Here is a 144179-nt window from a genome sequence, read left to right on the forward strand (position 1 = left end):
GGGGGAACAGCCGGAGCTGTCTCTCCCTCCATCGCCTGGGGTTGCCTGCCTGCCCGCATCATCTAGAGAAACTCTCAGTGTGCTTTCTCCTAGGGATGCTGGTCCACCGTCGCCTGGGGTCGCTGCTGGTCCACCGTCGCCTGGGGTGGAGCTACCATCCCGAGCGCCAGAGGGTCCCACGCCGCCAGGGGGTCCAGAGGGTCCAGCATCGCCAGAGGGGCCAGGGGGTCCCACGTCGACAGGGGGTCCAGAGGGTCCAGCACCGCCGTTCCCGCCTCCGCCACCAGAGGGAGTCGGGCCGCCGTTCCCGCCTCCGCCACCAGAGAGAGGGAAAGCCCACACACCCTATTGCAAGGCTGCTGCACTCTTCCTGCAGCCGATGAACGCACCAGAAGAATCAGCACATATCTCCCCCCATTACAGGCCGCATAATCACACAGTTAGTTACTGTTTTGCGCTCTGTGGAGAAGCAGACAAAAATCCAACTTAAGTGGCACTCTCACTCTCCTATATTTCACAATTTTGCACTTCTTCTAGGGGGTCAACCCATCTCTTTTCTACGCTGGAGGGACAGGGGGATACATACGCTCACTGATATTTCTGGGGATGGCTGTCTTCGCACATTCCAGGATTTAAAACTTCGATACAATTTGCCAAGTGTTTCTTTTTTTACCTCCAACTTCGGTCAGCATTGATCCTGTGGGTGCCTGGGGGACAGCACTGTCAACACACCCATTTCAGAATATGTTGGACATGGGGGGTAAAACTAAGGGACTGGTTTCCATTATTTAGGTTTTTCTCTTAAAGGCTTATTATAAACCATTAACAACTAACACAATTTGGAATGGGATTTACCACCATCAGATAGTGAAATTAATTGGGGTACTGCCTGATCTAATATACTCAGCCCAGCTTACTTACCCGTACATCAGCGTTTCTTTCTTTCTATTGTGCTTGAGATCCCCAACCAGAATCTTTCCGTCTTAACCACAGCCAGTTTCTTCTCTTCTCTGCTGCTTCATACAAGTTCTTCACTATGTGTTGCAACTCTTGACCACTGAATCCGATGTCTCTGAGAAACCGGATTGTGGAGTGTGCCACTAGTCCTCAACAACCCACCTCCACTGGGTAAACCTGGACTCTCCATCCTCACTGTTCCGCTTCAGCAGCTAGCTGAACGTACCGAAGTTTCTTCCTTTCGTACACCTCATCCACAGCATCCTCCCATGGCACTGTTAACTATACCAGGTGAACAAGGTGTGCTGACCCAGACCACAAGACAATATCAGGTTGAAGGTTAATGGTGGCAATCTCAGGTGGGAAAATAAGCCGTTGTCCAACATCTGCCTGCATTTTCCAGTTTCTAGCAACTTCCAGTTGTCCTAGACAAGTTTTGGTTTTAATACCTTTTCTTGGAGGTTGCTCACCAGGACAGAGGAATGTTGTTCTTCTTGTGTCATATATTGCTGGCATTGGTGGCAACCTGTTGGTCATGCTGCGCTTCTCTTCCAATGGTAAGGCCAAACGTAGCAGCACCTGGTCATGATGCCAAGTAAACCGTCCTTGGCTAAGACCCACCTTACATCCTGTCAAAATGTGTCTTAATGTAGCTGCCAATGAACACAAATGACACCACAGATCCTCTCCTACCCATAGATAAAGGTTCTGTGGTGATGGGAGAACATCATATGTTTACCTGATGAGGAAACTGATCCTGCTCTGTTCCATTGTCCATAGCTCTCACCAACCGATCTTGCATTGTTCCACACTCTCCCATCTCGTCCATTCTCCCTGCTTAGCCTGGGAAACTTCCTTTATGTGCCTCATCCTCTCCTCCTCCTTTTGAACCTCGTTGACTACCAGCTTCCTCCATTGAGCTTGGGCTGCTTTGTGCCATGTAGGAAGAGCTGAACTGAGACCAAGACCCCCTCTTCCATGCTGAACTTGCCCCATGATATCACCGATTCTAAGAGCAGCCTTTGCATCTTCCACAGCTTCCTTTGCCACCCACTTTCTTCCAGTTTTCAACACAGGTGCTGCCTCCCTCACACATTCGTCGTGTGGCTCTACCAATGTCATTTCCAATCGAACCTTGGCACACTTAAACTCCTCGGTTAGAGCGGAGACTGGCAGCTGCAGTATCCCTTTACCACACAGTCCAACTCTGCTGAGGCAGTGTGAAACTCACCATTAATGCTTCCAGCTTCACTACTGTTGTCAAGGAAACCTCATACACAGTGTGTGGCCACAGAAGTCTTGGTAGTAGACCAAACTGAAAGCACCAGAGTTTAAGTTTGCCCAGTAAAGCGCTGCTGTCTATGCACTTCAACCCTTGCACTGCTTGCTGTCTCACTTCTCCCACACAAACTGTGTCCTTTAGGTCCCCATCATACCATCTCCCAAGACATTTCACAGGCTTCTCAGACACTGTTGGTATTGCCTCATCGTTAATGTAGAACCTATTATCTACTACTTTACCTTTAATTATAGATATGCTCTTTGACTTAGTGTTAGAACATAAGAAAGTTTACAAACGAGTGGAGGCCATTCGGCCCATCATGCTCATTTGGTTGTTAGTAGCTTATTGATCCCAGAATCTCATCAAGCAGATTCTTAAAGGATCCCAGGGTGTCAGCTTCAACAACATTACTGAGGAGTTGGTTCCAGACCCTCACAATTTTCTGTGTAAAAAAGTGCCTCCTATTTTCTGTTCTGAATGCCCCTTTATCTAATCTCCATTTGTGACCCCTGGTCCTTGTTTCTTTTTTCAGGTCGAAAAAGTCCCCTGGGTCGACATTGTCAATACCTTTTAGAATTTTGAATGCTTGAATCAGATCGCCGCGTAGTCTTCTTTGTTCAAGACTGAATAGATTCAATTATTTTAGCCTGTCTGCATATGACATGCCTTTTAAACCTGGAATAATTTTGGTCGCTCTTCTTTGCACTCTTTCTAGAGCAGCAATATCCTTTTTGTAGCGAGGCGACCAGAACTGAACACAATATTCTAGATGAGGTATTACTAATGCATTGTAAAGTTTTAACATTACTTCCCTTGATTTAAATTCAACACTTCTCACAATATATCCAAGCATCTTGTTGGCCTTTTTTATAGCTTCCCCACATTGTCTAGATGAAGACATTTCTGAGTCAACATAAACTCCTAGGTCTTTTTCATAGATTCCTTCTTCAATTTCAGTATCTCCCATATGATATTTATAATACATATTTTTATTGCCTGCTTGCAGTACTTTACACTTTTCTCTATTAAATGTCATTTGCCATGTGTCTGCCCAGTTCTGAATGTTACCTAGATCATTTTGAATGACCTTTGCTGCAGCAAGTGTTTGCCACTCCTCCTATTTTTGTGTTGTCTGCAAATTTAACAAGTTTGCTTACTATACCAGAATCTAAGTCAATAATGTAGATTAGGAATAGCAGAGGGCCTAATACTGATCCCTGTGGTACACCATTGGTTACCTCACTCCATTCTGAGGTTTCTCCTCTAATCAGTAGTTTCTGTTTTCTACATGTTAACCACTCCCTAATCCATGTGTATGCATTTCCTTGAATCCCTACTGTGTTCAGTTTGAGAATTAATCTTTTATGCGGGACTTTGTCAAAAGCTTTCTGGAAATCTAAATAAGCCATGTCATATGCTTTGCAATTATCCATTGTCAACATTGCATCCTCAAAAAAATCAAACATGTTAGTTAGACACGATCTCCCTTTCCTAAAACCATTCTGACTGTCTCCCAGGATACTGTTACCATATAGGTAATTTTCCATTTTGGATCTTATTATAGTTTCCATAAGTTTACATATAATAGAAGTCAGGCTTATTGGTCTGTAGTTACCTGGTTCGGTTTTGTTTCCCTTTTCTCAGAAGCTCTTGGCCATATAACTCCAGGCTTGTGCCCGTTCAGGTTCTTTTCTCTCTTACGCTGGTTCATCTGACTGGCTTCACAAGGATCATTAGGTTCATCACTAGTTCTGTTTATCCAAGTCCTCCTCTGATCTATGACAGGGGTGCTGATATCCTGCAAACTGTGGCTTGCTTCCTGTCGCTGGATTTCATTCGACTGACTTGACTGACTTCGTAAAAAGTACTGATCAATGCAAGGCCCTTTTCCCTTCTCTCTCAAACATTTCATTCTCCCTTGATGAATCTTCAAACCCCTAACCATTGTCACTTTGCACCAGCCACAGACACAAACCTGGAGCTCCATGTCTTTGCTAACTGCAGATCTTGAGCTAGCCCTTTGCAAAGTACTCTCTGTTCTCATATCTGTTTCCTTTCCTAAGTCATTAACCATGTTGTCAGACCTTGAGTCATCTTCCATCCCGGCTCTTGCAGACTCTAGGGGTATTGTTCTCTTTAATTTCTTAGAAGCCTTGGGCGGGTGTATCCAGCATGTTGTTACATTTGGAAACACACAGCTGGATACTGCCAGATAGATTGGCTAACCCTTGCCAGCCCCAATGGGGTATATTTCCTCCTGTCATCTGTCTCTCCAGGCTGTCACAAGGTATTTCCCTCGTCACCAGCTGCACTATTCACAACAGTCACTGGACGTATCCAGATCTTCGTGATTTCCATTACATGAGAGTAGGTGTTAAAACTTCATGCTGATATTGGACTCAGCTCTCGCCAAGATAAGCACCAACTAAGACATAGCTTCTTTTACTGTAAACTAAGTGATCCATCTGCGTTTCCTTCCATCTGATGATGAAGAAATCCTTCTGCCTGGTGTTGATAGCTGAAGTGTAATGCTGGCTCCAGGGATCAGCCTATTTTGCCTCCCTGGTGCATCAGCACACACAAAGGCTACAATGCTGGCTCCAGGGATCAGCCTATTTTGCCTCCTTAGTGCATCAGCATGACAACTTTCTGGACTGAGCTGAGTAGGGTACTTCTGTGGGCTCTTCAAGTGGGCACCTTCTATCCTTGGTGTTTCGTCGACTAGCCCACTACACCTTAAGAGGGCTCGACAGTGATTCTGGCATCCCAGCATCACCCCCACTCCGTCCCCCACTCACAGGGTTCGTACGCTAGTCTGGAAGTCTGGAAAAAGTATGGAAAAATGCCAAACTGATTTCCAGGACTTGAAAATGCTTGAAAAACCATGTCTCCATTATGAAAGTCTTGAAAAAGTCTGGAATTTTACTAGTATCACGGGAGAATGAATATAATTCTGTTTTTTTATTATTATTTATTTTTTTATTATTATTAATAATAATTGATTTCGAAAGTAGGTCTGCAGCTCTAGCGACAACTGTCTAGACAATTTGCTAGTAGTAGCAACTATACTGCTTGCGACCAAATCGTGCGAGGATTGCCCTGTGTATCACCCCTGACAACATTCTGACAACTCAAGCAATCCTATCCAGTCAGCACACTGGTATATGTCACATGACCCTGTCTGTTCCAGTGAAGCGAAGGGCAAAATCGACACTACGACAGCCAAAATATATCAATTTATATTGAAGGCTATGATTTTTAAACAAAGTTACAAACTGGAATTACAAACTACTGTACTCTGCTCACCCAGATTCACGTTTTGTTATCTTGTTGTTACCTTTATTAAATCGTTAACGTTATTTCCCAACCCAGGGGGGGAAAAAATACGAATACAAAACAAGTTATTATCATCACTGACTCGGATTTTTAAAAAAATATATAAAAACGCTTTCTGTAGCTCCTACGGTGTGTATAAACGTAGCATGTTAACGTCTCTTTTTTCATTTCTTTAATGTGATTAATAAAATGTACCGGTAATTGTATTTTAAATGTATGGTGCGTGCTTATAGCTTACAGTCCCGAATGCAGCAACAGTCTCGGGTCCAAACAGTCAGCCGAGTGTAGATATACTAGTTACATCCTCTGTATATGGCCTTCTATACGATTAAATACTGATTAAAAAAAATCAAACTGCTGCTGATGTTGGCTCGTACAGCTCTATGCAACCGCCACGGCAAAGCAGCATTGATGTGTGTGTGTGTGTGTGTTTTTTTTTTTTTTTTGTTAATAAGGAAACAAAACTGAAACTTTGTACTGCGTTCTTCAACTAATAGGATATAGCCAGAATATTGGATGCAGCATGCCACAAATAGGTACTGTAATTCTACTTTTATTCACAATCTCATTGCTATTATTATTATTATTATTATTATTATTATTATTATTATTATTATTATTATTGGTGGTAGTAGTGACACATACTGTAATAATAAAGAAAATCAAAGAATAAAAACAGTACTAATATTAATAATTTAGCTAATGCCTTTATCCAAGGTGACTTCCTTAACTTACTCCAGCAGATAGTTCGTTTTGGGTTGTCCTTTTACTATAGCGAACAAAAGGCTTTGGACCCAAACAGGGTTGTTATAGCGAGGGTGTACTGTATTTAGTATTTGACTTGTATGTTTAATATACGACACTTGCACATTTTAATATATAATGCGTGCACATTTTTATTTCATTTTTGTTATTTTTCTCCTCCCACAGTGTTCAACATTTAACAGAGGGTATAAAGAAGTTTGGATCAGAATCCAATATCATGCCTTACAAAAAAGGAGTATACTGCAAGCATACTTGTGCCAAAATTGTCTGGTTTTAGTATACTATTGGTACCATTATACTATAATAATGCAACATAGTTCTCAAATATTGGGCATTTCTTAGATTGTATCTTACTTCTCTGTTGCATACCTGTATTGTCTCTTGCTAGATATGCACCTCCAGATTCTGACAAATACTTTTAGAAAACCAGGTGCAACTTCTGCTCTGGATCAAAAAGATATAATGCTCTACGGCTGCCCGCCTATGTGGATAACTATCAAAAAAATAGTAGAAACTAACTAAAAAACAAGTCACTGTTCTGTATCCTTTCTAACTCACTGTGGAACAGCTTAGTTCTCTCTATTTATTACTACCGCACAACCTGCTCAAGCAGTACCACACAGCATACAGGTAAAACAAATCTTTATTCTTTCTTCTCAAAGCCACTTTCCTTCCGTGCACAATTAATCCCTTGTGTCCTCTCGGCTTGCTATGCCCAGCTCTTAAAGCTCCGCTGCACGCCGTCAGAATTCAGCAATCCTCTGAGCACACTCCTGTCAATACACTTCCTACATCAGCGAGAAAGATACAGAACAGTGACCTTTTAACTGACTCCCTCACGGCTCCACCTCCCAACCAATCACAGAGTGCCAGCTAACACACCTCCAGCTGGCCTCTGCATCAGCACCATGATTGACAAGTGGTTACCTACAGGGATTGATCTTCAGAGGTGATTTGCCCCTAGGAGTAGATAAGACAATGCTTAGGGCACGGTCATGTGATCTTGTTCAGCCAATCACAGTGTTTAACTGATCAAAGCCATTTTAGAATTGTACTTATTTGATGTTGTACGGCAAATATAATAAGTTGTTTCATGTTGATGCTTGCACTGAATCTCACCACACTTATCACCATGCTGCAGATAGACTTTATGCGCTACTCTGGTACCACCTAATAGCAAGGGCTAATTCTGCATTTATTTCTGCAATCGTGGAATCACATTTTTCTGGAGGTACTATTTAGAACAAATAAAGATGCAACAAGGTGAGTGTAACAGGGGAGATATGTGCTGACTATCTGATGCATACATGATTCTGCAGGAGGAGGTCCTTGCAGGATCCACCTGTTAATCATGGCAGTGACATGGAGAGGTTGGGTGAGGTTGTGTTGTCTCTCCCGCTCTCTGAGTGGTCGGGAGACGGGCCTTCGGGGGTCGCTCGACTATAAGAGCTAGGCTTTGCTATTCACTCAGGCTGGCAGATGTGGATTTCCACAAATTACTAATTATCTTAGTCTCCATCATTCACAGTCTTTATCAATAACATGAACTCTGTAAATATTTTGGCAACTCGTGTTTTGCACCTTCTAGCATCAAGAGGTCAGACTTCACGCTGACGGAGATCCTTTACTCTATATTGGGGTATTGGATGCACTACATGTTAGAGCATCCATATCCTAGATGGCTGTAGAGTTTTGTTACTTTTCAAATACTTCATAAGTACATAAAATGTATAAAATTTACAAACGAGAGGAGGCCATTTGGCCCATCTAATCTTGTCCAGTTCCTAGTAGCTGATTGATCTCACAAATTTAACAAGTTTCTGCTTCAAAAACATGACAAAATAGCCCATTCCATACATTCACCACTCTCTATGTAAAGAAGTGTCTCCTTCCCTCTGTGCTACTGTAAGTATATCCACTTAATTTATAACTGTGTTTACTTTGTTTCTTGTTGCTCTTCTTTGGACTCTCGCTAGGACCACAATGTCCCTTTGGGGTTGTGGTTATCAGAAATGGACACAGTATTTCAAGCATGATTTCACCAATACATTATACAACCTTATCATAACCTCCTTGGATTTGTACTCCTCACTTTTGGCTATATACCCAAGCATTCTGTTTGCCTTTTTGATTGGTTCCCTGCATTGTGTGACTGCTGACAGCGATGAATCTATTATAATACCAAGATCTTCCTCTTGGTGTGTGTGACAGTCTGGCTCGCAGTGGTGAGGTTGATGATGTCACAGACCAGGAAGTAACTCAAACCAAAACAGTGGATGGGCGGTTGAAGCTGAATGCTATTGCACTCAGCGTGGATTTATTAAGTAAATAAACAGAAACAAAAGATTTAAACAAAACACAAAACACAAAACAAAAAGGTGCGATGGACAAACAAATAGAAACAAGTATTTTTTTTTAAATATAGCAATTGTTAATTTTATATGCTCTCGCGCTCTCTCTCTCCGCTCTCCCATACTCTCCTCTCCTCCCTGAGTGCAGAGAGCTGCAGGTTTATATACTCTGGCCGAGGGATTAACTAGTTGTTAATTATCTTATTATCCCTCGGCCAGAGTCTGCACGCGTTTAGTAAGGATGCATGACTGTCAGCTAGTTAAATAAATCAGTAGCTGATCAGCCATGCATCCTCACAGGGTTTTTAAATATAATAATAAAAGACACGGCACTTTTATCCGCGCCGCAAACAAAAATACAAATAATAATAAATAGGGGAGGGACACTTCGCCACACATGCTCCCCCTTGTGCGCAGCACACATGGCCTTTTCGGCCACCTCCCCCCCTATTCCCTAAAGTCCCTGTTAGCAGTCCCGGCTCAGGAACAGGGGCAGCAACGGGCCAAAGGTGGCGGCCACGGTGGGATGTCCTCCTCCCACCCAAACAACTGTAGCGTCCCAGTGGACCACGCACAGGCCGGTTCCTCTGGCCAGAAAAATTTTGGGGGTGGTCTCCAGACCTGCCCCCCTTCTTCATGGCCGGCAGCTCCCCTCCGTGGGGCTCCGGCCACCCTTTCTCCTGCAGTGAAATTGCTGCGGGGGAAGCTAGTTTACTGACCTCCCCCCCCCCCTTCTTCATGGCTGGCAACTGCCCTTCACGGGTCTCCAGCCACAGTATTTCCTGCCGCGAAAGTGCGGCTGGGGTAGCTGGTATTCTGACCTCCCCCCCTTCTTCGTGGCCGGCAGCTGCCCTTCATGGGGCTCCAGCCACAGTATTTCCTGCCGCATGGCAGAACTGGTAGCGACCCCAGGCAAAACAGGACCCTCGGGAGGCGAAGGTAGCAGCTGCAGACCTTCGGCAGGCAATGGCAGCCGCAGCGGACCCTCGGGGGGCGACGGCAGCAGCAGCGGACCCTTGGGAGGCAACGGCAGCAGCAGTGGACCCTCGGGAGGCGACGGCAGCAGCAGCGGACCCTCGGGAGGTGACGGCAGCAGCAGCAGCGGACCCTCGGGAGGTGACGGCAGCAGCAGCAGCGGACCCTCGGGAGGTGAACTCGGGAGGGGAGCCCCTGGCCATGGAGGCGGCAGCGGGAGCTCCACTTCTCCCTCGTTCCCTGTAACTGGTGGCTCTCCAGGCGATGTGGAGCAACAGGCAGCCCCAGGCGATGCGGAGCAACAGGCAGCCCCAGGCGATGCGGAGCAACAGGCAGCCCAGGGCGATGCGGAGCAACAGGCAGCCCCAGGCGATGCGGAGCAACAGGCAGCCCCAGGCGATGCGGAGCAACAGGCAGCCCAGGGCGATGCGGAGCAACAGGCAGCCCATGGGGGATGCGGAGCAACAGGCAGCCCCAGGCGATGCGGAGCAACAGGCAGCCCCAGGCGATGCGGAGCAACAGGCAGCCCCAGGCGATGTGGAGCAACAGGCATCCTTGGGCGAAGCGAGGCAGGCATCCTTGGGTGAAGCGAGGCAGGCATCCTTGGGCGGTGCGAGGCAGGCATCCTTGGGCGGTGCGAGGCAGGCATCCTTGGGCGGTGCGAGGCAGGGCAGGAGCAGTCCTTCCCATGACGGTGGATGTGGAACCAGCAGGTATTCATCCTCTGCTGGTGGAGGTGGGAGGGAAAAGCAGTCCTCCCACGGCGGTTGAGGCGGAACCAGCAGGCATTCACCCTCTGCTGGTGGAGCTGGGAGCGGCAAGCAGTCCTCCCACGGCGGTTGAGGCAGAACCAGCAGGCATTCATCCTCTGCTGGTAGAGGTGGGAGGGGCAAGCAATCCTCCCACGGCGGTTGAGGCGGAACCAGCAGGCATTCACCCTCTGCTGGTGGAGCTGGGAGCGGCAAGCAGTCCTCCCACGGCGGCTGAGGCGGAACCAGCAGGCATTCACCCTCTGCTGGTGGAGGTGGGAGGGGCAAGCAGTCCTCCCATGGCAGTTGAGGCAGAACCAGCAGGCATTCACCCTCTGCTGGTGGAGGTGGCGGAGGCAGAGGCAGCTCTTGCTGCTCTGCTCCTGGCGATGGTGGAGACAGAAACAGCTCCTGCTGCTCTGCTCCTGGTGGTGGTGGAGACAGAAGCAGCTCCTGCTGCTCTGCTCCTGGTGGTGGTGGAGACAGAGGCAGCTCCTGCTGCTCTGCTCCTGGTGGTGGTGGAGACAGAGGCAGCTCCTGCTGCTCTGCTCCTAGTGCTGGAGACGGCAGCAATGGCTCCTCTCCCTCTGGCGTTGGAGACGGCAGCGATAGCTCCTCTCCCTCTGGCGCTGGAGAAGGCAGCGATGGCTCCTCTCCCTCTGGCGCTGGAGAAGGCAGCGATGGCTCCTCTCTCTCTGGCGCTGGAGAAGGCAGCGATGGCTCCTCTCCCTCTGGCGCTGGAGAAGGCAGCGATGGCTCCTCTCCCTCTGGCGCTGGAGAAGGCAGCGATGGCTCCTCTCCCTCTGGCGCTGGAGAAGGCAGCGATGGCTCCTCTCCCTCTGGCGCTGGAGAAGGCAGCGATGGCTCCTCTCCCTCTGGCGCTGGAGAAGGCAGCGATGGCTCCTCTCCCTCTGGCGCTGGAGAAGGCAGCGATGGCTCCTCTCCCTCTGGCGCTGGAGAAGGCAGCGATGGCTCTTCTCCCTCTGGCGCTGGAGAAGGCAGCGATGACTCTTCTCTCTCTGGCGCTGGAGAAGGCAGCGATGACTCTTCTCCCTCTGGCGCTGGAGAAGGCAGCGATGACTCTTCTCTGGCGCTGGAGAAGGCAGCGATGACTCCTCTCCCTCTGGCGCTGGAGACAGCAGCACTGACTCCTCTCCCTCTGGCGCTGGAGACAGCAGCAATGGCTCCTCTCCATCGGGCGTTGGAAACAGCAGTGGGGCCCCTCTGATATCTGCAGCCAGGTAGTTGAGCACCATGGCTGCGATGTCTGGGAGGGATGCTGGGTGGTGTTTCTGTTCCCAGGCCTCCCAGCGCTCCCCATCTCTCGCCCACAGGAGGTTGATCACAGCAGGGAGGGCGACCATTATATCCCTCTCAGGCTCCGCCAGCCAGTCCCAGATCCCCTCAGAGGAGACAGAATTCTTCCGCCTTGGAGGATGCGGGTCCTCTCTCACCCTTGCTGGATGCTCAGGCTCCTTCCTCTCCTGCCATGGAGGGGGTTGGTCCGGTGCCACGTGCCCGACCTCACCAACCGCGAAGCACCACTCCTCACCCTTCAGGCAGGTGAGGCAGACGTCCAGCGTGGTAAGGACCTGCTGCTGTTGCTGCGCCTCCTGCTGCTGTTGTTGTTGCTGCTGCTGCTTTCTCCTCCGGCTACTTTTCCCCATTTTTTTTTTTTTTTCTTCAAAAAAAACACACAAAAAAATACTTTGAAAAAAACAAAAAAAAAGTCCTTATCCTTCCTAGTCCGACTGTTGGAGGCGTTTGTTTTTGTCCCACGCAGGACACCATATGTGACAGTCTGGCTCGCAGTGGTGAGGTTGATGACGTCACGGACCAGGAAGTAACTCAAACCAAAACAGTGGATGGGCGGGTGAAGATGAATGCTATTGCACTCAGCGTGGATTTATTAAGTAAATAAACAGAAACAAAAGATTTAAACAAAACACAAAACACAAAACACAAAACAAAAAGGCGCGATGGACAAACAAATAGAAACAAGTATATATTTTTTTAAATATAGCAATTGTTAATTTTATTCTCTCTCTCTCTCTCTCTCTCTCTCTCTCGGAGGATTGTGGGTTGTGGGAGGAGCTTGCGGAGAGGAGGCACGCCGGTGCGGTAGGACCGGGAAATTTAAAAATATTTATTTATTTATTTATTTATATACATATAGAGTTGTTATTTGTGGTGTGTGTGTGTGTGTGTGTGTGTGTGTGTGTGTGTGTGTGTGTGTGTGTGTTTGTTTAGTTAGTTACTTAGTTAGTTAGTTTGTTTGTTTATAGGTTAGTGGTGTGTGTGTGGAGATCCCGTTATGGGATCTCATTCCAGAGGGTCGGGGGCTCTCACTCGCCGACACGGGGTACGGTGCCTGCCTGACCCCGGGGTGTCGGTGGAGGAGTGCCTGCTGGCAGTAGGAGAGGTGGTGGGTTTTGAAAATATTAGGTCAGCGTCAAGAATGAACAAAGCGCTGGTAATATTTTTAGCGGAGGTGACGCTTGTAAACAGGCTGGTAGAGGAAGGTTTCACAGTGAAAGGTGAATTTGTTCAGGTTTCTCCCTTGGTGACTCCAGTAACTAAAGTGATTATTTCTAATGTGCCCCCGTTTCTAAAAAACGAGTTATTAGAAAAAAATCTGTCTCGGTTTGGTAAACTTGTGTTCCCAATTAAAGATATCCCTCTAGGCTGCAAAAATAACAGTGTTAAGCACGTAATGTCGTTTAGAAGACAGGCGTTTGTTTTATTAAATGATCCCAATCAAGTTATTAATGTAGCCTGGAATTTTAATGTAGAAGGGACTAACTGTGTGGTGTTTGTTAGTTCTGAAACGATGAGATGTTTTTTTTGTGGTGAGCAGGGACACCAGAGGAAAACCTGCCCGAGAAGGGAGGCTAGAGCCGAGACAGGCCAGGAGCAGGGCAATGCTGGCGGGGAGGAAGTAGGGGCTGTTGGGGGTGAGCGGGAGGAAGAGTCGGCTCCTGCATCGCAGCCGCAGCCAGAGCCCGTGCAGACCGAGGAGGAGGCGACTCAATCGCGGAAGGAGACCGGAACAGATCCACCAACGCCAAGGCCTCGTACAAAGAGGGTGAGCCAGAGCCTGTCAGTGACGGGTTCGGAGCAAAATACAGCAACTGCTGAGAATGGTGAAGAACCATTCAAGGAAGTAGTTAAGAAGAAAAGATTTAAACATAAGGCTGCAGAGCTGCCGGATGGTAGAGCGCAGCAGGTGCAGAGCTCCGAGCCCGCGCTGACAGGGAGACTGCAAGCTCCAGCCGGGGCGCCAGTCCCTCATAACGCGGGGGAAGAGAACACAGCAGAGGGCGAGCCGGGTGCGGTGCAAGACTCTCCGCTGGCTGAATCTCAGCTGCCTGTAACAGTTGTGGCTGGAGAAAGGGAGGAGGCGGCAGAGGCCGGTGCTAAGGAACTGGAGGGAGCAGTGGAGGAGTTGACACTCAGGGGCGAGCAGGAGGACAGCGCGGATGAGATGGGAGAGGAGCTCTCGGACTCCTCGCTTATCTCAGACATCCCCGATAGCCAACCCGCCAGCAAGAAGTTGTGGCTGTGCTTTTTAAACAAAATCTAAGGGCAGTTTTACTAGATATGGAAGAAATAGAGAAGGGGAGGATTTTAAAAGTAAGAGCCAGGCTGGGCAGTACGGTGTATGTTTTTATTAATGTTTATGCCCCCAATAAGGGGGGGGAACGAATTTTAATTTTTAAGAAATTAAAGCAAGCTCTTTTTAATATGAATAGTGATGATGTGGTGGTATTGGGAGGTGATTTTAATTGTACTATTAATTTTAATATTGATAGAAATAATGAAGAACCGCATCCTCAGTCCTCCAGAGAGCTGGCTGCAGTGTTAGAGTCCAGTGACCTGGTTGACGTTTGGAGATGCTTGCACCTTAATTCAAGACAATACACCTGGTCTCAATCTCATATAGAGCAAGACTAGACCGTTTTTACATTTCTAAAAATTATTTAAATAAATGCATTGAAGCAAGAATCATCCCCAGTAGTCTCTCTGACCACCACTGTCTATTATTTACAGTAATAATTCAATCAGAACCCCACAGAACATCTTATTGGCATTTCAATATAAAATTATTACAAGATATAACATTTAGACAACAATTTAAATCTTTTTGGATAATTTGGAAAAAAGAAAAAACACATTATAAAGATGTAAGACAGTGGTGGGACATTGGTAAAATACAAATAAAATGTTTTTGTCAACAATATACTATAAATGCAACCAGGTCACTGAACGCAGCTGTGAGAGAGCTGGAATTAAAAATCCTCCTCCTAGAGGAAAGTCTAAACTCAGATTTTAAAGAGCAGACCCTGGAGTACTTAAAAGAGCAGAAGCTGGGGAGCTTGCTGAAGGAGAGGGTGAAGGGGGCGATCGTGCGTTCCAGATTTGTGGAGCTGAGAGATATGGATGCCCCCACCAGTTTCTTCTTCAACTTGGAAAGGAAGAGAGCAGACAACCGACAGCTGTGCTGTGTCAGGACTCCTGGTGGGGAAGAACTGCGTACCCGGGAGGAGATCAGCACAGAGGCGGTACGTTTCTATAAGGAACTTTACAATAAAGAACAGTGCAATCTAAAGGACACTGAGCAGCTGCTCCAGGGGTTACCCAGCCTCAGTGATGAAGAGCAGGCTCAGCTGGACGCACCGCTGACCTACCAGGAGCTGACCACTGCTGTCAAGCAGCTCTCCAGCGGAAAGGCTCCAGGGATCGATGGACTGCCAGCAGAATTTTATAATACTTTCTGGGACATAATAGGGGAGGATTTGCTCCAGGTTCTGAGAGAGAGCCTCAGCCACAAGGAACTGCCTCTCAGCTGCCGCAGGGCAGTGATTACACTGTTGCCAAAGAAGGGAGACCTTTGTCAGCTAAAGAATTGGAGACCTGTGTCACTTTTATGCTCCGATTTAAAGATTTTATCTAAAACAATCGCAAACAGATTAAAAAAAGTAATTGGAACTATTGTACATATGGACCAAACATATTGTATACCGGGTCGCTCCATTTTTGATAACCTGTTTTTTATTAGAGATTTTTTTATCTGTAAATGATATTTGTGATTTTAATGTAGGAATGGTCTCCCTGGATCAAGAGAAGGCTTTCGATAGAGTCGACCACACCTACCTCTTTAAAACCCTGGAGGCTTTCGGATTCGGCCCTGTTTTTATCTGTTATATTCAGCTTTTATATTCCAACATTTTTAGTATTTTAAAGATTAACAATGGGCTGAGTCAACCTTTCCCAGTGTGCAGGGGTATAAGACAAGGCTGTGCCCTGTCTGGTATGCTGTATTCGTTGGTTATAGAGCCCCTGATGCACCAGCTGAGGGGCAGGTTGGCTGGATGGACAGTGCCCTCCTTGCCCTCCACACCCTCCCCTGCCACAGTGAAAGTGTCTGCCTACGCAGATGATGTGACTGTGTTTGTGAGTGGGGATGCTGATGTTCAAGCACTGCAGCAAACTTTAAATGAGTTTCAGAAAGCATCGTCTGCCAGAGTAAATTGGGCAAAATGCAACACTTTCCTGTCTGGCAGCTGGGATGAGGGCACCCCTCCTGTCCTGCCTGAAGGGCTGGAATGGAACAGAACAGGCATTAAAGTGCTGGGGGTGTACCTCGGAACGCAGAATTATATGAGAAAGAACTGGGAGGGTCTGTTGGACAGGGTGAGGGGGCGGCTGCAGAGGTGGAAGGGACTGCTGGCCCAACTGTCCTTCAAGGGTCGAGTGCTGGTCATTAATAATCTGGTGGTCTCTAGCATGTGGCACAGGCTAATGTGCCTGGACCCACCCCGAGGCCTGGTGGAGGAGATCCAGAAAGTGCTGCTGGAGTTCTTTTGGAACGGGAGACACAGTTTGAGGCCAGCAGTTCTGTACCTCCCCAGTGATGAAGGGGGGCAGGGGCTGGTCAGCATTGCCAGCAGGGTGGCAGCCTTCAGGCTGCAGGCGGTACAGAGACTCCTGTACACTGAGGAGGAGGCTCATTGGAAGAGGCTGGCTTGTTTCCTCCTAAATAGAGTCGGGGGGCTGGGGTTAGGTAAACACCTGTTTTTAATTGAGAACACCAGTTTTTGTAAAGCAGGACTTCCTAGTTTTTACCAGAATATTTTAAGTGCCTGGCAGCTGGTGAGGGTGGAAAGGGATGAAGAGTCCCTGACCGGGCAGGCCCTGTTTGATGAGCCCCTATTTTTTAATCCACTTTTTCCAGTTAAGTTCCTCCAGTCGATGACGCTTTGTGCCAGGTTTTTAAAAGTAGGTATAACCAGGATGATCCATCTGTTCAATCTTGAGCTCTCCTGCTGGTTAACTGCCTCCCAGCTAGCTGCACAGCTGGGCTGGCACTCCGAGAGGCTCGCAGAGAGACTGATGGTTGAGCTGAGGGGCTGCCTCTCCCCACGGCTCAGGGAGGTCCTGAGGGAGGAGCTGTCCAGAGGCACAGAGCAGAGACAGTGTTCCTTATTCCCTGGGGTGATTGTGTCACCAGCAGTAGGAGAGGGAGGAGAGGGGGGTGGAGAGAATGGAGGGACATTGCTCACTTTGCACAGTGTAGAGGAAATTGTTTTTCATGCAATGAATAGTAAAATTATATATAAATTGTGTGTTAAAGCCATGGAGTACAATAGGCTAAGGGGTCTGGTAGATTCCAAGCGGAGAGTTCACTTATCTGTAGAGGAGGGGCGTAGGCCGGTGTGGAGGGTGCTGTACAAGCCGCCCCTCACTAAGAGAGTTGGGGACCTGCAGTGGAGGATTCTCCACGGCATTGTGTCCACGGGCAGGTTTCTCCACAGAGTGGACCCCAGTATTAGTGAGCAGTGTGCTTTCTGCTCAGCAGAGGAAACCATTTATCATGCTTATAGTGAGTGCGAGAGGCTGCGGCCACTTTTTAATTTACTGCAGGGAATCCTGAACGTTCTAGGGGTTGTTTTTAGTAAGGAGCTTTTTATTGTTGGGGTTATGTACAGTTTTAAAATGAAAAACAAGTGTGTTCTAATTAATTTTTTATTTGGACAGGCAAAATTGGCTATTTTAAAGACGAGGAAAACCCAGCTCTCTGGTTCTGGATTGACCAGTGTGGTGGGTCAGTTTAGGGTGCTTGTGGTCAGCCAGATCAGAGTAGAGTTTGAGTATTTTAAACTGGTCAGTAATCTGGAGAGCTTCCAGGAGAGGTGGTGTGTGGGAGACGCCTTGTGTGCTGTGAGTGAGGAGGGGGAGCTCCAGTTTTTTTTCTAGTTTTTAATTTTAATTTTATTGTTTTACAGTGTTTTTATTATTTTTGGTTTAATCTGTTTTTTAACAGAAAGAAAACACTGTTTTTTTTTCAATTGATTTTTATAATCCTTTTTTATTTAAAATCTATTTTTAAGGAGAACATGATGTATTTTAAGATTTTTAATATTGATAAGTCTTATTTTTGTTGTGTTTTACCTTTATTGATTTTTTATGGATTTTAATTGGAATGTTTAATAAAGGATCTTAAAAGTCTCTCTCTCTCTCTCTCTCTCTCTCTCTCTCTCCCCCCCCCCCCCCCCCCCCGCTGTCCTGTACTTTCCTCTCTACTCTTCCCTGAGTGCAGAGAGCTGCAGGTTTATATACTCTGGCAAGCATGATCTCACCAATACATTATACAACCTTATCATAACCTCCTTGGATTTGTACTCCTCACTTTTGGCTATATACCCAAGCATTCTGTTTGCCTTTTTGATTGGTTCCCTGCATTGTGTGACTGCTGACAGCGATAAATCTATTATAATACCAAGATCTTCCTCTTGGTGTGTGTGACAGTCTGGCTCGCAGTGGTGAGGTTGATGACGTCACAGACCAGGAAGTAACTCAAACCAAAACAGTGGATGGGCGGGTGAAGCTGAATGCTATTGCACTCAGCGTGGATTTATTAAGTAAATAAACAGAAACAAAAGATTTAAACAAAACACAAAACACAAAACAAAAAGGCGCGATGGACAAACAAATAGAAACAAGTATATTTTTTTTAAATATAGCAATTGTTAATTTTATATGCTCTCGCGCTCTCTCTCTCCTCTCTCCCGTACTCTCCTCTCTACACTTCCCTGAGTGCAGAGAGCTGCAGGTTTATATACTCTGGCCGAGGGATTAACTAGTTGTTAATTATCTTATTATCCCTCGGCCAGAGTCTGCACGCGTTTGGTAAGGATGCATGACTGTCAGCTAGTTAAATAATCAGTAGCTGATCAGCCATGCATCCTCACAGGGTTTTTAAATATAATAATAAAAGACGTGGCGCTTTTATCCGCGCCGCAAACAAAAATACAAATAATAATAAATAGGGGCGGGACACTCCGCCACAGTGTGCCTGTTCAAGTTCTACAGCTGCTACGCTTTTGCCCAGTTCTCAATGCAGTCTAAATCTTTTTGGATTTTCTGGGTGGCTGTAAGTGTGTCTGCCACTCCCCCAAGCTTTATGTCATCTGCAAATGTAACACGTTTGCTAATTATCCCCCGATCTAAGTCGTTGATGTAGATCAGAAACATGAGTGATCCAATCCCTGTGGCACCCCACTGAGTATATTGCCCAGTTACAGGCTTCCCCTTGTCCTGTATTGGCTCAGAACAGGTGTGTCTTTTTAGTGCTGTCAATCACGCTGCAATGATATAAGACACCTGTGTGGTAAAAGGAGGAGAAGAGAAAATTTAAATTGTAAAGGCAGCAAGCGTGGGGGTTACAGCAAGTCTTTTTTATTTTCTAAATATGGTTACTAAAATAAGCAATGAACAATGTACGTGTGGTAACAGTTGACTGTCGTGTAACTTTATCTTTATTGTTTATATTAACTGTCTCTGCTATTTTCTCCTATTTGCCATATAGTAGATTGAAATATGTTATTTATTCCTCTTTTTTGGGGGGTTAATTTTAATAGTGAATGAAGGACATTATTTAGTCTCTGAAATGTGGTATTTGTCCTACAAAGAGCTTCACTGCTATTTAACCTGAACATAATATGCAATGCATTGCATGTGGTTGTTTTAGATTTATGCTGTAGCGTTTGTATACACTTCAATGATTTAAAAATAACTATAGTGAGTACTATGGAGTTATCTCTAGTCATTGGTTAGTATAACAATTGATATTTTGTGGCAGATTTGTCATTTTGGCTGAAACGCAATAGCATATGCAAGGGGTTATTGTAATGAAGGATTTAATATATGCATGTACATGTGTTTTCTTAATTTAAGAAAACACATTAAGCCGAGGATTTAAAGCACAAGGATTTAAAATCTGAGTTGAGATAAGAAGGGAAATACGTTTATATAGTTTTTTGTATTTATAGTAGGCCTGGTGTATATTGTAATGGTAGGGTCCAATAGTTATGAATGTGCTTGCTGTTAGGTCCTAGTGACAAATTATTTGATATAATTTATTTGGTAGGATTAAAACAATGCCTACCTGGCACCCCAGATTAATTAAGTCACAGAATTTGGCACCCCAGATAGGACCCTAATCTAATTCAGGATACTGATAGGTTTTTACAGTATTTATTTTACAAAGGATGAAGGGCATTTAACTTAGCTGGTTTTGTTGGGCGAGGATCCATTTTTAGAAGCTGTACCTGTTTCTCTGAGTTCTCCAGTGGCTGCATAAGCATCGTTAAATTTAGAGGTGAACAGTGCCATGACTACATCACCCTTAACCCTTTGAGTAGTACGAACGTACCGGTACGTTCGCTGCTCTCTGGTCCCTAGGGAGTACAAATGTACCGGTACATTCTGCAACTTTAAACTTGAATTACTGAGCCTACAAAACCCTTGATCACATAATATTTTCAAACTAGGTTTCTGTAACACTTTTTATTGGTATTTTCTCGCCCTCTGCCAGATATTGACTGAATTACATATAATAAACCCATTCACAAAATGGCAACAGTGTTTGTAAACTGGCGAAAATCGCTCAGTGAGAAAGAAGTATTAGTAATAATACTGAATTCAGATTCCGATTTCAATTCAAATACATACAATTCTTCCACTGAATCGGATATCAGCGAGTGTGACAGTGAAGACATAAGCAAAGAATATTTACCATCAACATCAAGCGACAGCGAAGAGGCGGCGCCAAGCTCTGTGCGTTGCTCCACGCTACAAGGAGTATCATACGCTGAAGCATTAGACACAACCTGTTTACCCAAATATGATTTATTCATGTCTCTCACCCTTTTTTTTTGTTAGGACGTGTGGTTGTTCCACCGCGTTGTTTATTGCCTGCATGTTATTTTTTAGTCAAAACCTTTCCCTATAACTAAATAAATATATAGATTTATTTGTTTTAATTATTTACAGTAGAAATGATTTGTCTGTATTTCGTCAGTATTCATTACATGCATACAAACCATTCCAGCAACGGGGTAGGTATATAATCAATGCTCCCTCTGTCCCCCCAGCTTGTTTTAGATGCAACCAACCGGGACATCTGGCCAGGTCATGCACTGCTGCAATGGAGTGTGACGTGGCCGCGTCTAATTGGGTACCTGAAATATGTAAGTGAGGGGAAATCGTCAGGAGGTGCCTTGTATGATTGATGTGTTTTTAGGGAACGTGAAAACCCACGCATTAGTGGACACAGGGTGTGAGCAGACCTTAATTAGAACAGTTCCAACTCTTATCACCTAGTCGTGGTGGCCATTTCCTGTATCCATGGAGGCATACCCCACACTAAAAGTATACTTATCGGTAGGACCGATAAAACGTCACCTGGTAGTAGGGGTGGCGGAAAGGTTGCCACACCCAGTTATTCTGGGCCGAGACTGGCCAAAATGTAAAGAATTAATGTAAATAATGGCAGTCTCAGCCGCACACGTAAACGTGGCAGAAAATAGGAAAAGGGAACGAATTGGTGATGTGTTTCCTTTTCAAGCTGAAATGTTTTCTCCTATTTTCTGTCCTAGCAAAACGAATAAAGAGAGAAGGACTGCAAAATGGGAGGGAGCATCACTGAGACAAGGCTCGGGTCTGGTGGGAGAGCGCTCGAATGGTAACAAATGCCAGTAAAAGGGAGTTGGAATGCAGTATGACCGAGAGGGCAGATGCTACTCCCGCCCCTCTCAATATACCAGACATGTGGTACTCAAGTGTGGACATAGTGTGGGGCCAACATAATGACCCGTCACTAGTGCACGCTTGGGGGCAGGTCCCGTCTGTGGAAGGTAAGGATGTTGATGGCGCTGGGGCAATTACTGTATCGGGTAAACCTAACCTAGCCAAATTCTCCACAGCCCCTTCAATGTCTTCATTCCTGGATCTTTTAGTCCCGTGTTCCTAGGCGGCCTCTCATAACCCAAGATGCAGGGCTGCTAACTGTCCCAAGGACAGGTGGTAGAGTGTTCTGTTGTAGAGCCTCTGAACTCTGGAATGCTCTCCCTTGCTTGACGAGAGACGCACCTACTTTGGCAATTTTTAAAAGGAGATTAAAAATTCACACTAATAATATGTCTTTCACACTTTCAACCTGATCTTTTGTTGTTTTATTCTTTTGTTTCACATTTTTTATTGTATTTAAATGTTTTCCTTCTTTGTTAAGGGCCTTGAGATGGCTTGCCATGAACGGTGCTCTATAAATACATTTTGATTTTATTTCATTTGATTTGATTAACCAACCAGCTTCTCCTATTGACTAACTTGTTTTACTGCCAGTAACATGCTTTGACCCGGAAGGCACTGCTGACCGAGTAAACTGAGAACAAGTACCTTGTGTAGTACCAGACAACTGGGTCTTTTAAGTCGCTCTAGACTGTGGAGAATCCAAATACTGACAATGTTAAGATCATTCAAATATGGCCTCTAACATCAAACATCAGATTGTAAGGATGTGGAAGCAATTATATTAATTAAACTTTTAATTAATCCATGTTATTAATGATACTTGACAATCGTGAGTAAAGATTGATTTATTAAGTTTACATTATTCAAGGATTAACATTAAAAGATTATTAGTAATACAGAAATACAGGTTTTGCAATTATACCTCAAGGTGTGATAGAATGGCCACCTAGTTTAAAAACAGTTACAGAATAGGTGCACAGTATCTACCTGAACTGGAGGCCAGGAACAGGAGTGAAGGATGTCATCTTGAATCCTGAATAGCCCAATAAATGTATCTCGGTTCAGAGTTTTTATATGCTACAGTTCCAACTCTATCACCTAGTCTGTAGTGTATTTCTGTCTATAAAAACTATGCAAAACCACAAGAAAGGCCCTAATTTTAATATTTTAAACAACATCACTACAGTCAACCCTTTTTTTATTATTATTATTATTATTATTATTTATTTCTTAGCAGACGCCCTTATCCAGGGCGACTTACAATCGTAAGCAAATACATTTCAAGTGTTACAATACAAGTAATAAATGTCTACTAGATTACAGTGCTGAACCAGAAAAATATCTAACACCATTATACCAGAAATAATCACTAAAAGCACATATGGTTTGTATAAAAATGTAATTTCTAACCAACATTACATTTACAATAGCATGCAGGAAGTTTTTCAAGCAGCGAATGATGCATTAAAACAGTAATGGGAAAAAACTAAAAGACTATATTATACTGTACTTCCAAAATAAAGCACAGTGTACTTACGATACGAGCTGTATTGTCAGCTAGTATTTCCTTTTACTTTATCAAATACAATGTTAGCAATTATACAGTACTGGAACTTTTAACTGTGTTCAGTTAATTAGCAAATCTTTCAAATGGTGAAACCTACATAATAAAGCAACAAACCAAAATATCAGTAGGCTACATACACTGGTCAGTAGTTAATGGCATACACATTCCCTCCCAGGCTCATATCTTGGGACGAATAAATATGAGTTAATAACAAGCAATATAGTACTAGTGTAGCAATAAATACAGACAGAGTCAGAAACAGCATGTGACGGTTTTATCTACAGCTGTGGCCAAAAGTTTTGCATCACCCTATAGAATTAACTAATTTTGCTTCATGAAGTCAAAGGAAACTTGCTGAATAATGTTACATTAACATATCAAATGACATACTGCTTTGTTGTTTTCTATGTATTTAACAAAAAAACTGACACAAAATCTTACATTTCAAAATCTAACATGAAATACTGTACTACTAGTATGGCTTCCGGTAGACTTATACTATATTATATTGTAGTTTATTTGATTTGATTTAAATAAAATATTTATATAGGTTTTTTTAATTATTATTTTTATGTCTCAATCCTAAAATTCTAGATGATGCAAAACTTTTGGCCATTGCTGTAGTGTTTTATATTAATAGAATCAATGTGTTACAGCGCTGACCGAAGTCTAAATGAAAGAGACGGATTAATGAGGCAGATAAATGGGTGATGACTATTAACTCCACCGCTATAAAGATCATGTGAATAGACCTGTGGCAGGATGACAGAGGTTTGAGGCTCAGAGACAGTGAAAGGGGCAAAATAATGATCTTTATTAAACAAAAAATAATCAAATAAATAGGCACAAGGGCCAACAAAAAGGTTCAAATACAAATAATACACGTGACAACTTACAAAATAAATGGTCAGGTTCCAAGGCTTTTCAAACAAAACACTCCCTCCTTCCAAACACAAAACTCCCCAAAACCCAGCACTCCCAAACAGAAAAACACCCCCTCCACAAAGGGTTTCACCTGCCCTTTATACTCTGTGGCTGGAGCCCAATTAACTAATAATTAACAATTAAGCACTTAAGGCTCCAGCCACATTCTCACATGTATTTTCACAGGGAGGAACTTAACCCCCTCCCTGCTGATCCAAACCAAAACAAGAATCACAAAAAACATAATGAAAACAGTAAAAATAACAACAATAACAAACACAAATTTATAGGGGCGAGCTAGCACCCCATCACATTTCCCCCCCCTTGTGCGCAGCACACTTGGCCCCAACGGCCACCTCCCCCCTTAGTCCCAAAGTCCCGGACGAGGGGAAGCAAGTGGCTCAAGGGGGCGGCCATGGTGGGAGGTCCTCCTTCTCCCAATGCTGAGGGAGGTTCAGTCCACAACCCGGCGCCCTCTTGGCGGGACCGAGACCTGGCGAAAGGGAACCAAGGTGCATTGTATGGGGCGTCGGGAGCGCAGGCAGGCGACCAGTCGGCTGCAGCCCCAGGCAGAGGTGCGAGCCCAGGCGACAGTACAGCGACGTCTGGGCAACCAGGGGGAGCAGAGCAGGAGACCAGACGACCTCCTGTGCCTGGTGGTGCTGCGACCTGGGAGTCAGGCCCAGCGACCAAAGGTCCAGACATGGAGCCTGGGTGTCCGGGAGCCCAGGCAGAGGGATCCAACCCCCAGGCGCCGGGCTGTGGCACAGGGGTGGTGGTCTGGTCCTTCCAGCGACGCTGGACCCTCTGGACCCCCTGGCGGCGCGGGACCCTCTGGCGGCGCTGGACCCTCTGGCCCTCGGGACAGTAGCTCCACCCCAGGTGACGGCGGACCAGCAGCGACCCCAGGCGATGGCGGACCAGCATCCCTAGGAGAAAGCACACAGAGTTTCTCTAGACGATGCGGGCAGGCAGGCAACCCCAGGCGATGCGGACAGGCAGGCAACCCCAGGCGATGCGGACAGGCAGGCATCCTTGGGCGGTGCTGTGCCTCTTAGCCGCCGGACAGTTTGTCCCCGCGCTCCCTTCAGCAGCCGGTACAGAGGCTGGGAGGGACCTCCAGCATCTTCTGCTGGCGGTGGAGGGAGAGACAGCGCCCGCTGTTCCCCCTCTGCTGCCGGTGGAGGGAGAGACAGCGCCCGCTGTTCCCCCTCTGCTGCCGGTGGAGGGAGAGACAGCTCCGGCTGTTCCCCCTCTGCTGCCGGTGGAGGGAGAGACAGCGCCCGCTGTTCCCCCTCTGCTGGCGGTGGAGGGAGAGACAGCGCCCGCTGTTCCCCCTCTGCTGGCGGTGGAGGGAGAGACAGCTCCGGCTGTTCCCCCTCTGCTGGCGGTGGAGGGAAAGACAGCTCCGGCTGTTCCCCCTCTGCTGGCGGTAGAGGGAGAGACAGCTCCGGCTCCTCCCGCTCGGGCCGTGGACGCACCGACTCCTCCCGCTCGGGCCGTGGACGCACCGACTCCTCCCGCTCGGGCCGTGGATGCACCGACTCCTCCCGCTCGGGCCGTGGACGTTCGGGCTCCCCCTCTCTGGGCGATGGCAGCGGCTCCCCCTCTCTGGGCGACGGCAGCGGCTCCCCCTCTCTGGGCGACGGCAGCGGCTCCACCCCCTTTTCTTCAAGGAGGGGGATCTCCCCCATGTCTATCGCCAGGTATGCCAGGACCATGACGGCTATCTCCTGGAGGGACCCCGGGTGGTGCTCTCTCTCCCACTCCTCCCACCTCTCCCCATCTCGATGCCACAGCGTGTTGATGGCTGTGGGGAGGTCGTGGAAGAGGTCCGCTTCGGGGTGCACCAACCACGCCCAGATCTCCCGTGATGGTGGTGAAGGCGGTGTTGGTGGGGTGGCTGCCGAGGACGGGGTTGGTAGCTGCTCCTGGTCCGGGTTGTGGGGGCACCCTGCCCAGCTGTGGCCATCCAGCTCACAGCACCCACACCAGTCAGCTGGTGGCCCATCTGGACAGGACCTCCACCGGTGGTCCTCCTTCCCGCACCAGGAGCACCACAGGAACAAACTCGCTGGGTCCTCCCACAGGGTTTGGGTTGGTGGTGGCGGCCGCTGCTGCCGCTGCTGCTGCTTTCTTCGCTGCCTTTGTTTTTTCCAGCCACATTCTCACATGTATTTTCACAGGGAGGAACTTAACCCCCTCCCTGCTGATCCAAACCAAAACAAGAATCACAAAAAACATAATGAAAACAGTAAAAATAACAACAATAACAAACACAAATTTATAGGGGCGAGCTAGCACCCCATCACAAGACCCCATCATGTTTTAAAGTTAAATGTATTTCTTGGTAAAACAGGTTATGAAATCATTATGTTTGCTACAGTCTTTTAGAGGCATTGCCTAGTTCACAAGGGGGTTGTATGGTCATTTGTAAGAGTGACTGACTTCATTGAGTGAAGTATTGCTACAATGTTGTTTTAAAAACTCTTATGAAGACTTCTGGTAATCTGTTCCATGCCACTGGAACACAGTTTGAAGATCACACGGCTTCAATGATCTTCTGTTTAATGTTATTTTCACCTTATCTTGCAGGATTTATGTTTTCCTCTAGAATTTATTGATCAAGGGATACTGCTGTAAAGTATTATTTTGATGCACTATTTTTATCTAATCCCTTTGTCTCAAATGGGGAGTCGTGGGAAGGTATTATTAATATTATTATGACCCACACCTAAAACCTCAAAAATTGAAAATGTAAATCAGGAAAAGAGCATTAATATTGAAATTCAAATGCCAATTCAGTTGTTTGTTGATAAAAGTGAGTAAACTTACTGAAAATGTATTTACCAGTTTTGAAAAGGTTATTTTTTTCTCCAGCAAAAATCTACGATGGTTTCATGGACTCCATTCTAGCCAGGACCCCCTAAATGAGTCCATACACGAATCACAAAAAAAAATTTAAAAAAATTAAAAAATAATACAAATAGAACTAAATAACAAAATGTCACCTTTAATCACTGTAGCAATGTGTGATGATCTGCAGTTACAAATTTGAGTTTATTTTGACATAAAGATAATCTGTGACTGGCATATTTTGTTTTTCAATCCAATTGTTTAAAATGTTTCCAGAAAAATCTAAAAAAAAAACATTTAGGGTAAAAAGAGATTTTGGAGCTCGGTGTAAATTCTGTCATCCACGAAAGAGAAATAGCTGAATGCTGACACCTAGCTGTAAAACTGCAGATGTTCATCTAATGAGGCTTTATTTACTCATGATTTAAGTCATGTTTGTTAAGTAAATGGATCAGTAAGTGTATTTTTGAATTGAGAGTTACAGGAGTTTGATGAAGAGATTCAGATCTCAGATCTTAACCGACAGATTAATTTAAAGTTAGTCATATACACCATTGTATTGTAATTTCAGAATCCGTTTCTATAGATTAGAACAGGGTATCCTGACCTCTCTTCTACACCATCACAATAATCTGGAACTAGATCACATATCTCTATTCAAAGTATAAACTATTAGTTATTTTCCGTTCTATGTACTGACTGTGTGTATGTGTGTGGTTTTTTATGTGTTTTTTTAATTTTATTCAAGACTTTTTAATAATATTGTATTTTTAGGTTTTTTTAAAAAATATATGTAACTTACTGAATTTAGTATTTTTTCTCTCTTTTAGACCTTTAACTACAGATGAATTTAACATTCTGTGTTTGTCTTTGTGGGGATAATCTGCTCCATTCGATATAAAGAATCCACTTCCCAGTGTGGCCTAGTATGGCATTCTATAAGTATTTTCTAGCAGGTGATATGTAAAATCTTCTTACTGAGACCCAACAACAAACAAACTAACTATGTTATTGATCACAGAGAACATGTCTTTGAAAACTAATATATATACAGTACTGTGCAAAAGTTTTAGGCAGGTGTGAAAAAATGCTGTAAAGTAAGAATGCTCTCAAAAATAGACATGTCAATAGTTTATATTTATCAATTAACAAAATGCAAAGTGAGTGAACAGAAGAAAAGTCTACATCAAATCAATATTTGGTGTGACCACCCTTTGCCTTCAAAACAGCATCAATTCTTCTTGGTACACTTGCACACAGTTTTTGAAGGAACTCGGCAGGTAGGTTGGCCCAAATATCTTGGAGAACTAACCACAGTTCTTCTGTGGATTTAGGCAGCCTCAGTTGCTTCTCTCTCTTCATGTAATCCCAGACTGACTTGATGATGTTGAGATCAGGGCTCTGTGGGGGCCATACCATCATTTCCAGGACTCCTTGTTCTTCTTTACGCTGAAGATAGTTCTTAATGACTTTCGCTGTATGTTTGGGGTCGTTGTCATGCTGCAGAATAAATTTGGGGCCAATCAGATGCCTCCCTGATGGTATTGCATGATGGATAAGTATCTGCCTGTACTTCTCAGCATTGAGGAGACCATTAATTCTGACCAAATCCCCAACTCCATTTGCAGAAATGCAGCCCCAAACTTGCAAGGAACCTCCACCATGCTTCACTGTTGCCTGCAGACACTCATTCGTGTACCACTCTCCAGCCCTTCGGCGAACAAACTGCCTTCTGCTACAGCCAAATATTTCAAATTTTGACTCATCAGTCCAGAGCACCTGCTGCCATTTTTCTGCACCCCAGTTCCTGTGTTTTCGTGCATAGTTGAGTCGCTTGGCCTTGTTTCCACGTCGGAGGTATGGCTTTTTGGCCGCAAGTCTTCCATGAAGGCCACTTCTGACCAGACTTCTCCGGACAGTAGATGGGTGTACCAGGGTCCCACTGTTTTCTGCCAATTCTGAGCTGATGGCACTGCTGGACATCTTCCGATTGCGAAGGGAAGTAAGCATGATGTGTCTTTCATCTGCTGCAGTAAGTTTCCTTGGCCGACCACTGCGTCTACGGTCCTCAACGTTGCCTGTTTCTTTGTGCTTCTTCAAAAGAGCTTGGACAGCACATCTAGAAACCCGTCTGCCTTGAAATTTCTGCCTGGGAGAAATTTGCTGATGCAGTATAACTACCTTGTGTCTTGTTGCTGTGCTCAGTCTTGCCACGGTGTATGACTTTTGACCGTAAACTATCTTCAGCAACCTCACCTTGTTAGCTGAGTTTGGCTGTTCCTCACCCAGTTTTATTCCTCCTACACAGCTGTCTCTGTTTCAGTTAATGATTGTGTTTCAACCTACATATTGAATTAATGATCATTAGCACCTGTTTGGTATAACTGTTTAATCATACATCTGACTATATGCCTACAAAATCCCTGACTGTGCAAGTGTACCTAGAAGAATTGATGCTGTTTTGAAGGCAAAGGGTGGTCACACCAAATATGGATTTGATTTAGATTTTTCTTCTGTTCACTCACTTTGCATTTAGTTAATTGATAAATATAATCTATTAACATGTCTATTTTTGAAAGCATTCTTACTTTACAACATTTTTTCACACCTGCCTAAAACTTTTGCACAGTACTGTATATATATATATATATATATATATATATATAGACACACACACACACACACACACATACACATACACACAAAAACAGCTAAAGCAGTTATTTTTAATTACACAATGTATAATGTCTTTCAGTTCAGGCACGGTGGATACAAGAGGTACACATTAATAACACATTGCTTTATTTGAACAGTATAACAAAGAAAATAAAAATAAAGCAGATATTAGAAGGACCACCTAAATCTTTGCAATTTGCAACAGGTATGACTTTAGCTGGGGTTCTAACACCTGCTACTCATGGAGTGACAGTGTGGTGGCAAGAAAAGTGAAAATAAAGTACATAAGTTTTAATAATTAAAAATATAAAAATATTGTGTTTTTCTAAAGCCTTGATTACATTTTAGAGAGGCATAAATTGTCAGCAAAGACAACATTAACATACATTACACAAACAGTCATAAAAAAAAGTAGACAGCATGTAATAAATTGTGTAGCCTCTGAGTTATGTGCGTTATGTATGGATACTATACAAAAGATAATACAAATAATGTGTTTTTCTTAGTGCAACTACCAGTAACTGATATATTTTGTTTAAAAAAAACTGAGTGATTTGCACTGGACTGCAAAAATGTCACAAGAGAAGTGTTTTTTATTTGTTTTTGTTTTGTTTTAGGTATCTCAACCAGCACTAATTAGCCTTTTTTTAATGTACAAGAAAGCAAAGTAACTCATTCCTCCTAAAATACCCGCCACTAAGGTGGTTCCCAGAAAAGAGGGGGCTCTCTTCTTAGCCACGCGGAAAGCTGTTGGCAAAACCGCAGATATGAGGATATTGTTTACATTCCCCAATACCCTCCTGAAGGTCTTCCTTTTTAGGACCCGCTCATAGTATGTTTCCACATTTTGTCGGTCTCCATTTCCCCAGTATCTTCTCGACAGACCCAAGAACTTCATTCGGTGCAGCGTAACCGCTAGTGACACGTCAGCGACACTGAAGAAATGACCACAGAGCCAAGGCTGGTTCCCTTCCTCTTCACAGGAAAGAAAGACAATAAGATGTGACATGAATAAATCAAATAAAAAAAAAGACTTAATTGTTCATATCTGGGTCACACTTTATTTTAAGGGACACTTTTATTTTATTTTATTATTTTTTTTTTTTTACTGTTAACTAGTTTACAAACACAGATATGGGAGGCTTGGTGGCCCAGTGGTTAAAGAAAAGGACAGGAGGTTGCCAGTTCAATCCCAGCCACTGACTGACTCATTGTGTGTGACCACTGTGCTCTCATTAGTATTTATAGAGGGCAGCAGTGTGGAGTAGTGGTTAGGGCTTTGGACTCTTGACCGGAGGGTTGTGATGGACACTGCTGCTGTACCCTTGAGCAAGGTACTTTACCTAGATTGCTCCAGTTAAAACCCAACTGTATAAATGGGTAATTGTATGTAAAAATAAGGTGATATCTTGTAACAATTGTAAGTCGCCCTGGATAAGGGTATCTGCTAATAAATAAATAAATAATAATAATAATAAAATGTGAAATAATTGTAATATGAGTAAGTGAGATGTCCCTCACAAGAATGCAAAACCTACATCTCCCAGTTTCAGTCAAGATAGGCATGCCAGCTTATCTGACAGTGCATTCCTCTTGAACAATTTGAAGACTCATTGAATCATTGCCGTCCTGGCTGCTAGCTAATACCATACACCTATAATGCCTTTAAAATAATGTTACACCCAATCAAAAAACAGAAACAAAACAAAAAACTGTAAAGTCTTGTTCCTACCAGGGAATCTTGTGCCAGTAAAATCAAAGTGTGTGTCCACTGCAGAAGCGCAGGGTATGGAATGAGGAGGATATGATTTCAAGTGTACAGCATGTCAGCACAATAAACAAGCATGTTGCTGCTGACTTGCCACTGGACTTAACAGAGATTTCAACCTAAAAAGTGCCCATTGATCCCAAACCACAGCTGTTAATGACCATAAATGCAGATGATGTCATCCTATATACACCCTACATTATTTGCTTATCTTCTGTTATGGCATTTAACAACAGTGCACCAATAATTACAAATCACAATGGAAAATATACATGCAATAATACTGTTAGTGTCAACAACAGTTTACTCATTCATTGACTTTTACTGTGCTGACAGAAATCTACTTCTGGCTATGTTTTGCATGATTCATTACAATCTTTAGAAAGCTCTATTATTTGCTGAAAGAGTTAAGCAGGGGTTAAACAGTTTTCAAAGGATGAACCGTAAAGAAGAAAAAAAAGAATAATTGTGAACTCTGTAAAAATGAACTCTATGTACATAACATACAAAAAGAAAATGCTTTCCTGTTCCATGAATTGAATGACAAAAGTGTACTGTAACTATATATATGTATATATATCAGACTTGTAGTCGAGTCCTCAAACCTCGAGTCCGAGTCTGTGTCCGAGTCTGAGTCACTATCATTCGACTCCGAGTCCAAGTCAGAGTCACGAGTCCTTGACTTCGAGTCTTGCGTCCAAGTCTGAGTCCTTGAACCAAATCAAATCAATTTTCATTAAACTAGTGGTAGAAATGGGGGAACAGTTTACTTAATGAACAGGAAAAATGCACAAATAATAAAAAATAAAAATACAAAAAATTATTTGATTTATTTTTTCTCGCTAGATTATTCTATTTGCAGGCCTTTTTCAACTTGTCTGTCGCGATCTTCTGGAATTGGAATACTGTTTGAATGTACCTGAAGTTTATAGATAAGCTTTAAGATCAAGTTTGTGGTCGTTGTCACTTTGATAGAAGCTGTGATCTGGACTATTGAGCTGATGTAGTGTTAGAAAGTGGTACATCGTCAGTATGCGTGCCACAACTTGACTCATGTAATGGCAGGAAGTGGCACGATGTCCTATTTTGGTACATGTGCAATCAATTGCGATCTGATGGGTGTTTTTCTATTGTCTAAAGAGGTACATTTACCATTAATTATACATCATTTTTTTGGCGAACTTAAACTGGCACAGACAATTAATTTCTCTAAAAAGAAAACACAATTCACGAGAAGTCCACTGCAAAGTTGCAAAAGTAAAAAAAAAATGTACAAGACCCAATGTATTGCATATGATAAATATTTACATACTATTTTCTTATGGTGGAAAAATACATTAAAAACGACGTAAAAGACTGGAAAATAGCATAACGTACCATATATGAATGGGCGCTTCCCTGCTTTTTTAGCAGAAGTTGTTAGGCTTCCACTTTTTAACACGTACCTGAAAATAACACTACACCGGTAAGAAATGGAGGTTACTTTCACCTCTGACTATAGCATCTACTTTGACTTCAATTCAGGTAAAATCTGCCAATCTGATTTAGACATTGCCAGAACTGTATATATACTGTGCTCTTAAATAGTAAATTTAGTATTATTTTTATTATTTGTTTTGCAAAACAGAAACGTTATGTTTCACTTTCATTGCATTTGCACTTTTATTAAGTCTGTAATACAATGATGCATTTACGAGATTGTGCTTCAGTTCATTTGATTTCAGGTCATGTATTTTTTCTCTTTTCTCTTTTACACAAAAAAAAATATGTTTATGTATTTCCTAGTGGCGACTGGTGGCCAAAATGCAGGTGAGGGGCTGGGGTCCAGGGGGCCAACCTCAGTGGTGGAAGCACTGTCCAGCTTGACGCGGCTATCAACAAGATTAAAAAAATAATAATACAAAATACTATATAAATAATATTAAAATAACACAAATATACTGTACGGTATATTTAATAACTGATTACCCCAAACAGGTAGTGGTCGGTAAATTAACAAAAAGAAAAAATGCCGAACACAGCAAGATAATACTGAGCTTAAGTTAAAGCACTGCTGAAGACCAGCAGCCTCGGGAGAAAAAGGGACAGACGACGCAAAATAAAAGCAGATTAAAACTGTGAAAACAAATAAGACAAATACATTAATTTAAAGTTAGACAAAGATAATTAGACTTGTGAATTTTATTTTAATATTTAAACAGCTTAAACGTTTTCTGTCTTTCCGCAAAGTAACACACCATGCAAGACTGAGAAGAGACGAAGTCGTGCTGCTCATATTTATAGCATTTGTTGTCTTGGTACATGCGCGCTGATCACCGTGTTCGCTAACCGGCTGCGATCCATCCAGACATTATGCCAATCATAGCCAGTCCTGGCTGACAGCTGGCTGCTACTGCGCAGGTGCATGACGGATTTGGGTGCTCGCATTTCTGAGGGAGCAGAGCCCAGCTTCAGCCCATTAAACAGATGGGATGAACGGCATTGTTGGTGTGCCAGTGTCACGTGAGAGGGGGGAATGAAACACACATCACCCAAAAGAAGGGAAGCGCAATTCATTGGTATCAGTGAGCAAACGAACACTGTTAACCGGACGCTCCTGGTATTTCCCCTTTGTGTAGGTTCATAATGAAACAAAAACATGAAGTTCACACAAGACAGATTTCTAGGTTGACGCTGCACAGCGTGTTGTAAATGTGTTTTTCCCGCATCCATAATAAATAATTTTTATTTTGGTAATTTAAGTGGTATTAAGTTATTCTTTGTCAATCAGTCCTTCTGTCCTATCAGTCAGATATATCTGCCTGTTTGATGGTAAGCAATTTTTGACTAAATTTGCCAGGTGAATTAATTGACGTTGCTTGCAAACAGTGATGGTGTGTGCTGGGAACGAGTGGAGATTAGAAGCAAAACACAGAATACTGTGACTTTCTGATATGAATTAAGAAGCTCTAAAAGTATGATTATAACTTATATGATTGTTATTTTTCATTTGTTTTTGTTTTCAGTAAACTCATTTAAATTATGTATTTTTCAAGAATGCAGTTTTAAAAATTTATTTCTACAGTGCCTAAAAATCTTTGAACAGTAGTAGTAGTAGTAAAGAGAAATAAGTACTTACTTGTTTACTATGCTGACATCATTTATATAACTTAATGCAAAAGAGGAAAACGGTTGGGTTTTGTGTGGGTGTGTGTTTTACAGCCAGTTGGATTTGAGTGGGGGGGTGTGTACACTGCAACCAACCTTGCTTCCAATTTCTTATTCTTACTATGATTGGCTGCAAAGACAACAGTGCTATCCAGTGATTGGAAAATGTTTTGTTGGGTGGGTTTTTATTGTGCACAGGTTTCCCAGTAACTGTAATATTATTTGTGTAATAGAAAATAAAAAAGGACTCGTCGTTAATATCTCCGAGTCCCGGACTTACAAGTCTTGTGTGTGTGTGTGTGTGTGTGTGTGTGTGTGTGTGTGGCAAAAACTATCAAGGTGAGGTCATTATATGTATAAGATCTAGTACCTTTTTTTTAAATTTAGAATATTCAATTATTTCAGCCGACTTCAATTGTGCATTTTTTTTTCCCTCACCGCAGCAATTCTACTCACAGCTCAAGAGAACTGAGGGTTCTGTGGGGTCCTGCGACCCCATGACCAAGCTAGTTTCCTCTTTCACACCCAGGAACTGGAGAGCAGATGTCAGTTAGCTACCAGCCTCTGGAGGACAAAGGTCAGCCCTGCAGGTATCTGCACAAGCTAACTAGGCGCCTGGCCAGTAGGGTCCGCTGTAGCACGATGAGGAGAAACAATCCCTGCAGGTTTTGCCTCCCTAACCTGCGGGAGCATCAGAGCCAATGTGAGGCTCCCTCCAGAATCCCGAGAGAAGACCAATGCCTGAGCTCTCCTGAGATCCGGTTTCTTTTTGTTTACAAATGAAACCCTGCTTATAGGCATTCTTTATAAATGTTTACTGTGGTTTACCACCTTAAGAAAGTGTAGAAATGAATAGATGTGGGATACAGCATGGTAAAGCATGGTAAAGCAGAGTGTGTTGATGATGGGTTAACATACATACTGTACAGTTTTTGCTTCCATTTCCCTACCTGGTGTTTCTTCATTCCTTCTCTGAAGTTCAGTCTCTACCTGGTCAAGGACTTTTTCCAGCTCATCGAGAATTTTCTTCACATACTTCATATTGTCATGGTCCAGCAATTTTGACTAAAGACGAAATAGATACAGTACATTTTAATAGCCAACACAGACAGCCCAAACATTCCTTAATGAAAAGATACATATGATATTGTCTCACTTTGAGGCGTCTCTGTTTTGCCACATATGCTTCCTGCAGCTCTGGGTGTTTGTGGGCAAGCTTCTTGAGTTCAGATTCAGTATTTTCTATCTGACCTAGTAATGGAAAGAAAGAGAACAAAATCAGTCAAAAATAACTCTTGAAGTTCCCTCTCTTAGAGAATGCAAAAGTATTATCAACTCTCAACCATTCATTCCATCAGAAACAATTCACCTTTCTAGATATTTTTTTATCAAACATTTTTTGTTTTTTTCATTCTACCCTATATTTTTTTTAAAACAATGTAACTCAACATGAATACAATAAAAGATATAATACAAGGAAGTGTAGCAATATCTGAAAAAGTAATCAGTCACATTTGGTCAGTGTGCTCCATCTCTGCTCTGATGTGTTATTTGATTAACATGCACAAAGTCAAACCCCTACCCCATGCTACCCACATACAGCAAACCTGCAAGCGCAGCATTAAATGACAGCTTGATCTTTCTAATTGATTCTGTTACTTGTTGATACTTGATAATATTATTCAGTACTAGTTACTTACTGTGAATTCTTGTTGTTGCATATGCAGGTATCTGAGAATCAACTGTTATCTCTGGGTGTAAAATACAACCATGGGTATAAGCATCCATTGGCAGAGAGTCCAACAGCTCTCGATAATGTTGGACTCTTGGATAATACATACTTCCTTCCTCTGGTATCAGCTTGGGTGTATTTTCTGGTGACAATAAAATAAAATATGAAGTTTAACCTATTGTTTTCAAAAACTGGGATTTGCTTTGTTTTCTTAGAAAATGTAACTAGTCTTTATTCTCTAAAGTCTGATTGGCAACAGCAGAAATTCTGATGAAGTAATGTAACCAGTGTGAAGAAAGTTGAAGAGACTTTTATTCTGTATCAACAACAGTAATGTCTTGGCAGTTCCAAACCTTTGCTCACTGCTATAAAACTAATGTATAGGTGTCTGTCACTGCGCTGGTGGAGTTTTAAGTGCAGTATCTACTGCAAAATGATGTGGTGAATAAAGGACAGTGAGGGTGGTGGTTTATAGGGGTGGTTTATAAAAGCCCCACTGTCAAATCTTCCTTAAAGAAGTGCAAAGGAAGTGTATTCCTCTTATAAAATGTGCATTTCCATTTTCTTCAAAACAGGACTGACCCAGAACTTAATGGATGCACTTCCTGGACCGGAGGTCGGCAGGGGTTCTGACTGCAGTGCTGAGGGTTTGGTAGTTTTGCGCTGGGGACAGGTTGTTTTTCTTTCCCTAATTTAGGGGCCCAGCTAGATAGTAAGGACGTGGCTGTATATGAAAGTGGATAAGCTTATGTAATCTGTAATGCATTCTTTCCAATAAACAATGTTACTGGTTAATTTAAATTCAGCCTCCTATGAGTCATTACAAAATCCGACTGGCTACATTACTGTAAGTTAAGGCTCTCTATTTAAATCACGTTTCTTTTCTTACCTTCTATACTGTCTCCATTTCTGGATATGCAGAACTTAAGACAATGTAAAAAAAAATTATAAATGAAAAAGGAAACATTGCACAAATGTGTTCCATAACAAAATTAAATGCCAGAACATACAGAAATATGGAACAAATGCAATGGATATGTAAACAGATTTAATTAAATAGTATTTTTCTTTGAACTAAATGTCAAACTAACACAGAAAAGTACGAAAAGTATTGAATTTTAAATATTGGTATTTAAAGTGTTTTTGTAAGCATTTATGTGTGAATAAATAAGATTGGAATTACTTGTGAAAAAGAAACTGAAACAAAAATAGTTATTACTGAAAGTAAAACTTTAGAGCCTACAAAAGGAACATTTAGATGTAAAATGTAAATACGGACTGACATAAGGTTGAACCATAAATTATCAATTGTGCACACTACAATACAGTAATATTAGCTTGCATATTAGTAATGGCAATTATCTGGACATGTTGTGTTGTTTTGTTTCAGAAGTTTACCATCTACAAATGACAGTTCCAAGTGGTCAATGATCTGAGTGGCATCACAGATTATAGTGTCTCCATGGATTAGCACAGGCACTTCTCCAGCGGGGTTTAATCGCATGAACCAGGGCTCATTGTGTTCACTGAGAGGCAGGCTTACATCATACTCCTCACACTTCAGACCTTTTTCTGCAATTGCCAGGCGGACCTAATATAATAATATGAATACATTATTTTAATAATAATAATAATAATAATAATAATAATAATAATAATAATAATAATAAAGAACATAGAACGTTTCTGCAAGATACAGTACACAAAAATGTGACATACGTGAGGATGTACAACAGCCTAGCAGGGACCATAATTTAATTTGTGTGCAGAGTAGTCTAGTCGTACAAAAGTGAGTACTACATGGTGTAGGTGTTAACACATGGGACAACATTATTTTCAAAAGGCTACTGAATTTGTATTATTTTCAATATTCTTTATTCTTAAAAACTTTAAATGATAATGTTCAAACGTGCATGTTGGTACAAACTGTGTAAATGAAAGAAATGTTAAATGTTACTGCATGGCACAAACTAAGTATTTCTGTAGGGTTTATTTGATGTTGTTTGAATTTGGTTAAAATGATGAGTACTTGCAGTTAATAATCGTTCTGGTTACTCTTAAATATTACCAAGTAACAGCAATAGTATATCAATCAGATATGAGTCCCAATTACATTTTAGTAGGATTATTAGTAGTAACATTATTTGGAACACATAAAACATCACATTGCATACACTAATGTTTAATGACGTGTAAAAGACGCTACCTGTGTTTTTAATTCAAATTGCTCAACGATAACAATAATCAATACGATACTGACATACCGTATTCTAAGTCATGAAGGTGGTGACAAAGTTATCGCAATTACAGTGGATGTTACATAAAACAGCTGGGCGAACACCAGGCCCGTGTAATAGTTTCTATACCACAGACGCCACAAAAAAAAACAAAAAAAAACAGTTAATTTGACCAAATACTACACGATTCCAAAACATCAAATACAAATACCTACTCTACTCTTTTCAAGAAACAACAACAACAACATTTAGGAACATGACAACTTTGAACACAATTGGTACACGCTAGATGCATATTACATACTCATTCGTTTTTTGTTGCTGTTTGTTGTTGTTTGTAATGGAAGATATGTAAACAATTCTTAAGAGCTGTCCACTGTCCAGGTACTGAAAATTCTAACGGAGGAGCCTCACCTTCTGCGAACTGAAGGACTGGGTCCAGTGATAAAGAATGAGTTTGCCGTCCTTTTTTGGTGCAACTTTGATCAATGGAAATTCTTCGTCTTGCTTTTCCGAAATCGGTTCCATATCTGTTGTTTTATCTTCATCTAGTGACACCTTGCTGCTTGACGACGCCATTTTCCTTGTCAATTTACTGTGGGAGGGGCAAAAGTGCATCTGTGTAATTGTAGTTTCTCTGTTCATTTTAAAGGTGTAGCGTCCAATGTTTGTGTAAAAGAAACTGGATTATCAACAGTTATCTGCGACAAACACCATAGTTTTGTAACAATAAAATACGGTCAGTGGTTTGACTTTAGGGTTACCATATGACTATGTTCACTGGGCCAGTTTGAGCCAGTTCAGGCTTTTCACTCGCATCACAATGCATTCTGGTACCTTGTACGTGTCTCGGGTACTTTCACTTATTTCTTTTCTTAGAGAAGCCTGAACTGACCCAAACTGTCGCAGTGAACATGGTTTCATATGGAAAACCTATTTAACTTTATGACTGAAATGATGTATATTAATGGTTAATTTGATGGCTGATAAAAGACTGTGGCTATTGGGTTCACCATTTACCGGTAACTTAGCGGTATATAACGCATTTATTAACAGGCTACTTTAAAACCACTGCATACGTTATTATTATTATTATTTGTTTATTTAGCAAACGCCTTTATCCAAGGCGACTTACAGAGACTAGGGTGTGTGAACTATGCATCAGCTGCAGAGTCACTTACAACTACGTCTCACCCGAAAGACGGAGCACAAGGAGGTTAAGTGACTTGCTCAGGGTCACACAATGAGTCAGTGGCTGAAGTGGGATTTGAACCGGGGACCTTCTGGTTATAAGCCCTTTTCTTTAACCACTGGACCACACGTGTGTGATACAAAGAGGAACCGCTCTTTTAAAAAAAATGTGATTCTTTCCAGCATAACACTTAAAACACGAGTATTTGAGATGTAGAAAATGAATGCCTTACTACATACGTAACATTATTCTTATTGTACACAGCAAAATAAATAAATAAATAAATAAATAAATAAATAAATAAATACTTTTTAAATGTAATTTGGAAACGATGGAACCCATGCATCTTTGTGCAAATATCTAGATAGGGATCTAGTCCATGCCCCTTGAAATTTCATAGGTTTGCCTTTTTTCTATACTGTTCTTACTATTGCCTTTTATGATGTTGATTCCCCTCTAATGGGAAAGCTAGTTTGGTTTGTATATGTTGGTATGCATTTTAATTTAAAGTAATTTTCCGTTTTAGCCTGCAGATGTCAGTCTTTCATCTCTTGTTCTTTGATGAGCCCGACCAATGTCTGTTTACTGCACTGTAGACTTGCGTGTTAGATGTCAGTTACCTGGTTTGCTAATGGACACATCACCGATTGAGAATAACTAGTGAATTAAGTAAGACAATGCTCTGGAAATACTGCTTGTATTGAAGAGGGGTTGGTATAGTAGCAACTATAGTTAAAAGAAGAAAAAAAGATTTTTTTTTAAAAAAATTTTGATACATTTAAAAAAAAAACTGTTAGCCTACAGTATACTGAATTATCAAACTTGGAGTTATTGGTTCAGAACAATGACATTTTGATCAAATAACAGTTAATGGGGGCTATTTAACTTTACAAACATTATCTAACTTTAGTTAATTAATCAAACCAGACTTAAGCCAATTGAAACACTTTTCACCACTATATGTTCAACTTTAACATAGGCAGATTAATGTTTATTATGTTTGCAAATGCATAAAACTGTTGTTGCTGGATTTAACACCAGTGTTGAATAGATTATTCAAAAGACACAGGGTCCTAGTATGTTTTTATCGTGTGGTGAGATTAATGGACTGAACTTGACTGGGAAACTTCAGAAAAAGGGAATACAGGATAAATAATGTTTAAAGCTGTGGTTATTCCAAGAACGCTTGACCAAGAGGACTACCTAATGCAATAGACTGGAGCTTTCTGGTTGCACTGCACAAAACATATTGAACAAATATGTGTTACTTCAAAGCCTTAAGGCTACATGTCACAAATACTACTGTAGGTTACCCATTGTATTGTAAAGATTACACTGACAATAGCAGGTGTACCATATTGCATTCAATATTGCAGTACACTGTTTTTTTTTAATATGGTATAGGTTACTTGGGTTTAAAGTTTTGATTTGACGTTTGTCTTTCCTTATGAATTGAGTCAACAAAACAAGTTACAACTTATCGATTCTGTAAGTTGTTCCTCTATATTAAACTTCAAATGTGTTCCCTGTGTGTATGATCTGTATCTCACTAGCATACTCTGCTCCACAGATCCATGACTATATTTATTCCTGTTTCTATGGTATAGGTTACTTGGGTTTAAAGTTTTGATTTGACGTTTGTCTTTCCTTATGAATTGAGTCAACAAAACAAGTTACAACTTATCGATTCTGTAAGTTGTTCCTCCATATTAAACTTCAAATGTGTTCCCTGTGTGTATGATCTGTATCTCACTAGCATACTCTGCTCCACAGATCCATGACCATATTTATTCCTGTTTCTATTGTCTGAATTTTGTGATGCTCTTACTAGTCTCTTCTGTGTGCCAGCTGTAAACCGTTTTAGAAGGCATGCTGCAAATTACCATCAAATCACTTGCGTATTTTGCAGTGTTCATGAACCACACCTTGCTGAATTAGTGGTAGCATCAAACAACAGAGGCGAATAGGGCATAATAACTTTTTTAGATGGCAAAATGCAAATGCCGAAATGAGTCAAAAATAGGACTTGTGAGTATCGCTGTTGCATATTTGAATAACCTGTAATTTCTTCTTTCGTATTTTTTTAAGCTTATAATAACAAAACACTAGTACGTAGTGTAACAGTCCTATGTGGGGATTGGGAAAATGTAAAAACAACCCTGATGATACACACAAATTACTCTAATTATTGCTCAAAACGTTTAATTTGATTTCCTCTGCTGAATTCTGAATTTGAAAGTTTATAACATAACACACATATACATAATGCTTTTGTTTTGGGAACAGGGCCTAGGCAACACTGAGTGTGATTCTGATTTGAATCCCATTTTTAATAATCTGCCGATCTGGACTGGTGGCTTGCATAGAGCTCTACACTGGCCTTTGCACTCGCTGGGGTTAGACAGGAAAATCTATGGGGATATAAAAAACATCTTAGAAGAGACATTGCTTGTGGCAATACAGTACTGGTACAACTCGTCTGCTATCAAGCTTTGAGGGAGATATTGCAGTAGGAATCACAGGTTGTTTTTCTTAGTAGGGGAAAGAACATTTCCTCAAATACTGTGGCAAATACCCATGTATTACCAGATATACCAGCTGCCTCTACTATATCTACTCACAACTATGTTGTTAACATTTCATTAATTACCTTGCTGGCTCTAAATGTATTTTCATCATTACAGTGGGCCAAATGCATAATGTAAGGAATGATGCTTGGTATCATTTCCTTATTAAAGTGACAAGCAGTGTGAAAATGTTGAAATATGTGGTAAATAGTGGTATGCAATATATAATGGAAGTAAATTATCTTCACAATCAGTGAGATATCTGTTTCTTTCTGACTACTATACATTTGCAAAATGCAAGGTGTATTTACGGTATATTAAAAAACATACATATAGTTTTCTAAAAAAAATAATAATAATAAAGCATACAGTAAATACAGAATGGTTTGCCATCAAACCTGCTGGGCTGAAGGACGGCTGCAGTGCAACCAGAAAGCCTCTTGGGTATTGCAAAGTGTAGCTTGACTGGCTGAGATAGAAGAGGTAGTGGGTTGCAAAAGACTTTTAACAGCAGAATTCGAGGAAGACACCTGGCTAATTACAACAGGAAAGTGACATGTGTTTAGTATAGTCTTCTTTTTGACCTACAGGGTTAAGCAGTGTTATGTGATGCATTGCATACAAATATTATCCACTTGTGTAGCATGTAGGTAATACAAACTATGTATCAGTTCTGTTCTGTTTCAGGTCTAAGTTTTCCCGATATGTGATCATACAGTAGTTCTGTGTAACAATGCAATTAGTGGATAGCCTACCAGATTAGAATGAAATCCAATAAAACTACACTGGCAAAGGCAAAATGAAACTGTTTCTGCTGTAGTATACTGTGTAGACAACTACTGAACTCCTTTTCAACTAACACAAACCTACTTTTAAATAGACTTGTAAATATATGAATTATTGTTTAAAGTGAAAGATAATATTTGTAGTCTGTATGTAACCCTCATATGTTTTTGGGCCACTAAAACCAAAAGTAAATGCAGCATTTAATTTAGGATGATCACTTTAATTTAACTGCACTTTTTTAACTGCTGTATGTACTTTTTAAAATGTTGCTTCTAAGTCTGTGTCCCACGAATGCTGAAATAAAAGCAGGATGGTGGGTCAGTAAATTGACAAGTCATGGAAACACGTATTCATTAGCGGCGCATGTCTGGGTAAACACTGCCGCCAACCTCCCACTCTGATCCGAAAGTACTCCTGGTTTGCCCAACACCGCAGCTTTCAGCACCCGTCTGATGTTGTCAAAGCGAGAGCCCTTGACCCACCGCAGCTGTGGAAACTTGCTGTAGTTCATTATCATTTTTAAATTATTTTGAAACGTGACCAGGTCCAGCCCATACCTTTTTTTTTCTCGTGAAGCAGTAGGGCTGGGAGGTGCTTTTGGTCTGACGTCAGGAATTGCACGAGTCTTTGCTGGTTGAGGTCTCTCTCCTCTCCTCTCCTCTCCTCCCCTCTATCTCTCCCTCCCTCTGTGTGTGCACTGAGAGGGGGGGTGTCATTAAAACAAACAGTAGCAGCAGCAGAGGCAGCGTGGCTGCTCCTGTAAATGTCCGTACCCTCCGTTCCCATTCACACACACCTACAGATACACGCACACATAACATAACACTAAAAATTCACATCTCCAGTTCTCTGGCTACACCATTCTTCAGTTATCCTGTTCTTCGGCATATCCTTGGTCCTGAACCCAGTGACAGTGGGGAAAAAATACAACATCGCGCATCTGCTGCATTTTATATTATTTCTCCCCACTTCTGAATGACGGGCGGACGGTTTGACTTCGACGATGGCGGCACATACTGTGGCGGCTGGGAAGATGGGAAAGCCCATGGGCACGGCATCTGCACCGGCCCCAAGGGCCAGGGGGAGTACGCCGGGTCGTGGTCGCACGGCTTTGAGATAGTCGGGGTGTACACCTGGCCCAGCGGGAATGTGTACGAAGGATACTGGGCGCAGGGCAAAAGGCATGGATTAGGTGTAGAAACGAAAGGAAGGTGGTTGTACCGGGGAGAGTGGAGTCACGGGTTTAAGGGTCGCTATGGTGTCCGGCAAAGCGTCAACACACCGGCCAGGTACGAAGGCACTTGGAGTAATGGGCTACAGGATGGGTATGGCATTGAGACCTATGGAGATGGAGGTAAGTAGACTAATCGACCTGTTTCTCGTTACAGCTGTAGGATATTGTTGACATACTGTTTTACAACGCTTAATTTGCACGTTTTGCAAATGATGGCTTGGGTAATGATGCTTATCTACACATTTCTGATTTCTGAATTTATAGCATAGCATTTATTTTGGTTTGTGAACTTAATTTTGACACAACTGTACACCAAAGCACTGTGCCAAAAGTATGTTTAATCCATAGGCTACTGTAGGCTACTTAAGTTTCAGTTTTGTTATAAAGAGAGACTAAAACTGTAGTTAATCGATTAGTATTTATACGATATTCCTCACATATGGGACCAGCACAGTCATTTTAATGAGTCTTTACCCTGGCACTGTTCGATTGTTATTGATATACGACTTAGAATTGGACAGGTCAGCGCATAGCTCTTCTATAGAGGTCATGGCTAATAATAGTCACATCTGCAACATTTTAGAACGAAGCCATTTCTTTTTAAACAAGTAAAAACCTTAAGAAAATATTGATTTGCAGTTCTTTGTTTCGCATGAGAGCTGGACAGCTTTTGGTCATTGTATTTTGGTGTAGGCAGGGTCGCATCTCTTTAACATAACGCTTTTAACTGCCCACTGTGCACAAGTGTATTTCAGTCTGCCAGACTTTATGCAGCAATAAGAAAACTGCCCATTAACTTCAAAGTACAGTACGTGTTAGTCAAACATGAATTCATTCATTCATATATATATATATATATATATATATATATATATATATATATATATATATATATATATATATATATATATAATGATCTGTTAGGGCTCTGCACTCTTGACCGGAGGGTCGTGGGTTCAGTCCCAGGTGGACACTGCTGCTGTACCCTTGAGCAAGGTATTTTACCTAGATTGCTCCAGTAAAAACCCAACTGTATAATTGTATGTAAAAAATAAGGTGATATCTTGTAACAATTGTAAGTCGCCCTGGATAAGGGCATCGACTAAGGAATAAATTATATATATATATATATATATATATATATATATATATATATATATATATATATATATATCTTAACCACCAGGGGTTATATAAATCTGTTTGGTTAATAATTTGCTTATGTTATAGGTATTATAATCATTTTTTTGAACACACTAAATAGTAGGCAAATATTAAAGCAGTTATAAAGAGGCTTATCAATAACCAGAAGGAAAAAAAAGAAAATAAATTAGGTCAGGTTCAGAATTAGGGCAGTGGAAATTGATAAAACTACCAGAATATGCACTACTTAATTGACAATGACATTATATTACTCTCTACTTAGTTATTGCATTAATATAGCAAACAATATGAATAACAATATCAATTGTGTGTTGCTAGTTTACAGTATTTATGAAATCTGCCACAGGTGTTCATCCAATATACGAATACAGCTTTTTATATTGAAAATGCTTTTTTTTCATTGTGGGTATAATCAGAAATGTATCTCTAGATCTGCCAGTCATATGAATAACTGTTTAGTGTGTGCTTGCTGTGTTTTGGAAACCAGGTACAGTATATTGACGTCAGTTGTTTAAAAGTATATCCACCGTTTTCACCCAATATATTGTAACAGTAATTCACAAAATGCTGAAGAAAGTACAAAAATGCAAGTCAATAAAAGGAATTCAGAATATTAATTCTGATGTGTGTATTTAAACTATTAAACATAAATCTTACGCAACATGAAATAAACACATTTTAGTATTAATTTAAAGTATAGTCTAAAACAATGAAAATAAGTATAAAACATGTTTATAATCTGTTCTATAATATTTATGTGTATTTAATTCACACTGTTATCACTGTCATCTAACATGAACAAAGCCCTCTGTAGTCTTGTCTTTTTAATTATGCTGAATGAGTGTTCAGTAGGTGATATTTGCATCATTAGCTTTGCCAACAGGGATACTAAATTAGCAGTTGTATGTGAACACTAAGCTCATTTAGTTGACACTTTAATTTTCCAGTGTGACAGGTGTACCCAAAGTTGGTTGGAGAGACGTGGCAAGTTTATCATCAACTATAGTCTGAATATTGAGCTACAGTTATGACTTTTGCTCATTGGTGTTTCTTTGTAAGGAATTAATTTTCCACTCTGTATTGGATGAAATGAAGGTCTGAAACCAGATAGTGATTGGGTGGATCCCAACTCACCTACTGTAGCAATGCTGGGATTACAACCATATCTGTTGCACAATTCACATTATAATGTTTCACCAGCAATATTTTACAAGACAACACCACTGTAATTTAATTGGACTTTGTAAGATATGTGCATGCTAAATATTGTATGTTGAATTGTAATGGCGTTAAGTATCAACAAGTCTGATTTTCCTTTGTTGTTCTGAAAGGTACTTACCAGGGACAGTGGACTGGAGGAATGAGACATGGGTACGGTGTTCGACAGAGTGTGCCTTATGGAATGGCTACAGTTATTCGTTCACCTCTTCGAACCTCCCTAGCTTCACTTCGCAGCGAGCAGAGCAATGGCACTGTACTCCATGACATCACAGCAGACAGCCCCGCAGGAACTAGAGGTGGCTTTGTGCTCAACTTTCAGAGTGACAGCGAAGGAACGACCAGTAAGAAAAAGGGCCTGTTCAGAAGAGGGTCCCTTCTAGGCAGTTTGAAGCTTAGAAAATCTGAATCTAGAACATCTATATCAAGCAAACGCAGCTCGGTACGGAGCGATGCAACAATGAGTCGCATTAGTTCCAGTGATGCCAACTCTACAATTAGCTTTGGGGATGGGGACTTACCTGATGATTATTTCCCGATGGAAGACCACGTTGATGCTACAACAACTGAAACATATAATGGAGAGTGGAAGAATGATAAGCGGAGTGGGTTTGGCATTAGTGAGCGCTCAAATGGAATGAAGTATGAGGGAGAGTGGTTGAACAACAAGAGGCATGGATATGGGTGCACAATGTTTCCAGATGGTACAAAGGAAGAAGGAAAGTACAAAAACAATGTTTTAGTGCGTGGAATTAGGAAGCAACTTATACCCCTTAAAAATACGAAAACTAAAGAAAAAGCTGATAGAGCTGTGGAAGGAGCACAACGGGCAGCGGCTATTGCTAGAACAAAAGTTGAAATAGCTGCTTCAAGGTAAGTAAATAATATACAATACACAATATATTTACTTTTCCAGAAATTAAAAAAAAAAATCTCTTGAAGGTAATATTTTCAAGTTTTTATAGGAAAAAGACCATCTCAATGTTGCAGATCTTTATGAAAAAAAGGATGTTACAGTCCTTTGAAGAGTAATGTCTACTTGTCTACTACAGGGTTAATAACCATGTCAAACTGCTTGAGATTAAAGGTCCACAAAGCAGTGACTGGGTAGCACCTCCAGTACAACATATCGCCTCTTGCCTTCTAATGTGTTGGTAGAAGTATATCCAGATGGAAATTGGTGACCAATAAGGCAACTAACACCATGCTTATTGGTGGCAGTTGTTCTGTGACCAATAAGCCATTTTGCTGTTGTTGAGGTACAATTAATTCACTTCATTCCATTAATACGTTGAAACAGATATTTTGTTCTTCAAATTTGTCCGTTGCTACCTTTTTGAAGTCTACAATGGACTCCATATGTGTGCTGTTTTTTTTTCAAAAGACACATACTTCAAAGAAACATAATTTCAAAGGAAGTTTCTTGTTATTCTTTCATTAGAGCACTGATTTACTTCCAGAAGGGCTATAGAAAGACTATTATATCCTTTGGAACCGTTCCCGTCTTATTCAGTTGAAAGGAGTGTTTGTTGACTTAGCCTATATGGTCATGCTATTTAAACAAAAAGGTTTATATGCCCTAAAACATTATTTTGTTGATCCAGGTTGTAGGACAGTGGAAATGTAATGTTAACTGGAGCTCTTTGTCAAAGAGGTCCCTATCGGCCATTTTGAGTAATGAGGTATAAAGAACTAAGATCAGAGTATGAAAGGTTCCACCACACTGTCATTTGCATCTTTGTTGGCTGAAGACCATTACATAGGACTATGATGTATCTCATGCCAGTAAATATTCTTTCTTGTCTGGAAATTATTGCATTGTTCTAGAATGGCCTTCTTACTGTAACAGCAGTAAGCATAGATGCAGCAGCTCAAAAACACTGAAAAGTGTAGCATGGACATCCAGTTTGATAGAGTGGTATATACTGGATTTGGTCATTCATGTTATCTTCATGTTTAAACTGAGACAGATTTGCTGTGGAACCTCTTGTACCGGCAGTTTTGTTGAAAGCACTTGGTAAACTGAAGTTACCTGAACATTCTATTGCCTGTTTAAAGTTTGAAATGCCCTGGATTCCAGGTCTTGCGAAACTAAAAATGTAACTATTGATGAGCTTTTGGAAATTATTATTTTCTGAAATGCACCATACAGATCTAGTTTTATTTTCATTATGCATGCATACCTCAATATGTAGTCTACCGTGCTCTTTAAATATATACCAAGCATCAAAAGAAACTTTTATAACACATTTATTTTCTAAAAAAAAATAAGTTATATAAATGATGGGCATTGACAAAATGTTTTTGGTTTCTTTTTAATCACTTGATCATTCATCCTTGACCATGACACGCTTGAGCGACTAGGACTGAAGCATATGCACTTAATCACCTGATTAGTGAGACAGTTGATTGGACACTGGATAGGGAGTGATTTCAGCTGTTGAATTGCAAGCTTGAATAAAAGCAATAATGAAAATCACATTTAAAAAAAAAACCAATATGCCACGTCTGTCAAGAGAGCAGCGCCTTCGTGCAATCGGCATGCTGGAGGCCGGACTAGGGCAGCTTACTGAGGCTCTCCGTCTTGGGTGCTCACAGCCAGCAATTTCAAACCTGGAGGTATAACCAGACACACTCTGTCAATGACAGGCCACGAACTGGGAGACCAAGAGTTACAACACCTGCCTAAGATCGACAGATCATTTTGCAGCATCTTCTTGATGTCAATTGTTAATCAGCACAATAAAAAGTCAATGCACCTGCTCTAAAACAGAGTTTGTCATTTTTCGATCACATCTAGTGAATTTTATCCAAATATAAGTGATAAGTTTCTTTTGATGCTCAAATATAAGTGATATGTTTCTTTTGATGCTCAGTATATATATATATATATATATATATATATATATATATATATATATATATATATATATATATATATATAGTATCATTAAATTAAGTTATAGTTGTTTGCTGTTTACACAGACAAGATAAGAATATGTCCCCTAAATTGTAATTTATTATGCTTAACAGTAGAATAATTACTGATTGCATAGAAAAGGAACTCCAGCTGATGACCATGCCTCACTGAAGAGCACTTCAAAGTTAGGTTATTTGCTGTACTAACACTAAACTCAGTATCTATATCACTAATTAATGACGCATGTGATTTACATCAAACCTTAAAATTTGTGCAACATGCCACAGTAAGTGCTGCTGAGATAATGGCACACTTCTGTTGTAGATGCATTTAGATAGATATTTACATTTTGGGTAGCACTCCTTAAATTATGAGTGATATTTGCATTCCATAGAAATAAGTCTAGAACAGTATAATATTTGACATCATGCAAACAAATGATGATAAAGATTATAAAAATGGAGCATGTACCTTTTAGACTGATAAATTCTGGAAATCGAGTACATGTATTATCTTCAAGAAAGTCCATTTAAAACTTTATTCAAAGTTGCTCTTTGACATGCATTAAGATCGTATAAAACACTGGAGACTAAACTATACTAATTTACTAATCTACCTTTCGCATCTTTTACCTGTATTAGAAACTGACTTTGATTGACCCAGTGCTGAATGGTAATTGGGGAATGCAGAAGATGCTGAAAATATGTGTGTATTACACTCACCTTTATACTGTGCCTGCCTCCATTCACTTTTTGTTATGTATTTGTAGGATTACATGTGTTATTTAGAGCTGGCACAGGACTATTGGAAATGCAATGAAAAGGATTAGTGAATTCCAGCTGCCACATCTCACTCTGGAAAGCCATCATATTTGAAAGTTTAATATAATAATAGCTTTACAGCCGGATTAGATAATGGTGATTTTTTTCTTATCTATTAGCAGAGTTCATAACCATAGCCATTAAAGGATTTTCAGTACACTTACTGTAATAGGTTGGAAGCAACTAGTGGAAGTGATTTGCAGGATTTTTATACATGATGGGAGCGGACTTGAGTTTACTACAGGATTACTGAAACGCTACAATATATTGATACCTTTTTATATCTTTATAACAAACTTATTTGTCAGCTAAGCAAAACTTTAAGAAGAAAAGACAGTCACGCTCAAGAACATTCAGCACCATTAAAATACAAATGGTTTTTTAAACCCATATCCTCATAATAATCTTCTCACATCAAATTAATAACATCTAAACTCTCACATCCAGAAACATTTTAGCATAGTTTCTCACATATGAGAGAAACTTATATGAGAGAAACTTTACATTTAATACATTTAATACTTCTGCATGTTGTATCTTACAAGTGTTAATAAGGTATTTTTTTGGCTTACAGCTGGCATGAAAAAATATTTCTAGAAAATAAATAAGCACAATAATTTGATGCTTGTGGACAGATCTTTTCTGTACCATTGTACTTGAAACTGTACATTAGTTCTATGCAATGAGCAAGCTCAAATTTGAAGGGGGGGGGGGGTATTATGTGACTATAAAGGAATTTACAGTAGTATGCAGTTTTTGATATGTAAATACATTGATTCCAGAATAAGTTTAAACCCAAACCCAAACCAAACCTATCCCATCCCATCCCATCCCTTCCCATCCCATCCCATCCCATCCCATCCAGTATTCCGACTAGGCATTTGCCTTCACTGAATATACACCAAACTGCCTCCAACTAAATAAAGGCATTGTCTCATTTTATATAGCATGGGGCTGGGGCTTGATTGACCATTAATTATTCAATCAGGCCCCAGCCACATCCCCCACATGGATTCTGGCAGGGATGGAATTAACCCCATCCCTGCCTAACTTAAATTCAAAATAATTAATCTTTATTTACACATAGATACAAAAAACCTGCCACAGTATCACTTTGAATGATTAGGACAATATTTTGAAGCAAGTGCAAAGGCAAGGGAAAATAAAAGAGGAAAACTAACACAATAAACTAGCAGGAAATTGCTAAGAACTAGTGTTTAACTGATCCTTCTTGCATCTGGGTTTTATATTGTTCCATGTCTATTCCTTACAAAATTGTGTGCCCACGGTCTTTGCTGTAACAACTCTTTACTATTGTATAAAATAACAAAGCATAGCTAAACTAGTCATAGTTTAAATAGCATGAGTAGGAGGCTGTGTGGTCCAGTGGTTAAAGAAACAGGCTTGTAACCAGGAGGTCCCTGGTTCAAATCCTACCTCAGCCACTAACTCATTGTGAGCAAATCACTTAACCTACTTGTGCTCTGTCTTTTGGGTGGAGACGTAGTTGTAAGTGACTCTGCAGCTGATGCATAGTTCGCACACCCTAGTCTCTGTAAGTCGTCTTGGATAAAGGCGTCTGCTAAATAAACTAATAATAGAGCCCTGTGTTTCAAACACAAATTGTATCTTTAAAGTACTATACTGTTGTTTGTTTTACTTTTTTTGCATGTATTGTGACTCAGGTGTAGTTATAAACCGATGTAAGAGCTTGCGGGACCAGTTTTCTCGAAACAAAATAAGCAAAAAGCAAAGACTGGGCAGGCAGTAAGAAATATGAAACCATGGAAATACATGCTGCAAATGCAGTTTTTGATGCAGCATTTGGAAATGAAAAGGTTGAGAAATTATTATTATTATTATTATTATTATTATTATTATTATTATTATTATTAATAATAATAATAATAATAATAATAATAATAATAATAATAATAATAATAATAATAATAATATGCTGATATTTTTTTCTTACTTGGCTGTTGTTTAGGTTTTTATTTGAAGAGACAGTGCTCCATCATACACATGAACGAGAATTAATAAGTATATTATTTAATAATAATACATCTCGACTTCTTGTGCATCGCAGGTTTGCCGTTTCTTGCGTTCTAATTATTTGAATGCCTTTGGTGTGAAAGCAACTTCACGGCGTCAAAATACACTGGATGCTGATGCTTTGACATGACGTGCTCACTGTGAAAAGACCTTTATTTAAAGGGTACAGTGTGATCACATTGATCCAATTAAAAGAAAGCCAGTTGCACCTAACAGTGAAGACTGGGAAATTGCATGTTCATTTAAAGTTTAATTTAGAGAATTAACAAAAATAAAGAAATACAAAATACATTTTGACCACCTGACTACATTGTTTGGTTCTGCTTTAATAACCTATAGACACATTCATTTTATGACTGATGCCTGACAGCTTTATTGAACTACCCTGGAAACGACTAACAATAGATACAGTACTCTGATGATAATGCTTCGTCTAAGCATTATTGTAGGGCAGAGCCATTGCATGCCTTGGAGCTAAAACCTCTGCCGTGAACATCTGATCAATACAGTGTGTTTCACATTTTAGTCAGCATGGCACACAGTTTTCAGTAGATCTGTAGCAATGACTATTTTCATGGAGAGAAGCTAATGAGAGTAAGGGCCATGTCTGTGTGCCCTAAGTCACAGCGTAGTACCGTTAACATTTCTATAAAAACATTTGAGAGTACGCTCTAAAGTAGTATAAATACATATTTAAAATGATTTTAATAAAATCCGCTCTTTTTATAAATTAACCAGCTCAATATAAGATAATGTTTTATTTAGTTACAGAAATGTCATTTGAAATGAATAAATCAATAAACAAGCTAGTTTCATACACATTGACAGTTCTTAAAAGAAGGGTTATCATCCTGGAGCCCATTCTATTCTAACAACATATTTAGCTAGTGTAGCCTCAATTAGGTAAAAGAACACTAATTGTAGGGGTAAGATAACACAGTATGCCAGCATTCTAATGGATCTGGTTCAGGTACAGTACGTACGGTGTGAAATCTGCCGTTAATGATTAATTAACTACATCAGTGATTTACAAGCACATCTCTGCGGGAGCTTGTTCTTGTCTGTATTTATCTCGAACTGCATGATTGTGATTCATTAACACACAGTATAAAACTTGCCCAACAGGCAAGTGTGTAGATTACAACCCACAGCTATGTGCCAAATTGGTATTATTTGAAAATGCAATTCATATACTGTAGTAGCTTATTTTAAAAGGAAAACAGCTAGCATACTTATTGCAGTATATGCTCTTGAAAGAACCATATTTCTAGGAATTTATGATCTGTCTTTTTATTTATGGGTGTTACATCAGCAGTGCCAAATAGCTAACCTAAGCTAAGATAACCTTTGGTTTTAATGTCCTTCAGATGAGACATAAAACCTATTATAAGTGACTCTGCAGCAGTTGTTGATGTGCATAGTTCACCCCCTAGCCTCTGTAAGTTGTTTTTGATTTCTCCTGAGTTGCTAGGGAAAGTCATGGTTTACAAAATACTCCCAAGACAAAAGTTCATCAGAGAATTGAGCTATAAAATTGTACTTAGTTTAGATAAGGGAAGGGGACCAGGCTGGCATTCAGCCCAGACTGATGTGACCCCCCCAACCCCCCCCCCCCCCCCACACTACCAATTGCAATTCATCTGATAGTTACACGAAGACAGCTAGAGAAAAGATATTGGGCAAGTAATATTAAGGTTAAGGATCTGAGACAGAAATGTCCTAAATGGGATGCCAATTACACACGCACACATACACACAACTTAATAGAGCTACAGCAGTGTAAGTGGGTTGATTTGTAGAATAGTGAAAGTGTAATTTTCAGTTGATTCTTGATTTTATAATTTCCTCACACCATCATCACATGCCCAATATGATCATGTAACAAAAATAATGCAATCCGGTACTTGACTTCATGGTGTGGTATCAACAATTGCCAACAGTTATTGGCGAATAATTCCTGTATAAGAAGTGCATTGTAGTTTGTAATAATCCATTGATAATAATCTGAGAGTTTGTTCTGGGATCAAAAAGCTCAGGGTTAACAGTTGCATCCAGAAACGAAAAATGTTAACTAAAGGGGTAAACAGAGATACTGTCTTAAAATACTGTGACAAGATTTGAGCAGTGTCTGGTTAATGCTGTAGCATGCACTTTTAAAACCGTAAGAAGCTCAATAAATTCCTAGTTGCGTTACATAAGTTAACTGGAAATCGAAGGCAGGAATGACACAACATCTGCTGGATATGTTATTGACTCTGAAAGTTGAGAGAATAACTCTTGCTGAATATGCACTGCTTAAATTTAGCAAGTGTGTGCTGGAGCTAAATGTGCTTTTATTCAAACTTGCAAAAACATTGGCTGCATAGTGTATCCCATGATTAAAGTGATTTTCAGAAAATGCGCAAATGTACATTTGAGTAATTCCTGTTTACCTAACAGTAGCATGGGCAAAAAGAAACACAAATGTTGTAAATCATATGTATAATTATTTGCATTATTTATAGTATTGCTGTGGATGATTTGATTTCTGTATGAGTATTTGTCATACTAAATTGTGCAGTATATACAGTATGATTTTTTTTTTAAATCTGATGAGAACATCACATGGCCTGTTTTCCAAGGTGGTGTACTTTAGGTTTTCATGTTCTTAGCACAATAATGTTATATATACAAACAATATAACTTTTCAAATTTTTCCTGTTTGTTCTGGTGCAAACATTATCTTATATATATATATATATATATATATATATATATATATATATATATATATATATATATATATATATATAATTTGTTTTTATTTTCAAGCGAGGGTTTTTGTAATGATTTATAAATTACTCCAGGAGGCTTCCCCTTTAAAATAAATATTCTGTAAGAAGGCAAGAAAGATAAGGTGGGTTTATTTGCGTTATCTTTACAAATTAGTAAGGATCTCACACATGCTGCTGGGCTCTGGTGTGTCAGCAGAGAACTCTGACTAAATAAGGCAAAGCACAAGTTGGCTTATCAGCATTTGACAGGAATATAGTTCACCAACAGCTGATACAGTAACCCATCTTTGCTGTGCTATCGTCTGCTCTTACATTCTACCCAAATGTATGTTTATCACCTGCTATTCTGCTGACTTCACTGAGAATTGAATTCCTCACGTTCAAAACTTAACCCCTTTCAAGCGATGACTGGACTAGCGTGTCTCTAGGAACGCCTAGGTTTAGTTTTTTAAACAGTGTTGGAACTATGTTCAAAGTTTAGCTCACTGAAATGTTAATTTTAAAACAAGTTGTTTGTACTATTGTGAACTATAGCCGTAATGTGTGTAATACCTTTTCAATAAGTATAGTTATATATTGTTAAGTTGCGTATATTCTTCCTGCTACTGACATAGCTACCTGTAAAGTAGTTGATGTTTAGTGTTGTTCTGTCTCACATGCAACAGTTGCCTTTACTGATTGTGACTAACAGTATGCAAAAGATAAAGTGAAAACGTCTTACATTCTCCTAAAGTGCAAGCTCTATAATCGCTGCTAGGAGGAGATTTATTAAAGTTGCAGTGATTGCCTTGAATATTGCATAAGCTTACATTTTAAGCCATGTTGAACAAAGAAGGTACATTGTATTACCTGAATATGAAAAGTAATTGAAAAACTGTAATTAGTAGATACACTCTATAGAATCTGGTTTACTTGTGGTCTCTTGCTATGTTGCCTCTAGTGCCAGTTACGGATCAGTTCCAGTTCAAATCTTTTTTCCAGGACACCACTGTACCTCCTACTGAGAAAAAACAGAAGGAGAGATGAATATCTCAGTAGCAAGTTTTAGTAAAAAAAAAAAGGCAAAACATTCAAGGCACCTGATTGTGTGTAAATGTTATTAGTTTCAGCTGTACTGTTTGTTGTCCTTTAAATGGAATGATGAGCTTTGTAGACAGAGAGAACAGAATTCAAATTGTTTTGAAGGAATATCATCCAAATATAACTTGCATTCTGAACACCTATATTAAGTTGTGAGGATCCCTGCCTGCCGTTCCTTGGAGACCAGGCCTAAATTTGGAGAAATTGTGTCTCAAAAGCAGCAAAGTATGTACAGTAAGATACTGATCCTTAAATATGTGGAATAACCCATCATGTACCATATGCCAAGGATGAGATGAAAAGACTTTGTATGTGCATTTGCAGTTGCAAATGTGGGGGTAAAAACAAGTGAATCCCAATGGGAGCCAAAGATTTCAATTTCATGTATTGCGGACGTACAAATCCTTATACAGTACTGTACATAAAAAAAAAAAAATAAATAAATAATAATTATTAAATAAAAATAATAATTGGTCACTCTAAATTTAAAATATATATCAAAAAGAAAAAAGGCCTGTGATTGGTTAAAACTTCATCATAGGAGTAAAATTAGATTTAACTATTGCCCACACATCCTTTCACCACCAGGCAATAGTCTACGTCTGTCATGTGATAGGTTAACATCACTGTCAGTCCCGCCCCTTTTCAAAGGAAGGTCCTCCACCTCCACTCCTAAAGAGATAAAACGGCTGAATGAAAAAACTGCTGTACGCCGATTTTGTGACTTAACACAAAATGAATTACAAAACACACAACAAAAAGAAACAAAAAAACTTGAGGTACGAACTTAAAAAATATTTTCTGTTATTTATTTATTTAAACAAAATACTGTAAAGACATCAATATTTGCAATCAAAATATTTGGCGAATCACACCCATAGCACTGGTAGTAGTGTATTACTTCATTACATGTACAACACTAAGATATTCGTGCCAAAAATGTTTCGTTTTTTGTTTCATACACGAAAAAACGCTAAAAGTTTCTCAAATATTCATGGATTTACAATATATTCATTCATATTTAATATCCAACCTTGCCTCTCATTATTTTGACTGACTCATATATTAAATATAGACTGCAGACTCGGCTCATAGTGGAAAATTAAATGCCCCTCCGGAAGACCATTGTTACCTCCAGCCTGCGGCTTCGGGCATTATAGCCCCCTCTCGGTAGCAATAGTCTTCCCTCGGGTCAATAATGTTCCATTATAGCCCTCCTCTCCAGTCCATATTTACTACATGTAAACATTATACCTCATTAAAGAGTACCGTAAGTAACAGTGTTACGAAAAATATTGTGTTACACGTCCCCACATGTTGCTACAACTGTTTAAATAATGTACCTATAATTTTTCTTTTCATTGTTAACATCTTGACAGTGATTTACACTTTAAAGTCTTTAACTTTAAAGTCTTTTTCAAAATATCTACTCTAGTGCACTGGGGTTTGAGATCTGTCCACTTAACTGCAGGAAGAGCGATAATAATAAAATAAAAAAGAAAACACAAGTGCTCTGGCTTTTCTGTTCTGTACCACATCATGGATCGCTATTGCTGTGTTACTTGTTTAACAATGTGGGCAATAATCTTTACACTATCAGTGCACTAGAGCGGCCATTTTGAAAAGAGCTTTGAAACAGCTGTAAAAAGCTGTTGGTATGTTAACAATGAAAAGAACAATTGCAGATACGTTATTTATACAGTTATAGCAATAAGTGGGCACGTGTAACGCTATATTTTTCGGAACCCTGCTGCTTACTTAATATCTGCTGTGTTTTTAAACAGTTTGGTGTAAGCGGGTTATACCACTTACATTCTCACTGACTGAAGTGGTCTATAATTGGGCTTGATTGAGCATAACTTTTTTAAAAAGGCAGAAAATAAAACAAGTGAAGTCATCTTAGTTTTGCTTAGCCAATGGTGCATTGTGTGTGTGTATGTATATACAGTATATATATATATATATATATATATATATATATATATATATATATATATATATATATATATATATATTCTTACAACAAGGATCTTTTGTTTGAAAGTGCTGTATTTTTACAAGCCATTATAGTAACGAGAGCTTTAGTAGCAAGTGATTTTCAAACTAAATGTGTTAATTAAATCAATCTGTTAATGGTTTGAAATTGAGTGGATGAGGTCTTTAATGAATGAATTTCTTGTTAAAAAGCTTAATTGTCGCAGGTCACCTACATCACTTCCTGTCTCAACGACTATATAAGGGGAATCGTTAATCAAAATACATGTTAATGAGATCAAGACAAATGAACGGAAGCATAATTCGCAGTTATGGAAACTACTAGCGTACAGGGAGACGGCTCTCCCACCAGCGAGCAGAATGTACATTTATTCAGAACACTTCACTTATGAAATGCTGATTTATGATTATCTGGGGTGTGGGTAAAAGTCAAATGGCATGGATTTAAAAAAGCTAATAAATCAATAAAAATGAAACCCCACTAGTTATTTACCCTCTTTAGTGGGGGATATTTTGCCACAGCTTACTATATACAACTCTTTTAATGTGCATTTTGCAATCTTTTTTTTTTTGGTTAAAAAGAAAAAAATAAGTACCGTAAGCCATCTATGTATTGGTTGGAATCTACTTTTGTCTGTATTTTAATATGCACGATTGTAGGCTATAAATAAATATGTTTGAAGTGCCATTTGTGCTTGTAGTTGTTAGCTCTATTATACACGTATACCATGTATGTAACACTTCATTATATATTTATTAAGCTTTTCAAATTACAATAGAACTCCCTACCCAATACACAATTTGTTTATAATTAACTGTTTGGTGAATTCCTCTAATCATGCATTTTCTCTATTACTCTTTGCTCGTCTCCGCAATAAATAAACTCAACATGATTTGAAGTAGCCACCTAGTATTATAAGAACATTTATATGCATACAAACATGTGAAGGTGAAAGTGTACATTGTACATATAGTGTGAGGGGAGTCTGACAACATTAAATACGTTTAGGCAAATTCCATGTCAATGATCTCGATCACATTCCTAGTGGATCTGTGTGTCCATGTACGCCTGTTCTTCGTTCTTGTGTGGATAAGACACAGGTGTTAAAAGCCAAGGAAGCATTGCAAATCTGCAATCACCTATGGAAACTTTATTGTAATATCTAATATTCAATTTTCTATACCAAGATTTCTGTTGTATAATTCAAATAAAATCTATGGTAGAGGTCAGCTGTCATATAATGTATGCATACAGAATTCAAATAGGCTGCAGTTTCATTGATAATTTCTTGGTAGTAACATTACACTTCGTGCAAATAACGGTATATTATTTTAGCAATAAAACAAATGTTCCGTAAAGTTACAAATGGTTAAAACAAGTGAATAAATCTCCTTTATAACCACAAGTATAGAAAAGGCTAAAATATTTTCATAACTACAAATAATGAATTATCTAGGTTGTCTCTAAGAAATTAACTCTGGTCCTGTAACTCACTCTCTCTGTTTCAAGGTGAGTTGTATACTGTTTCATTAATTAAAACCCTTGTTTTCTAAGTGCAAATTAACTCCTGATAAATTGACACGGATTTGCTTTTAAATTCCCACACAAACAAAAGAAATAGTCGCAAGAAGCACTGCTCGTTAAGATATTAACATTATTTTGTAAATCATCATAATTTCGGAAATCACATTAGGACAATAATAACGAAATAGGCATAATGACCACTTGAAAATGCCAAAATCAATGCTACATATTGATTTCTTGATTAACACTGGAGTTATCTTTTACGGCCTTTTGAAAATCTTGCCCTATGATTCACGTTTACTTCATTATTTCAAAGTTTATCCTTCTATGCAATTCATTAGAAACTATACATTGTAAAAATACCAGTTAATGAATAGATTACTGTGGCAAAGTGATTAGCAGGGTACAGGTGTAGGAGTGATGCGGTGTGCAAGGAAGAGACAGACAATGATAATCCAATCAGAAAGTGATTTAATTTTGTCATCCAGGTCTGGTGACCAAACAATAAATCCCAGGCAATACACAGCAATGTGTATTGCACTCTTGTAAATAAAGGGTTTGCAGTCCCAAACAATAAACACAGTCAAAAATACACACACAATATACAAACACGTTCACCAGTCCTGGGTGAGTGCTCTAGTGCTTGTGGTGCAAATACAGTTTATCGTAATACAGGTGCAGTGCTGGCCTCTGGCGACAGCTCCGGAACGTGTTAGCTGTCTACTAATAATAACAAACAGTAAGAATTAGTGACAAACAAACAAAACACTCACGGTTCGATAAACACAATAGGGGTCCTTCCTGGTCGTTCCTTAACCATAAACGAAGGAACAGATCACATCGTTCCGTCCCCTATTTGTGCCGTCACGCATGACCCCTTGGTAAACGATTGCAATCGCTCCTCCAATCTGCGGCTGCCACATCGTTTCCCTTCCGGTTTGATGAGTTAGTGCACTGAAGCACCCTGGGAATTAATTGTCAGGCCAACCAGTCCAGGGTACTCTGTTCCTGTTACTTAGCATAGGTCAGGAGGGAGATTTACCACCAAGAATCATTCTATTTCTGTCACAGTTACCTAGTATTGTAGTTTTAGTTGCTTGCCCACAAGCCTCCTCTCTTTTTTGACCACTCTATCACTCGCTTCAAATCAACTCTCAAGACCCACTTGTCCTCTCTTACTTTCAATGCTCTTTAAGCCTGATATCTGTTATTAGCTGTTGTCTAAATTGCTATTTCAGGTTTTTCACTCCATCTTATTCGTATGATTCTGTATGACACACGCATCCACTATGTTTAGAATTCACATCCTAGTCTTGTATTTAATGTATTATACCTGTATTTAATGTATTTGCGTTGTTTTTTTTTACTGTTTGTATTTAATGCAATGTGCCCTGTATTTCACTGTATTTAATGTATTATGCATTGTTCCTCACTATCTTGTAAAGCGCTTTGTGATGGTGGGCCACGATGAAAGACGCTATATAAAATAAATATTGATTGAATACTTACTGTGAACAAACAGCCTTCCTCCTGTTACTACCTACAGCTGCAGGGAACCATGTAGCTCACTCTGCAACTGTGATTTTTATGTAAAACAGTATATTATTGATCTATGGTATCTAACCTATCAAAATGTGATATCTTACTGTATTTTCTGTCTGGTTGGTACCACAGGGATAAAAGATAATAAGCACATTATTAGTGTCATGATGTTGCTGTATGTTTGCAAGTAATCATCACAATAATAACAAGCGGTCCCTTTCATACAGTAGACTTCATTTTACTACAAAAGTGAAAGATGTGGATGGGTTAATTAATCTTGTTTCAGGCTATAATTATCTTTTCTAATGGTTCAGGGTATCATTACTTCATCAAAGCATATTTTATTACATTACAGGCTCAGTAACTGTGTGGCCTTATTACTCGGCTAACCCTACATGATACTCCCTATGAGTCTTTGAAGTAGTTATTAAGACACACAATTTGTTTTTCTTGGTAAAAGCAGTCACTTTCTTTAACGACAAGACTTCTTAAACCTTGAACAATAAGTGCTGTCTTTCAATGGAAGATTTTGTTAGGTTTTAAAACATGATTATATCCTAGTCATTTTTTTTTTCTTTACTATTTTATTGTATTGTTAAAACCTTAACCTAATCTTTTTTGCCAGCTTATATTGGTAAGCAGGTGTGCAATTCCAGATAATAACCTTATTAATTACACTGTAGTCTTGTATAATTATTGTCCAAATTATTGAGCAGCTTCCACTTAAGCAAGTAATCCTTGCTAGCATTTTACCATGTGCACAAATGACTAATATTAAGTAACAAAGACACTTTTGAAGCTTAATGCTTTTAATACTTTTAATGTTTTTTTTTTTTAATCATTTTTAGGTGTTTTGTTTTCTTTCATAACACAAATGTACATTATTCACTTAGAGCAGACTAATGTTTGAACTTGAACAAACTTGAAGAAGAGCTGTCTCAGGGGAATGCAGTGGATGTTGAAATCGCAGTGTCTTGCCAATAGAAATAGACATCATTATAATAATACATTCAGATGGCATTGGCGCTTTCACACAGAACATAAACCTTTATCTCGAGGACTTCCTCTAGGGGTAATGTGTTACCTCATAGTATGGGAACATACCGTGCACACCACCTCCGATTGTGATCCAGTTGTTAATAATTGCATTGTTACAATGTCCGAGAATCATGTTGTAATATTAGTCTGCTATACGGTATACGTATTGTATTATGCAACTAGTTGTAATGTCATGGATACCCCCCAGGATCGTCTGTTTGGAAATGTCAGGTTAGCAGCCAGCTGTCTAGTTCAACAGTTTGACGTCATTAACATCAGTGGCTCATGCTTTGGTGAAACCAGCCTTTGGTTTAGGTGTCAGTACCTTACTGTAGTGGTTATAGAAAGTCAGTAGGCTACTTAGAAATTATGCAAATGACAGATGGAGAATCTAAACAATAGGCAACAGAATTCCAGAACCAGCCCCATTAGTCATAAAAGGCCAGGGTGTGTGCCTTAGTAACCTTTTAATATGGGTCTTTTTTTCTCATTGAAGGATTCCGTCACTTATAAAATGGCATCCTTTAAATCAGTTAGGAACTTTTTTATCCACTATAGCGCTCAAAGTGTGTTATGATTCCATAACCTCCATGAGCTCTCTTTTTCAATGATCTAAACAGTGGCTGACTCAAAATGTTGACACCCTTTAGCCCTATACAAATCCTGCTGGTGTTTTTTAGTATTTCTTAATTGACTATTAATAACAACACTAAAGATACAATAAATGCAGTGGAAAGAGGTACACATAACAGTAGGCTTTATAGATTTTGGGGCAGTTTCTCTGAACAGTGTAGTTCTTACTGCTATTGTGTAGTCCTGATTGCTTCAAATGTGCATTGGCGGTAGTGGATGCCCTTAAAGCACTAGAGCAACTGCTGTTCTGTAAGGATCATATCTGTTGCAAGGAGATTAGTGTTTTTTTCTGTTTGTTTGTTTGTTTGCAGGTTCGAATCAGATGCTACTTGCTAGATAAGCTGTAAGACGTATAATTTATTTATTTATTTTTTTCTCAACAGTAGTGCTGGCCTATATACTGTTGATGTAATGCATACTGTACTTTGGCAGCGATCCCTTTATGTTTGATTGTGGAAGCTGACTTAATTTGTTACACAGGCCAGATGATGTGTTCAACTGCCTGCCCTTCCCCCTGTATAGGCCTAATTATTACTACAAGGTTGCCATGGCGATTGTCTTAGTCATCTTATCAGCTATATACTCAGGTGTTCCACATCAGCTAAGCAGCTGCAAGCAAATTATGATGTTTACTCTAAAGTGCTTCTGTTTTCTTTAAATTTTGGAGCCACCTATATAGACAAATGCTGAAAACCTTAACCTTAAACAATTCTGTTAAGATGTGTTTATACATTTGCAATTAACACCTACATTGGTCGCTTACAATTATTCTTTCTTACAGTGTATAAACTTGAATTATGTCAGTACATAGATGTTATGGTACTGTACATTGAATTAAAATTATTTAAGATTAAAACACTTTCATGTTTATGGCGTTTATCAAATTAATTTGATCCATCAGATTTCAACCCAATTGTTGTTGTCTGGGGACAATTAATATATATACACAGTGGAGAGAGTGAGAGAGAGAGAGATGTGTGTATTTATGATGCATTGTATATATACATGTATGTATTGTATAATTGCTTTGGCAACACCTGCTATTGTAAGTCATGCCTATAAAGCACCATTGGATTGAAAATTACTTGACTGAAGGTCAAGTAATTTATAAACTGCCAGAGAAACCTGAGATGGAATTGTTTTCCTGTAACTCACTGAAGAGGCCCATCTATTATTTTTTAAAATACATGGATACGCTTGTGATGCTAATATTAAAGAAGACGAGGTTCAGCAGTACAGTTTTTTTTTTAAACGTAGTGTTTCAGTGCTGTACAGACGTTCTATGTCGTTACCCGTTAGTGCTTCAGCTTTATTTGGATGATCACCTTTACCTTGTTTTAATTTCCCGTTCCTCTCCAGTTTCTCTGAGATACGAATGTACCAGCTTTACATCATTTTTTTGGTTAACGTATTCTCATTTTGTTGATCATCAGTGAACATTTCTGTACTGTGGGTGTTGTCGAGTGATTGAAAACTAGACATTTTGTGTTTGAATTGAAAGTGATGGTCTAGAGGAGTCGAAAAGGTCAAAGTTCAAATACATTTTCCTCTTGAGGAATTATCACTTTTTTACATCACTACTGTGACTTTTTCGAATGGCTCAGGATGCAAATATAGCCTTCATCCATGTATTTTATATATATATATATATATATATATATATATATATATATATATATATATATATATATATATATATATAGATAGATATAGATATATAGATATAGATATAGATAGATAGATAGATAGATAGATAGATAGATAGATAGATAGATAGATTTGGGCTGTTCCGATTAACAGATTAATCATTCATCAGACCGGTAAATCAACTAAAGAGTTGATCGCAGATTAATTTTATTTACAGTTTAATCGTGCATTCAAAGTGCATTCTGGGTAGAGGGAGAAATGCGTGCTGCTATTTAGGGAAGTGTTGATTTGAAGCACACTCTCTCCCCAGAAGTGGTAGGAAAACTGGTTTTAAGCTTGTATAAAAAGGGGTTAAGAGTTTAAAAATCCTAATTGTTGTCTTGTTTTGTACAAGGATTGCTGATAGTGTGCTTCGGATGTATATACATATTTGGAACTGGAATGTTTATCTACGTTGATTTAAATGATTGCCAAACATGTGTCTGTATTCTAACCAGAGCTGTGGTAAAATCCAGCCTGGCGCATTTATCCTGACCAACATAATAAACTGTTGATTTTTTTGTTTCTGTGTTTGTGCATTGCTAATAATTTTGCTGTTTAGGGGTTACCCCATGCATTGCTAATAATTTTGCTGTTTAGGGGTTACCCCAGGGTGATTAAACAGTACGAGTAACTGTGCTGCTCTGGCCCTTGGGGCTTGTGTGGCTGAGTTATCAGGTCCCTAAATCTGTTATGTAAGGGTAATAGGACGGAAAGGTAAAATTTGTTACATTTACTAAAATAAAAAATAATTATAATATGGTTTTAAAAATACCAAATTCCCGTTGGGCTTATATATATTTTTTAGATTCTATTGATTTAAGTATTACTATGCAGGACAGCGACTATATCAGATTGTTGCCCATAAATTAACCGATCAAAAGTTGTAATCAAGTGACAGCTCTAATATACATTTTGTTCCCAGGTTTAACAGTTCATTTTGAAACTCCAAAGAAGCTCATACTATATACAGTCAGTTTTCTTCAGTGTACACAATTTATATTTACATGTTGTTTGCCAGGAATACAAGCTTGTGGACCTGCTCTGGATCCAAGGCGGCATGCTTTTTGTTTACATCGAATACACAGAGGGCGTGTACTTACCTAAATAATGTTATTAACTATGCGCACCACAAACATTTAATTATGTAATCGATTATCTAGTATTTATCTCGATGTATATAATGAGTAAGGCCCTGTGTAAATCGCGATTTCACGGGCTGCGCGGAAATCGTGAAATTAGCAGAAATACTGCTATTTTTACAATATTCTTAAGAAATACAAATAAATTATTTAATAATTATTATTTGTATTTCGTAGAAAAAAATCACATTAACAAAACTATACAGCTCTGTTGTGTGCCTGCGTGTAATATTCGCACACAGTGCTGTGCATTGATTATGTCATGTGATTACATGCTATCTAGGTGGGGAATTAAAACACTACACACTGTAAACAAGAACATGGATGTATCTAAAAAGGCTAAAAATGTGTCTGCAGCAGATCACGTAAAGCAGTATCCAACTGGAGTTTTTCACAGCGATGGAGGTAAGCTCTTCTGTACGTCCTGCAACGTTAGATCACTAGCGAGAATCGGCTATTGACAGGCTTTTAGATTCAAGTATTCACTGAAAGAGAAAGGCGGAAATCCAGAGTAGTACTGAGACTGCTTTACTTGCAAAGAAACAAAAAACGATGACGTCCATGTTCCAAAAGTCTACTGAAAACCATGAAGCACGAAACACATTACATTTTGACCTGACATGGGTGTTTGTTTGGGCAAATATTCCTCTTGAAAAAATGGACAACCAAAAGCTACGTAAATTCTTCAAATAGAGTATAGCAAATGGTGGAGTGATTCCTTCATAAATCCAGTTGAGACATGAATACTTACCTAAAGTTGCCGAGTATCACAAGCAGGAGATTATGGAATTGGTAAAACAGTCTGGTTGCTTGTCAGTGGTTACACTGGCGAGTCGACTGATGCACAAGATAAGTATGTGTAACACATTGCATATTTTGCAAGACCTAAATGGTGAACATGCATCTGATGTACTAGAACTGAATGCTGTCCTTAGAGATACACTTTACCTACAGGGTGTTAATTACAACACCGTTTCACAAGCTATGGTAAAGTGCTTGAATAACTTTGACGTTGATTTTGATGATGTTAGTGCATTTATCTATATTTGATGTTTTAAAAAATAATCATAATCTGTACACATTATTTCGAAAATGGTTCGGTGCACATTCCACGAAATACGATACTTTACCCGTGATACAGCCGAGAATCTTAAAGAAAATGTCCGTGATTTTCACAGGGCCTTAATGAGGAATGGAATCGATTTTCGATGTAATCGTAGCAGCCTTTGCACATGTACATATACTCTTATTGAAGGTTATTTGGATGTTTCCTTCTGTATAATTAATTTATTAATATGGCAATAAGCATTGTCTTTCCTGTTCCTAAATTCCACTTTATTAAGCACATCATATTTCATGAAGCATCTTGCAACTGCCCCTCCGGGGAAAAAACAGCCTTCATTAAAAGCCAGCCTTCTGTACACAGGGTGAAGCTGATTCTGAATTTCAGAATTCTTAGGCAAGATTTATAAGTTTGGAATGGCATTGCATCATCAGGAATCCTGAAGGAAGACTGTGTTTTTTAAAATGTATTAAATGGATCTAAGTAAAGAAATATGTATTATGTTATTGGCATGTACTTATTGTATTAAGTTATCTTTATGAAAATGTGCCGTGCAGCTCCCATTTTCCCAGACCTATTTAAACTGACTTAGTGGGCTCTCTGGTGCTTTCTCATTAAATACAATTTTAAAAATCAAATATGCCTAAAACATGTAGGTCACATTCACCAAGGTTAAAACTAAAACAGATATTATCTTATGAATATTGTTTGTTATGATAATATTACTGTAGCTATTTTATAAATAAACCATGGAAAGAATACTGCTTCAAAATGTGTTACAAATAATGTTTTTAGTGGCTCATTTGGCAAACTGCAACTTAAACAATGAAGAGAAGTGAGCACAAAATAAGTTGTAGACTGGCGTTCTTCCTATTCTTTTTATAAACCCTTTTTTGCATTTTTTTTTTTTTTTTTTTTTTTTTTGTTCCGGACGTGTTTTATCTGTGTTTAGCTGTAAAAAAAATAAATAAATCAGAAACCGAAGAAAACTCAATTTATAAGAAACAAGCCCGTTTTTTGTAACTTTGAACAGTTTTATTGACAAAATAGTGTTTTGCAGTCATTTTTGTTTGTGTGAGTTACGAGAGTTATTTCCAGAATTCTGCAGTGCAGAGGTATTGATCAAAGTAAAAGCGACAGTTGGTATGTGCTTAACATCACATTGTATTCAAATTACCCATTTGCTATCCCCAAATGCTGTGTACCACAGAAGAATATGTGCAATTTTGTTTTACTTGATAATAGTGACCATTCAGTTTACAGCAGATTACAATGCATACTATGCCTAACCTTTATTTGTTCTTAACACCTACATGTACAGTTTTGCTGTTGGGTGTAAGATTTACATTAGTTCTATTATGTACTTGTTTGTTTGTTTGTTCAAACATATGGTGGAAACATTTAAAACATGTCTTGTAATAAATAAACAGCCAAATGAATTGTTTCACTGGACACTGGATAAGATATCTATTTGGATGTTACCAATCATGGAGTTTGTTGGGAAACCTTTGCGGAAGTCATATAGATGATCATGGCTCTGTTCCACTTTACACAGTGTGAAAAGTCAGACAACAGATTTAGTTCAGATTTATAAAAGGGCAACATGTATGCTTGGGCCAAAGCAAATATGTAAAGCAAGGTTTCAAGATTTAAAGTGATATGAATAAGCAACGATTCATGTTATTGGCAATGTACAGGAGAATACGCGTAAAGGGATTTCTGATTATAAAGCAAGTACTTATATTACAGTGTCATATGGCATTATGTTTATGCATAGTAATTCATGTTGCATTTCTATAAAAAATAAAATACAAAATTACTTTATACCCTGTTTTTTAGTCTTGTTTATAATCCCATATTCTAATTTCTGTGTCAGCATTTATGTATATTTGTTTCCTTTTGGGTCATCTGAGCAAAAAAGTTATTTCTAAAATGAGGCGGGTCTTCCAAGGTTACACCTGTAAACCCACTTGGAACTCTGTGAATTTATAATCCTAATCCATAGTGTTCCCATGATACTTCTGTGGTGTGTAAATGTGTCCAATAGGGTTTTTTCAGGGTAATAAGCTGGTATTTTATTAGTTAATTAAGTCAGTGCCTTTTCAAACTCCCAAGCTGGTGGAACTACAATTTCAACCCGAATCATTATTAAGACTGTAGGGCAGAATACATCTAAATGTTGATCAACACCTTAGCTAATGTGGGACAGAACAAAATAAAATGTAAGGCTTCTCCAACCTGGTATAAAAGCATGTTAATTCAAGCTTTACATGACCCGCATTAGCTGATGCTGGTTCTTTTTTAAAGACACAATAATACAACATATACTGTATAACAAAAAATGAAATGGCCATTATACCATACCATACTACACCAAACTTAACTATAGACTATCCAAGTGTAAATAGCACAAAACTACATGCATTTATGTAGTTATTATTGTGTTTTTATTATTTAAAGAGGCAGTAACCAAGTGCGGTATTGGTGGCTACAAATTCTGAAATAAAAGTATATAAGGGACGCTCCATTGTTGAGTAGCTGTGAGGAACATATTTTGCTGTTTGTATTCTTTTTATTAAAATATTTTGGTAAATATATTTAGCTGAGATATAGATTGTTAGTGTTTATAGATATCTTTAGATATATTTGTATTTTTTTTTGGTGGGGGTGGGGGGGAGTGTTCTAACAAGTTACTGTAGGTTCCTCTTCAGCCATTGCTTGAGTGGTTTTTTTTTTTTTTCATTCCATTTTTGTGGGGTTTTTTTGCAGAACTATACGAAAGGAGAACAAAAATCAGAATGATTTCCCCTAAATGTACAGCATCAGGTTTTGTCTTTATAAAGCAAAATTAACTCATTTTGCTTTATAAAGGCAAATGAAACCTGCTGAATAATGTTACGTTAACATATTGAATAACATACCGCTTTGAAAACTGACACAAATTGAAAAATAGGACATTTCAAAATCTAACATGAAATACTGTACTACTATTATGGCTTCCTGTAGACTTGTATGATCATCATTTTGTAGTTTCTTTGATTACATGATGTTAAATAATAGATCTAAGTTATGTTCATATACTGTATTTTTTTTTAAATTATGTCTCAATCCTAAATCTTCTTGCATTCCAGGTTCATCAACACAAATATATGTACCATATAATATAATCAATGAAGAAAAATAACATTACAACCTGCAGTATGCTTATAAAATAATTTCTTAGCAAACATACATATTTGTATTTAAAAAATATAATCCCCGTCAAGTTCTTTAGACTACCTAGTGTAGTCTACAATGTAAAACCAACATCCACAACATCATAAATGAGCTGCTGGCATTCTTACATGTACTTCTAAATAAGTAAATATCTGGGCAAGATGCTTCATTTAATAAATTATGAGTCAGAAAATGACATGTTTCCAGGAATTGTTTGCTATGGTGCTCCATAAGAATAAAACACAAACTGAAAGCAGAACATTTCTCACAGCATCTCAGACTGCACATACCCCTGTCTGTTTTAAAGAGGGTTAAAATGAACATACTGATGCAGATTTAGTAGTATTAATATCTCACCCGAGGATTGTATCATGTATAAGAGGGTCTATTTAATTGAACGCTGGCGGATTTACATAGTGTTGATGTTTTGTTTTTTTTTGTTTTTTTTTTTTTTTTAATTTAGTCGTTTCCAATTATTTTTTATTATTTTCTCTCCAATTTGAAAATGGCCAATTATTTTTAGGTTCAGCTCACCGCTACCACCCCTGCGCTGACTCGGGAGGGTGAAGACGAACACATGCTGTCCTCCGAAGCATGTGCCATCAGCCGACCGCTTTTTTTCACACTGCAGACTCACCATGCAGCCACCCAAGAGCTACAGCGTCGGAAGACAACGCAGCTCTCGGGCATCTTACAGGCATGATCGCAGGCGCCCGGCCAGACTACATGGGTCACTGGTACGTGGTGAGCCGAGGACACCCTGGACGACCTAACCCTCCCTCCCATCCTCGGTCGGCAAAGGAATAGCCTGGACTCGAACTTTGCGACGTCCAGACTATAGAGCGCATCCTGCACTCCACGTGGAGAGCCTTTACTAGATGCGCCATTCGGGAGCCCTTATACTGTTGATGTTTAAGTCATTATTATAACTATTTTACATATTTTTACAGACAGAAATACACAAGAGGTATGTAACAGGGGAATGTGTTACATGTGTGGGTCGTCACTGAATAATAATGAGGCAGACACAGAGCATTGGATGTTGACAGGCACGCAGATTTTATTCAACACACGTGCTGCCACTAGAGTACCAGCAATGGTAGCCCTAGTGTCAGATTTAATAAAGAAAACAAAACTAAGCTAAAAATAAAAGATTGCCACACAAGGCGAGCACTAGCCTCATTAAAAGAGACGCCCCACTCCAGGAACCTACTACACTGCACAAACCCTCTATACTGTTTGGAATCAACTTCCCCTAAACTAACCTACTGCTGTTGCTCCCCGAAGTCCTGGTATCCCAGCGACTCTGGGTCATTGCGATGGTCCTGGCTGAGCAGGGCCTTCACAGGCACTGTCCTGCAGTTCAAGGGTTCCGTAGTAGCTATCCTGCCGAGTGAAAGCTCTCCTGAATGTAAACAACGTGCCACTCTGTGTAGCATGGCAGTGCAGTTGCCTCAAGCTGTGGTGCAGACGCCCTTTGAGCTACAGACATCCCATTCAGCTCAGCGTTGGGCGAGCCTAACTGCTCTTATTAGTTGCCTAGCAACACGTATCCTGTTCCACATCCCGCTCTGCACACATTTGCGCAAGGACCAGCAACAGGGCTCTGCTCTCCCTGTCATAAGGTACAAGCAGGGTGTGCGAGAAGTAAATTAAATAAATATATATAAAAAAAAATTCTGATACCAACCCTTGGTATAGATTATTCAACAACGATAAAGATAACTGATGGTTTTTGTAATTTTATGGGGTGTGGCATAGAGTGTAGTCATTGATAGATCATATTTCTTTCCAGTTAAAAAATGTTTTTGGTTGTTACCATACAGTATACTGCCCACATTGTTCTTAAGCAGTGTGGCGTAGTGGTTAGGACTCTTGACTGGAGGGTTGTGGGTTCAATCCCTGGTAGGGGACACTGCTGCTGTACCCTTGAGCAAGGTACTTTACCTAAATTGCTCTAGTAAAAACCCAACTGTATAAATGGGTAATTGTATGTAAAAATAATGTGATATCTTGTAAAAAATAATGTGATACCTCGTAACAATTGTAAGTCGCCCTGGATAAGGGCGTCTGCTAAGAAATAAAAAAAAAATAATAATTTATAGCATTGTTTGTTATTGTTTCATGAAACAGTTTAACTTCCCTTGATCTTTCTGCCATCACTTATTCATCAGTATGTAACATTTTTTGATAGTGGGACATTAATGCAAATTCCAGTAGTAGACAGGAGTACTGCCCTGGTCTGTTGCTCACATTACTACAGCAAGTGGTTAAGAATTCTTGAAGGGTTCAGCCAACAGCAGTTTAGTTGGCCAAGTGTCTTGTTGGTTGCAAGCCCAGTTATTCATCTGGCTCCAGCAAATCTTGAAGTGGCATATGACAAGAGATAAGCAGCAGAGCAAGTTCAGAGCAAGAGGAATGGTCTGGAAAGTTTTTATATGTAATATAAATTGAATATTTGTAATTTTATTTGTGTAGGCATTTATGTACAGTATGTTAGGTAATATTTCAATTATGTTGACTATGTTTCTTTGTCTAATTGTTAAGACATTAGATTTATTAAATCTTTGTTATATTTGTTAACATAATTGTATTAGATTTCAGATGGTATTATCCCTTCTGGGGATGCATATCCCCAGTGTCAGGAATACTGACATTTTTACACACACATACTGTACAGTGGATGTAGGTCATTGTCATCTACTTTTGCATGATACTAGTAGCTCTGATTTGTATTCACAGATGTTGTGGGGGGGTATGTTAGTAGCATACTTGCTACGCATGTCAATAGACAAAATGCTCTGTTATGTTACATTTTAATCTGGGGTAGAGAGATGTCCTTTCATACACATGTTATTTTAAAGCTAACTGCATTAAAATCTAATGTAATTTATGTAACAGACAATGCACAATGTTGGCATTTTCTCAATAGCCTGTCAGTTTTGTGTGTCTTTGTCCATTTTTAAATAGTAACAAAGAGTATTCTGAGGTAACTGCTTGTAGTTGTTTTGATAAACATTGTAAGGCCTATTAGCTTCTATTTGTAATCTCTCTCCCTCCCCTATATTTATATTTGGATTGTTTTATCTGAATCACCATGCATACTGTTGTAACTATGGGAACATTCACAGATGGGGACCAAGACATCTTGTTCATTCTGAGAGAAGTGTATCTCCTTTGACGTTGAACCATATTTCTATTCATTCATTTCGTATTCAAAACTTGTTTATCCATGTTTTACGTAAAGTGAGTTAAGCATGATACTGTGAAATGGTTTTGGGAAAATATATCAAATACTTTCATCCTATTTATAATTTTTTTAAACCTTTTAAGGACCAAACATTTTTCAGTGGGATGCTCCCCCAGGACCGTTATTTTTGTTTTTTGTGGCTGTATTTGACTCTTCCTATAAATATTCACAAAAAATGTTGTACAATAGCATCTTGGAAGTGGTTATCCTTTTTTTCATTAGACGGGAACATTATAAAGTGCTTTGTACAAACCACAAATGTAATAACTGCCCACAGATGTAATATCTCCCACAAATGTAATAACCACCTGCCCACAAATGTAATAATCTCTCCCAAACATGTTATACCCATCTACCAACTTTCAGTTATTATTCATTACAAAAAAAAAAAAAAGTCTGTCATAATTAACTAGAAGAATATATACTTTAATCATTGGGCAGTCATTAGTGGGGGGTATGTGAATGGCTTTTAAAAAAATCTTTATATCCAAAACTGGCACTAATGAATATTATTAATTATAAGTTAAACTGTTATTTAAATACATAAATAAATATGTACTAAGTAATTCACAGGCATTATCGTGGATGCAACATTTGTGGGACACATTATATATGTGAACAGCTGGTTATTACATTTGTGGGAGATATTACATTTGTGAGCAGGTTGTTATTACATAGGGTGACCAGACGTCCCGATAAAATCGTGATTGTCCCGATATTAGGGACTTTGTCCCGATTTTTAGAGTAAATGTTGAAAATCCAGGCGTAAAATGTGATTTTTTTATTTTCTCATTAGGAAATTTAATATATGTGTCACGGTGCCACAACATACTCTACTGGTTTAGGGCGTGTTGTTTGAGTGAGTTGTTTGCATTGCATCTATGCGGCTATCCAATCACGTTAACCTGCAGTCATATGATGTGGTACGCGTCATGTGTTTTTCTTGGTGCATGCGCCTGTGTGTCCGGTTTTACTGGCGAAGTGTCATGATGGCTGGTGTTGTTGACGAGCCTGTCACTAAAAAGTGCAAGTACCAAACGCATGGTCAAGTCATCCAATTAGACCTGTGGACCTGTTTAAACATTAAAACGTTATATATAAACATTATATATAATGCATTGATTTTACAAAGGTTTGCATCTTGGCATTCAGCCACGAACATTCACCTTGTTAAGGTATTGCTGAATTGTTCACTTGTGAATTGCTTGACCATCTTCTCTCAATTCTTGTGTCAAATCTTTTGCGGTAATCTGAGGATTGTACCGGGCTGCTCGAACGATTCTTCCAGATTTTTCAGAAATCTTTCTTGGTCTTCCACACCTGGAGCTAGTTGCAGTAGTTCCTGTTCTCCTGTGTTTGGCAATAATAGTTTAAACGTTATATATATTTGAAATGTATTTGCTTACGATTGTAAGTCGCCCTGGATAAGGGCGTCTGCTAAGAAATAAATAATAATAATAATAATAATAATAATAATAATAATAATAATAATACACCTAATATTTCAGAGCACTATAAAAGACTAAAAATAGTGGTACTTGCTTCCTTACTAAAACAGAGTGTTGTCATTTGTTAAAAGGCAAGCATGCAACATCTCCCAACAGTTGCTGCCGACATTCTCTGTCTGGTGTGGATTTGCCTATACACTGAGACTGCACGTCTGCATCCACTGCATTGCTTGGAAGTGTAAGGCAAAGCTTTGCCAAGTTATACAGATGTGGACATCAATTAGAAACAGTCCCAAAACTCGGTTACCCAAAGGTATCTGGCATTCTTTAATAAAGTCCATATATGCAGCACGGTCATTGTCAAGTTATTTGTCCCATCCAGGAATGTATTTTATCAGTACTGAGTCAAAACAAAGAAAACCTATTCGGGTCTAAAATTCTAACTGCGTTTACAAAGTAAACAACAGGTTGTTTGAACCAAGGTAGCTGTGCTTGATTGTACCTGTAGTACTGATTTAACTTGGCTACAAACAACACAGAAATACTTTTTTTGTCTGCGCTGACTTTCCAGTTTGTTTTCTGAAAGCTGTTGTTTGTTTTACGTTCTGTTCAGCAGCCTCTGTAGTAGCCTTTTGTTTAATGTGTGATTCTGAAGTTATAGCGATCGATCATATTTTATTTGTCATATTACAAGATGTGCAAAACAATTACCTCCATCTGCTTGTACAGTTTATTTTGGAAATGTATTGACACGATCCTCAGCCGAAATATACTTTGCTTGTTTTGCTTTGTCGTCCATTTTTGGTATTTTACATCTAATTCTGAAAACTAGATTTTAGCAACCTAAATCAAAACAATGTAGCACTGACTATATCCCACCTGCTATGTACAGTACAGAAAAGCCAGTACAGACGCACTGATAGGCTGATTAAAACATCGTTGTCATCTGAACAGTAAACAAGAAAGTTAACCGCTTTGGAGTATTTTTTTTTTAATGACATTTCTCTAAGTTTTTGTTTTTGCCTAAGTGCAATGCACACAGGAAGGCGAAGGAATGAAAAAGCCTATCTACAGAAGAAAGACACGTAGTTTGCGTCGCGTGCGTTGTGCAGTAGTTCACAAGGTTTCTTTCCTCCCATCACCAACTGAAAGTGTCACGATTTTGCACTCTTGCTATCTGGTCACCCTATTATCACATTTGTGGGAGATATTAAATTACATTTGTGGGCAGGTGGTTATTACATTTATGGGAAGTTATTACATTTGTGGTTTGTACAACTTCAAAAACCATAAAAAAGGCTCTCTTTTTTTCAACACTATATTTACAATTATTATTTTAAACGTTAAGTATTCTTATTATTATGTATTCCGCTTAGTATTTTCAACGAGATCAATGTATGAAAATGTGTTAATCTATTACCTGAGGGACCTTACAAGTTTTATTGAAAAATATTGATGTTTGGGCAAATTACATTGGGGCAAAGAAAAAATAAGTCTCACCTTTTTCTCACTCTATTTTGGTTCAGGTTGTGTGTGTTTCCTTGTAGTTTTCCTTCAGCCAGATAAATTCTCGTTCCAAATACAAATAACGTAATTAATATTAAATTACGGGAGGGTATGTTTAAATGTTTCTGTCTGACTTCTAATTTGGCCTTGAGCAACTTCTAATATCGTGCAGCTTTCATAAACTGGGTTTCCACAAAGTTGTAAGTTTGTGTTGAAGCACCACAAGTGCAGCCTGCTGATTTGGCCACCAAAAAAATCTAATAAAAAAACTACATGAAACTAAACAAAAACCGAGACTTAACGTTACACAAATAAAAAAAAATAATAAAAAAAAAACATTCCATAAGAAAGCGCTGTGTACTATCCTTGAGTTATTTGCTAAACATTTTATGACTGCATATTTATTATAAACCTATTATACACGTACATATACAGTCGCACACAAAAGTATTTGGACAGTTAAGAAAATGAGAAAAACGACAAAGAAAGTGATTTTCTATAATTGCTAATTGTTCTATTGAAAGATATACATTAAAGTAGAAATTCAGCTTTATAATAAAACAACAAATTATTACATAACATGCATAAAGGGCAATCAACATATTTAGTGTGAAACCCATTCATTGCTAATTATTGACAATTATCATGATTGAAAACCAACACCTGATGATAAATATAGAATAAATACATAATCATCAAGTGCTGAAAAATAAATTGGAAATTTGTGATTCACAAAAGCAACAAAAATGGTTAAAACTAAAGAGTACAGCAACAATCTCAAAAATGGAAGTGATACAGCTAATTGAAAAAGGAGAAACTACCAGAAAAATAGCAGACTCTGTTACCGAAAAGCACCGTGTGAGCTATTATTGCCAAACACAGGAGAACAGGAACTACTGCAACTAGCTCCAGGTGTGGAAGACCAAGAAAGATTTCTGCAAAATCTGGAAGAATCGTTCGAGCAGCCCGGCACAATCCTCAGATTACCGCAAAAGATTTGACACAAGAATTGAGAGAAGATGGTCAAGCAATTCACAAGTGAACAATTCAGCGATACCTTAACAAGGTGAATGTTCGTGGCTGAATGCCAAGATGCAAACCTTTATAAAATCAATACACAAAAGAAAGCAATTGGAGTTTTCCATTGAATACTTGAAGACGCCTGGTGATTTCTTCAACCAAATTGTATGGTCAGATGAATCCAAACTATACCTTTTTTCACCAAGAAAGCAGCAATATGTTTGGAGGAAAAGAGGAGAAGAATTTAAAGAAAAGTTCATCATGTCCAGTGTTAAACATGGTGGAGGTTGTGTGATGGTATAGGCTTGTTTTTCTCCCTCAGGCAGTGGCGACCTTTGTATTGTAGAAGGATCAATGAATGTTGTAAAATATCAAGACATTTTGCACTCTCATTTATTACCCAGTGCTAGAAGGCTTATTGGATGGATTCTGCGAAGTCTACAAAGGAATTTCTGAAAAAAAGGAAGATTACAGTTATGGATTTGCCATCTCAATCCCCAGACTTGAATCCCATCAAAATGTTGTGGATTGACTTGAAGGCTGCTGTTGCAAAAAGGAAACCAGAGTCGATTGCAGAACTCAAAGCTATATGTGTTGAAGAATGGGCAAAAATATCTCCGGAAAGATGCCAGGAACTGCATTCAAAATACAAAACAAGACTGCAAGCTAGAGTCCTGAACGGATCCGATTTTTATGACCCGCTTCCGACCTGGACCCGCTACTACAGGACCCGACCCGAACCCGCAGCAACACCGTCTTCTTACCTGCGACCCAACCTGACCCGCTTTAATAAGATCTGCAACCTAACCCGAACCTGCAAGTTTTTGTCCTTTACCTACTGCCTGCGTCAACTGACTCTCTCACGCTCTCACATTCACACACATATCTCTACCATTCTCCACAGATTGAGTGTATACAATATAGGCTATACAGCGTGGTAGCTTTCTCTAGTGATCTGCATATATTTTAACATTGTAACATTAACTATTTATACTTACTTTACTATAAAATACCTGTCTATTCCGTTCGTGCCACCAGTCGAAATGGAGCTACACCTGTGCTTTCGAGGAGATGTGCCAGTTTTGTGGCTGTCGTTGACAAAAACATAATGGCATGTTTTACAAGCAACGAATCCAGCCACGTTCATTATTTTCATAGCTATGATTCTAAAAGAATTCCACACTTCTGATTTACCTCTTGAACTATTATCCATTACATGAGCTAAACCCTGCGCTATATTTTGTTTCAATACCATTGCTATCAAATGATAGGCGTTTTCAACCTGTATGGCAAAGTATGGTGGCCCAGTAAGTCAATAAAATGAAATGCGTTTTGCATCTTGTTTACCCTCACGGGCCCAGAAAGACACTTCAGTATGATCATGTATACACGATCACGGCACTTAAAGGGTTAATAGATCAACGTAGACGGAAACTTGTTTCCACCTGGTATATATAATATACTATTACACAGGTTAATATTAATATTCTAAAGTAAAATGTGTTGTATTTTTGTTAGAGAATGTCCCTGGACCACTCCCCAACCCTCCTGAAGAGTGACAATATTTAGTTCAGAAAATGCTCACTGGCTTAGGACAGCACAGGAGTATTCCAAAAAGGGATCACTGGTGGTGATGACATTTAAAAACTAAAATTAGATCTGAACCTAGATGGATCCTGGAGTCGTTTTAAATGCTGGAAGTAAGACATTTAACATTGCAGTTGGTTTTAGAATGGATAAACCAATCATTTAGTGAACTGTTCAATGTATATCATGGACAGGTTATTCATGAGAATAAGTAAAGGTTACAAATGACTGTCAATAACATGTGACGTAGACCTCTGGAAAAGCTGTATCAGACCACCAGCATCAAGCAGATTATGCTAATTTGCCACTTAATAAAAGAAAACAGGATGTCTCAAAGTGTGAGTCCTTGTTGGAGGTTACAGCTCAATTTTATTTTGCCAATAAATAAGGTATTTAAAACTATAAAAACTCTATTTTGTGGAATGAGATTTCTGAACTAGACATTATCCAGTAGTTATTGCTGTATCAAAGTCAAATCTGCTGTCTTGTCTGTCACCAAAAGATGCATCTTTTAAATGTTACAGCATTGAGTTTGAAATTATTTATGCTGGATTACAGTAACAAGAAACTGGCAGATTATTGCCCAATTATATCTGATTATTTAATGTTGTTTACACTAAGGTACTTGTATTGAGGATGCCATTGCATTGTACATGTCCTTCTAAAAAAAGGACATCTATATGAATTAATTATTTAACTGTGCATTAGTTTGCAGTGCAAGCTCAGTTCAGTAATACTTTACCTGACAGTATATATATATATTTATAAAAAAAAGCTTTTTAGTTACTGGTAACCCAGATAAAGTACTGTTCTCTTATATTGCACGAGTCACTGACCCTTCTGAGGAAATGTTTTTTATTTCTTTTTTTAGTGTATGGTACCCTCCCTCCCCTCAGTTTTATTTCCTTCTCTATGGAAACGCGTCTTAAACAACATTGCTTTTTAACAGTTTCTTGCTGCGTTAAGGGGAATTGGAGTCACAGCAGGTACACCCTGTCAATGCCTTCCCAGATACTCAAGCTTAACTGGTGTGGGGTATCATCTCAAGTTCTATTGCTCTGGCAGTATTTGGACTAGAGTATGTGCTGTAGGATCAAGGCAGGCACTATTGCTGCAGTGTCCCCAAAGATATTAAGAGTAGTTTGAACATGACTGTGGAGCAATATTTAAAAAAACAACTTAGTAATAAAAACATACAAACAGTTCCTAGAGCAGTCGTTTATGTTCTAAAAATTGTCTAAAACTAAGTTTTCTTTGCCCAATTCATTGTTAGGTTTTATTAAGAAACCCTGTATATTGTACGATTGAGTGTTCAATATTCATTTTAAATTGATTATTATTTTCTATTTTTATTCTCCTGTATCATAAAATACTGTTCCACATTTGTTTATATATATTTTCTCCAAATATTTTTTGCACAGCTAAAAGGCCAATTAAATTGAGCCCTAGTAACTCAACACTGCAGATACAAGTCTAGTTTGGAATAACAAAACTGCAGATTGTTCTAGCAGTTGAGCAGACAGTTACCTAATCTGATGTACTCATTTGTCAATTTGTATTTATTTTCTATAACCTAACCCTAATTACCACTAATCTTGGACGATCTAATGGACCTTTAGGTAAAGTAGTCCAAGATTACTGCTAATGGGAATCTTTGAAGGCTACTACTGTGGCACACCCCATATATTGCCTTAAAATCCAAGTGGTATAATAGTGAATATTTTATTCTTTGCATTTACAAAAAGGCATCTTCCTGATTACCAAGCAATGTACAATGCAATGAACATTGTAATAGACATGCACAGGAGTATCAGCCTTTTTTTTAAGCACCGAAAATGGCTCACCACTTATATTCTAATAAACTGTGTTTGTGCTTTGTTTAGAACCGCACATGCAAGGGCTAAGGGAGACGCTGCAGACCAGGCAGCCCAGGCTGCCTGCCAGGAATCTGATCTTGCAAGAGCCGTTGCCAGGGAACTTTCTCCAAGCTTCCACCAGCCAGGTAACCCTCTTGAAAACCAAACATCTTCCAGATTAACAGGCCTGTCGTGCAGCGTAGCATGTGGTTTTCCATCATAATAGGTTATGTATCTGGTAACAGGCCAAGCTCAGGAAACTTTGAGACAGGAAATATACTAAATTAAAACATGCATAGTCTGAGATATTGTAAATTGATAAAATGTTTCCTTACCCCTCTTCCAATATTTTCTTTGCTCTCTTTTTTTCTTGCTTTTTTAATGGTAGACTGTGTTACTAAACATGTATTCATGTTTATGTTCCATGTAACTGCATAGTTTGCATAGACAGTTGTACTACATTTGTATTTGTTGTCTTTTTTAATGTATTGGTTTTGTTGCTTTATATTATTTCACAGCTGGTGATTAATATTGACTATTTAGAGGAAACAATCTTGAAAAAACAATAAAGTCTGCCATGTTAAAGCTACTGGCTAGTTTTGACTTTGTAATGTCACAGGTGAGCAGAGTTGTCATCAAAAAGACAGCTAAATTTAACAGGGTTTTAGCTGCAAATGAGTCATTAATTTCTACATAATGTCATGTATTTGTCCAAGTCTGTGTAGAAAGTGGTACACCATTGTATGCAGCTGCTGCTGCAGATACAGTAGGCCTAAATCATTGCCAGCATTGAGCCCCGTAGCAAACAATGCCTGAACTCAGATAACAAGAGAACATCTATTTTTTTTTATAAAATAGCATCCCATTAGAGTTGTAAAATCAAGTCCACATAAATTAAGACAAAAGGAAAATAAGGACAAGGCAAGGTATATAAAAACACTTGAAACTGAATCCCACCCATTTTCACTTTGGAGGAAATCATTTTTTCAGTGTCATGCATTGTAACTAAGCCCTCATGGGTGTTAATCAGCTCTGAAATAAATATTCTGGGAAAATGTAATGGAACACTGTTGCTGGTCAAAAGTGTGTTACTTGTTACAATGAGGTCCTTGTATATGGAAGGAGAGCTTCCACCAGTGCAGGAGAACATGACAATGTGTTGATTTCATCCTGTGTTTCAGCCAGAGAGCTCTAATCGGAATAGTCTATAAATAGGAATACTTTTAAAATGGTATAACATCATGAACACTTCACACTGAATGCATAATTTTCAAACTAATTTAACTATAGTTGTAACTCTAGTTTCATTAGAGAATTGTCATTATGTAAAAGGTATTAAATACATTAGTTTATGCTGACAATTTTAATTTAATTTATGTATTTATTTTAAGAACAAAAAATATTGTTTATATAAAAAGGATCATTTATATTGCACTATTTGGAAATGCATCACAGTTTTCATATTAATGATAATTGCACACTCGCGGTTTGCAGATGTTCAAGCAGACACTATACTATACAGTTGCTACAGAGTACTGAATACAATCACTTTTTAAATGTACATTTAGTCATATAGGCCTAGCCATGTTTAAAAATAACTGTTAAGTAGCCTACTGTACTGTATGTCGACATGAAACAGTCGCTAATCAATATTTAAGTAATGTATTAATGATTAATCTGTATTGTAGTTTTCCCCCAAAACACAGAATAAAAGTAACACAAAAAAACTACAGGCTACAAACTATGAATGACAGCCTAATTGGATTTCTCTCAGTCACCCCTGAGATACTCTACAAGTAAGCTAGATTTATGCTTGGTCTGTTTCATGATGTGAAACTAATGCATGTTTAATGTAAGAGTGCTTAACATGGTGTCTCTACTGTGACCTACTACTGTATATATATATATCATAGTAACCCACAAGACTGTGAGATGAGAAATATATATTTTTTATTGTATATATATATATATATATATATATATATATATATATATATATATATATATATACATATATATATATATATTCAATTTGTTTTAATGAACAGTACTCTACTTGCATTATATGTTGGTACTTTGCTTAATTACACAATAATAATAAAACACGTTTGGTCGAGTTCCAGTAAATAGCAATGTCAAAAAATGTAATTAAAAGCCTCATTAGACATTTCAGAGTTCTCAGATTAATTTGAGATTGCGAGTGGAGTATACTCCAGAAAACTTAAATCAAGTTCAAACCCGACTGTTGAGGGTACTTAGTTAATCTTTATTCTAATTATGTAAGTAATCAATCAATACACCACCATTTATTTTTCTGTATTCTGTCAGATATGCCTTCCCCTTAAAGGCTACGTTTGTTTAGTAAAACATTTTTTTATTATTATTATTTAAAACAAATTACACTTTATGAACGAGTATATTTCATCGGGGGCAGCTGAAGAAACTTCAAAGTTGTTTTCAGCTGTTCAAGTACCTGTCACCAGTTTACTACAGGGGGTCAGTTATCACCTTTTTTAAGTAGGTGTCCCCTTCATGCACAATGTAGTGAAATACTAACTCTGCTTAAAAATGGAAAAAGCTGGCATATAGTGGATACTGTAATTACTGTACAGAATGAGTCCATGTTTTACAACATTTTAAAAATACCTACTGTATAGATCACAATGTCACTCTACTTCCATCCTTATTTTCTGGGTTTATAGATACAATTCAATTCAGGAATTAATTAATGCAAAACAAAAAACCAGACTTTATAGAGGACCGTATAACAGTCTTACCAAAACCTAGTATCAGCTAGATATCACAACATGAGGTAACAATTCACATGTTGTTACTTACTTTGCATTAGCTTTTTATTTTTATTTTTTTCTAAAGCACAATTCACAATGAGTGTGTAATGTCACAGACGGCTCCTGAAAGTTACAAAAGTGCTGTTGACTAAAAAGTCTTTCAGTACTACTGTTATTACATTAATGGGTTAGATACGGTAGGAAATTCTGTTCAGGACTTAGTTGTAGTCAAAAGTTTACATATCCCAAATGAAATGTATAATATCTAGAATTTTAGGAAAAATCATTTGTAGCAAAAGTTTTAGTTTTGTGGATGGGGAAAAAAGTTACAAGAAATATATGCCTACAATTATTTATTTAAGCAATTTTTTTGCAAAACTCAAAAAACGCTAATTCAAAAGTATTCATACCCTTTGATGCTATGATAGTATTGCCTACAAGGTGCTAGAAATTTCAATATGATAATGCAGAACCTTGTTCTAGAAAAGTCTAGAAAATGCTGGATAGTAGGTGAACATTCTTAGCGAGTATAAAAGGGTTAGGCATAGGATGACTGCTGTCATTACCAATAAGTCAATATAGGAAAAAGTAAAGAGCTATCTGACCTTAGGCAGAAGATTATTTATTGTCATAAAGCTGGAGAAGGAAAAAAGAAGATTTACAAGCATTGGAGTATCTGAATTTCAACTATTGTTTCTATTACCAAGAAGTACAAGACTCATGGTACTGTCACAACGCTCCTTCAGTCTGGAAGAAAGTAGGTTCTTTCATCAAGAACAAGTAGAAGAATTGTGAGGAAAGTTAATAACAATCCGAGATTGACTGCCAAAGATATTCAAAGTGAATTGGCTGCGAGTGGGACTGGGGTTTCCATTTCAACCATACATCGAGTACTGCATCGTGAAGGTCTCAATGGTCGTAGGCCAAGGAAAAAGCCACTCTTAGGAAAACATCACAAGGACAATTGCTTAAAGTTTGCAAAATGGCATTTGAATGATGGATATGAGTTATGGTCAAAGGTTTTGTGAAGTGATGAAACAAAAATCAAGCTATTTGGTCACGCTGGTAGACGTTACGTTTGGAGAAAGTCTGGTAAGTCATACAGAGAAAATGATCTTATGTGAAGTGTCTAAGTTGGAATCAACAGCAACAGTTGGGGTCCCTAAATATAGGCTTAGATTTTATTTTGCTAAAAAATAAACACTGTTATAAATTTAGATTTACATTTCTTTTTTAACAAAGCATCTTCGTAAATGCTCATACAGATCGATCAATCACCTGTTTGCACCTCGTTACTGAGTGACTAACTGTACTGTGTGCTGAGAAACTGACCAAACTGACCAGATGGGATGACAGAGGAAAAAATTCTATTATCTTGCCGACCAGGTCATCTACCACATGGTAGAGCACGCGTCGAGAGGGCTCTATCACTATTAGAAATTGATTTATTCTTTATTTTCTCTTTAAAAAACCTTTAAGGGTTCCCGAGTGGCGCATCCAGTAAAGGCGCTCCACGTGGGGTGCAGGATGCGCTCTATAGTCTGGACATCGCGAGTTCAAGTCCAGGCTATTCCACAGCCGACCGTGGACGGGAGCCCCCAGGGGGCGGCGCACAATTGGCTGAACGTCGCCTGGGAGGAGGGAGGGTTAGGTCGGCCAGGGTGTCCTCGGCTCACCGCGCACCAGCGACCCCTGTAGTCTGGCTGGGCGCCTGCGGGCTTGCCTGTAAGCTGCCCGAGAGCTGCGTTGTCCTCCAACGCTGTAGCTCTTGGATGGCTGCATGGTGAGTCCGCAGTGTGAAAAAAAGCGGTCGGCTGACGGCACACACTTCGGAGGAGAGCGTGTGTTTGTCTTCGCCCTCCTGAGTCAGCACAGAGGCGGTAGCGGTGAGCTGAGCTTAAAAAATAATTGGCCATTCTAAATTGGTAGAAAATAATAAAAATAATTAGCAACGACTAAATTTATTTAAAAAAACAAACAAAAAAAAACCCTTTAAAATCTATATTTACATTGAACTTCTGATATTTCGCTGGGTAACATCCACTGAGGAAAATAGTCCCTAAAATAATTAGAATAGAACAACAACATACACGTAGAGAAAATGGTTATTATTATTATTATTTGGCTAACATATTTATTTATTGGGGTCTTACTCTTTCCTATTATAATTTATCTGGACATTGCCAGATAAATTAACTGTACAATTTTTGAATAGTCTGTGTAGTATTGAGTCAGACTCGAAACTTGTTGGAGGCGGGGCGTCATTCAAGCTGGCAGGGAGTGGATTGGCTGTTGCGGAAAGAACTGTAACAGGGTTGGCAGTTTGACAGGCGGGGTGTCATTCAAGTTGGCAGGGAGTGGATTGGATGTTGCGGAAAGAACTGAAACATGGTTGGCAGTTTGACTGGCTGGTTTTGAGGCAGGGTGTTGTTTGGATGCAGCTGATGACAGAATTGTGGACCAATCATGTCTTTCCTGTTGATTTGCTGTCCCGACTTCATTACGGTGTCCGGTCACAGACATGATTTCCCTAGCCTCGAGACCAGCGTCAGAAAGTAACTGAACAGTAGTTGCTCTTATATAGTCATACTGACCATTTAGTTTGTTGTCTTGTTCATAGTTCATTTTTTTTGCAAAGGTTTTGAAGCTCATATTCCTATAGGTTGATAAGTCTTTCTTTATTAGTTTTAGTGCTAGGGATTTGTTGTTGCAAATGTTCAGCAGCTGGATTGTTTGTAGTCGGTGAGGATGGCAAAATTACCCACTCCAGTATTGATATCTTTCTGAATAAATCAAAATTGACATTCATGGTATCAATGTTTAAGTAGCTTTTCATGTTATCAGATTAGTTGTAGATTAGAATGTTAAGGGAAAAAAAACGGTATTTATGCGCGGATTGATTTAAAACGTAATTCACAGTTAAGTGCGTCAACGTTCCAGCAGGCATCTATGCAAAATAGAAGCCTGCTAGATCTGGAAGCTGATTGGCTGTTTGCACTAAGTCATTTTCTAAAGTGTGTTATTATGTTTTAAGCAACATACTGCGATAATGTCACTATGGTAATTTTTTGTTTATTAGTTTTGAAATGTTTAGTAGAACGTGGCCTATTGTTTGACCTTATTAGTACAACTGGCCCCCCTTGCTAATGCCATCTTCAGTCAGCGTCGTAACCCAGTATAAATCTCCACACTTTTGTAAAATGACTTTACACTTACTTTAAACGATAAACTTCACATCCCGCGCAGAGGGAGAACACAAACGTAAAACGTCATTGTTCACAATTGCTACACCCCGTTAGAAAATTGACTTCCCTGCATTTTTTTACGCAAGACTGAACGTGAGAGTATATGTGTACATTTTTTTTTAAGTACTCGCCCAGAGGACTACTGAGACAGACATCAACTAGTCCTCATCAGATTTATTTCGCCTCGGGCGAGTGGGTGAGCGGGAGTTTCTAATCCTCGGGTAGGAATACTTTTGAATTAGCATTTTTGGAGTTTTGTAAAAATAATTGATGAATTAAGTAATTGTAGACATCTATTTCTTGTAATTTTTTTTCTCATCCACAAAAGCAAAACATTTGCTACAAAATGTTTTTCCTATAATTATTTGTTTTCGAGAAATTTCTAGAAATTATAAATTTCCATTGGGGTATGTAAACTGTTGACTACAATTGTGTGTGTGTGTGTGTGTATATATATTGGGCAGCAGTGTGGAGTAGTGGTTAGGGCTCTGGACTCTTGACCGGAGGGTTGTGGGTTCAATCCCCAGTGGGGGACACTGCTGTTGTACCCTTGAGCAAGGTACTTTACCTAGATTGCTCCAGTAAAAACCCAACTGTATAAATGTGTAATTGTATGTGAATTAATGTATAATGTGATATCTTGTAACAATTGTAAGTCGCCCTGGATAAGGGCGTCTGCTAAGAAATAAATAATAATAATAATAATAATAATATATATATATATATATATATAATTTATACACACATACATACTAGAGGTCTTTACGGGTCTACCCGGACCCGAGACCCGACCCGTACCGAACAGGTTTTCGGGTGCAAAATTGTCACGCAACACTCGGATCGGGTCGGGTCCGATTTTGTTTACTCAGTAATACACAAATTGTCGATTACTATTAAAGAGGCTCTCTTTGGTACTAAAAATCATTGTTTATCATTCCTGTTGCGTGGATTGGCTTCCCCCAGTAGCACATGACATGGTTTGCAGAGCGCAGCAGCAGACATGTAGCCCATATCGAAGGTGTTTCTTTTGGATCATTCTGAAAAGTCGGAGTAATGGATTTGTTTATGAACAACGTGAAAGAAAAACTTAAGAAAAACGAATTCCATGAGCAAAAGCTCAGAGAAAAAAGTCTGCGGTGTGGGAATCATTTGTTGTTATTGTGGACAAAGAAGGAAAACAAATTTAGCAAAACACAAATTTTACATCTCAGTTCCATTTGCTCTTGTGTTAAGTTTGTAATAAAATCACACATTTACGAGATCATGCTTCAGTTCATTTGACTTTCAGATACTCTACTTATCTTTGTATCTTTTACATAAACATATTATATATTTCATTTTACAGTCCTCTGTGTAGGCTCATGATGGAATAAACACTGTCTGTAGTTCAGCCAAATTTCCAGGTTGACTGGAAAAAAAACACTGCTTTAATACTGTGTCTAGTCAGTGCATATACTAAGCTGGGGAAAGGAAAAGCGTTCCACTGTTTTTTCAGGCCATGACGGATCCAGGTCTAATAATAAGAATTTTTCATCGGGTCGGGTCGGGTAAATAATCACGGTCAGGTCGAGTTGATTATTTTGGACCCGTGAAGACGTCTAATATATACATACATGTATACATACATACATACATACATACATACATACATACATACATACATACATACATACATACATACATACAGCTCTCCCGATACTCTCCAATTTAGACACTATTAGTCTTATTTTTAGGGCAAAGTGAAAAACAGGTTGTAGAACACCGGAGACACCAAGTCAGTTGCACAATGGCATTTCAGCGTGTGCGCTTTATGAAAATGCACTCGCATCACAGCTTGTTAAGCAATTGAAGTCCGTAATTAGTTATATTTTGTAAATAACGTCTTATCTGATCCCTCTCATGTCTTATTTAAACTGCAACCATTGATATACACCAAAATACACTCGCTAATTAAGATGTGACCCCCCTGGTGTCTTATTTAAACTGTGACCGCTGACAGGGCTACTGAGCTGTAATCTACAATAGAGGATATCGAAGCGCTTCCAATTCTTCGACTGCAGCACGAGAGGGAAGGGAGGAGGAAAAAACGACCCTACCTTAAATCCTGAATATTTCGTCCCCATCAGACATTTCTAGATCGAACTCTAAAACAAGTTATGTGTAGATACAGATTGGATATAGGCACTGTAACAGAGCTGTGTGATCTACTGAAGTCAGATTTAGAATCACAAACAGACCCCAGTCACGCCATACCTGTACCTGTAAAGGTTACAGTAGCGATTCATTTTCATGCAACGGGTGCCATCCAAACAACAGCTGGGGACAGATCAGGCATCTGTCAGTCTTCTATGTCAAAGATACTGACTGATGTCACAGGTGCACTTTTCCGTAGGTCAAAGGAGTATGTACTATCCAATTGGGGATGTGGAACAAAATAGAACCAAACACAAATGTTATCAGTTGTCTGGCTTCTCAAACTTGCCAGGTGTACTAGATTGCACACATGTTGTAATATCCCCAGATTCAATGAATGAAAACATCATCATTCTTTAGCTGTGCAGGTTTTATGTAATGCTCAATGTATTATCACGGATATAGTTGCCAAGTACCCTGGCTCATTGCCACGACTCATTTATCGTGGAGAACAGTGCCTTGTTTAGGAAATTCGAACAAGGGCTTATAAGTGTAGGATGGCTAATTTTAGAATATATTAAAAACATAATTAACATATGACCATTCGAAAACATATGTAACAAACACATGTTAATGTTTAACATTTTTATTATGATTTTTCACAACCTATATACCTAAACATTAAGATATTGCTTGTAAAGAATATGAATAGTAATACTGCATCAGAGAATACATTGTTATATTGAAATAAATTAAGCATTGTTTTTTTCTATAGGCACGCTGTATTATTATTAATATTAGTATTATTATTGTCATGTAGTCTTTAACCAACACTTTTATCCAAGGGCGCTTTACAAAAGAAATATAAAAAAGCCTGTGTCTAATATATAATTCAGCTACAAATAAACAGACCCAAACAAATACGTTTTCAAACAGGATTTAAAAAATTCAGTTGTGTTTGCATTACTGATATGAATCGGAAGCAAATTCCAAAGATAGGGAGCATTATAACTAAATGCCTTGGCTCCGACAGAGTTCAAACTAATTTAGGGACTGTCAGAAGATTAGCATTTTCCAATATCAGGGAACAACCAGGCAGAGGCACTGGAACAACTTTTAGAGTGGGGGTGCTGAAAGCCATTGAACAAAACAGCAACCCCTGAATATGATGGAAGCAGGTACACAGCACTTCAATCCAGGGGGTGCTGCCGCACCCCCAGCGGCCCTAGTTCCAGCGCCCCTGCAACCAGGGACATATGGGGTCAGCAGATCTTGAAGATAAGAAGGTCCAAGACCATGTAAGGCCTTATAGGTAATAAGAAGAACTTTAAAATGATAAAACAAACAAATGAGATGGATGCAGTAATTGTATCAATTAAATATGCGATTTAAAACCAAGATTAACTAAGATTAAAAATTGTAATTGCGAGATTAATCGCGATACAGCCCTAATATATAATCTTTTTCTTCCCTCCCATATCCATTCTCTCAGGCTTGTGCAAATAACACAAATACTGTATTACAATACATGGTCCTGTAGTATATGGGCAGTGAAGAGTGGACATGTTAACAATTGGCAATCATCCAGTATATTTTATTATTCTAGTATAAGTATTTTGCAAATTAGGAATTCAGCAAAACTCCCTGTGTTCTCCATTAAAGCTACTGTTCTTAATATTGATTATTTGCTAAATATAAACAGTTATATTTAGACTATTGTAACAATTAGTGGATTTTTTTTGTTTTTTTTTTTGGTCTGAGTAATGTCTATTAAGCTGTAAAATCAGTTTTCTGATCTGGGTATTTTAATTTTAAAACTGTCAAATATTCAATACTTAGTTGTAAATCGTTAGCTGATTGTAAGTGTTCAGTGAGGTTGAGACACAAATAAGGTTTCAGGACTCCCTACTAGCACGCAGCATTGTTAAAATCATTTACAAGAACAAAACTTTTTAAAATTATTTAATGAGCTATGTTTTGTTACATTTGATTTATAATGTTCAAATATCAGGTATTACATTTATACTCGACGTGTATCTTTAGGTAACATTCATTATTGCAGATATTTAAAACAAAGCTATAGGTTGTTTTTTGTTTTTTTTTTACATATAGAATAAAAAAATGACCCTTCTTAATATTAGGATAAATACTGAATAACCAGACAGTTTTGAATAACACAAACACATATCCTTTATAGGAAATGGTATGTGAAATGGTATGTGTTAAAGAGATTCAGTACAGTTATTTATAATAACTGTGTGTTCCTCGTTAATATAACATTTAGTGAAGTTATATTTTAGTAAACAACCTGAAGTACTACAAAAGCAATACATTTTATTTTTTTAAGCAATGTTTATTTATTGACATCAAAGTCCCTCTGCTGTATTAACATCCACCTGAGTAAAATGATCATAGAGAGCTGCTTCTGATTGAGGGATTGTGGCAAAGTGGTTTGCAGTGTGCAGGTGTAGATGTGATGCAATGCTTAAACAGATGACAGACAACAAAGTTCACGGTCCAAACAATCTTTTATTTGTTTTTATAATCCGGGTCGTTTGACGACCGTCAATAATAATCCCTGGCAGTACACAGCAATGTGAACTGCACAGTGAAACCACGGGGTTCAGTCACGAAATAATAAACACTGTATAAACACACACAGAACACAAACACAATCACAAGTCTAGAGTGAGTGCTAACATGCAAGTGATGAAATACAGTTTATTAGTGAACAGTAGTGCAGTGCTGTCCAGGTTGGTGCTGGCCTTTAGCGACAGCTCCTGGTACGTGTTAGCCGTCTAACAAGAACAAATGAATACAATTAGAAACAACAAAACAAACAAACACGAAACACTCACGGTTATTTTACTGTCCTTCAGCGGTTCTCTCGCAACCATAACAAAGGAGCAGTTCGCTCGGCCACATCCCCTTCTGTACCTTCAGCCACGCCCCCTTGGTTAGCGAGTGCAATCGCTTTTCCTCCAATCCGCAATTGCCACATCGCCTACCGTCTGGGGCAATGATTTGGTGTACTGTGGCTCTGCCCCCTTTCTAGATGGCCGACTTCGACCTTTCCCTGGAATGAATTGCCAGACCATCCAGTCCGGGGCACACAGAGCCCTCACAGGTCGGGAGGGAGATTTATAACCAAGATGCATTCTTTCTCTGTCACAGGGATACATTGGTTAAAGGTCTAAATGGCAAACAGTTCTTTAAATTGAGGGTATTAACTATATAAATCTGACATGAAAAGGGGGCTATGACTTCTTTAAAGAGTAAGTAGCAGGGTTCCGAAAAATATAGTGTTACACGTAATAATGTACCAAATTTTTCTTTTCATTGGTAACATCCTGACAACTTTTTACACTTACAACTTTAAAGTCTGTTTCAAAGCTCTTTTCAAAATGGCCACTCTAGTCAAACAGGTAACACAGCAATAACGATCCATGATGTGGGTAACAGAAAAGCCAGAGCACTTGTTATGTTTTTTTTTATTATTATTTGCTCTTCCTGCAGAGGACAGATCTCAAACCCTAGTATACTAGAGCGACCATTTTGAAAAGACCTTTGAAACAGCATAAAAACTTGTCAGGATGTTACAATGAAAACACAAATGACAGGTACATTTATTTAAACAGTTGTAGCAACATGTGGGGATGTGTAACACTATATTTTTCAGAACCCCTCTACTTCCTCTTTTAAGGGGCTGACTGGTGCATATGTATGTTATGGTAAATAGATGAGTGCAAGGTTACGTTGTTTGTGTTTCTTTTTTAGACATGTGTCCAGACCCAATAAGTAAAAGCATTGAGACTGCTGGTTCCATAAACAAATGCATTCTACATGACAAGCAATGGTACAGTAATACACACATGATAGATGATGATAACTAAGGGAAATGAACTTTCAGTGAGTTTTAAATCTGTGACTTCTTCACATTTCAAGCAGATGAAGTAGATCTTTAGCTAGAAATACTGTCCACCCAGGGGTTTATTAGTTGACGTTAATTCAAGCTATATTTGGTATGTATACTTTACTGACGACTGATGGAGACATAGCTGAAATCCCACAGCTCATAAAGCAAAGTGTATGTGCCAGCATGTGTGTGTGGGTCTACAAATATAACTTAGCTCTCAGCTCAGAGAGACTCAAAGCAGCTGTACATTCCTTCGCTTCATAGCTGCAAATCAAAAAAATACAGTACCGGTAGCTTAAAATGAACCTGAAAATGTATTCGAAATGGACAGTACATTTTAACTTATGTATGTAAACTGTATGTATGTATTTTTAATCTGTATTTGCATTTACTGCAATTGTATTAGAAATAGATACAGTTTATGCATGCATTTTTTGTAATATATATATATATATATGTATGTATGTATATATATATATATATATATATATATATATATATATATATATATATATATATATGGTTAACAAGTGGCAATTATTTAGGTATGTTATTGAGAGTGTCAGATTCTGGGGGTATAGGGTGGTGTCTGTCTGTCAGTTTATCCATCCGTCTGTATGTCACACTTAGTTTTTTCATATATCTGGAAATCTTTTATCTAAACTTGGTACTAGCCTCCTTTCTGATTTCATCTTTGAGATACTTCAACATTTTTTATGGATGCGATAAGCTTGTCTGCCATAGGGAAATTATTTGTTCAGATGGATTGGATATGAAAGACAGACTGGACTCGGATTCACCAGACACTATTTTTTTAAGTAAACATGATAAACATGTGACTGACCTTCAGCTTCTAGAAAGGGGAAGGGGTAATCACTGCTATTATCCACCGCAGGGGATGAGAACCCCTGCCACAGTGGTCATACATGTATCTGGAAAACTGTTTAATAAATGGTGCTGAAGCTTGCTATTAAAATTGTTTAACATAAATTATTTAGAGTATTAGATTCTGGGGATATATGGTGGTGTCCATCTGTTTGTCACACATAAAATGTGATGTAAAAATATATGTACATTTATTTTGGTGGTGGTTTGCAATATTATTTATGTAAATAAATACCTGTATTTCATTCATGCTCAAAACCTATAGTTTATAAATGTGCATAATTGTTCTACCAACTAATAACAGTATTATCTTTATTTTACTATCATAATGTGTTTGGTATATTACTTTTATAAATGTACACTAGTGTTTGGTAGGTTATAAAATGTGTATGTTACCTGAACCCAGGAAAGGGTTAACTTTGGGCCTTGATTTAGATAACTAATTGCTTGTTAATTTCCATGTACAGAATGTCAGCCAGGAGTAAAACTGATTGGTCAGCTCCCAGCTGACATTCCTTAATTAATTGACTCTGACCCTTGTAAAAGACAGGTAGAACAGTAAGCAGGGTTGAATCTGTCAGTGTTGGAGAGAAACTGAAGGTAGCCTGAAGAAGGAGGCTATCTTGCGAGAGTAGCTGCGAGCCCCATTTGGTTTTATGTGCAGATAGAAGTCACAGCAATCTAAGTGTTTATTTTTGAAGTGTGTTTTGCCTTGTTTATTTGGAGTTGGTGTTTCTGAGGACTAACTCAACCTTTTTAAATATTTATTTTTAAATAAACGTGTGCTAGCTTGCTCTTCGGTCCTGTATGCAGTTGTTTGGGTCACCCATTGTACGCTGAAAGACAGCGTGAAGCCACTCCCTGTACAGTTGAAAACACAAGAAGTTATTCCATCTGTAAATCAGTCATTTTAATATACTTTACCATGATACTAACACCCCATTGTACATAGTGTTGATATGTGTCATGGCCATCAACGTTTTTGTCCTACTGATAGCTAATTTGAATTCATAGTCTTGGTGACGGATGTACAGTGTATGTTGCTGACAGGCGTGCTAGTGAGCTACTCTATAAAACACATGTATAATGGCCATATTTGTTCCTCACTATTATGGATTTTTTTATAATTAGCATATAAGTAGTTAGTGTTAATTACTTGATTATTATTTAGATTAGTTTAAATAGAGTTTATATACAGGCATCTTGAAGTATAGGACTGACTTGTAAGTGAGTCAGTTTGTGCAAATTCTGTTGTGAATTTCTCAAGGACCATAAATCATAAACCCTTCTAGATGGACACTTCATACTGTTGGTGTAATGGAAATACCTTGGGCAAAATCTAACAGGGCCCTCCACACAAATCTACATGGAGTAAAACCCTGACAGCAGTGGTCTTTTGGAAGCAGGGGTCTGTATGAATGTTTTACATATACAGAGTGAACGGCTTGTCCAATTGTGGTTGAAAAGGACTTTATTTAGTACAAATTAGTGAGTGTATCAGAATGTGGGGGTATAGGGATGTGCATTGGCTGTGAATCTCTAAGTTAGTCTAAACAATTAATTATGGAAGTACTTTATGCTTTATTATAGAGTATGCATACAGTTGTAATCATGGTAGCTAATATTTATTTTAGTGACATGACCTTTTAGTAATATGACAGTAAATCATAATTAGGCTTGTTACTTTTTCGATTTTAATCAGTAAAGCTTTTTAAATATCGAAGCTGCGTTGTCCTCCGATGCTGTAGCTCTGGGTGGCTGCATGGTGAGTCTGCAGTGTGAAAAAAAGCGGTCGGCTGATGGCACACGCTTCGGAGGACAGCGTGTGCTCGTCTTTGCCGCTCCCGAGTCAGTGTGGGGGTGGTAGCAGTGAGCTGAGCTAAACAAAAATAATTGGACACTATCAAATTGGGGAGAAAACAACAAAAAAACTACTTGGTGACTACTAAATTAAAAAAAAAAAGTTTTGACTGAAATATGTTTACATAGGATAAAAGTTGGCAAAACCACTCACTATTTTTTATTTTCTTACCAAAAATAAAAATTTAGAATCGTCTCTAGTTTGTGTAGTTTTTATACTTGCTGTCTGTCCCGTCTCCGTTCCGCTCTGAATGGTTAGGGGTCGCTGTCAGTCATCTCAGTGGTCCCTTAGTAGGCTACTGTAGTCTCACTGTCAGTCATTTCATCCTGTTCTGACAGATCTCATTGACTGAAGCAGCGCTAGAATGCTGTCATTCATTTAAATGACTGTCAATCATCAAGACCTGCACCGACTGTGCACTTTAATTTGCCAGCTACAGCGCCTGTCATTCAAAGCGCCTAATTTGAAATTAGCGGGTTAAGCTGTAGGTAAGCTTTTGCTGTCGGTATACAATGACAGTTACTAGTTCGATTTGTAAATGGGGCACAAGAGGAAAACACTTAATGAGTATTGTGCACAATACCCTGACCGACAGCTGAAGTCTGCGTGTCAGGACGAAGCAGGCCTGTCTGTCATGGCTTCCAAGTGAGTCCAGAAGCAGGAGAGGGGTGGAGCTCAGACTCTGAATAATAAGTGCAAGTTAGTTCTATTCAACTATCTTATGTTGGTTCTGTGCATATTATTTTTACTCGTAAATTTGCACTATACATTTATGTAATACACTTTTATATGCTGTGTTTTCTATGGTTTATTTGAGACAATTTTAAAATGTGTGTAGGATATTTATCGTTACAAGGTATAGCTCCGGTATGACCAAATGTTATTTCAATTAGAATGTTGGTAACCATGGTTTTGTTGCATGTTGAATATGATAAAGGGGTTTCGCTAAATGAGATGTTTCTCAATGGCCTAAAAAGTTTTTTTTTTTTCTAAAGCATAAAAGTCGATTTCACCCATTCTCTGCTTGAATTGAAAAATAAAGATTCTAAAATAAATGTCTATTTCGTCGATTTTGCAAAAAAATTAAAATCAAATAGTAGCAAGCCTAATCAGAAGTTGTTTGAAGACAGTGTTGTAATTATGCAATCAACTGCAATGTTGATATTATTTTGCACTCACAGCTGTTCAGAGTCCATGCATTTATAATACTGTTTTTTTTCTTCTTCTGCAAATAACATATTCCTTGCCTTTTAAAATGTTTAAGTGGTGGGTGTTTGTCACTTAGGTTCAGCATGGTTCTTTCTTTCACTAAATACAAGTACATATTTATAACAATGGCTTGAATCAGCATCAATAAATTACAGTAATCCGTCGCATATCCGCCTGCCGTGGGACCAGATTAAGGGCACATGTAAAAAGGCGGATAAATGAATCCTGTTTTAAATACCATTATACACAGCTGTAACAATTATTATTGTAGCGACCCGGACAACTGGGAGCTCAGAAGACCCGCTGCTGTGGGTGTTATGTGTTGTACACGTTGTGTGTATTGTTAAACTGGTATGCATGCGAGTGTGTATGCGCAACCGGGAGTGAATGGGGTTAGTTAGATTGCACGGCTCCGTGTGTGAATGGTGGAGGAGGAGCCGTTAAAATAGTGTGTGACAGTTTTTTGAGTGAGAAACAGTACCTGCCTACAGTGTGAGATTGGAAGCCAGCTACAGTTGTTTGTGGTTAATAAATAAAAGACACTCACCTTGTTAGCGACTTTATTGCTGGCGGTGCAAAGAAAAGGGACGGAGGTACATTATATTCACACAATTACTGTTTTGAGATTCAGCTTTTATAAAGGAACTCCCCTAAATCCCTTGTTTAGAAAGATGCAGGGTATTAATGCTTCTGACAGAGTAGCCGTCTGCAGTGTGGGTGCGTGCATTCGCTGCTGAGTGACAGACAAAAGAGCGAGACGGAGGTTGAAGTTGATACGCCCCCTGCAGGAGAACAGGATTTATTTACATATCAAGTCAACACACTGAACAGCTCACGTGACACTTCCAGCAATGGCTGCGCACGGAGCACATACAACACAGTGTACAAAAACTCTGGTGGATCTACAATCTCTGAACTAATCTTCTCTGTTCAATAATAAACTAACGTTGCTGAAGCGATTGATCATGGCAGATAAACGGGTGAGGGCAGATATGTGACGGGCGGATACGCAACGGATTACTGTATTAAGTTTGTTTTAACCTATTTTATGATTAACCACTAACAATTAAAACAAAACCATGACATTTCACTACATGGCAGGATAATCACTTTTCGAAAGGTAATAATGAGCTATTTTGTAAGAGGAAAAACACACAGACATATTCAAGTCAAGTCATCTATGTATGAAGTGTGAATAAAAACGGTGCCGTGAAAAAGTATTTGCCCCCTGTCTGATTTTCTGCATTTTTGCATATTTTTGACACTGAATGTTATCAGATCTTCAACCAAAACCTAATATTAGATAAAAGGGACCCTGAGTGAACAAATAACACAAAAATTTTATACATATTTCATTTATTTATTAAAGAAAGTTATGCAACACCCAATGCCCCCATGTGAAAAAGTAATTGCCCCCTTAGACTCAATAACTGGTTACGCCACCTTTAGCAGCAATAACTGCAACCAAACGCTTCCTGTAGTTATTGATTAGTCTCTCACAGCGCCGTGGAGGAATTTTGGCCCACTCCTCTACGCAGAACTGCTTCAACGTTTCAGGTCCTGCCATAACATGTCAATGGGATTTAGGTCTGGACTTTGACTAGGCCATTCCAAAACTTTTGTTCTTCAACCATTCTGATTATAAACTTGCTTGTGTGTTTCGGATCATTGTTTTGCTTCATGACCCAGCTGCGCTTCAGCTTCAGCTTCAGCTCACGGACGGATGGCCTGAAATTCTCCTGTAGAATTCTCTGATACAGAGCAGAATTCATGGTTCCTTCAGTGATGGCAAGGCGTCCAGGTCCTGATGCAGCAAAGCATCCCCAAACCATGACACTACCACCACCATGCTTTGACCGTTGGTATGAGTTTCTTACTGTGGAATGCAGTGTTTGGTTTTCGTCAGACATAACGGGGCCCATGCCAGCCAAAAAGTTCCACTTTTGACTCATCTGTCCATAGAACATTGTTCCAGAACGCTTGAGGATCATCCAGGTGCTTTTTGGCAAACTTGAGACAAGCATTCATGTTCTTCTTAGTGAGCAATGGTTTCCACCTTGCTACTCTGCCATGAATCCCATTTTTGCCCAGTGTCTTTCTGATGGTGGAGTCATGAACACTGACCTTAGCCGAGGCGAGAGAGGCCTGCAGATCTCTGGATGTTGTTCTAGGGTTCTTTGTGACTTCCTGGACGATTTTACGCCTTGCTCTTGGAGAGATTCTGGCAGGACGGCCACTCCTGGGAATATTCACTACTGTCCCAAACTTTCTCCATTTGGACAATATGGCTCTGACTGTGGTTCAGTGGAGCCCCAAAGCCTTAGAAATGGCTTTGTAACCCTTTCCAGACTGATAGGCATCAACAACTTTTTTCCAGAGCTCTTCAGGAATTTCTTTTGTTCGTGGCATGATGTACCTCTAAAACCTGTGTGCTGACAACTTCACTCTGATGGTAAGGGCCAAAGTTAGTCAGATTTATATTGGGCAGGGCTGGCCCAAATCAGGCCTGGTTGTTAACCACAGTACTCAAACAGCTGACCCTAATTATCCCTTTAATTGGGTTGAGTTAACTAGGGGGAGCAATAACTTTTTCACACCTGAAGATTGCATGTTTGATTACCTTGCACACCAAACAAATTAAAGAAAAAACAAACTTTTGTGTCATTTTTTCTCTGAGACTCCCTCTATATACTACTACAACCCACAAAAAAATCTGACCAAATACAATGTGAAAAATGTGCAAAAATTCAGAAAATCAGACAGGGGGCAAATACTTTTTCACGGCACTGTAGGTGGTGTTTTAAACTTTCACCATGTAACTAGTTCAACCCTTAAAATCTAAAAGTTCTTGATCTGATCTACTAGATGTAAATTCCTTTAAAATGTCACCAACAGAATGTTGCTTGAAAAGCTGCATAATAAAGGAACCTCTGCAGTCCTGAATCTTTACTGTATAAAGTATAGACCACAGTATACTGTAGGTCCCATAAAAGATTACATCTCAGGAGCAATACAGAACACATAATGAATCCCTTCTTTAAAAATTTAACATGTCTTGTTCTGTAATGTAAGAAGATGGTCACTGCCAAGATAGCAACTGGATAAAGCCCATCAAAGCAGTACCACACAGATACCTGATTTTGAAGTTCAGTTCGGTTACTACCAATCTACCCATTTAATGTATAAATAAGAAAGCTGTGTAATAAATTCCTGGCTGTCGCGGTCCACTGATGAATCTGTAAAGCTTTCAGTTTCTGCATTGATGCTTTAGGGCTCCGATTATCTATGACATACATCTTCTTCCTTCATCTAGGGTATGACAGAACAGCAGTTCATGCTTTAGATTAATGTAAGTGCTTTTCAAATCTATAAAGGACAATGCAGCTAGGAGTACTACTTTTTAAAAAATATTTTGTTTGGTTACAATAGAATGGTCAAGGCACTGGCATATGAATTTCATTTTGAAAGATGTAATTAACTGGGTAATTGAAATTGTCTGACAGCTGAATGCTGAATTGGAATTGAGTCTGATGATGATGATTGCTCAGAATAGAAATTCCAGTTATTAATACCAGTATTGTTTTTCATAACTAATTAATATGTAGGCCCATAGAAGATAAGAAACTATGCTACTTTAATTCAGTTCAAATACAATTAACGTAGTACTGGTCTGTTGCTTGGGTCAATTCCTAAGCCTGTGCCTGGAAGAAAATGTATTTGACAACAGTAGAAAATATTTGGCTGACATCAGTGTCAGAAAGAATCTTGAAAATGCATGGAACTTAAAAGAAACAAAATCTCTGCATACTGTATACAGACAGACACTCCATCAAAGTATCCTTAACCTTCTTCAACCCTTATCAAGTCATATTCACATAGTTAAAGCTCCTAAACACCTGTTATGTTATGTTATGTCACTGAAATTACTATCTATACAAATTGTATTATTATAACATTATCTCCAGAAAAAGAAACAGTTTATCTGGTATGCTTAGGATTTTTCCCACTGATTTTGATTCTCAAGTGTAATAAAATAATAATAATAATAATAATAATAATAATAATAATTATAATAATAATAATTATTATTATTATTGGTCTGGTATCTTTCAGGAGAAATGCCAAGGATCAAACTTTGTAAAGCTAAAACAGAAAACAAGTTTTAGACATGACCTCAAATTGTCAGTTTAATGATGGTTATAATGCCAAAGAAAACAAAGGGCATTCTAAGGAAAAATGCCAAAACAACACCTACTCAATTCTTTCAGGCCTTTTGTCTGCAACATGCCAAGGCAGCGCAGTAGATCACGCTTTTAAAGCTTACAGGAATGTTTGTTGAAATGTTTAAGTTGCCATTTTCTTTTTTTTATCAACTTTTTTTTAATTATTACTGGTGATAATCTTATAGTTGTTCACTTTTTTACATTATCTCGTGTATCCTAGTACTGTACCTTTGTTATAGGTCACTTGGTTTGTTTGCAGCTTGACCATTTGTGTAATTTAAAGTACAACACATGAAGTTATTAGGTACTAGGAAGCAGCTTTTCATCTGTAGTGTGGTCTTTTGACATATGATACATTATGTGGTACATCGGTGTAGTATTATTATTTGTTTATTTAGCAGACATCTTTATCCAAGGCGACTCACAGAGAATAGGGTGTGTGAACTATGCATCAGCTGCAGAGTCACTTACAACAATGTCTCACCCGAAAGACAGAGACAAGGAGGTTAAGTGACTTGCTCAAGGTCACACAGTGAGTCAATGAGTGAACTGGGATTTGAACCGGGGACCTCCTGGTTACAAGCCCTTTTCTTTAACCACCAGACCACACAGCCTCCTGTACAAAGTAAAGGTCTTCATCAATTTCTTTAAATGTTTTTAATTGTTATTTTAGTGGTAAGCATGTGGATTTTTTTTTTAAACATCCTTAACAAGCTTTGGCTGTATTGGGCCTACTTTTAATTTTTATTGAACATCTGGTTATATGGCGTGTATTTCACTGTCTGTACACGCCTCCCAACTTTGTTTGAAATCAGTATTTAATACATAGACAATGACAGATTGCTTGGTTCATTTTTTTTTTTATCTCATTTTACTTTGCAAGGAATACAGAAAAAATTCAGAATGCACAAGGCAAGTAACCACAGTACTATCTCTCCTATTCTTAATGCACAAGGCAAGTAACCACAGTACTATTCCTCTCCATTATGACCTGTATTGGATCCGATACTTCCACTATCAGCAATACACACTTCTAATAGATTTGTCCTTTGTCAGTAATCATCAAGCCTCTAGCAGTTATAAAGTACACACTGTAATGTTTTTCCTACAACTCCTTTAATTATGTTACGTAGTAACTAAATAGAAATAACATTCATTTTTACAAGGTGCCCTGGGGTACACCAATACCCCAGTGTACTGTGTAATGCATCATTTCATAAAATACATGTGGAAACCCTAAATATCTTCAGCAGTAGAAAATGGGGCCTAGTGATAATGTTGCTAGTGCCAATTTCATTCCTTCCATTAAGCACATCCTTTGCCTTCATAAATGTTGGACAGGAGGCTACAAGATTGCTAACTTTTCATGTCCTCCTATAAAGTCTTATGTTCAATGAGTTTGGTGGCATCAATGTGCATCGTGAAACCACCACACAATTCAGCACAATGGGCAGCCTCTGCTTGGGAGAGGCACAGGATAGACTGGCAGTGGATATTTCAGAGCAGGATTGAGAGTTCATATAGCTAGAAGGAGAATCTCACCTGTTTGAACACTACTTTCACAACAAAACACATGTTGTTATTGCTTTTATTTTGTTCTTCCATTATCTTGCCACTTGTTCTGGTGGGTCAAAACCCAGTCACTACAGATGCAGCTATGCATTATATGAAAGAAAAAAAAATACTTTTTTACTCAAATGTATTGCTTGAATTTGGCATTCAGTAGTTCTTTTGTCATTTTTCATTTTTTCAAGGAGGTGTTTGAAGAACAGTTAACTGCAGCATTTAACAGATACTGTAACTGACAGGACAAAAGAGTACATGAATGTAATGGCAATGCTGACTCCTTGGCAAAGCCTGGCATTCAAAAGCAGCCTTAACCTTATAACTAGTTTATCTGTAATGTGATATTCACTCCTGTTTTGATGAAAGGTGTAGCAGAGGTGCCCTATTTTCTTGTATCAGTAGCATTAATGATTGTCTTAATGGGAAGTCATTTGTGTTACATGCCTTGTAATGGAGATATAATGATTGGATAGGATTACACTGGAGCCTTCTAAATGATTTATTTTTCTTCTCAATTGTCTCCAGGCCCTGATTACCTCAAGCAGAGGTTTAATGACACCATGGAAATCAAGGAGGCCCCAGAAGAGAAAATTAAGGAAAACCCTCCCCCATCCCCATCAGACAGTCCTCATTTTTACAGGAAAGGAACGACCCCCCCTCGATCTCCCCAAGACAGCCCCAGAACCACCCCGCCTCCATCTCCCCAAAGCAGCACGAAGAAGAAGCAGAACAGCAGCAGTTCTTGGGGGAAGCTGAGCAAGGAAGACAAGGTCCCAACTACTGAAAACTTAGCAGCCAGCTCCAGCAAGTCAGGGTCAAGAACATCAGTGAGGCAGGAAGCGCCCCCTAAACCTGTCAAGAAAGTGGAACCAGCTCACAATCCCACCACCTCTGGAAACGGACATTTACACTCTCAGTACCATAGCTATTTCGTGAAGACAGACTTGAAAATGCCAGATGAAGAGCTTGAAGGTGTTGACTACAATGTATCCCATGCGTCTCTAGGTAGACAGTTGCCCCCTCCGAAGCAGAGCAGAGCACCCCCCGCCAAGTCCCTAAAGGCGAAGCAAGTCGCCAAAGAAAGCAAACCCGAGCAAAAACTCAAGAAACAGGAATCCTCAAAACCAAAGAGCCTATCAGAAACCAAGAAAGCCAGCATCGAGGTCACAAGTGAAATTATAGAGGTTGAATCAGTAAGTATCCATTTAAGAAGAGCCATGAAAGCTAGTTGGTAAGGCACATGAAGTCAAGGTGATTGCATTGTTCTCATATATATATGCTCCCTTGAGAAAGATGTGTACAATATATTGAAACGTTGGGCAGCTGGCTATATGTGGAACTAATACCATTTTCATACAGAAATGCAGCTACTGTGCCATCTCTGAAACGTTTTAACGAGTGTGTGAAATACCCTTTCACACAGCATGAAATTGCACAGTCTATGCCAGTGTAATGAGCGATGATTTTTGCCATGGCGTTTATGCATCACCTGATAAAATACTGTCATGTTAAACACTATTACTGGCACAATAAAGGGCACGGTAAATTTTATGCATATGGGCCCATGTGTTAAAAAAAAATCAGCCGCATATTTTTTTTTTTTTAAAGTGTTTTTCTGTTGCTATTTCAGTCGCTTTGTGTTTTTTTTATCTGTACAGTCTATTGTCAGTATAGGAACCATTTTGTGTGTTTGAGTATGTCACAGGATGCAGGTGGTGACGTCAGACCCAGAAGGTGAAATGCGAGGTGAAATGGCAAAGGCGCTTGCTTGCGCCGGTTTATTGCAAATAAAAGGTTTAAACAAAAAACAAAACACTGAAAAACACAAACAGCGCGGTGGCAAAAACAAATAGATAAACACAGTGGACAAACAAACAAGTATCGTGCGGCCCTCCAGCATGTTAGCAATTGTTATTTTCTTATTTTAATAAATTCTCCTCTCCCCACCCGTTCTCCACTCACAGAACACACAACCCCGAGTGAGTGAATTGTGCAACTATTTATACAGCTGTGCTGGGATTCAATTACTAATTAATTATTCACTTGAATCCCAGCACTTGAACTAATTTGTGCACTCCCCGTGCTCACATATTAATACACATTTTATCTGCATGTGAAGTGATTGTGCAATTCCCGTGCCTAAATACAACTATATATTTTAAATCACTCGTGCTACACAGACCCATTTATATTCCGTGCACCACTATATCCATATATAACTGACAATATAAAACACCCCACATACAACATAAAACACAAAATACACACAGGGGCGGGGCACACTGCCACATACCTCCCCCCTTGTGCGCAGCACACATGGCCTCAACGGCCACCTCCCCCTTAAAAGCCCAAAAGCCTCCTCCAGCTGGGGCAGTCCTGGCAGCAGAAAGGCTGCTTCCTCCCGTAGCACCCCTGGCAGCGGAAAGACTGGGGCAATGCTGTCAGCAGACCTGTTGACAGCTCCCAGGCTGACTCCTTCAGCCGGGCAGTCCTGGCAGCGGAAAGGCTGCTGCTGGACTTAACACCCCCTCGGGCAGTGTCGTGGGGGTATCCCCAGGCGGTGTGTTGCAGACATCCCCGGGCAGAGTCTTGGAGGCATCCCCGGGCGGTGACATGCAGACTTCCCCGGGCAGACTTGTAGGCATCCCTGGGCAGTGACTTGCAGGCATCCCCAGACGGTGTCTTGCAGGCATCACCAGACAATATCGTGGAGGCATCCCCGGGTGGTGACTTGGAGGCATCCCCAGGTGGTGACGTGCAGGCATCTCCAGACGATGGCAAACCAGCTTCTCCATGCGATGCAGGCATGGCAGCCCTAGGCGATGCAGGCTCAGCAGCCCTAGGTGTTGCAGGTTCGGCAGCCCTAGGTGTTGCAGGCTCAGCAACCCTAGGTGTTGCAGGCTCGGCAGCCCTAGGCGTTGCAGGCTCGGCAGCCCTAGGTGTTGCAGGCTTGGCAGCCCTAGGTGTTGCAGGCTCGGCAGCCCTAGGCATTGCAGGCTCGGCAGCTCAAGGCGGTGCAGGCATGGCAGCAGCCCTAGGTGATGCAGGCTCGGCAGCCCTAGACGCTGTAGGCTTAGCATAGGGGAATCACGACCAGTCGTGCCCACCCTCCTCACATAGCCCACACCAGCCCGGTGGAACCTCGGAGCATTCCCTCCAGCGGTGATCTTCTTTCCCGCACCAGGGGAACATGTTCTCTGGCTCCTCTGGCCGCTGTTGCTGTTGCTGTTGCTGCTGGGGCAGTCGGAGCAGCAGTCTACCTCCCTCTGCTGGAGGTAGAGACCGAGGCAGCCGATGCTCCTCCCTCTCCTGATGTACAGGACAGCGGGCCACGTAGTGCCCACCCCCTCAGATGGGGCATAGCTGTGGTGGCTGTCCAAGGGGGTACCAGAGACAGGTCACGTGGGAATGCCCCGGCTCAGCGCCACCCAGGCTGTTGTTCCTCCGGTTGCGGCTGGTGTTGCGGCTGCTGTCTTCTGCCGTGCTTTCCCATTTTCCCTTTTTTTTTTAAAACACTCCTTTTCTTCACCAAAAACCTTTTTTTTTAATCCAAAAATAAAATTAAAAAATACAGTCCTTCTCTGGTCTGACTCTGGAGGCTGTGGTTTATCCCACCCAGGACACCATATATAACAGGATGCTTGTAGTGGTGACATCAGACCCAGAAGAAACACACAGTACTGCGAGGTGAAATGATGAAGGCACTTGCTTGCACCAGTTTATTGCAAATAAAAGGTTTAAACAGAAAACAAAACACTGAACAAAACAAATGTCATGGTGGCCAAAACAAATAGACAAACACAGTGGACGAACAAACAAGTATTGCGGCCTTCCAGCACGTTAGCAATTGTTATTTTCCTTATTCTTATTTTAATAAATTCTCCTCTCCCCACCCGTTCTACACTCACCGAATAACACAACCCTGAGTGAGTGAATTGTGCAACTATTTTTACAGCTGTGCTGGGATTCAATTACCAATTAATCATTCACTTGAATCCCAGCACGTGAATTAATTTGTGCACTCCCCGTGCTCACATATTAATACACATTTTATCTGCACGTGAAGTGATTGTGCAATTCCCGTGCCTAAATACAACTATATATTTTAAATCACTCGTGCTACACAGACCCATTTTTATCCCGTGCACCACTATATCCACATATACCTGACAACATAAAACACAAAATACACATGGGGTGAGGCACAGTGCCACAGAGCTTTACAGTCCTGCTAAACAAAGCTATTGTTGTATTGTGCGTTTTGTTGAAAAGCATAGCAATGATATATGTTCTGTCCTGTAAATGGAGTGTTTTATCTTAACAAAGGGAATATATTTTTGAGTAACTTGTGCTGTTAAAAAAGGTTGTTTTTTTCTTGTGCCAGTGTCTTCAAATTCAGTTCTCATTTCCTTGTTTTAGTTAAACCAAAATAATATAATTGCATTAGAAATATGTCGAAGCACACTTCAACTGTGTACTTTATTTCAGCACCCTAATCACAATAGACAACTGAAATCCCTATAGAACTAATAAATACATGGGTTCTCAGCACACTCCTAATATATACACATACACGTAAAACAAGCAATGTGTTGTCAAGCAAGGATCCAGCTGTCCGTATATAAGATGGATACAGACAGTTGGAGCCTTGTCACATTCGAAAATCACTGCGCTACCTCACGGAATTTCAAGTACCGGTAGCCAGCTTGTTTACAGTTACAGATGTACAGTAACTATAACACTGAGTGACCAATTACCAGCAAAGAAATCCCAAAAGTGGTAAGTAGACATGTCGATTTGCATGAAGAACAATTAAATGAACTGGAAGATTAAAAAAAAAAAAACGAAACATAATGTATTTTTAGCGGTTTGTAAACGCTAAAGAAAAACACAAAAATACACTTCTGCACATTATCCACCCATCTCTGACACAGACCATGAAAAATTACAGAAATCCGAGATGTCGTTATTTAATTTTTTTACTCTCGTTCTGCTGAAACAACAGCATCTTGCACTCACAGAAAATAAATTCATTCAGTGCCGTCTCAGCTCCGCTTCCTGGTGGATGTTTTCAATGGCAATGTGCAATTCAACACATCAAAATAAATATTTACTTGCATGTTTCAGTTAAGTCAATTTACTCAGCTTAACTTAGTAGGACTACTTTTGTGGTCCCTTTATTGACGTAAGGATATTTAATAAAAATTAAAAAAATACATTTTGCCCAGAAAGTTACTTCTGCTATTTTTTTTCAAATCCACTGTTTGACCTGGATTATAAATGCAATAAGGCCCTTCTGTATACATCAAATATATGTACTTCTTGGGGGTCGGCACAATACCCTGAGGCATCCGTATATTCGACGTATACGGACACCCTGTCGGGCCTTATCGCATACATATGCTGTACTTCAATACTTCCTCTTGATGTTGACAATATAATAGTAAAAAAATGGATGGGTCCATATGCCACCACCTGAAAATAGAGCCACATCAAGATATTACAATTCACTGAGAAAAAAAGGCGTACATAAATACAAAAACATATACACCAATTCAGAAGCAACCAGGAAAAATGCAGACTCAATGTGACTATACACATTTTAAAAAAATTCTGTTTTCAAGCTACTGGCTAGCAGTCTGTACTGTTTGAGCGTACATTCAATTTGAATAAAGATGATTTTAACACTACTCACACTAGATTTTTTACTTGCAAATGTTTATATATTAAAACTTTTTTTCAGTTTATTTCACTGGATATTTTAATAAGAAGAATTTCTATAGACGTGTTTTCCTGTTTTTACCATCTAACAATATTAACAAGTAACTAGCATGACCATCTGCAATCCAGATTTCCCACATTGTTTACGATTTCAACATAAATCTAAACAGACCTGGTAAAAACCTACTGTAATGCAGAGTTGCTGCACAAAACATTGTATTACCATCAAACTGCACTATTACTGTAGCTGTGCCGAGTCCAGCTTCCATCTATCAAAGTATTTTATATGTAGTAGGTTATTAAGTGCTAGCGCCGAAACTTATTGTGTCTTCTAGAGCAAGAATAGGAGCATATTCACTATGCAAGTGTGCACATCCGTTGTAAGCAGACGACAGATCTACTTTAAATAACCTGTTGTCACACAAGAGGCAGTCTAGTCCAGTAAGTGCTAAGGACTGAGCAGCAGAATGTCCAGGTTCTTATTCCAGCATTTACAGAACTTTCTATTTAGCCACCATGTTTTGCCTCAAAATGTTCAATGCTGTGGATCGTGACCATCCATATCATTACATATAGTCAAATATAGAATATACAGACGTGCTCAAATTTGTTGGTACCCCTCCACAAAAAACGAAGAATGCACAGTTTTCTCTGAAATAACTTGAAACTGACAAAAGTAATTGGCATCCACCATTGTTTATTCCATATTTAATAGAAATCAGACTTTGCTTTTGATTTTTTATTCAACATAATATTGTAAATAATAAAACAAATGAAATGCATGGACAAAAATGATGGGACCGCTAACCTAATATTTTGTTGCACAACCTTTAGAGGCAATCACTGCAATCAAACGTTTTCTGTAGCTCTCAATGAGACTTCTGCACCTGTTAACAGGTAGTTTGGCCCACTCTTCCTGAGCAAACTGCTCCAGCTGTCTCAGGTTTGATGGGTGCCTTCTCCAGACTGCAAGTTTCAGCTCTTTCCATAGGATTCAGATCAGGACTCATAGAAGGCCACTTCATAATAGTCCAGTGTTTTGTTCTTATCCATTCTTGGGTGCTTTTAGCTGTGTGTTGTGGGTCATTATCCTGTTGGAGGACCCATGACCTGCGACTGAGACAGAGCTTTCTGACACTGGGCAGTACGTTTCGCTCCAGAATGCCTTGATAGTCTTGAGATTTCATTGTGCCCTGCACAGATTCAAGGCACCCTGTGCCAGGCGCAGCAAAGCAGCCCCAAAACATAACCAAGCCTCCTCCATGTTTCACTGTAGGTATAGTGTCCTTTTCTTTGAAAGCTTCATTTTTTCATCTATGAACACAGAGCTGATGTGACTTGCCAAAAAGCTCCAGTTTTGACTCATCTGTCCAAAGGACATTCTCCCAGAAGGATTGTGGCTTGTCAATATGCATTTTAGCAAATTCCAGTCTGGCTTTTTTTATGTTTTTCTTTCAAAAGTGGAGTCCTCCTGGGTCTTCTTCCATGGAGCCCACTTTCGCTCAAAAAGCGACGGATGGTGCGATCAGAAACTGACGTACCTTCACCTTGGAGTTCAGCTTGTATCTCTTTGGCAGTTATCCATGGTTCTTTATCTACCATTCGCACTATCCTTCTGTTCAATCTGGGGTCGATTCTCCTCTTGCGGCCGCACCCAGGGAGGTTGGCTACAGTTCCATGGACCTTAAACTTCTTAATAATATTTGCAACTGTTGTCACAGGAACATCAAGCTGCTTGGAGATGGTCTTGTAGCCTTTACCTTTACCATGCTTGTCTATTATTTTCTTTCTGATCTCCTCAGACAACTCTCTCCTTTGCTTTCTCTGGTCCATGTTCAGTGTGGTGCACACAATGATACCAAACAGCACAGTGACTACTTTTCTCCATTTAAATAGGCTGAATGACTGATTACAAGATTGGAGACATGTGTGATACTAATTAAAGAAACAAATTAGTTTGAAATATCACTATAATCCAGTTATTTATTATCTTTTCTAAGGGGTACCAACAAATGTGTCCAGGCCATTTTAGAATATCTTTGTAGAATAAGCAATAATTCATCTCTTTTCACAGCTTCTTTGCTTTATTCTATGACATATCAAAGGCATGCAAGTATACATGATAAAATAGCTTTTAATTTCATCACTTTTCAGGAGGAATGAAGCATTATTTCAATGAGCTGTAAGGGTACCAACAAATTTGAGCACGTCTGTATTTAGATGAATATGTCCAGGATATTATGAATGTTGCATTGTGTTGCAATTGTTAAGAAGTGTTTCAAATGTATTTTATCTTGTATTTGCAGGGTCCTAACTCAATTTTGGTTGCCCTTGTTATGCTGTTGAATGTTGGTTTAGCAATTCTTTTCATCCATTTCCTGACTTGATGGAGCAATAGCTCAGGTAAGGATAATCATCCTGTTCAGTGTGAGTTTTTGTCAACTTAAAATGACTTCATGATCATCCTCTTTGTGTTCATGTTCTGTCCATTTGTGTATATATATATATATATATATATATATATATATATATATATATATATATATATATATATATAAAAGTAATATTCCCTAATTATTTATTTAAGCTGAGCCTGAATGTGATTCAACATAATTACTTAATAATCTAACTGTTTTGACCCTTCAGTGAAGTCATGAAAACTAGAGGCGTTAGCCCCTAATTCTCTGCAGTTGTGTCATCGGCCTTTTAAAAAATGGCACCACTCATACTCTCAGACAGGCAAAGGAGGATTGGAATTAGTGAAGCACAGGAGAAAGATGAGATGTGGCGCTTTCAGTCAAGAGCTGATGAGTTCCCTGGCGATGATATGTGGCTCTTTTGGGTTCTCTGAAAGCTGAAGCAAGCAGCCATGTTGGGGGGAAAAAAAATCTGCTGACCCAGCCTAACCACTGAAGTGCATGGCTACTCCATCTGTTCTGACAGAGTGTGACTTAACTGGAAATGTACGGAGATGCACTTTTAGTTGATGGAAGTGAACAGCTGCCTTACTATTTTACCATCTGACGTTTTAGTAGGGAGATGGGAAAATGGCTGCCAGAGGAATGTGCTCAGAGGACTTTGCTGCAGTGGGAGTGATTTTCCAGTGTTCACTCTTATCTCACTGGAAGAAATATACATGTTTAACAGCATCACTCACCAGTCTTATTCCATTACCTCTGCTGCTTCTTCTGACATCTCCTGTGTTTGTTGTAGGATATTCAATTTTACACGCAAGTGCATGACACTGTTCATTACTTTTTGTTTTGTTTTTCTCTATCATAAAAATGTAACCCTTTTGTTTGATGTATAACCAATTGATACCACTCAGCCAAGAGTTGCTTTTCATTTGCTGTTGGCAACAGAATGATCTTTTTTTTTTTTTTTAATTCTCTAATAAAACTTTAATAAAAAGGTGCATTAACAAGTTTACAGACATCTTTACACAACATTATGGACATTTGACAAACAAAGGGTTTATTGTTTCTTGATAATTTTGACTATTATTCGAAAGTTTGTTTGTGGCATTTGTTCATCACACTACATAGAAGAGCATAATCTAAGTGAAATCTGAGCATAAAGGGATAACTTGTTTGGTTTGCTTGTTTGACTGTAAACATTTGTTGTAGCTAGTTGGAACACTATATGACTGAATTTAATAACCTAATACAATTATAAGTAGTAATCTATAATAAAAAAAAAAAACTTTACTTATGACATGATATTGTAAAATAAACATTGACTATGTGCATGGGATATTGTTAACTACTGACAATCATTTCTACATCCACTACTGCTTTACCTTTTCAGTGGATAGATGAATTAGTGTACCCGGTTACTGATATACCAGCAGTTTCATATCTGTGCTTGTTTGCATGTTTGTGTGAATGGAAAATTCAACAAGCTGTATTAAATTAACATCATGGAAATTTGTGTTGAATACATTCAGGTAGAGCAATGAAATATGTTGGAAAGAATGTTAGGATTGATGCCTTTAAAGTCTTTAACAGTTTTAATGTTTACCTCAGCAAAAACAAAAAACTAAAAAAAAGAACTCAAAAGGGTTGCAGTGTTTGTCTTAATACTGTAGTTTTTAAAAAGTCTCATGACTGTAAGAGTTTTAAATGTGCCATTTCATTGTAACTGTTGTATTCTCTGTTGCTGGTATAGCATGTTGATTTTATTTTATTTCTTTTGAAACAAAATGTATCTTGTGTGATCACTGATGTAGCGAATAGTGTGTGTGTGTATCTATCTATCTATCTATCTATCTATCTATCTATCTATCTATCTATCTATCTATCTATCTATCTATCTATCTAGATAGATACTGTATATAGATACATAATTAGTTTAAAGTATTATTTAAAAAGCAAAGGGCTCTGAAAAAAAATATGGTTTAATATTTATTGCAATGAAAATATGACTAAATTGTAGTGCAACCGATTTGTAAAGACTTGCATAGTTTGCATGATATATATTAAAATAACGTTTTTCATAAGTGCACTACTGTATTGCAAAAACAAGAGGCTGGGGTCATCGGTATAATAAATCAGGTTGTGTTATAGCAGTAACACCGCAGTGTTTTTTGCAGAAGTATGTTGAGTATCCTATGTGTGACCTGTGTGGAATGAAGAAGAGGGCAGAAACACAGCAAATGAAAAAGAAAGTGGCAACTTACATGTTTTAACATTAACTATGCTTCAGATGTAGAAATCAGCCAAACTCTTAAACTGTAATAAGTGCAAATGTAACAGAGTGCTATTTTTAACGGAGGTGTCAAATTGTTTATCCCTTTTCACAACACAGAGCTATTTGTTTTCTTAAAAAGAAAGAGCTTTTATAGTCTGTAGTGGTTAAGGGTTTAAAAAAAGACAACCAATGGAATGTTTTTAAAAACTAAAATAAGCATGTTGCTATCATTTATATATATATAGATTATATACTATTTGTAAGCATTTTTACAGAGCACAATCCAGAATCTGTTGGTATTTTTCTAAAATGTGCACAGCTGTATTTTAACATTTTAAATAAATTGTTTGTAATTGGTTTATGTAATATATACTACATTTTGGACAGCGTATTGCTGCCGATAAGTTTACTAAAATTCTGCATGTTTGAATAATAATATTACCAATAATTAAAAAGTTTACTGCTGTTAATGAGCTCAGCTGTATGAGTTCTTCCCCTCAAACCCAAACTTATTTTTTCTGTATGGTTTTCAGAGCTGTATTTCCACAAATAAAAATAGTTCATACTTGTGTTCTTGTCTTACTTATTTTCACTTTGTAGGTGTCCATGTCAATACCTCTTTTGCTGTTTATTTTCTCTTTGTCACTTCCATGCAGTAGCTCTGCTGGCTTGACACCACAGGTTAGGTAATTCAAGGGCAGCTCCCATGCATGACCTTGTCACAGTAAAATCTACAATGCCACTCAGCCTTGACCCTGATAGAAAGCCTATATTTAAGGAAAAGCAGACTTTTTTAGCTGAGATGATCAGGCTTTTCTACCTTTAGACCCTGGGCCAGGTTTGAACTCAAGAAAGAAAAATAGCACTGCTTTCTGCACCATCACCAATACCAGCATCAGTTATATGAACAATACATGTACCCCGATTACCTTCATTTAGCTGAGATCATTAGTTAGAATCATTTCGTTTGGCAGGAAGTTAACTTCCCTAAACCAGAACTAAAGAAAGCGAGACAAACAACAGATGATGGAACTACTTCACAAATCAAACCATGCATAAAAATCTGTTGTCATCCATATGGTAGAGGACAAAAAACAGTAGCACAGGTAAAATTGTGCAGGGTTGGAGCTATGTAAAATCACACACATTTATTTGAGTTATGTTATTAGTTGTATTAGTTTAGTGTAATTAAAGAGCACTATGTTTAAGCATTTCCATGAACATGTTGTTTACACTTTAGAAGTCTATTACTGTTGCTAAGAACAGGATTTAAAACAAATATTTGAAGTTGGTTCAAATTACAGTGTTGCAGCCAATCTCTCTCTCTCTCTCTCTCTCTCTCTCTCTCTCTCTCTCTCTCTCTCTCTCTCTATATATATATATATATATATATATATACAGTATATATATATTTGAAAAGTAAGTGCAAAGTAACATTTTTAAGAAGGAGCAAAAAAAAAAAAAACAATGAAGGATGTATGCACTATTACTAAAATATATATATATAATCTGGAACAAAAAATCATCCAAGCATGTAGGACCTTTCATTGTCTGGATGTAGACAGAGTTGTTGCTGTACACACCCACACTGAAAAAGCTGAAGGTGCTGCTTTAAAATTGGACAGATTACAATTTTGAGTAGAAGTGGCTTTTATTGTAAATATGCTACAAATCTTTAGCTGTTTAAATCTGATTTATGTTATCTATGTTTTTTTTATTTTTTTATTGTATCAAGTTTTTGCAGTGTGCAACCAAATTAATTTTAGTTTGATTGCAAGTGAACCATACCAAAGAAAATTCACCTGAATTGTACATGTAAATACTGTTTCCTATTAATACATTGGCCCTTCATTTAGCCAGTATTTACCAGTATGTGACAGTTCTTAAATAGCCTATATAAAATGATTACCTGTAATAATGCATAATGCAACACACTCTGACAATCACAGGACATACTTTTCAAATTACATAAACAAATTTTTAAAAAATCCAATAGAATATTGTTGTCACTAAACACTGGTATCAAACCCAAGTGGTACACATTGTGGTTGAAATATTATTTTTTCAAGGGCTTACATATGTCAAAGTTGCATGATCAGATACAACCCAATGACATTGTTAAAATCTATGTCAGATGCATTTTACATACAATGCTTTACAGCGGTGTAACTGAAAACATTAGTCATATTTCTGCTGTTCCTGTACATAAGAAAAGACTGGTCTATTGAACAATATTTCATGCTTGGACAATTACCTGATCTTACCTGTTATATTAACTTTCAGTAACAGACAGCATTTTTTCCAAAAGCCCATTTGTTTTAAACAGTTAAGCAAATGATGCTTGTTAATTGTTGCACTGTAACAGATGTTCAAGTTGTGGGCTGAACACCACCATCAATGTCCACCTGATTTACATGCTGCCCGTTGCACTTATGCAGCAAAGATTCTAAAATGTTCTCGCATCACTGACATTCACCTGGGTTCCAATACTTTATGCTTCACACCATTCCTAACAATACCATTGAGTTTTTGTAAGTTTAGGATTAGCTTATATTTACCTTGTTGTATTGATGATGTATTATTGTTTTGGTTCCAGTATATGTGTTTAGGTTTGAATGTATGCTTTTGGTAAAAGTAAGTAATCATTTCTAATGGATTCTACTTGTATATTTATTATGGCTTGTCCAAGGGGTTCTGCAATGTGATTCTTTAGCCCCCGATTAGCACTAGTCTTGGACTATCCACTGTTAAGTGTTTATGCATTGTAACCTAGGTGCTGGGATCCAAAGCTGTATGTTTATTATGCTTTGAATCTTTGCTGCAACAGAAAAGAAGTTGGCAAAGATTACAAACCTTACAGAATGTTCTTTATTTTCTTTATGTCACTTCAGCAGATCCTGTGTAAATGAATTGTCTTTGCTCACATTACTTTTAAAATACACTCTACATTTAGCCTAGAAGTTTTGCATCATGTATATTCTATTTTATTAGTTAATTATATTTCATTGTTAGTTAATTATCGTTCATTATTCACTCCATAAAGAACATTGTCTAATCCCCCTTTTATTTGTGCCCTATTAATGTTGGTTCATTTCACTATATCCATTGATATGTATCTAAATTGCTGCTAAATGCACAATATACTGTTTATTATTAGGCAATTAAACAGGTTTACTCTTTATCTTTATTCACTCAAATTTATGCCATCTTCTGATTTTCTTGAAAATCTCTTAGAGACCATTCATACAAAGTGGTTTCCAGTATTGCATTGTACAGTTTCCTGGAACCTCATCTGCAAAAATCTAAAACGGACACCATTCAGGATTCCTTAAATGAGACAGAAGTGTATATACACATTTTTGTTAGGTTACAATCTATGAGTCCTTTATAAGAGAAAAATAGTTATCTTGTAGAAAGATCTGTTTATTTCAGGTTCATTACCAGAATGCAATTCTGCTTTGAGACATCCATTCTATGATGCATTGATAGAGAGGCTGTATGGTCATTTTAAAACTTAGTTGAAAACATATTTTGTTGTAAAAAAATAACTCTATATGCATAACATCTACAATAAATAAAAAAACCACATACCTGTTCCTTGAATTGAAAGACAAAAGAATAGTGTAACAATATATTTTACGATGCGACATCCATGAGTAAGAAAATTAGTTTTATTTTTACAACCCTCAACACAAAGGGCCAAAAAACTAGAGTTTGTCGCTCCTATTCATCAGATTAGCTGGCCTGCCACTGGTATTGTTCAAACCTGATGATTATTAAAACAAGGCAAAGGTCGGCATGCAGCTACCAGCACCAACAGAAGAGAACTTGAAGCATTTAAGGAGGCTACTGTAAATCAAGGTTAGTACATTAGGTCTACAATCACAATTGCTATCCCTCTTCCTTAATTATGAGATCCCTTACCTTTTTGTTTACACATTAACCCCTGACTGTAGTGGAATTTGAAAGTCTGTTATTTTGTACAATTTTCATCTTCTCAGCTGTATAGTGTATTAAACTAAAATTATCATGGAGTTCATTAAATTTCAGTTTATAAGATATGTGATTGATTGATTGTTAAATTGATCGGCAACGAGCTCTGATTAATTTATCAAAAAAAAACAACTTTGGATACAAATATAATAAATCCCATTATCATTTTGTTCTATCACATTTGTTCAAATGTACTTTGGGGTTAATGTGAGCTTTTTATGACCCCTTAACCCCACACTACAGATGCCTCTGCATGTTCCTGTACAGATGTTTAAACAGGTCCTTATTTAATACATTGAACCTGATAGGGCCTGTTAGTGAAATTTAACAATGAGTGACCTGGTATTAACAAAGTCCTGGAAAAGTGGGTACCAATGTATACATCTAATCACTTACCATTCATTATTTTATAATAGACATTAAAGCCTTTTAACCTTTTACCTAGTGAAATTACAAAATAACCTAAGTAACTAACTAAACCATTAATCAATTAGAATTTCTTAAACACCTGAAAGGAGCGCTAACCAGTGCTTTAAACCAATTGTCTTAATTCTTAGAAAATCTGATAAATCCCCCCCTGCGGGGGGAAACATCAGAAGGAATACTATACAGTTAAAATGTGGAGGTATTTAGATCTGCTGCTGTTTAGATCATTAAAATATACCCCATGAAGTCACTGGATATCAGAATCAACTTTTCATCAATAGCGTTGCCTTTAAAATATCTAATATCTGCATATTCAAAACTGGAGTATAAAATACAAGCAAAGAACCAAAAGATCTCCCAACAGAGGAAAAGGTTAACCACTGATACTACTGATAGTGTTTGGAGAGCCTTAAAGATGACCCAGAGATTATTTGGAAATCATAAAGGTTCAACCCCTAATGGGATTAGAGCAATTCATATGTTGGCACATGTCCAGTAACATGTTAATTACTGAAAGCAGTGTGTCCTACTCAAATCCAAATTTTGATCTCACCATCCTCTTGGCTGTTTTGTGCAGCTATCTGTGATCAGGGAACGTAAAGAGGATGCCAAATAACCATTTTTAATAAATAAATAAATAGGAGGTTAAATGTCAGCAAAACTTGCAAAGAAAATGTACAAAATGAAATTTACTTCAGAGTGACATCCCGAACCAGTATTTATTTCTACCAAATACAAATTCATATGAAGACCTGACCCAGTGCAAATATTCTTCACAATGGTGAACACTTTTGGGTTGCATTTGGGTATAAGCTTTTTTCAGTAGATCAAGAAAAAAAACCACAACACAGAAATGTGAATAATTAATATTATATTGATGATTATGCAATGTACAGAAATGAATAATTGCCTCAAACCCGCTTGGTTTGAGGATCCATCACCTGGCCTGCTGGATGAGGTAGTATACCCCCCACTGGGGGTTGGGGGCAGTGCTCAGCCAAAAGCAGGGGGGAACCAAGGTCTACGGGGGTCTGAGAAGTACAACCAAAACTACTGTGCTTTTAAACTGGAGTTATTGGATCTTAAGTGGGCCATAACTGAAAGGTTTAAGGGTTACCTCCTTTTCTCATAATGTACTATCTTCACTTACCATCCATCAACAGTCCAAAGCAGCTTTGACCACTGTTCCATAGTCCAATTTCTGTGTTCTTGTGCATATTTTAGCCTTTTAGTCTTGTTCAGCTTTTATAACAGAGGTATTCTTACTGCAACACATCCTTTAAGTCCTGATTTCAAGAGTGACCTTTGTACTGTTGATTTGATGGACAACGACACCTGTGCCTTCTACCAGTTCTGTTGTCAATTCAACGCGTCTTCTTTCTGTTCCTTAAGGACATTATCTTCAAGTATTGCTCATCCTTGTTAGACAGCTTTTTGGGTCTTCCAGTCCTGGGTTTGTCAATTACAGATGAGGTTTCTCTGTACTAGTTCATTATGCTTCAGATACCACACCTTGAAAATCAAGTGATGCGAGCTATTTCACTCAATGTTTTTCCTTCTTTATGCAAGGTTGTTATAATAGTAGAAAACACTAGTGGAGGCTTTGAGTAAATTATTGATGTTCATAATGCATCAGAGTAGAAAAATGCAACATGTCTAAGACTTTTGCACAGCGGTGTATATAAATCTTTCAATTTCTCATCATTTTCTTGAATGCATTTTTTTTCATTATAAACATTTAACACTAAAAGTATATAGCTCATAATCTATAAATGTTATTCATATGGTAAGTACTTTCTCAAAGGACAAGCTTTAATTGGCATCAGGACTGTATCAGCAGCAGCATAGCATATAAAACATAACTGTTCCTATTATAACAACAGCACATTAATTATAACAGAGCTTGGCTTTCACACATAGAATGCTGCATCTGATTCATAATTTATGGATCACCAACCATAAATATAAACCACAGCCTTTTAAGTGTATTTTATGTAGATATCAACAAATGGCCCGTCAGTGAGACAATAGGCATTTACACTTGTTGCTATGTTAACAGTAACCCAGGACTTTGAGCAATGTAAAATGGCAGCTTAGAATTTTGAAGGGCGGGAAAAAAGAGCAACTGAAGTGCAGTAGTAACAGCTGGGCTTCATTTCTAATAGCTGTGCTGCTCACCCACCACATCGATATCTTGCTGTAGTGAGGGTAGACAAATATATTTGACTATACTCTTTTACTAACTGTTCATCGACTGAAAATTACATTTATAGTACAGTTATTCAAAATCTATGTTGCCTGTAACTGCAGCAAAATTAAAATGACACTTCTTTGCTATGTTGTGTTTATATAAAATACTTGACTATTTTTTTTGCCTGCAAGTTAAAGTGACAGTGTTTCTCTAGGACCCAGTATTTTCTTTTTAATTATTATTATTGCTGTTGTGGTTTACCACGAGTATCAAGAGGCTAATGGAATTTCATGAATTTCTCTGGTTTCACCGACCCATCTGAGGTCATTTTTAAGTAAGTTAATATCGAAATAGAAAATGGAAAACATGCTTACACACACACACACACACAAACTTGCATGCATACAGAGAGCGAGTCATGAAATCTTAAACGCCTTTTGGATGAGTGCAAGAAATCCACACTACTTTCCAAAACTGTACTGTAGCGTGTTTCTAAAATTGGATTAGGGCTTGCAAGCAGTGAAAGGATATCGTTAGCTATGTGTTTTTAAAAAACTGTTGCTGTGATGCCTGTACTGGCTCCACATTTCATGCAGAATATTATTTCTTAGGCAATATAATATTTACAACTTTAAATAGCGTCACTAAATCTAACCCCATTATAAACCTTTGGAAGACTTTGACTTCAAAGTGTTTTGTATATTTTGCAAGATTTGGTTAGTATTCTGAACAGCCATCATATATAAAGTATATGTGCCTAAGACTAAAGCTCCGTGTGTCATTCATTTTGGTCCTAATTATATATTGTGAATGAGTGGTAGTGTGGTGCCGTTAGTCTCCGGCGTTTTCTTCCTATTTTAGAGACTGGACAGACTCCGTAGTCAGGTGAGTAATCTTTATTTACAATATTTACACAGACTTTTGCTTATTCAATTCTTTACGCCCTGTACGGGCCACTAACTAACTCACTTCTTCAGCCCTCTCTATTCTATCTCTCTCAGGTCCAAGCTGCTGTAGTCTCCGTTAGTAGTGAACTTGGTTATTTTACTGCCAGTGTGTAAAAAGGTGTTTTCTCCAGGTGGAGTAAACCAGGAACACAGGTAGAATAAGTAGAAGCTCCCTCTGCTGGAGTGAGCCGAAACCACGGGTAAGTTGAGTAGAAGCTCCCTCTGCTGTAGTGAGCTGGAACCACAGGTGAGTAGAGTAGAAACTCCCTCTGCTGGAGTGAGCTGGAACCACAGGTGAGTAGAGTAGAAACTCCCTCTGCTGGAGTGCGCTGGAACCACAAGTAAGCTTGGTGCAGGCTCCCTCTGCTGGAGTGTTCCAGGACACAGGTGAGTTGGCTACAGGTTCCCTCTGCTGGAGTGATCCAGGAACACAGGTAAGTTGGGCACAGGTTCCCTCTGCTGGAGAGGTCCAGGAATACAGGTAAGTTGGGTGTCGGCTCCCCTTTGATAATCTCCTGGAACATAGACAAACAAACAACCAAAAACTTCCCTTGCTGGAATGATCCAGGGTCATACACGCATATGAACAAGTGGTCATGGGGAAGCTGCCACCCCTGACGAGTTCCAGAATGTCTGTAGAATGAAGCTGGCCTCCTTGACAGAACGGTGAAGTAATGGAAACCCCGTGGAACAGCGGGGTTTGAACAGAACAGTCCCGAAACAATAAATAAAACTATTTTTAATCCCAGCGTCCCGTGTCTGAGTTCTGGTTGAATAAAGCACCTCTCTCACAAGCTGCTGTCTCGCTGCGCCTGCAGCTACTGTGTACAGCGAGTCCCGGGTTTGTTTCTCTTTCGTTTACCACATAGCCCTCTAATGCTTCAGCGTAGCCTATTCTCTCTCTGCGCCGACTAAGCGCTCGCTGAGTATTTTACACTACCAATAAATGGCAGTAACACAGTTCGTTGTAGCAAAACATAAACAAATATCAAAATAAATCGGAGCAAACAAAAAGCCGCCTCAACAAGAGGATAAACACATACAGCTGCACTTTGTATAAACAAAACAAAAGCTGCCTCAACCCAAGGATAAACACACAAAGCTGTGCTCTATAAGACTGACTACCACTGAGAAGTCTCGTACTTACTATTTCTTAGAGGGAAGTCACGAACAAATAAACCCAATGTTGGTTAGGCAGGACAATCCAGTGGTGTTCCCCACGATCACCCCGATTGTTCTGCCTGGCTTCCTTTTAAAGCCCTGTTACCCTGCCTCTCTAATTTACCCTGGGCTTTCTGGGGTATGCAGTTTTTCTTCCCGCGACGCCATTTCTTAAAGGCGTCGCCGTCCTTATCTTCACACATCCCCCCTCCCAGCTCTAACCTACCAGTTTGAGCGACCCGACCAACCTCATGCATCCTTGATAGCCCATCTGCGTTTGCATTTTTGACCCCACTTCGATGTACAATAGTGAACTTATATGGCTGTAAAGCTAAAAACCACCGAGTTACCCGAGCATTTTTCTCTTTATTTTCTTTCATAAATTTAAGGGGTGAGTGGTCTGTTACTAGGGTAACTTCCCTTCCTAAGAGGTAGTATTTCAGAGATTCAATAGCCCACTTCACGGCTAAACATTCCTTTTCCACTACTGCGTAGTTTCTTTCTCGGGGTAATAGCTTTCTACTTAGATAACCTATGGGATGTTCCTCACCATTGATAATTTGGGAGAGCACCACTCCCAAACCTACCTCTGAAGAGTCAGTCTGGACAATAAACGGTTGTGAGAAGTCAGGAACCCTCAAAACTGGACTATTACACAAGGCTTGCTTGATGGTTGTGAAGGCCTCCTCTGTCTCTGAGGTCCACTTCACTCGTACCGGGGCTGATTTTTTTATTAAGTCAGTTAAGGGAGTGGCGATGGTGGAGAACTCTGGCACGAACCTTCTGTAATAGCCCGCTAACCCTAGGAAGGCTCTAACCTGTTTTTTGTCTCTCGGTATGGGCCATTTCATGATGGCCTCTATTTTGCTCGTCTGGGGCTTAACTCTACCACCCCCTACCACGAACCCTAGGTACTGCGCCTCTTGCAAACCAACAAAGCACTTCTTGGGGTTTGCTGTGAGTGACGCCTTTCTCAGGGATTGCAGGACAGCATTTACCTTCCCGAGATGATCCTCCCAGGACTCTGTAAAAATGACAATGTCATCAATATACGCTGAGGCGTATTGAGCATGAGGTCTTAGAACTTTGTCCATTAGCCGTTGGAATGTGGCGGGAGCACCATGTAGACCAAACGGCATCACCTTGTACTGAAATAGTCCCACAGGTGTGGCAAATGCCGTCTTTTCCCGTGACTCTTGGCTAAGAGGGATTTGCCAATACCCTTTCTTGAGGTCTATGGTTGTCAAGTATTTAGCCGAACCAAGTCTCTCAATTAATTCATCCACCCGAGGCATCGGATACGAGTCAAACTTTGATACCTGGTTCAGTTGACGGAAGTCATTACAAAACTGCCAAGTTCCGTTGGGCTTGGCCACCATCACGATGGGACTATTCCAGGGACTTGAGGACTCCTCGATTATGTCCATTCTTTTCATTGCTTCGACCTCGTTGACGACTTTGTCTCGTTGGGCCTCCGGGATCCTATAGGGCCTTACCCGGACACACACCCCTGGAGGTGTGTGGACCTCATGTTGGATGGCTGTGGTCCTCCCTGGCACTAGAGAAAAGACGTCTTGGTTATTCAGTACTAATTGTTGTACTTCCTGAATTTGTTGGGATGTAAGAGTAGGCCCAATATTAACGGATCGCGTCTTTAGGGATACCGCTCCCTCTTTACCAAGTGCTGCGATCGCTACTAATGCCTCCCGATCTACCCATGGTTTAAGGAGGTTAATATGGTACACCTGTTCCTTCTTTCGCTTGTCCGGCTGTCAGACCTTATAATTTACCTCCCCCACAGGCCCTATTATTTCATAAGGCCAGGGTGCCATCTAGTAAATAATTTACTCTCAGGAGTTGGCACTAAAACCATAACTCTGTCCCCTGGGCTAAATCTACGTTGTGTAGCGGTTTTATTATATTGACCCGCTTGACTGTCCTGTGCTTGTGCCATATGGGCTTTTACTATGGGGGTTACCTTGTCAATTCGTTCTCGTAGTTGTAAGATGGCACTGAAGTTTGCTTTTGTGGGGTAGTATGCTTTCCCCATACCCTTATTAAAGTTCACCCTAGTAGAAGCATGGCAAAAATTGTAATAAAGCATATTGAATGAATGTTAAAGCATAGGCAAGCATTGCCAAATATAGCGTGGTATGGTAAAGCACATTAAAGAAAGTGGTAAACTATGATAAATACACAGTAAAAACATGGGAGAGGCATGGTAAAACTGCCAAAATATTGTGCAAAAATACCATGGGATAGGTTTGAAATGTTATCCATCTTATTTTGTAAATTTCAGCAACAATTAAAAAATAATTGGAAATATATTTGGCTGACAGAATATTGTATTGCAGTGCATTGCGTTTTGCTGGTTTTTCAATATTTTAAATTCCATTTGAATTCAAATAAGTTTAAAAATGTGTTTTTGTTGTTCTACATCTTTGTTTCTCATTGTATTGATTGCCCTAGATTTGTTTATATTCAGTCTTGGAAAGAAGATCATACTGTTTATTTGACCTACCTACCTATCCTATTTTTTTCCCCAGCGTAACCAGAACCACACATATTTGTTTTATTTGGCATAACCATCAGTGTGTTCAAGCCCCAATGTGCTTCGAAGGCTCATAGCTTTCTACAGAATTTGACTTCTGTCCTGGAGCACCTCAGGCTAAAGCTTCTGAATTATTGTCAGTTGAGATTGTCGCTTTAACATGAGTTCTTGATATATGAAAAAAACTAGGTTGAAAAAGCATGAAACACTTGTAATATCCACTGAAGCATATTATGAACAATTATAGAAATGTGTCCATAACCTAGACTGAAACAGATACAGCTGGTGGTATGTGGCTAAACAGAACAGGTAACAATATCTCGACATACTAGGATATTGAAACAGTAACAAAATATGTATATGATTATATGATTTATATGATTTTTTAAATATATTTAGGGTGCCCAATTATTTTGCCCCCTGATTATCTCCCCCAATTTAGAATATCCATGGAGAGCTGAAGATTAATGGGCATCCTCCGATCCCATTTTCTCTTTTACACCCAGGAACTCCTGAGCAAATGTCACAAGCTACCAGCCTCTGGTGGACAAGGGCCAGCCCTACAAGTGTCCGCTTGAGCTTGCCAGGCGCCTGCTGTAGCGCGATGAGGAGAGTCCCTGCCAGTTTTGCCTCCCTAACCCACGGAAACGCCAGCCAATGTGACGCTCCCTCCAGAATTCCCAGCGAAGTCTGTCGACTTTGGAGAGCCAGGATGCGAACCTGCGCTCCCCTGTATGACTCTAGCCACCCAGGGACCCCAATGTGTTCAATTTCTTAATATCTACAATGTTTCGGCTTCCACCTTCTACAGGCAGAAGGTTAGCGAAAAAGGTGAAGAAAGTACTTGGAAAATAAATAAACAATATCACAATTTAAGGGATCTTAAACTGTATTGCTGATCAATCACCAAACTTTTTGATAATAATTAAATTACCATTTATGAAAGTTTTTTTTTGTTTTGTTTTTCAGAATGTTTCATTCAATTTTAGTGGGCGTTAGTTAAGAAAGCCCTCTTTGTAGTTTTCTATACTGTACATGTGTTTATTTAAAAACTGCACATGTAAGACCTACAAAGAATAGAAGTGTGCGGCAGGTAAAACTTATAGAACTATTTAATCAGCTATAACCTCTGTCAAGTGTTCCTTTAAAACTATCTAAGAGAAACCAGCTTTGATCTGGTCTAGCTGAAGTGTGAAATGTAATGACTAACATATACTGTACACATGCCATCAGTCCTAAATCAATTTATTTTATTTAATACATATTTAAACAGGTAAAAACTGCTGATGTTTAGCATGCCTTGTCGAGGCTGACCATGAGACATAAAGCAAGCATACTCAATTAAAACAAGAAATGTACAGTAAACAACATCACAGGATTGGTATATGAAATCACTTTGCACCTTTTTTCACTGGCAGTGGTTGAATTGAATAACTCAGGAGGTATTGAGTGGAAATTATTTGCTGTATGAAGAACTGTATGATGTTATTCTTTCAAATCTTCACACATTTCATTCATAAAAGGAAACATATCATTCAGGAGACTGGTTTAAATATTTATGCTTTTTAATGTATTTTTCAATTACTCAGATCTGTGGAGTAAAAACAGAATGAAACACAGGAGGCATAAAATAGTTCAGACAGTGTTTTGAAGTGCCTTTTTAACTTTCTAAGGATCTCTCATCAGTGTCCTAGAGACAGAGTGGAACAGGTATAATTTATATCAATTTGCTATAACTGCTGAAGAATGTAGTTAAAATCAGATTCTTACTTGGGCATAGTGCTTTACCCTGAGAAAGTAAACCATTTTTTTTTTTAATCTTTACAAATCTTTACCTGAGAAAAAAAAAACATGTAATAAAACTAATTGAACAAATATATTCATTGATTGAAAACCATTACACAGTAACTAACTGAGCTTCACTATAAAGCCAATAGCCAGAAAAAGAGGTAATTATTTCCAACCTCTGTTGAAGAAGAATGTTTTGGCAACACAAAGGAGTTGGATTCACGTTTGAGAAAAGCACTTGTAGCAAACTACAACAAAGGAAATGGCTACAGAACAATATCAAAGAAATATGGAATACCAAAATCTACAATCAGAGCGATAACCAAGAATTACCACAGAACAAATTCAACTGAAACACTGCGTACTAACTCGCTTGTTCATTGCAATTGGGACTAACTTAATCCGCAGCTGGGGATGATGCTCAAGAAAGTACCGTACTAGCTGTCTAGAAGTTAGTACACATGGTGCGGACTAACTCTGAATGTCCATTGCAACTGACCCAATATGTCTGAGCTGAAGGAAATATGACAGAAGACAGCTGGGTCCAGATTTCACCAACAGGATGTAACATACTGGTTAAGAATTATCATAAATGTCCGAAAGCCATAATAAAAGCAAAAGGAGGACACACAAAATACTAAAGCAGGGGTATCATGAAATAAATATTTGAAAATGTTTTTAAATTTTTAAAGATTGTTTGTTAAACTACCTGAAATTGTGTGTTAGTCTTTGTCATATTAATTAGTGGCTAATGTTCAGTAAATGCTTGAGTTTAGCATGTTTCCTTGATTTATTTTATATTAAATACCCTCACAACTTCCCACACGACACAACCTTCTCTGCTGTTTATGTGTAGGAGTGTGGGTGGGTCATGTGAGTAGTCCAGACCCAATGAGAAACTGTAATCATCTATGGTTGCTAAAGAATAATAAAATAAATGTCTTGGTGCTGGAATTTAATTTTGCTGGTACTATATGAGGTACCCTGGCATTAAAATTTAGCGCCATAGCGGAAAATTTGCACCCCTGATTTTTTCTCCTGCTGTAAACAATAAACATTTTCTCCTTAAAATCCAGAAAGGTAGACATTTGTGTATACAGTATCGGCATAAAGTCTTTGAGGTACTAACATGCTGCTATGTTTTTTAAACTGATCATCCTTGTTTACCCTGGGGCCAAATGTCTCGAAATGAGCAGGCATGGGTCAGTTTGACTTTGCAAAAATAATGAACTAGTCAATAAAGTTACCATTGTATGGACTGAAGACCAGAGTTTAATTGCAATGTGACTGTCCACTGTAGCTTGTAAACACCCATCCATCACTACCACCACACACGCGTTCACACATATACTTTTTTTTTCCTTCAGGAAACATAGGCCTCAGTCCATTCAGTGATTGTTAATCTCAGTCTTCAATTAAGTTGTCCCTATTAGCTTTTCTGCTTCTCTGTTCCATGGTGACATACATGCTCGCCTTCTCTCTAGCTGTCACAGTGGGAGGTCAGCCATGAATGATTTCTGATTTATTATCAACTGGCCTGCCTGGAGATATTCTGTGCTGTTTAAGTCGAAAGGGTAGTTTTTACCAACAATTTCTTAAAGGAAGCAAATTACTAAAGGAACTGAAAAACAAAGTTATATAATTAGGGTAAATGTTGTTAATATATGAATAAATTAGTGCCTTTCCATGTGTAAACTGCCTTCATTGATGCCGGATTCCTGTAATGATTTAAATGTGTCCCTGGAGAAATAAAAGCTAACCAAGGATCTAACAGGTACAGTGTTTATTTTATTATTATTATTATTATTAGTAGTAGTAGTCGTAGTAGTAGTTTTTTATTTTTTTCCTTGATGTTGTGTCCCAAAAACTTTCTGAATCCAGTTGGGAGCATGTGCTTTGTCTTTTTGTTGCTTCCATAACCGATACCACTGTCAATACCACTGGGTTTACACCAGTGTTTTAGTAGTAGTATTTGCAGTAGTATGTACTTGTTTATTCACGATTCAATGTATTATTTAATATATGTACATACAATGTAAATATAAAATGTACAATTTAGCAGACCCAGAGCTCTTGGAATCGATATACAGCAGAGGATTATTTGTTTTTTTTAAGGGAGTGGACTGAGACCCTTTGAATGCACGATTCCACAAGTAACTACAGCTGCCAGTCTGGAATGAGTTATGGCCTCTCATCCGAGTCAAAAGGGGGTTCTGGATGGTAATAGCCTCTCTATTAATCTTTTTTTAATGCTGTCTTCCTCCCCCCCTCTGTTTCTGGTTTATATATCTCTTGTTGTCTTACTCTCATACTAACATACTTTTTTTATTACATCCATCCCTTTTTCGTGTTTTTGGTGGGTAAGGTTTTCTTTCCATGATGGGGATCGTCTAGATTACTTCATTTAGAACTGTGTAAAAAGGCTCTTGTCTGAGGCCTTGCTCTGGTTATCCCTTGCCTAAAATAGTGTGCAACAGCTGCTACCGGAGTGTCATGTTCAGAAGAGCACCAGCTTGTGTTTTCACTTTGTCATCAGCATAGTATAAGTTGCGTTTGGAAAGGTCATTCTGTTATTGTTTGTTTGTTTGTTTGTTTGTTTGTTTTCCCTACATACAGCATTGTGCTCATCCAACCTTTATGACAGATGGCTACCAGCTGACACTAGCATTAATTATGGCAGAAGTGTAAAAGGTCCCAGATTTGAAGTGAGATATTATGTAAACATGGCATAAACCTGGCCACAGACGAAGTTTCGCTTTAAAGGCAGCTGTTTACATAAGCATGTTGATAAGCCACCTTGATAAAACCGCTAAACCTACCATTAGGGAATACCATAATACAGCCCAACCAAAAACTGGTAGATATGCAATATTATAACATACAGTACTGTTCATTGCCTTATAAGTAAAGTACAAAAGGGGTTGGATGAAACAGTATGAAAATCAGAAGCCCCTATATTGTGACTTTAAAAAAAAAAACATTTCCTAACCCACCTCCCTATAGCTACTTGCAGGGTACTCTACACAAGACAGTTGTTTATGAAAAGCCAATTTGGGGTCTTCATTAGGGATTGCAAATCCCCTCTATCAACAACAATTTTAGGCAAGGAAAGTGGATTTGTATTTGTTACTGTGTTCTTGGCTGAAAAAATAAACAGCATGTACATTACATAAAATACATTTAAAAAAATCTAAACTAATTGAAACCTCCACATTGGTGCCTTACATATACAACTACTCTCTATGGGAAAGCAGTACTTACAGCACTGATGAACTATTCATTTCCAGCCGCTCACCGTCCTTTAATATGACAAGGGCTCCACACCCATTCACCAGACTAGACAAGCAGTGTTTAAACTTGATACATTTCTTGTTTTTCTAATGATGTCAATTACATGTGTTTCTAATCCACAACAGTATAAGGTATAAGATACTCTGTGTAAAAGCTTCATGTTTGTTACAAGTAATTATTAAGATTATTCGAATGTTCAGTTTATTTATTTAGCAGATGCCTTTATTCAAGGCGACTTACAGAGAACTAGGGTGTGTGAACTATGCATCAGCTGCAGAGTAACTTACAACTACGTCTCACCCGAAAGACGGAGCACAAGGAGGTTAAGTGACTTGCTCAGGGTCACACAATGAGTCAGTGGCTGAGGTGGGATTTGAACCAGGGACCTCCTGGTTACAAACCCTTTTCTTTAACCACTGGACCACACTGAATATAGAAATTACTGAAATGCTGTTTGATGTTATTATGATCCCTTTCGTGTTTTAGTTATAATTGTAGTTCTGAGTATCCACAAATCACTTATTATAACAAAAGATTATCCTACATTATAAATAAACAACAATTCAATTAATTCACACAATAGTAATTACTGTACCGTACTATAATATTCAAACATCAGTGCCATACACTAAAGTATGAGAAGGGCGAGTACCTATTTGTTGGTGTTTGTAGAGTAAGAGCCCAGCTGTTATTACGCACTCATTTGTAACAACAGGATCTTGATTCCCCCAGGCACTTCACAAGAAATCACAATCACCCTGCATTTGGCATTACATAAACTGCAGAGACAGGTACTGGAAAAATGAAAGATCTCCACTTTATGCAGTTCATATAAAGAACCCTGTCAGGAATGTAATCTACTTAAGTTTGTGCTTAAAGCTGCAGTGTACTCCATGCAGCAATAACGTAGAAGGTAGATGCTTGTTGGAGTAGTTTTATTGTGGTGTGACACAATAAAAGTTGAGTGATGGCCACAATGGGTTATGTTTTAAATCATTACAATTTCCTATTCCCAAAAAGGGAATTATAGTATAAAACCTTTCGTTTTACTTGTGAAACATTAAATATGGTAATACTGAAAATAGGAATATCAATGGCATAGTCAGGCAACATTATTTGGGAGGGCCCATAGTAACCTTTTGGTTAGACATGGGGTTTGGGTTGTTTATGACTTTTACCAAGCAGCAACTACTGTAAGTACTTACACTGTTCTAAGCACATACTGTATCAAATCAGGCAATTATGAAAATTAATAAATAATATATATACACACTGCTGTGCAAAAGTTTTACAGTGCCTTGCGAAAGTATTCGGCCCCCTTGAACTTTGCGACCTTTTGCCACATTTCAGGCTTCAAACATAAAGATATGAAACTGTAATTTTTTGTGAAGAATCAACAACAAGTGGGACACAATCATGAAGTGGAACGAAATTTATTGGATATTTCAAACTTTTTTAACAAATAAAAAACTGAAAAATTGGGCGTGCAAAATTATTCAGCCCCCTTAAGTTAATACTTTGTAGCGCCACCTTTTGCTGCGATTACAGCTGTAAGTCGCTTGGGGTATGTCTCTATTAGTTTTGCACATCGAGAGACTGAAATTTTTGCCCATTCCTCCTTGCAAAACAGCTCGAGCTCAGTGAGGTTGGATGGAGAGCATTTGTGAACAGCAGTTTTCAGTTCTTTCCACAGATTCTCGATTGGATTCAGGTCTGGACTTTGACTTGGCCATTCTAACACCTGGATATGTTTATTTGTGAACCATTCCATTGTAGATTTTGCTTTATGTTTTGGATCATTGTCTTGTTGGAAGACAAATCTCCGTCCCAGTCTCAGGTCTTTTGCAGACTCCATTAGGTTTTCTTCCAGAATGGTCCTGTATTTGGCTCCATCCATCTTCCCATCAATTTTAACCATCTTCCCTGTCCCTGCTGAAGAAAAGCAGACCCAAACCATGATGCTGCCACCACCATGTTTGACAGTGGGGATGGTGTGTTCAGGGTGATGAGCTGTGTTGCTTTTACGCCAAACATAACGTTTTGCATTGTTGCCAAAAAGTTCGATTTTGGTTTCATCTGACCAGAGCACCTTCTTCCACATGTTTGGTGTGTCTCCCAGGTGGCTTGTGGCAAACTGTAAACAACACTTTTTATGGATATCTTTAAGAAATGGCTTTCTTCTTGCCACTCTTCCATAAAGGCCAGATTTGTGCAGTATACGACTGATTGTTGTCCTATGGACAGAGTCTCCCACCTCAGCTGTAGATCTCTGCAGTTCATCCAGAGTGATCATGGGCCTCTTGGCTGCATCTCTGATCAGTCTTCTCCTTGTATGAGCTGAAAGTTTAGAGGGAAGGCCAGGTCTTGGTAGATTTGCAGTGGTCTGATACTCCTTCCATTTCAATATTATCGCTTGCACAGTGCTCCTTGGGATGTTTAAAGCTTGGGAAATCTTTTTGTATCCAAATCCGGCTTTAAACTTCTCCACAACAGTATCTCGGACCTGCCTGGTGTGTTCCTTGTTCTTCATGATGCTCTCTGCGCTTTAAACGGACCTCTGAGACTATCACAGTGCAGGTGCATTTATACGGAGACTTGATTACACACAGGTGGATTCTATTTATCATCATTAGTCATTTAGGTCAACATTGGATCATTCAGAGATCCTCACTGAACTTCTGGAGAGAGTTTGCTGCACTGAAAGTAAAGGGGCTGAATAATTTTGCACGCCCAATTTTTCAGTTTTTTATTTGTTAAAAAAGTTTGAAATATCCAATAAATTTCGTTCCACTTCATGATTGTGTCCCACTTGTTGTGGATTCTTCACAAAAAATTACAGTTTCATATCTTTATGTTTGAAGCCTGAAATGTGGCAAAAGGTCGCAAAGTTCAAGGGGGCCGAATACTTTCGCAAGGCACTGTATGTTGCATTTTTCTACTCTGATGCATTATGAGCATCAACAATTTACTTAAAGCCTCCACTAGTGTTTTCTACTATTATAACAACCTTGACTTGCATAAAGAAGGAAAAACATTGAGTGAAATAACTTGCATCACTCGATTTTCAAAGTGCAGTATCCGAAGCATAATCAACAAGTACAGAGAAACATCATCTGTAATTGACAAACCCAGGACTGGAAGACCCAAAAAACTGTCTAAGAAGGATAAGCAATGAAGATTGAAGATAATATCAGGTGTCGTTGTCCATTATATATATATGCAATAAGGCCCGACAGGGTGTCCGTATACGTCCACTATACGAATGCCTCGGGGCGTTGTGCGGCATGAGACAAAGTCAAGTGCCTCCAACCCCCATGAAGTCCATATATTGGATGCATACGGACACCCTGAAGGGTCTTATTGAATTTATAATCCATGTTGAAGGGTACATAAGGACCTTTTTATTGTGTTACATATTCCCATGTGTTGCTATAACTGTTTACGTAAGGTGTGTGTATTGTTTTAATTTTTTTTTTTTACATTTTGACTACTTTTTTAAACTTTTAAATTGCATTCCCTGCCTCAAGATGGCTGCCCATATACCCACATGGACCTCTCAGAACTACATTTTCCATCAGGGCAGCTATATTGAGATTTTTAAGTTGAACTTTTGTCCTGCTAGAAGGAGTTCAGATTTGGTAGTGTTGAGCTGAAGAAAATTGGCAGACATCCAGGCCTCGATCTCTTGAATGCAAGCTGGGAGCCAGACCATGGCAGAGGGACATCCAGGGTCGAGTTTTAAGTAGAGCTGGGTGTCATCAGCATAGGAGTGAAACATGAGGCTATGTTGGCAGATGAGGTGACTCAAGGGAAGCATGTAGATGTTGAGAAGAGGCCCAAGAACAGACCCTTGAGGGACACCACCAAGTTACTGTGTTTGTGACACCACTGCATCCAGCATAGAAAACAGACTGCATGCATCCAGATAGGTAAGAGGACATCCAGGAGAGACAAGTTCCAGAGATCCCAGCATACTTCTGAAGGCGTTCAAGAAGAATGCCATGATCTGTGGTGTCAAAAGCAGCTGTTAGATCAAGGGGGACAAGCACAGAGGGAGCAGCAGCATCAGCATTCAGCAGGAGATCATTTATAATTAGGAGCAGAGCAGTTTCAGTACTGTGATGCAGCCAGAAGCCAGAAGCCAGAATGCAGAGATTCAAGCAGATTGTTATCCGTGAGATGTTTCATCAGCTGGCTGGCTACAGCCCTTTCAAGAGTCTTGGAGAGAAAAGGAGGATTGGAAATAGGATGAGTCAGCCGGGTCAAGGGAGGGTTTTTTGAGTACTGGCGTAACTCGGGCAAGCTTGAGGGCAGCAGGAACCGAGCCAGAATCCAGGGACAGGTTGAGAGTGTGCATAATGGAAGGAGCAAGATCAGAAGCACAGAGACAGACAAGATTAGTCAGACAGGTGTCCAACGGGCACATGGCAGTAGTTGATTTCAACAGTAGGCCAGAGACATCAGTAATGGAGAGATGATAGAAGGAGGAGAGAGCAGGAGGGGCAACCAGAGGCAAGTCAAGGTGGTCAAGTAGTAAACTTGGTGTGTGGCAGGAGAACGTAGAATAGATGTTGTCAATTTTATTCCGAAAGAAAGAGGAGAAATCATGACAAGTAAGAGAGGAGGATGAATGGGAGATGGATCTGTCAGTGGCTGGATGTAGGATTTGGTCAATGGTCTAAAAGTAGTCCCATTTATAACTTTGAACTACACACTAAGTTAAGATGAGTAAATTAATTTAATTGAAGCATCCAAAAGTAAGTAAATCTTTATTTTTTATATTGTTTTAAATTGTACATTGCCATTGAAAAGATCCACCAGCGGGCAGAGTTGAGACAGCATTGAGTTAATTTTGGGGTGCATGTGTATGTTAACAGATTCTCCATGTTTGTTTTCATTTAGACAGTGGTTTATTCCAGCTTGGAGACTAATGTAGCTTGAAATGTTATATTCTTCTCCAAGGGCATTTCTTACATTTACATAGAAATCCCTTAGTATTGTAACATGTGGGACCATGGGAACCAAGAAGTGTTAAAGGTCCCAGTTATAAATACCTGCACATCACAGACCAGAAAGAGGGCAGCTGTTGTGGGTCTTTGAAGGTTGCAGAGATCCTGTGTTGTGCATGTGTGTTTTCCGGAGTTCCTGTGGTCTACCTGGTATGAGGTAAGTGGGTTGCACCGCCATTTCCCCTCTAAATGTTTTACTTTTATGTTTTCAGTGCTGCATTGTGTTTTGTTATTTACCGTCTGTGTCTGGTATACGCTATATTGTAGGTGAGTTGGACGATATGCAGTATTGGTGAAGCCAGTATTCCAGACTCTTTTTTAACTGCAAGTATCTCTGAAGATGTGACAGCTTCATCTAATTATATGACAAGAGTTCACCTCATCGTAATTTCAAAATTCTCAGGGATTCAGCGGTATAAAGATTGATACATTATGATAGCGTGATTAAGGGAGTATTATGGTAAGGAAATCGCATCGTCATAAAAACAGCTGCCGCTGCATACCAGTTGCAAGCCTGTCAGCTACAAGTACTGGTACGCGTACCACAGGTTGAAAACCACTGATATAAAACCATTGCTTACTCTTTGTCCATTTTACACGCACGGAACAAAGACTGTTCTCTCATGATAATGACAGCATAAATTCTGGGGGTGTTCCATAAAAAGAAAGTAAATCCCTCTTTGTCCCAAAGCTTACCTGCAGATTCATTTATAATTCAGAAGTCATGAAGAACCGTAGCATCTCCTACAAAATAAGCTACAGGGCATCATTTAAATCTCAGTACTTAACAAATGCTAGTTACTAACACCTATGATAAATGGACTGCCTCACACTGATTAATTTAACAGTTAATAATGATATAAATTCTGTAAACCTGCAATCTGCAAAGGCAGTTTCAGTCAAAAAAACAAAACAAATCTGACATTCTTAATAAAATTATGGCGTAGTTCCACATGAAGGAATTGGAGGCGCATATTTTTCCAGAGCAATTTAAACACCTTGCAGACTTGTCACATCAAATCATTGCTTTACAACTTGTTGGGTACCTTAATTATATATATATATATATATATATATATATATATATATATATATATATATATATATATATATATATTTATTTTTTTTTTGTATGAATGACCAAGGTCAAACTGCATCAGTCACAGGCAATCTGTGGCATGCAACTGGGAGGGAGTGACAAACCACAAACATTTCAAACTGCATAAACTACATGTTTCTGAGGTCATGATGTCTTTGCGGTCGTCTTAGATAAAACTTGTCCCTGCAAATGGCACTTACCAAAAAATCTCTCATTGCCAAGTTACTAACTGTGAGATGTACTTTTCAGCCTTTGAAAGTTTTGAATTTAAATTGAAAATTAAAAGTATGTGGTCTATTATCCATCTAAATGACAAAAAACATGCTCGCTACCCTAAAATTGAAGGGAATGCAAGACTGGAACTTCATTGTGTATTAATTTTCTTTTAAAATGTAGTAATAGTGCAGAACTCAGATGCTGTGAATAAAAACCTGTCTGTACTGATGTAGCTCCTTTTAAACTTAACGCAGTTTAAACATTGCCAGAAAAACTTGGCAAAATAGCCCTTGATAACATTTATACACTGTCTTATGTCACTTCACTTAAAAACTAAAATGGCAGCTGCTTTCTCATGAACCGTGTCAGCAGATCTTCTCCACCACCTTTTCACCTGCAGCACATTCTGTATCCCTTGGAAGTTCCTTAATTAACCCTGCCCTATCTTATAGCCATTAGATCTAGATTAATAGATGCTTGGCGTCGTCACTCTCTGAGGTCAGGCAGTGGGGCTGCACCTGCTCCTGTCTATCAGGAGCAAAACCCGAACAGCACAAGTGTACTTAGCAGCCGCAGTGCGAGTCATATGAAAATGTAAAGCGAGCTTGCACGTTTCATTTTACACAGTCTGACTTTGAACAACTTACAGCAAGTACATTTAAGCATATTGGAATATACTGGCAAATGTAATACAAAATAGAGCAAGAGTGAGGGGTATCCCTGAACTCAAATGTTCCATAATATTCTCCAAGCACATACTGTACTATATTTGTTACCCTTCTCTCCTGACATAACATGGCATGCCAAAAACAATAATAACCTTTGCTGGTTTGCCTTGCTGTGGGCACAGGCATTTGTGGAATGTTTTACCCCATTTAAACCCTTTGCTTACTAAAGAATCGTCTGCTCTTCAAACATAAAAAGTTAACTGTATGCAAAATGATTCTTCACAACAGACAACGTTTTGTCTAATGCTTTGTTTGAGTTATAAAACAGATTAATGTATTAGCCAAAAAGGGCTGTGTACTTGACTTAAATAGTTTCTTGTAATTTTAAGTATTAAATTTGAATTAATTTATTCAAAATGATTATTCGAGGAAATTGCATAAGTTGTGTGCTCAGTAAGAGGCAGCCTGGCTTGAACAGCTGGGAATGTGGGTGTCCTCATGAGTAATGGCCAGGTACAGAGAGCTGAAAACAACAATGGAGAATTCATTTTTCCCTTGCCCTACACATTTCTGATACCCCATCAATCACAGACGCCTTGCAGAACTTACATTTGCTAGTTCCTGTCATGTTGTGGTATGTTTCAGGCTCTGTTTAGGTTTGTGTTTCCCAGGGTTATGGACTCTGTAGCCATTCTAACTTGGATTATGATCTTGCCTTAGACGTTAAGCATTAGAGTTTGCTACGACGGACGATTTCCAAGAAATACCACATTCTTACATTCTTCCCTCCCCTCTGGGCCACACCCCAACTAATGCCCCAAAATGGTGTTAGGAGACACTGTGCTGTTCTAGCTGCTGTACTTCTTATAGCCCTGTTTAATTTTTGGAAATCCCTTGACACTGATCCAAAGTAAGACTAACAGGTATAAATATATTTACAAGAAGTACATTATGGCACCAGTGGCTCACCTAGTAAGGCCCTACTATGTGGTGAGTGGGGTGTGTCATGTAAACGTGAGCTCGCTGGTTCAAATTCTGTGCACTGAGTTGCCTTTCTTGGCTAGGGAGTACAGTCATCTAGGATGGGTTTGCCTCACTGCACCATAGCAACCCCTACTGGTCAAGCACCAAGCATTCCCAGGTGCAGACAAGTTACACTGAACTCTAGGGTTCAGTAGCTTGACTACATCTGCTGCTTAGGTACACTGAGTAAACAGAGCTAATTGACTTGACAGCTGGAATGGATATCGGTAGTTGATCAACTCCTTCTTGCACCAAATTAGTTGATTTGTGCGGCAGTGTGGCAAAGTGGTTTGTATTGCGCAGGTGTAGAGGTGATGCAATGCTCAAACAACAAAGTTCACGGTCACAAAAACACAAAACACTCAAGGTTATTTTACGGCCCTTCAGCGTTTTTTCCGGAACCATAACAAAGGAACAGTTCGCTCGGCCACAACCCCTTTTGTACCATCAGCCACGCCCCCTTGGTTAGCGAGTGTAATCGCTTTTCATCCAATCTGCGATTGTCACATCGTCGCCCGTCTGGGGCGATGACTTGGTGTATTGTGGCTCTGCCCCCTTTCTAGATGGCCGACTTCCACCTTTCCGGACCATCCAGTCCAGGGCACACTGTTCCCTTTACACAGCGCCCTCACAGGTCAGGAGGGAGATTTATAACCAAGATTCACAGACAGTTACTTACATAATGATGAAATTGAGATTAATGAGATGGTGTTAGTCATCAAAAAGTGTCAGCCTGTCAGACCATGCATTTTGTGAACATTTTGGACCTTGTTAGGCCTATATACTGCAAATGCATTGCCAAAAATAGTCAAACCCCTCGGCATAGGGATAGTATGCTAAAACCTTAGTACTGATACAACACTAATGTTATTAAAAGTCTTTTCTTTTGTATGTCTGATTTTCTAGAGTAGCTACACTGTGGGGTCATAGAGATGAACTGTTGTACAAAACAGCTGAGAATGGTGGACAGGTAAAGCAATGCATAACCCAGCTCACAGACAAATAGGAAGATCCAGATGAAACATGGAAGCCAGACTCAAGGAATAAGGCAAAATCAGTAATTCTAAATGAAACAAAGGCATGCATTAGTTTCTTGGCATCAGCTAGAGAAATAATTGGTCTAAGTTTGGCTATATTTCTCAAATGGTAAAAAAGATACTTTAGTAACTTCCCTAATATGAGTCTCAAATAAGAGAGACACATTTAAACACCCTACCATCTCATCATTTTGCCCATGCTGACCCTACAATCTATTGATCTATGGCCTTTCATTTGTTCCCCTGCTTTCCTTAGATTTCCCTTGTGTGTGCTGCATGTTCGTTAATATCCTTCACTGACAGCAGTACAGTACATCTTCATTAGTGTCCAACTACATTGTGGTTCAATAATATAAGTAATCCCCACTTTGTTTTCTGAAACAGCTCACTCTGCATAATTGGGAACAATATAAAGTCAATACAAAGACATTCCTTTTGAAATAATAATTCCCTAATGATGCAGTCACTGACGTTAACACTTGGACTCTCAATGTCGATTCATTCCAGAAGAAATTATTCACCTGGTTAAGAGTTGGTGAAACAGTCATTTACCTGCGCATTCCCTATATCTTAACTCATTGGAATCAATTATTTTTTTTAGAGATATATTTTGTATGTCTTATGTCTACTCTGCTCTTTTACAACTGTCCATTCATACTATGAACACAACGTATCCATGTATTTAATACTGGGCCTGTCTAATCCCGTTTCTTTTGTTTCAACCATTTTTCCACGTTGACATGTCTCCAGGCCCCCCAGAGGTCAACATGCAACCCATACATATATAGACCACCCTACAAGAATGTTTTTAATAAGGTAATGCAAGGAAACAAAGGCTATTCCATTTCTTACATTTTCTCCTTTAAAAGAGGAGGTGGTCAGTTTAGGTCAGAACAGCCTATAAACAGCACAAAGATGTTTAAATGACTTCTTATAACTGAGCCATGTTTGCAAGGGGCAATGCAGTGCTCACCTCAAGGGGAGGGCTGCACATAGCTCAGGTTGCCCACTCCTGCTCAAAATCCTTGTAGTGTATGTGGAACTACTGTTTGACTCAGCAACAGTTTTCATTGGGGGTGGGTTGGTATGGCAACACTGAATATAAATATCAAAACAGATCTGCTAATTTTTTTTTTTTTTTTTTTGTCCAAATACGATATATAAAATAGTGGTTACACTATGTAGACTGTATCATGTAATATATCATCTAATAATTATGTATTTAATACATTGAGTAAAAACTGTTTATTTTACATAACTAGAATCAAACAACTAAGCAATGCATATATATATATATATATATATATATATATATATATATATATATATATATATATAAATTATGGGCCCTTCCAAGATTTTTTTTTGCATATATTAGCATTAACATGACATTATAACTGTTCCCACAATGATCTCTTTACACAAGAATGGCGAGATCTGAACATTTAAAGGGGAAAAAATAGATTCAAATAAAAGATATATAAAGCAAAAGTTGAACATAGATTACAGTACCTACAAATGTAAATGTATGACGTAATGTATACGGTTCTAAAAAATATTATGTTTAACGTTAATACATTTCTATTATTATTATTATTATTATTATTATTATTATTTATTTATTTATTTATTTATTTATTTATTTATTAGCAGACACCCTTAACCAGGGTGACTTACAGTTGTTAAAAAATATAAAAATACAAAATATCACATTACAGATAAGAGCAGTTATAAAGTACAGTAAAATCAGTAGAATGTGAGATCAAATTCAAATAATAGCAAAATAAAGGATACAGCATATAATTACATTTAAGAGCGAATTCGACTAAGAGCAGTAAACTGGTATATCTGGGTTATTCCTAGGGTCAAGAAAAGCAACAGGGTAGGGCTTTTTCTTGCAGAGCTCCTAAATTATGGAATACTGTCCCTTCATTTGTCAGGGAAGCTGGGACCTTTGCAGTCAAGACTAAAAACGCACTTTTATAAAAATGGCTTTTTTATCCTAGTGGGTTTTAATGTAACTGCTGCTTTTGTAGTATGTGTATACTGTTATTTAAATCTGTTATTTAAATCTGATTGTGGCAGTTGTATGTGTGACATGCTATACAAATTGTACTGTGGTTTGTTCTTTTTTTCCTGCTATGTACTGTACAGTGCTTTGCGATACTTTTGTATAAAAAGTGCTATATACATGCAATACATAACTAAATATAGCAAAAATGTTTGCTTATAAGAGTAAAATCAATTTAGAGCATGTAATAAGTATTATAAATAGATAAGAACAATTTCAAATAAGAGCCATTACAAAAAACGTGACTACAGATACATTTAAAATCAAATACAAGACACAGAAAATAGTTATAATTAAGAGCAGTAGTAGAATACGGCAAAATAGGGAGCAGTTCAGTGCAAGTACAAGATGATTCAAGTTCTGGTACAGCTGGGTGACATATAGTCATTATAGTCGAGAGTTGAGGTTTACAGATGCTGTCTGAACAGGTGTGTCTTGAGGAGGCGCTGGAAGGTGGTCAGGGACTGAGCAGTCCTGAATCAGAGAGTGTGAGTGGAGCGGAGCGAGCCAGTTGTACATGGAGTGTGGGGAGTGGAGCAGGGAAGTGGAGCGGGGTAGCAGACATTTCTGGCCCGTTCCTTTACAGCACTGAGAAGAACTGAGCACATTATTATTTTTCTTAAATACATGGGGTTTGCACAAAAGAGTTATACAATAGGTGACAAATACAGATGCAGTTACTTTACAGTATGTTCCATCATGTCTGTGCATGTTAACCATTCATTTTCCAGTTTCAAACCAAAATATGGCACTTTTATGTTTGCAGACTTGAGAATTCCATTTTTTTTTATATTCAATGTGATTGGCGTTGCACTTTATGATTCATTATGGAGGGAAAAATATATATTCTCCCGATTGTGGAGCTGCCATATAAAAATGTGAGAAACGTCATCAGTGTGTCCACCTGTCTGCAGTTATTACATAGCTTATATTGTTCTTATACAGTTCTATGGTTATGCCCCAATACAGCGCTATGAACATGGTTTATATTTTCTGCACTCTTAAGATAGTTAATAAACTACAGGGTGGTCCATCAGCCCCATTGAGACTCACTCATATGTGTTCATGGGTTGCTTTGAGCATCCTATGAGATATTCAGATATAAACAAGCCAAGTATAAAGCTAATTTGATACGAATCATATGCAAAGTTTAAAATAGGTGGGTACATCACAGACAACATTGTAGGAACCTGTTAAAAACCTCTTAATTGCATGATGATATTTCCTAACTTCTACTTTATTTTCAATGTACGCATTTTTTCATTATCAGTCAATAATAATGAAAACGAGTCTTCAAATTGAATTAGAAAACTTCTCTGAGCACTTTATGTTGGCTTTTTTATTTGCTGATCATAGCTGTGGATTTTTTTTTTTTTTACTTGGATCAAGTTAAGGATGATTAAATAGTATTCCTTTGGGGGCTCCCGAGTGGCGCATCCAGTAAAGGCGCTCCACTTGAGTGCAGGATGCTCTCTATAGCCTGCAAGTCGCGAGTTTGAATCCAGGCTATTCCTTTGCCGATCGAGGACGGGAGCTCCCAAGGGGCGGCGCACAATTGGCCGAGCGTCGCCCGGGGGGAGGGAAGGTTAGGTCGGTCAGGGTGTCCTCGGCTCACCGTGCACCAGCGACCCCTGTAGTCTGGCCGGGCGCCTGCGGGCTTGCCTGTAGCTGCCCGAGAGCTGCGTTGTCCTCCGACGCTGTAGCTCTTGGGTGGCTGCACGGTGAGTCTGCAGTGTGAAAAAAAGCGGTCGGCTTGACAGCACACGCTTCGGAGGACAGCGTGTGTTCGTCTTCGCCCTCCCGAGTCAGCGCAGGGGTGGTAGCGGTGAGCCGACCGTAATAAATAATTGGCCATTCCAAATTGGGAGAAAATAATAAAAATAATTGGCAACGGCTAAATTTAATAAATAAATAAATAAATAAATAAATAAATAAATAAATAAATAAATAAATAGTATTCCTTTGTGAATGTACATTACATCTGTTCATCTGCAATCGGCAACACAGTGGGGGAAAAATGGCTAGCTTATTTATTCATTATTATATATTTATTTAATACAGTATGAGCGGAGCATGCATATTTTGTCTGGAGCAGGGAGCAGAGCGGGAATCGCAAACAGTGGAGCGGAATGAAAGCAGAGCGGAGCAGAGGATGTTATAAGCGGTGAGTGTAATTTTGTCACCACTCACATTCTCTGGTCCTGATATCGGCGGGTAGGGGTCGTTCCACCACTGAGGAGCAAGGGTGGAGAAGGAGCAGGATCTGGAAGCGCGGCAGTGGAGGGGGGATACAGCTAATCTGCCGGTGGTGGAGGAGCAAAGGGGGCGAGAGGGGGTGTAGGGAGAAATAATAGTCTGAAGACAGGAGGGCGCTGGAAGGTCAAGGCAGCGACAGGTGAGTCAAAGAGCTTTGAATTGAATGCGAGCGGCGACAGGGAGCCAGTGGAGGGAGCGGAGCAGTGCTGTAGCGTGGGTGAAACGAGGAAGGGAAAAGACAAGGCGAGCAGCAGAGGCAGGGAGGTCGGCCAGGAGGGAGTTGCAGTAGTTGAGGCAGGACAGTACCAGGGCCTGAACTAGAAGATGTGTAGGGGAGTTGGTGAGGAATTCTGCATATTGCTGAGGAAGAAGCAGTGTGCCAGAGTAGAGATGTGCTAGGAGTAGGAGAAGGAGGGGTTGAGGGTGACACTGAGGTTCTTGGTGGATGAGAAGGAAGAGAGGGTTGTGGATTCAAGAGGAATAGAGATTGAGATTAGCTGTGGGGAAGGAAGAGGGGGGAAGAAAAGGAGGTCTGATTTGGAGAGGTTGAGTTTAAGATGATGCAAGTGCATCCAGGAGGAGATGGCTGAGAGGCAGGTAGATACGGGAGGAGATGTCAGAGTTAGAGGGTGGAAAGGAGAGGAAGATCTGGGCATCATCACCATAGAAATGATACGAGAAGCCATGCTAGGAGATGAGGGGTCCCAGGACTGAGCCTTGGGGGACACCTGTCGAAAGAGATCAAGAGGCAGACAGTGAGCCATGCAAGGACACCTGGTACATGCGATCAGAAAGGTAGAAGGAGAACCAGGAAAGAGCAGTGCCGGAGAGTTCCAGGTCAGTGAGGGAGGACAGGAGAATAGAGTGGTCAAGGAGGATTAGGACAGAGGAGAAGGAGGCAGCGCGGACAGAGAGTAGAGAGCTTTGGATGTAGAGAAGAGCAGTTTCAGTGGAGTGTGCCGTGCAAAAACCTGATTGGAGGGGGTCGAGCAGAGAATGTTTTGACAGGAAGCAGAGTATGTAATAAATCATTGTTGTGAATTATATTGATTAAAATTCAAGGTTCCAGTTAGTTAATGTTAGGCTCAAGCTATCATGAATTGAAAGGTAGCCCATTTAAATTAAAGCATATGCTAGTTAATAAGTTATTAAGTTTGAATTAATGACAAGAAAGCAATGACACAAAAGCATTGTCAATGCAAATTGTAAAAGTTATGATTAGCATTTGCTGTCATCAATTTACCACATGGAAGAAAGGCATAATGATGATGTTGTCTTGGCGCTTGGTGTTAAAGCTGTCTCACAGGCCGCATGCCTAAAGTCTTTTTTTATTTTACTGCCAAGATCAGCAGGTTTGAATAGCCAGCAGGACACTGGACACTATTAAGGGACTCAAAGGGGTTTGCCAAAATCCCCCTTTGTTGCTGAAAATAGTTCAGAATACTGTGTGTATGACTGCTTAATTGCCTGACTGCCATTTC

The 144179-nt window shown here is 38.9% G+C and overlaps 2 protein-coding genes across 5 annotated transcripts; one reads left to right on the forward strand and one right to left on the reverse strand.

The window, feature by feature from the left end:
* Window positions 1-29562: 29562 nt before the first annotated feature.
* On the reverse strand, window positions 29563-39070 carry LOC117400016 (ganglioside-induced differentiation-associated protein 1-like). 3 transcript variants are annotated; one of them, XM_033999472.3, is made up of 6 exons: window positions 38831-39070; window positions 37578-37770; window positions 36148-36321; window positions 35604-35698; window positions 35398-35512; window positions 29563-30507 (listed from the first exon to the last, which is right to left on the reverse strand). In XM_033999472.3, exons 1-6 carry the CDS (start codon window positions 39059-39061, stop codon window positions 30155-30157), a joined length of 1161 nt encoding a protein of 386 aa, XP_033855363.3. In that variant the 5' UTR covers window positions 39062-39070; the 3' UTR covers window positions 29563-30154. The 3 variants fall into 3 exon arrangements, with proteins under 3 accessions (XP_033855363.3, XP_058878195.1, XP_058878196.1); XM_059022212.1 differs by lacking the exon at window positions 38831-39070 and adding an exon at window positions 37069-37102 and having other exon boundaries at window positions 37578-37680; XM_059022213.1 differs by lacking the exon at window positions 37578-37770 and having other exon boundaries at window positions 38831-39069.
* A 4541-nt stretch (window positions 39071-43611) lies between these two features.
* On the forward strand, window positions 43612-113536 carry LOC117399489 (junctophilin-1-like). Of its 2 annotated transcripts, none has more exons than XM_033998715.3 (6): window positions 43612-44315; window positions 46691-47450; window positions 80762-80880; window positions 103087-103754; window positions 110589-110685; window positions 110929-113536. In XM_033998715.3, the coding sequence occupies exons 1-5, from the start codon at window positions 43937-43939 to the stop codon at window positions 110667-110669; spliced, it is 2007 nt and encodes a 668-aa protein (XP_033854606.3). In that variant the 5' UTR covers window positions 43612-43936; the 3' UTR covers window positions 110670-110685; window positions 110929-113536. The 2 variants fall into 2 exon arrangements, with proteins under 2 accessions (XP_033854606.3, XP_033854607.3); XM_033998716.3 differs by having other exon boundaries at window positions 112874-113536.
* The last annotated feature ends 30643 nt before the right edge of the window (window positions 113537-144179 follow it).

Source organism: Acipenser ruthenus, chromosome 4, assembly GCF_902713425.1.
Source record: "Acipenser ruthenus chromosome 4, fAciRut3.2 maternal haplotype, whole genome shotgun sequence".
NCBI lineage: Eukaryota > Metazoa > Chordata > Actinopteri > Acipenseriformes > Acipenseridae > Acipenser > Acipenser ruthenus.

What these genes read in the sequence shown, in the direction of transcription:
- LOC117400016 (XM_033999472.3), bottom strand. Translation starts at nt 39,061, where the DNA reads ATGAACAGAGAAACTACAATTACACAGATGCACTTTTGCCCCTCCCAC. An exon ending in GGAACTGTCATTTGTAGATG is followed by an intron (nt 36,322 to 37,577) that starts GTAAACTTCTGA and finishes TATTGTCACCAG; the next exon opens with AAAATACACCCAAGCTGATA. An exon ending in CAAAACAGAGACGCCTCAAA is followed by an intron (nt 35,513 to 35,603) that starts GTGAGACAATAT and finishes TTTCGTCTTTAG; the next exon opens with TCAAAATTGCTGGACCATGA.
- LOC117399489 (XM_033998715.3), top strand. Translation starts at nt 43,937, where the DNA reads ATGACGGGCGGACGGTTTGACTTCGACGATGGCGGCACATACTGTGGC. An exon ending in GTTGAAATAGCTGCTTCAAG is followed by an intron (nt 47,451 to 80,761) that starts GTAAGTAAATAA and finishes TGCTTTGTTTAG; the next exon opens with AACCGCACATGCAAGGGCTA. An exon ending in TCCAAGCTTCCACCAGCCAG is followed by an intron (nt 80,881 to 103,086) that starts GTAACCCTCTTG and finishes AATTGTCTCCAG; the next exon opens with GCCCTGATTACCTCAAGCAG.